The sequence below is a fragment of the Phoxinus phoxinus genome (genome assembly GCF_949152265.1).
Source record: "Phoxinus phoxinus genome assembly, chromosome: 9".
Classification (NCBI taxonomy): domain Eukaryota; kingdom Metazoa; phylum Chordata; class Actinopteri; order Cypriniformes; family Leuciscidae; genus Phoxinus; species Phoxinus phoxinus.
Genome location: NC_136884.1, coordinates 34,536,237 through 34,654,245, shown reverse-complemented (window position 1 = coordinate 34,654,245; position 118,009 = coordinate 34,536,237). Strand labels below are relative to the sequence as shown.

The 118,009-nt window shown below is 39.0% G+C and overlaps 6 protein-coding genes and 4 long non-coding RNA genes across 10 annotated transcripts in view; 7 read left to right on the top strand and 3 right to left on the bottom strand.

Annotated features, from left to right (window-relative positions):
* Positions 1-31,354: 31,354 nt before the first annotated feature.
* Positions 31,355-82,825, top strand: LOC307004386 (uncharacterized protein). Its single transcript, XM_079623533.1, has 5 exons — positions 31,355-31,748; positions 32,663-32,796; positions 32,900-33,065; positions 33,193-33,486; positions 82,104-82,825. The coding sequence occupies exons 2-4, from the start codon at positions 32,673-32,675 to the stop codon at positions 33,305-33,307; spliced, it is 405 nt and encodes a 134-aa protein (XP_079479659.1). The 5' UTR covers positions 31,355-31,748; positions 32,663-32,672; the 3' UTR covers positions 33,308-33,486; positions 82,104-82,825.
* On the top strand, positions 38,340-54,823 carry LOC307004490. Its single transcript, XR_013799057.1, has 4 exons — positions 38,340-38,386; positions 51,399-51,558; positions 53,430-53,570; positions 54,684-54,823. It is a non-coding gene; the product is annotated as an uncharacterized lncRNA (long non-coding RNA).
* LOC307003629 (uncharacterized protein) lies at positions 39,383-44,788 on the top strand. Its single transcript, XM_079622318.1, has 2 exons — positions 39,383-39,398; positions 42,431-44,788. The coding sequence occupies exon 2, from the start codon at positions 42,561-42,563 to the stop codon at positions 44,562-44,564; it is 2,004 nt and encodes a 667-aa protein (XP_079478444.1). The 5' UTR covers positions 39,383-39,398; positions 42,431-42,560; the 3' UTR covers positions 44,565-44,788.
* Positions 44,805-49,812, top strand: LOC307003630 (uncharacterized protein; the record flags this gene model as incomplete). The annotated part of the gene is made up of 9 exons (XM_079622319.1): positions 44,805-44,832; positions 44,960-45,074; positions 45,218-45,351; positions 45,448-45,552; positions 45,684-45,815; positions 45,928-46,014; positions 46,481-46,704; positions 47,017-47,176; positions 49,646-49,812. The coding sequence occupies exons 2-9, from the start codon at positions 45,046-45,048 to the stop codon at positions 49,810-49,812; spliced, it is 1,038 nt and encodes a 345-aa protein (XP_079478445.1). The 5' UTR covers positions 44,805-44,832; positions 44,960-45,045.
* Positions 60,662-65,111, bottom strand: LOC307003911. Its single transcript, XR_013798876.1, has 3 exons — positions 64,514-65,111; positions 61,172-61,266; positions 60,662-60,831 (listed from the first exon to the last, which is right to left on the bottom strand). It is a non-coding gene; the product is annotated as an uncharacterized lncRNA (long non-coding RNA).
* LOC307003910 lies at positions 65,218-66,667 on the bottom strand. Its single transcript, XR_013798875.1, has 4 exons — positions 66,442-66,667; positions 65,973-66,090; positions 65,710-65,792; positions 65,218-65,465 (listed from the first exon to the last, which is right to left on the bottom strand). It is a non-coding gene; the product is annotated as an uncharacterized lncRNA (long non-coding RNA).
* On the top strand, positions 67,951-76,585 carry LOC307004546 (uncharacterized protein). The gene is made up of 14 exons (XM_079623864.1): positions 67,951-68,048; positions 68,234-68,305; positions 68,458-68,492; positions 72,537-72,744; positions 72,863-72,977; positions 73,221-73,324; positions 73,406-73,459; positions 73,710-73,763; positions 73,860-74,477; positions 74,728-74,778; positions 74,875-74,919; positions 75,069-75,271; positions 75,973-76,132; positions 76,330-76,585. Exons 4-14 carry the CDS (start codon positions 72,543-72,545, stop codon positions 76,455-76,457), a joined length of 1,734 nt encoding a protein of 577 aa, XP_079479990.1. The 5' UTR covers positions 67,951-68,048; positions 68,234-68,305; positions 68,458-68,492; positions 72,537-72,542; the 3' UTR covers positions 76,458-76,585.
* Positions 76,766-78,144, top strand: LOC307004348. The gene is made up of 3 exons (XR_013799010.1): positions 76,766-76,983; positions 77,193-77,349; positions 77,457-78,144. It is a non-coding gene; the product is annotated as an uncharacterized lncRNA (long non-coding RNA).
* A 7,145-nt stretch (positions 82,826-89,970) lies between the features above and the next one.
* Positions 89,971-94,521, bottom strand: LOC307004545 (G2/M phase-specific E3 ubiquitin-protein ligase; the record flags this gene model as incomplete). Its single annotated transcript, XM_079623863.1, has 7 exons — positions 89,971-90,293; positions 90,394-90,566; positions 91,775-91,953; positions 93,334-93,641; positions 93,727-93,901; positions 94,051-94,264; positions 94,399-94,521. The coding sequence occupies 7 exons, from the start codon at positions 94,519-94,521 to the stop codon at positions 90,209-90,211; spliced, it is 1,257 nt and encodes a 418-aa protein (XP_079479989.1). The 3' UTR covers positions 89,971-90,208.
* Positions 94,522-117,131: 22,610 nt separating this feature from the next.
* LOC307004875 (piggyBac transposable element-derived protein 4-like) overlaps positions 117,132-118,009 on the top strand; it is a 145,283-nt gene continuing 144,405 nt past the window's right edge. The window contains exon 1 of the mRNA XM_079624437.1: positions 117,132-118,009. This exon is cut by the window's right edge and continues 626 nt beyond it. The gene's annotated coding sequence lies outside the window, so the exon portion shown is untranslated.

Genomic DNA, 118,009 nt, shown 5'->3' with positions numbered 1-118,009 from the left:
TATGACAACTCGAGGTATCGCACACCGCACGAGAAGTGTTGCGCCGCGTCTATGACAACTCGAGGTATCGCACACCGCACGAGAAGTGCCGCGCCGCGTCTATGACAACTCGAGGTATCACACACCGCACGAGAAGCGCCGCATCTATGACAACTCGAGGAATCGCACACCGCACGAGAAGCGCCGCGTCTATGACAACTCGAGGAATCGCACACCGCACGAGAAGTGCCGCGTCTATGACAACTCGAGGTATCGCACACCGCACGAGAAGTGCCGCGCCACGTCTATGACAACTCGAGGTATCGCACACCGCACGAGAAGAGCCGCATCTATGACAACTCGAGGTATCGCACACCGCACGAGAAGCGCCGCGTCTATGACAACTCGAGGTATCGCACACCGCACGAGAAGCGCCGCATCTATGACAACTCGAGGTATCGCACACCGCACGAGAAGCGCCGCGTCTATGACAACTCGAGGTATCGCACACCGCACGAGAAGAGCCGCGTCTATGACAACTCGAGGTATCGCACACCGCACGAGAAGCGCCGCATCTATGACAACTCGAGGTATCGCACACCGCACGAGAAGCGCCGCGTCTATGACAACTCGAGGTATCGCACACCGCACGAGAAGCGCCGCATCTATGACAACTCGAGGTATCGCACACCGCACGAGAAGCGCCGCATCTATGACAACTCGAGGTATCGCACACCGCACGAGAAGCGCCGCAACTATGACAACTCGAGGTATCGCACACCGCACGAGAAGTGCCGCGCCGCGTCTATGACAACTCGAGGTATCGCACACCGCACGAGAAGCGCCGCGTCTATGACAACTCGAGGTATCGCACACTGCACGAGAAGCGCCGCATCTATGACAACTCGAGGTATCGCACACCGCACGAGAAGCGCCGCAACTATGACAACTCGAGGTATCGCACACCGCACGAGAAGTGCCGCGCCGCGTCTATGACAACTCGAGGTATCGCACACCGCACGAGAAGCGCCGCATCTATGACAACTCGAGGTATCGCACACCGCACGAGAAGCGCCGCATCTATGACAACTCGAGGTATCGCACACCGCACGAGAAGCGCCGCAACTATGACAACTCGAGGTATCGCACACCGCACGAGAAGTGCCGCGCCGCGTCTATGACAACTCGAGGTATCGCACACCGCACGAGAAGCGCCGCATCTATGACAACTCGAGGTATCACACACCGCACGAGAAGTGTTGCGCCGCATCTATGACAACTCGAGGTATCGCACACCGCACGAGAAGCGCCGCATCTATGACAACTCGAGGTATCGCACACCGCACGAGAAGCGCCGCAACTATGACAACTCGAGGTATCGCACACCGCACGAGAAGCGCCGCATCTATGACAACTCGAGGTATCGCACACCGCACGAGAAGCGCCGCAACTATGACAACTCGAGGTATCGCACACCGCACGAGAAGCGCCGCATCTATGACAACTCGAGGTATCGCACACCGCACGAGAAGCGCCGCAACTATGACAACTCGAGGTATCGCACACCGCACGAGAAGTGCCGCGCCGCGTCTATGACAACTCGAGGTATCGCACACCGCACGAGAAGCGCCGCGTCTATGACAACTCGAGGTATCGCACACCGCACGAGAAGCGCCGCATCTATGACAACTCGAGGTATCGCACACCGCACGAGAAGTGCCGCGCCGCGTCTATGACAACTCGAGGTATCGCACACCGCACGAGAAGCGCCGCGTCTATGACAACTCGAGGTATCGCACACCGCACGAGAAGCGCCGCATCTATGACAACTCGAGGTATCGCACACCGCACGAGAAGCGCCGCAACTATGACAACTCGAGGTATCGCACACCGCACGAGAAGTGCCGCGCCGCGTCTATGACAACTCGAGGTATCGCACACCGCACGAGAAGCGCCGCATCTATGACAACTCGAGGTATCACACACCGCACGAGAAGCGCCGCGTCTATGACAACTCGAGGTATCGCACACCGCACGAGAAGCGCCGCATCTATGACAACTCGAGGTATCGCACACCGCACGAGAAGCACCGCATCTATGACAACTCGAGGTATCGCACACCGCACGAGAAGCGCCGCATCTATGACAACTCGAGGTATCGCACACCGGACGCGCACTTTGTCAGTTTATGGCCAGCAATATTGTTATGTTTAAGGACATTATGGAATTAAGATCATGTCTATGGTATGATTGTGTACAATTAAATACAATCGTTGCTTAGTCTGCACTGCAGTCTGAATTCACTTTACCTCAGAGCGTCCGTTAACTGAATTGAGAATATCATCTGAAAATTCGATAGCATCAGCAATTTTCATTCAACCAGCTGATTTCTGTAAATGAATGTAAAACTAAATCTATATTGCAGCACAGGGTGAAGTCTCAACACTAAATGAATGGCCTGTCTCATATAGATGTCTGTCTCCAATACAAGCCGGTGCAGTTCGGCTATTTGGGAAAATAAAAGCCCGGGCTATTATTTGAAGTTTTACGGTATACAATTTATTTAATAAAAATTGTATATACCCAGCCAACATGTCCATGTGGGCTTTTGATGGGCTGTAACTTGGGCCCTGCATGGGCCACCCAAACGGGGCCCAGATAAATTTGTCCATCGGCTCCACATGTGTGTTAGCACATATGGGTTAATGGTGGGTACAAAGTGGTATCCAAATTGGGCCCATGTAGGAGTTCATTTTATGGGCTCACTTGGGTCCCAAATTATATAATATTAATGGGCCCAAAGTGGGTCACATACATCACCCTTATGGGTGATCTCACTGGACCCCCGATGACCCCTTATATGGGTTGTGGGACCACAGTGGGCCCCATTTATTAAGTAAACCTGATTCCCAGTGGTATTGTGCTATTCTACAAAATTAACTTTCAAATCACTCCAACTCTGTTACTGTTTTGTAAACCAGTACCTGCCCAAACCAAGAATGCATCAAATCAACAGATTTTGTGTTGCTTTAATATTTTAATGTCTAAGAAATTACTAAATTTTTGAATTGCGAAAAAAATTACTTCAATTCAGAATGTCTAAATCAAGATTTAGTTTATTGAAGTTAAAGGTGCCCTAGAATGTGTTGAAATAATATTTTAATTTTGTCTCTGATATCTACATAGAGGGTATGTGGCTTATTTAAAGGTTCTCTAAGCGATCCTGGGTGACGTCACTTCTTGTTGACGTTCGAACTATTGTCAAACAAAACGGAGGCTAGCTAGAACCTCCCTCCTCCTCATCCGCGCACTAACAACCCAAACCCCACCCCCAAATCCTTCTTGTCGGTTATTGGCTGGAACACTGTTTGTTATGTTTCGTGGTGCGGGTTAGCCCAGTTTGTTTTTGCTGCTGTTTGTGGAGCCTGGGGTGTCTACAGAGACCACGTTTTTTTAGAGTGTGTTCAGGAGACAGACAGCTAGCGGATAGTGAGGAGATATTTGCTGTATGTGACAAGAAAATGTTTGGCCTAAACAATGCGTGACATCGCTTAGAGCACCTTTAAGAGCATTTAAAATGTCCAGATATGGTTTTACAGGTCCATTTTCAACCCTAGAAATTGGCCCTAGAATGAAATGGTCTGGTTTTACCTTATTTGGAAGGGTCATGAATAGTAATGAGGAGTTCTGCTCTGATTGGCTGTTTCACTCCGGGCTTATTACAGTAGCTCAGAATGACGGCAAACAGGTCCCTGATGTCCAGCGTGACAATGGAGAGATTAGCCGTTCAACCGTACATGTTTGAGTTTCAGATGAAGATGCCGATTTTGTGGAACAACCAGTTGTTTTAAGATTGGAAATGGACGCTTCTGAGTGGTAAGTTTATTTTTTATTTTCAGTAAGAACTTACCTGTCACGTCAATTAACGTTAACTAGCATATATCATTAACTTTACACGTTAACTCATAACGTAAGCAGTCACAATTTTATTTTTAGCATGGTAAAAACATGTAAATTATTATAATGTCACCGTATAATTTTACAATAATAGGTTTTTCACGTTGAATCAAGAACAAAAAACAGCGGACTATGTGGACTAAGAAATGTATTCAACCTATGTGAGTGCTTTCTTTTGCAGGTCACAAGCAGAATGAGACAAGTGCCTAATACAATATCATGCATGACAGACCATCCTGGCCTTGAACCTGTGTGCCTCAATATTCTTTGCAAAATGCAATGAATGTATATAGAGCTGACCATGGGCGTGTTCGAGTCAGAGGGATGAAAAGGTAAGGCCAGTTTCACTCACTTGTTACATCTCGGGTTTATTATAACGTGCAAACAGCAGCATGTAGAACAGGTCAACAACAGAACCTGGATTCACATCAAATGATCATGCACCTGCAGCATTTCTGACAGTGACAACAGAGAAAAACAGAATGAAATAATATATAAAAACCTAAAATAGGCCTACACTAAATATATATTTTTTAACTTAAATAATTAACAAATTAAGATGACAAGAAGAAAACACTGAATCAGTTTGAAGCTTTAAAAAAAAAAAAAAAATCCCCATCAGACTACGTTTTTTCATCAAATAAAAATAGCAGGCCTACCTCAATCCACAGCTTGTCTAGTTTTTTTTTTTTTTTTTTAAGTCACATGTCTACATGATGTGGGGTTAGTCTGGGTCTCCGATGGCACAGATGTCCCGGGAATACAGAGATAGCGTATCGCTAGAGTGGCCAACTTCGGAAAGCGCCTTTCATTTGCGTGTGGATGTTTGCTTCGCAAGTGATATTGCATTGTACTTGCACTACTGCTTTATTTTAATACCGCGTAGCATTTTTTGCAGGTAACTTCGTCGCCCTTTCTGTAGAAATGGTCCCACACAGTAGGCTACTTCTTTTCGCTTGCTTCATTTTGCTTGCTCAGCGAAATATGTCTTTAGGCGCGTGCAGTTGCGTGTGTCGATGCACCCCGTGAGTTAACAAATATAGGCTATATACTATTTTTTTAACCATGCAGCAAAACAAACAACAACAACAACAAAAAACTAAAAATATATGTATATTTTTTTCTTTTAAACCGTTTAACTGATAGTATTAATCGGTCAAAATGTTTACTTTCGGTTAATGGTAAAACGGTCAATATGAGCATCCCTTTACATCCATATTACATCATGAGTTTAATGCATTGCACAGCCATACCGTATAATGTATGTTATAAAAGAAGAAACATGCAAAAATGACAGATACTTATTGATGTGACACTTTTATTGTGTCTCAGCAGCATACATACATGACCCATAATGACCTGTGAACAAAATACATACTAAAACACACAATGTTTTTCTCTCTTCGCAGGCAGTGTAGACTTTAAAATAAAACCTCAAATAAAAGTTCTCAGTCCTGTGCCTGTACAGACTCCTCAGCTTCAAATCTAAAGAATAAAGAAAGAAAAGACAAATACTTTTAAAATCCTAGCAGAACTGCAGAAAACTCACATGAACATTCATTAAAGAAATGCATGAGTATAATCTAAATGATAATCATGCTTCACGCTCATACCCCCCAAAATAATCTGAGCAAATACAATAGTAATTCTAGATTTTGGTGCTTGAACCCCTAATAAGAATATCTGAATATAATAAAGACCCTTAGGGGCTTGACCACTAAAATTAATAACAATAAGAACACTAACAAAATTAATAGGTTCCTATGCACCTTCGATGATTGGCCCTTAACAAATACAATAAGGGTCTTCCTTTGCAGTTTGACCCCTAAAAATCACAGTGCTGTTGAACGTTTGATTCTGATTGGTTAACTTAACAGATGTTAAAATGACTACTAATTGGATAAAAATAAATAATTTAGCTTTCCCTTTATTTAAATTATGTAACTTACACCTCTGACTGTGCTGCTCTCCACACAAGGTTTCGCTAGGCTCTCAAGGCACGGTTGCCATCTCTATCCCTAGCATTTGTGAACCATTTACCGAGGGCTGTCTCAACCTCTTTCTTACTAACAGTTCCCAAGAAAGTGTTCTGTTTCAGGCTACCTGTGAGCCAAAATAATGAATTAATGTGCATTCAAACATCAAACAGAAAAACTAAACGAAACCACACTATTTGTTTGAGCTGTGCAGATCGTTTAGCGCAGCGCAAGCTTAGAACATGTTTACACGCGGGCCGATCTCGATCACGCTACACTGTTATTACCGCTACACTGTACACCGCGCTGGGAGATCCAGTGAGAAAGAAAAAAAAAAGATGCATCGAGAATCGTTTGATCATCGCAGTCCTCTGAATCGAATCGAATCGTGAGGTGCCTAGAGATTCCCACTGTAACAGTGGTGGTGGCTGCCCTTAACTTAATTATTTATTTTACGAAAACTTCGGCCGCCAGACAGTTTTCCAAAACTGACAAAAATCAAACAACCCAGGATAGCAAAGAAAACCACCAATTTAAGGACCCTTAATCCACAAATAAATAAGCTTTCTTACAACACCTAAACACACAAGATTCATGTAGTCTAAAACAAAGCTTGTAACCAGACCAACACCTAAACAAACTCCCGTGTGGTGATCTTCATCAATCATTTCTTCAAACTCAGAGTCACTTCTAAGCTCTGCAGTGCTGTCTGGATATGTCATTGTACCTTTCATATACACACCTGTCTGTTTACAATGTTCACAGGCGTTGTACCCCGAGTGACCTTTAGCACACTTGAGGAAAGCCCTTGCCGGTGCATCACAGATAAAAGCCTCAGGCGGTGCAATTTTGTAATGTTTGCTATTAAAATGTAATCCTTCTTGAATGACAACTTTCAAATAATCAACAAATTCCTTTAGATAATCATGCACTGAAGACGGTTTGAATTTTGAATTTTTAAAAATCACAGCTTCATCTGAATGTTATGAAACTTGGTGACTTTTATGGCATTAGGTATGTGAATACAAAAAATAATTGAGGTCATGATCCGAGCATGTTAAGTGGTCGTGAAAAAAATAGTCACACTTGTGGTCTTCGGTCAAAAATGACCGACCCATAGGAAATGAATGGGAAATTTACAAAAATAGAAAAATTCTCTGCATTTTTGTGTGTACAATCTACAAATCGGACACAATCCTAAAAAAAAGTACACCGCAGGAAAGGGGGGAAACTCTACAACATCAAGAGTGCAAAACAGACACACCCACCCACCCACACATACATACAAACACACTTTTATACACATACACACACCAATAAATTCAGATTACAAAAAATATGTTTTGAATTTTTAAAAATCACAGCTTCATCGGAATGTTACGAAACTTGGTGACTTTTATGGCATTATGTATGTGAACACACAAACAAATTGAGGTCATGATCCGAGCATGCTAAGTGGTCATAAAAAAAATAGTCACACTTGTGGTCTTTGGTCAAAAATGACCCCCATAGGAAATGAATGGGAAATTGACAAAAACACAAAAATTCACCCAAAATTTTTTTTTTTAAGTACACAGCATTAAAGGGGTGACACTCTAAAACATCTAGAGAAAAATAAAATAAAAATAATTTTTCATAATTTTTTTTATTTTTTATATATATATTAAAAATATATATATATATATATATTTATATTAAACATCATTATATCACTAAGCCATGATGACATATTAGGTGGATTGTGTGATTTCCACTCTAGGATAATTTTTCTAGGCTTTCTAACACAATGTTTAGGTTTGACTAATCATAATGCAAAAACTAACACTTTGAATCACTATTTCAAAAAAAAAAAAATATATAAAACTTGATAAGAAATAGTTTTTGAGATTGTTTAAATATATATTCAAATCCACAAAAAAAAAAAAAAAGTAAATGTGTCCATTAAACAGCTGGGGAAGTCACATGCCTCTCTATAGAGTGCTGTTTATGCCATCTAGTGGTTACAACATGGTTATACGCTTTCTCTCCATACTCTCACCAGATGGCGCTAATCTGCTTCAACCATTTTTTTTGAAGGCCTAGACTCTATATTAAACTAAAATACTGCATTAAAAAAAAAAAAAAAAAAAAAAAAAAAAAAAAATTTAAAAATTGTATTATTTTCAATGGCAAAAATAGACCATAAATATTGCATAAATATTAATAAATTCAATCAAATTCTCTCAAAATACAAAATTAAAAAGAAAAAATATTATAGAACAAAAATAAATTGCATTGGTTTTACTGGGATGGAGGAAATTGAATTTTTAGGTGTCCGGTCACTTCTGACCGGGAAGGCCCAGGAGGTGACTCCGAAACGAAGACCGTCAGAGGGTTAAAAATACACTAGAACTTTCAAGTTCCTTAACCTGACCAAGAGAGGGCCACAGATTCACTGCAGAACTTCTAAACAGGGGCAACCCATCTATATTTACATGAAGTGTAAGGGAATCAATCAGTTAATTTAAGTCACTTGTAGAATTCAACTCTGCCATTAATGCATTTGCAATTCCAAAATGGTAGTAGCATCCACCTGCAATGTATTTTACTTGGCATTTATGATCTGTGGAAAGCAAAGTCCTTGGATCCATTGGAATGGGTTAGGGTTAAAATTATTGTTTGGCTGCATTTACACTGCAGGTCTTAATGCCCAATTCCGATTTGCTGACTATATCCAATTTTTTTGACGACCCGCTTACATCATCTTTTAAAAGTGACCCGTATCCGATATTTGCATTTACACTATACACTGCCGAAACAACCCAATGTAGACGTTCTGACCCGGAAAATTAAGTAAAACAGCGTGATATGTCAAGTAATAAAAATAACATTGTGATTCATTTCGGGTGGGTCGCGGGTGGTTATAATAAATCGTTATTAACGAAAATATTAACTACATTCTCTAAAATATGAGCATGTTTCATTCCAGTTTAAGTTTCAAGGGAGTAAAGCCTGTTAATGCCATTAAGAAAATGAAATTCTGTCAAATAAATTTAGTTTTAAAGAAATGTTAATTTAAAAGCAGTGATCATTCATCAGTATATTATACCAGAGATGCGCGCATCAACCGTCGGCGAGTCCGCCGCTGAAGGTGATAATCAATTTATCCTCACGCGTTACAACACATAAGAATAGTAGTAATTTGACCAACGGGTGCGGATACTTAAATCAGAGAAAATTATTGGTGCGGGTGCCGGCTGAGTGGGGCTGGATGATCTTTTTTTGGCTGCGGATTCGGGTGACGTTCATCCGTACATCTCTAATTATCCAGTGTTTTACTTTCCGCACTATTTTCAAAGGTCAGCAAAACATTGGTCTCGTAAGGCGGAGAAAAACTCCACTGTGTTGAGCCTTCATCCTACATCGCACCGTTGAAAAGTTATGTGATCACAGTTGGTGTCCACCTGAGTTAACGTACGACTCGCATTTACTGGGGAATATCCGATTTGTCTGCTAACATGGCAGACACAAATGCACGTATCCGATTCATATCGGATTTATTTCCACATATGAGTGAGGCCTGAAACCGATCTGAGAGTATCGGAATCCATGTGCTTTTATCCTGCTTACACGTTCGCCGGTCATATCCGATCTGAGCCACATGAGAGGAAAAAATCGGAATTGGGTCACTAGAACCATGCAGTGTAGATGGGGCCATAGTCATCGCTGTCATTATTCAGAGATGGGCATGGGTACTCAAAACGATCCGCGTTGTGAACTTGCTAACTTGTGAGGACAGGAGAGAAGTGATCCAAGAGGAAGGCATGATGAACAAATACACAGTATGTGTGCTGGTAGCAATCCTGTTAATTTAAACACTGATTGGCTGTTTAGTCAATTCCAGAAATGTTGTCAACACTGAGCTGGCAAAAGAAGAGTTTGTGGGCCTGACGCTATTAATCACTAGCCTGGGTTTCCCCATACTGCCTTTGCGCAGCGCGATTTTATTTACGCTGAAAGGCAGTCTGGATACCATGGACAAGATTTTCGCCTCATCTAGGGAACCAATCACAAAACGGGGAGGGAGCAGCAAGACGATGACGACATCTATGCGACACAACTAAGCAGTTTGTTTATATCCATATATACCTTCGACCCTCATGTTTATCTTGCACAAACGGCAATAGTCGCTGAACGTCATTGTTTACACAAAAATATCTTACCCATCGTCTTCTTCCTTGTCTAATTTCTGTCGCTCTACATACGTCGTCTGGAATAATGGAAACGATTGGCTATGAGCTACGTACAGGCGCATTTGATAGACATTCTTAGCACCCAACAAACGGCGCCGGGCATTCGTAAACCACGCCTCAAATACGAGAAAATGCACATGTGGTTCCCAGACCCAAGTCTCAATGAGAATTGGGTCTGGTGTTAGCCAGGCTAATTAATCACCAGGATGTTCAATGACAAAACCTCAGCCTTTGGGAGCTGATGTTAATAAATATGAAAAAAGAATCTGTGAGATGTCTACTTTTGTATGTGTCCACTTACAATCAAAACAAAAACATATAGAGATGCAAATCGCCCATGCGTCGCACGAACGCGCCCATTACCTCAACAACAAAGCGCCGCCAAACTTCATCAGTCATTTGCAGTCGTCGAGTTTGGAAGACACGCTGTGAAATTATTGGATTTACATCTGAAGAAGAAGAAGAACGCGATTTGAAGACAAGAAAGATTTTAAGGTAAGAAATAATTCTGAATTATATTAGTTAGTATTGTTGCATAAACTTCACATTGCAGTCGAACTGTTGCTCGATGCTTCAGTGAATATTCTCAGTCGCGCTGTGTGTTTGAAATAGAGGATGGATACCCGACCCGAGCCCACATCAGAGCGGCATTGAACATTTTACATTTAAAACAGCTTATTATGTAGGTAGCCAATGTGCCTGATGCTTTCACTTGATGCAAACGTTCGTTTTTGTGATTAAAATACATGTAAAATATTACCATAACATCTGTCTTCCTGTGTGCGGAAATGTGTTTATGTAGCCGTGACAATGAGACACGTGCATGCGCGCCTGTGTTAAGAGCCTTGTTGCTCTGTGCGCGCTGATGCGCTCATACGTTGAAATTTCCGAATGCTTTCCACACAAACAAACGTACATGTGTAATTAGTATGAGAAAAAATATATTTATGCCTATCGGACGCGGGCCGGGCTTGGACAGAAAAATTTGTCCCGATCCGCAAAACGCAACAAACATAGGCTTCATGTTTTTACTCAAATCTCATTTCATAACGTCATATCGATGTAACGTCATATCGATGTAAACATTTGAAGTATGTTGGTCATGTTTCATGACCTCATTTCAGTGACTTTTTTTTGTGTAATTTTCACAAACCACGCATAAATGTTATTATCTCAAAACTACAAACTTTTACATACATGCTGCTAACATATTATTGTAGCAGAATTTGTGCTGAATGCAGTGGAATAAGACTTTAGCCATGAAAATGTCACTAGTAACAGAAATAAGCACCAATGTTAGAGCATGTCAGAACACCTCCAGGACCCAAAAAACACCTCAGACCCCAGAGGGTTAAGCATGTAATCCTTGCTGGTCTGTGGTTTGGAACCCACGAGCCATCTATGCAAGTCTACCTTAAACCAATAACAGAACAAGCAAAGTCGCTCAGTTCTAAAGGTTTGTTGTGGAGAAAAAACTGTGTTCAAGTGAAAAGCAAAGTTCTTGGCATCTGCTGCTGTGTAGACTCCAAAGCAAGACCTACAATGCAGAACACTACTCAGTTCAATGGTTATTATGGGTGTGGCTTCTGTCTTCATCCTGGTGTTTTAATCGAAAGACAGGTCAAGTACACGGTGGTAGCCTCAGGACATGATAGAGATTCAAAGTCTATGTTAAAAGATATGGAAGTAGCCTTTGTTGAAGGTAGGCCTGTCAGAGGTGTTAAAGGTCCTTCACAACTTATGAACATGCCATACTTTGACATTGTATGGGGCTTCGTACCTGATTATATGCATGCTGTCCTTCTTGGTGTAACCAGACAGACCACAGAGCTTTTGCTTTACAAAAGGTAAATGACATGAATTACATTGGTAGACCAGACACTTTACAGGTAATAGAAAATCGCATCAAAACCATCAAGCCTCCACATGTCATTACCCGCTTGCCTAGGCCAGAACCGAGGAGTTCAGATACTGGAAGGCATCAGAATGGAGAGCTTGGTTGCTTTTTTATTGTTTACCGTGTCTTAAGGGCGTGCTTGATTCTCGGTATGTGAAGCATCTCAGTCTGCTGGTCTCAGCTGTCTTTTTACTTTTACAGGAGTTCATCACCTATGAAGAAGTCAACAAAGCAGACATCATGCTGCTTGAATTTGTTGATAAATTTCAGTTATTTTATGGAGAGACAGCCATGACTTTCAATGTTCATCTCCTCACTCACCTTGCTAAGTCAGTGAAACTGTGGGGTCCACTTTGGGCACACTCTGCTTTTGTGTTTGAAAGCTCAAACGGCAGCCTGTTGAAGTCGGTCCATGGAACCAGAAGTGTTGCGATTCAGATCGTTAACAAGTTTCTGTTGCATAAAGCCATGGCATGTTTCGCAACAAAACATTCAATCAGTGATCGTGTTTTAAACTTCTGCGAGTATCCAAGAGTGCAGAAATGTCTGAGGTGGCAGGAAACCACAGTCTTAGATAGTGGCACAACTAAACAACTCATAGGCGAGGAGATAAATGCCTTCATCTCAGCAGAGAGACACGTGCCAGAAACTGTACTGATCCACAATAGAATGGTACATAAAGGTCTGCTTTACACCAGCAGGGGCTATAGCCGTGCTAAGAGAAGAAGGGAGTGTTACATTAGATTGACAAATGGATGTCAGGGCGAAATACAGAGCATAATATCATTTTCAGTGGAAGATGTAACAGAGATTGCTCTGTTTTTCAAGAGATTTGATTCACAGCCCCACTTTTCACGTACTCAAACCTCTGGTTTTGTGCCACATATTAAACTCATTACAGACAGTCAGTCCCCTCTCCATTTGGTTTCAGTAAGCAGCATCGAACATAAATGTTTCAATATAGCATCTTCAGACAAGATCTTTATTTGTAACTTTCCAAACTCAATTGAGCGAGATTAAAACTGTAGAAAGTGTGGGGCAGTGAGGGGAGAACAACTGACAGTTAGACAGAAACACAGCAGCACTACACCAAAACATCTGCACTGTGGCACACCTACTTTACATTCCTCCTCTTCCTCATCGACACCCCCTCACCCAAACCTTCCACAACCATACACCCACTCGCCCATAAACCCATTCATGCCACCACACTTTCCTCACCCAACTCACACCCATACAGCCTCCATACCCCCCACACCCATACACACCCCTCCCATCAATTACCTCTCAACCCAACCCATTCTTTCCACACTGGTATACCCATCTGTACCACACACTAGAGGTCTTCTCGGGTCCTAAAAACTGTACCAGACCCGAATCACTACTTACCCGAACCCGACGTGCATAAATTATAATTTTTTTAAGAAAAACCCGACCCGAAACAGACCTGATAAAATTAGACCCGAGTCCGACCCGACCTGACGGCATTTCCTTTCGAACCCGACTGGACCCGAACGTAAACGGCATTTACATCCATGGGTGTCAGTTTGGTTTGAAATGTGCTGGGGACAGAGACGCATTCGGAAGAGCATTTTCTGAAGTGCATTTTCAGAAGTGCTGGGTACAATGACGCATTAATTTTTTTTCTCTTTCGCACAGGTCATGTTTTGATTAATGTAAGCTCTCCAAGCTACTATGCTCTCCACAGAACATAAAATATTTATTTTATTTTATTTTTGCATTTATAGAGAAAAAACTGCTCTGAAATCGGCAAAAGTCTGCTTTAAAACTTTCACAGAGACCTCAAACAGAAAGCACAAAGCCTTTCTTTAAAGTGAATTTCGTTTTGTATTAATTGTATCTTAATTTGAATCAATGTTTCATCAACCAATTGCCTGGATTTAATAAATACTAAAGCAGATAATAGAAATCACGACGACACGGGCGCCGGAGCTCGTCTCATAAATGAACCGAAACTCAGCATAGCCTACTTGCCTCACAGACCTGAGAAATACTATTATCTACAGAACGCTTGAAATCATACTTTTAAACAGAACAATTCAAAACGAAAGAAAACTAATCCGTATGAAATGTGCATTTCTCTCTGCACTGTTCACTACTGCGAAGATCGCGAGTCAGCTTCGTCAACTTCATCTTTGCAGCCAACACAGAAAACACTTCTTTATTAATAAACCGGTATTTCCTTCCGATTCGATTTTTTTTCGTTTAAAATTGGACATTTCGAGCTTTATATAGAAATATTCATCATGTCTGTGACTGTGAGGCTACCACGTGCTCCAGTTCACGCCACGGAGACCATGAAAGCGTGCCCTGTTTGTTTTATTTTATTTTACAAAAGCACAATTCGGGTCTTCTCGGGTCGATTTGGAAAAGGCATATTTATTTTAAAATTACCCGAGACCCGAAGCACTAATACCAAACCCGACCCGTGTCCGAGACACTCGTCTGAGTTTTGGACCCGAACCCGCTCGGATCTCGGGTCGGACCTCGGGTTTTCGGATCCAAGTGGACCCGTGAAGACCTCTACCCCACAATCTCTCCCTTCACCCACTAACAATGTTATGGGTGGGCGTAGGGGATGTGAGAGTAATATCTCAGATGTTAGTGAAAGCATAACCCTAACCCTAACCCACGCACACATGGGCAGTTTGCAAAATACTTCACTATCAACTGAGTTACTGAATAGAATTAAAACAAGCTTAAGAGCAACAGAGATATTAAACCGGCTTTATATGCATATATGCCATATTCACAGCTTGTGCTCCGTATTCCGTCTGCTCAGTCACCACTGAGAGAGTGCATTCCACCTTAGAGGAGCAGTACCTAATTCAACTTGTTTTACACCCTTCTCTGAATTCGTTATTGCCTCAGGATTTATCTACGGGATTTACAAAAATGGAGCGCAACTGGAAGAAAACAAAACTAGAGGTATTTCACATTTCATGGAAAGAGAGCTCGATTGCATACAGAGGCCTTAAAAGCTGCTAGATCTGCTTATTTTTCAACCCTATTAGAAGAAAATAAACAAAACCTAGGTATTTATTTGAAACAGTGGCTTAATTAACGAAAAATAAAGCTTCAAAAATAAAGACTGTATGAACTTCTTCACTTATAAGATAGATTGATGATATCAGGGAGAAAATTATAACTATGCAACCATCTACTACAGTATTGGATCAGGCAGTGCATTGTAATCTCCCTGCCAAAAAATTAGATTAATTCATTGCTACAGGAGAGGAAGAATTTTCTCAACTCGTTAAATCATCTTAATCCCTGCCCTTTACCTCTGTACAGATAAAACGTTGTCTGGATAATTCCAATTTGCGTGGCTACGCGACAAATTTCCGTATTATACATTTTTAAGGCCAGACAAGTAGTTTGTTAAGGGTTGATTTGTCAAGAAGGACTACATATATGTAACCCGTCACGGAAAGTAAGGACACAAGTCGGCAGCACAACTTTTGAGCAAAATGAGAAAGAAGCGTTTTTTTCAAAACTGGTGATTTTCGCTTTTTTGCAGAATCTGTTAGTTGAGATCACGAAGAAGCCTCTCCATGTTTTAGATATCAATATTGGTATATTTAAAATCGTACATTTTTAGGTTGAAATCGGCTTGTTTTGTGAGATTCTAGCTCGCAGTAGGGGCGTGTCATTGTCTGTGTGTATTTCCATACTGGATAAGCCGGCTTTTGTTTCTTTTGTTATTGCCCCCGCCCTCCAAGGGAACAGCGTGGTAGGACTGGGCGATATAATATCGATATAAAAAATATATTGATATATTTTTTAAATGGGATATGGAATTAGACCATATCGCATCGATATAGTTCAAAGTTGCGCTGTGATCCTTGCTGCAAGCAGTCTGAGTGCTTTTGTAGCAGTCTGCGTCTCAACAGCCCAGTGTACAACGCGACAAATACTCACATTAAATGTTTACGCAGAGGAACAGGACACTGCAGTTCTCAAAAGTTCATTATTTGCATGTGCTTTAAAGTCTTGCCGGTTAAACATGTAATTCGCTGCTGAAGCGCTGTTCTAATGCGCTTTTCTGCGCGCAAACAGCCGACGCGCGCATGCACTAAAAGCCTGTCTAACAGCGCCTGTATACTGGACTAAGTTATCTTTCGAGTCTTTTTGAGCTAATACTGTCAAATACACTCAAGGTTTACATAAAGAAAGTTGGTTATGTCTAAATTGAGATAAATCTGCGTGTCATATTATGCGTACATATTAGACGCGTTGCTTTCAGGTCTTAAAGAGACAGTAGCCCTAATAGTAAACATGCAGCCGCTTGTCCTTAAAGGGATTGTTCACCCAAAAATAAACATTTTGTCATTATTTACTCACTCTAATTCACTCTAATGTTGTTCCAAACCTGTATTTATTTATTTATTTCTTGTGCTGAACACAAAAGAAGATATTTGGAAGAATGTGGGTAACCAGACAGTTGCTGGTCCCCATTGACTTCCATAGGAAATAAATATAGAAGTCACTGGGGAACATCAACTGTTTGGTTACCCACATTCTTCCAAATAACTTCAACAGAAGAAAGAAACATATTCAGGTTTAAAACAACTTGAGAGAGTAAATGATGACAATTAACTAAACATTTGGGGAGAACTATCCATTTAATGTTAATAAAACAACATGTGCTTTACAGCTTTACAGGGGGTATGGCTTATCTAAATTATTTATCTAGATGATTCTAAATGAAGCATTTGTCAGCAGCCATATCACCCTGTAGCCCAAGACTGGTTTCCCACTGAAGCTAAGCGGGGCTGAGCCTGGTTAGTACTTGGATGGGAGACCTCCTGAGAAAAACCAGGTGTTAGTGTGGCCAGCAGGGGGTGCTCACCCTGTGGTCTGTGTGGGTCCTAACGCCCCAGTGTAGTGACGGGGACACTACACTGACAAAGAGTACCGTCCTTCGGATGAGACGTTAAACCGAGGTCCTGACTCTCTGTGGTCATTAAAAATCGAAAGAGTAGGGGGTGTAACCCCGGCATCCTGGCCAAATTTGCCCAGTGGCCTCTGTCCATCATGGCCTCCTAATCATCCTCCTATATATACTAATTGGCTTCATCACTGTCTCCTCTCCACCAGTAAGCTGGTGTGTGGTGGGCGTTCTGGCGCAATATGGCTGCCGTCGCATCATCCAGGTGGAGCTGCACATTGGTGGTGGTTGAGGAGATTCCCCCCTTCTATGTAAAGCGCTTTGAGTGTCCAGAAAAGCGCTATATAAATGTAATGAATTATTATTATTATTAAATGAGATGTAAATGAGCCCTATTGTCACTCCCAGCAGCAGAGAGAGGTGAGAACTGCTCAATCTTTAGAGGCAGATTTCTCCACTTTGAATTTTTTTGAGTGCCTACCTTCAAATGGCCACAACTTCTCCAAATATTATCAGATTACCATGTGTTACACATCGTTGGAAAGCTTGGAGACTACACTTTCAGACTCTGTGAATAACTCAAAATGCTCCAGAACCGACTTGTGTCCCTACTTTCCGTGACCGGTCACATATATTCAAACGCGCATACCTATGTGTAGCGGATTTCACCTACCTGTCCAAAGAAACAACGGCGCGTCCTCAGGTGCTGCGGTTATCACTCCGCCCAAGCAGCAGTGCTTCGCCTTCAGAGAATATAGTTCCCAGTATTTATACGGTTAAAATATGTCTGTGTCTCATGTGACTTTGTTTTTTGTACACTCTGTGACTATACAAATCACAACATGTAAATAGGAAAATGTTTGCGTTATTTTGTCACTTATTTGGATTAGTATGCTAGCTGCAACCATTTACATCCAGTCTTTGTGCTAAGCTAGGCTAGCGGTGGGTGCGTCAAACAGACTTATAGCACGCACGGAGATGAAAAAGGTATGTATGGACTTATCTAACTCTGGGGGATAAGGTGAATAGGCTAAAGTCCCAAAAAGTCAGAGTGTTCCTTTAAAGACAGGACAGGAATTATTCAACACTCTCAGTTCTGTGGTCTCTGTCTCGCTCAAATCCAAAGCTGTTCTCAACAACATTTACTAATACAATTTTTTTTTACAATGTCTCTTTTCGTTCATTTCCTTTCGCAACATACATCACAAATTACATACAACACATCTTAGACACACATTCAATTAGATAAATAGATATAATAAATGTAATAATAAATGCATGTAATAAAATGCAATGTATATATTATTTTATACCTTGAAAATACATAAAAGTCTGTTTCAATCTAACATCACAATGACAAGATCGTATAGTGGTAATATTTTTGTTGCAATATAACATACCTGCAGTTTATTAAAGACAGGACAGGAATTAATCAACACTCTCAGTTCTGTGGTCTCTGTGAGGAGTGTGAAAAGATAGAAAAGTGAACCCCTGTCCCCATTAACACTGTAACTGCATCTGCTATCAACTATTTCAAGTACACACATGACTACAAATACACAATTACACAAAAATAACGATATTTAAACACACTAAGTGACTCAATTCAGCATTAAAACATGTCATCCACAAAATATTGACTTAATCTATTATATTTAAACACTTTACTTCAGAGCTCATTTACAACATACCTGTCTCGCTCAAATCCAAAGCTGTTCTAAGCTTTGAGCGAGACGCGATTGGACAACTCAGCAAGGGAAAATGATGTCACTCAATACATAAAACTCAATACAGTATTTTAAAACAAAAACGAACATTTTTACCATATCCTATATAAGATATGAACTGCAACATGTGCACAGAAACATAAAAATAAAATAGAAATAGATTAAATTTATTTCTGGGAGAGGGGACAAAGTTTGCTGGAATGATCACAAAACTCAAAACACTACATATGGACACATGATGTGCATGTGTGCGCTGTCTGCGTTTTTGCGGGTTTGCGTTTTTGAGGTTTGCTCAGAGATAATGGATAATCGTTTGGACCTTCAAACCTATTTCAAGGAATGCGTTCTCGAGACATCAGGCACTGTTTTGTGTGAATGAGCAGGCCGGAGCACGTTAAGGGTTTTTCTGTCAGAACGGTGTCATGTTAGCGGCCCCTAAGTTGGGCTGTGTCGGTTTGGTAAAACCTCCTTACACCCAGTACAATAGTTGCCATTTTTGCCTCTGGTGTTATGTAATGGCAAGTCACACCAAAATATCTGTCCATATTAATGGAGGACCACATGTCAGCCGTAAGGCTAACAAATTCGGCCTTTTGTAGGTCCTCCATTGTCTTCTCCTTGGCTTTGACGTACCTTTCGCTAACCATTGCTTTAACCCTCTGGGGACCAAAAACGCGCCGGCGCGTTTTGCTCGTGTTTTTTTTTAGCAATGCAAAATGAACTCAAAATGCTCTGTTAATTTTGATCTTTCATTTTCGTGTTATACATCAATCAATCCTGTTCAGTTTCTTTTTTTTTTCCTGTATACTCAAAAGAAAAATAAAGTGTTTTGCTTTTTGCCAAATAAAGAAAAATGAACATGATGCGAGTTCTGCACTCTCTCTGTCAATGAACTCCAATTTGAAACGCGTTCGAAAATGATCTGTAACTCCACAAAAATTCAGTCAAACATACCCACGGGCATAAAGCTTGAGATCGCATCTTTCAAATGAAGTAATTAATATAAAAAACAAATACTCTCAGCTTCTGTAATCTGTATGAAAAGAGAGCGATTCCAGTCGAGCTCATTACAAACTCATTGACTTTAATTCTTTCACGCCTACTGACGGAGCTCGCTATTCACAAGATAATGTGTTAAGCCATCTATGCAAAACAGGTAAACGCCCCCAAGCAAATGCTTTAAGTTTCATCATTCAGTCACCTGCGCGTTGGGAAGGTGGCACGATACAATAATATTCTTCAACTTTTTTAAAAGGAATTGAGCTTCATCACTACCTATGCCTGCAACTCGGAGTGCACTTAGCAACACATTCAGAAATCAGAAAGAGTAAGCACATTTACCCACTATTATTACAGATATTTTCACAAATTAATATGGAAAACATGTCGATTTTACTGGTTATCTAAGGCCAAATTAAAAGCTGGAATTTATATTTTTCCCGCAGTGCTGAATGAGAAGAGCCATTAATATTATTAATAAACTATTGTTTTCTAAGTCGGCTAAAAACATCTCCATCTCCGCTGTTAAGCAGATGCACTTTTAGAGAGAAATGCTCCTTTCATACGCATTACATAATCAGAATGTATTAGCTTTCGATTCAAATTTGTTCGTTTTAAACTGGACATTTCAAGCTTTAGCTACATAGGCTATATTTTGTTTCAGTTCTCGCGCTCCAGTTCACGGAGATCATGATAGCGCGCCTGATTGTTTTATTTTATTTTACAAAAGCACAACGCTTTCTTGTTATTGTGAGTTTACACAAATAAAAGTAGTTGTGAATAATGTATTATTATTTTCTGTATGACCAGAAATGATAAGAGTAGTGTAGCGAACCGCTAGTCAAAAGGAACAAATATTTAATTAATAATGGAATATTGGCGTACGGACGCGCATGCAATGATTGAGTGGCTGATCGAACTGGAACCTGGATGCCGCGGGTGAACACCAATGCGAAAAGAGAAAACTTGAGAAACTGCAGAATTCTCAAGTTTTACCCTGTTAGTGTTAATCCCTTCTGTGACAAGTTTCCGACGTATTGATCATCGAAAGGTTAACGGAGAATTAAGTCTTCCCTGCGCTCTCAACTTTCTGACTCTTAAATAGCTACTTTTCCCTCTTCTTGCAAAACCTCAAACTCTTCATCAGGAACGATTATTATCCCCTCTATCTGCTACTAAAATATTATTTGATTTAATTTTGTTTTTATTATAATTTTACTTATATTTTGAACTGTTTGGGGATTATTTTTGTTGTAGTTTTCTTTGTTCTAATTTTGAACTATCTCAGTCTGTGCGCAACCGCACTGGTATTCCAGTTGTAACAAACTGATTTATTTATTTGATTTCTGAGAGCTTGCTGCTGGACACTGATTGATTTAGATATTTTTTTGTTGTTGGGAAAAATCATATAAATGGACTTAATGAAACCGCAACTCTAGTTATGTTTTTCTGTAATCGGAGAATAATTTTTTTTTGTCAGTTTATTTAAACTGTCTGGCGCCCAAAGTGAACATTAAAAAAAAAGTTGAGTAACTCACCGTTACAGTAGGCTATTTTAAGTTGTTTCCACTGTTGATAGGAAAATGCAAGGGTTCGCGTCCGCGGCTCCGTGCCATGCAGTGCGCGCTCCACAGTCCACACAAACCCTTGGATATGCGTCAAAATCTTGTGTTTATTTGTGATAATCTTAGCCCTGTATTATTATTGTCTAACCCGTATTATGAATGACATTTGACAAATTGCTTTATTCCTTTTTTGGATAAAAGCGTCTCTAAATATGTAGCCTAATAAATGTTTTAATAATGATGATAATTATTATTATTATTTGCGTACACGGATCCCAAACACACCGCGTCTTCTAAGTCAGGTGACTAAATGCGCAAAAACTGTTTCCATTGCAGTTTTGCGAAATATTCCTTTTTGCACAGTTGGTCGCAAGATCTGTGTGCTTTGTGAAAGGACAGCTTGGTAAAAGGCAGGACACACCTTGGAAATGCCAGGCATGTAATGTTCACTTGTGTCTTCAGTTGAACATTTAGTTCCTCCACATAGAGGAATTACAATAAAACAGATTGAAAAACAAAACCTTTGAATCTCTTTGTTTAGGCTGATGGGCCTTTAGCCATTGGGGGAGTGTCTGTCACACTCCGGGTCTGAATCTCATTAATATTGATGGGCCATTACCACTCCTGCATAAACCTCTTCTGACAAAAAAATGGTCTTACAAAGTTTAAATCAATGTATTGTTTTATGTGAACGATTAGCCAGGATTTTTTTCACATCATTTTGAAGCCAGAACTCGAAGCGACAACATCCATTAGTTAAAATGGAGCATTAGTTATTTAGTATGCGTTTTGTGGTCTATTTCAGCAACTTTAATGTTTATTCGTGGTTATTGAAAAAAATAAAAATGATTCTCTTAAAAATACAAACATGTACATACATGTTGCTCACATATTATGGTAGCCCTGTTTGTGATGTATAGAGTGAATTTACACCTTTGCTATTAACATGTTTATAAATAACTGAAAAAAGCACAAATGTCAGGGCATTTCAAAACATCCCAAGGACCCCAAAAACACCTTGGTCCCCAGAGGGTTAAAGCATTAACATTCACAAACCACTGTTAATTTAACATAAAAGCAAGCAGGCTGCGTGCATGGTTTGTCATGACTGAATGCGTGCAAAGTGCGCTCCCTTAATAATCAGTTCATCGCGATCTCATACATCTGTTATTATCAATGAAGCTGACTGCATAATGAATCTTTCATAATTCATAATTCAGCACCGAACAAAAAGTCAGAGGATTCTGTCTTAAATGCTTCTGATTGGCCATTGTGTTCAAGAAATCAACACAAATGTCTGTGATTGGCTACATCGCTCAACACTGCAAACATGTTACAAATAGAAACTCTGGCCTGTAAATCATTTCTATTTTGTTTTAGTTCTTCTTGTTGCTTTTCTGCAACAGATGAATAAAATGTATTAGTTTTTATATATTTTATTCATAGATATTTCTATTTAATCGTTTTATTCTCCCGCAGCCCGCACACACAGCGTGAGTGCATTACCGCCCGCGCTCGCACTCGGCCATCAAATCAAGTCCCGCGCCGCACGTCTCTAGATCACGGGCCCGGCGGGAAATATCGGGCTCGGGCAGAGAGAATCTAAGCTCTAAACAGGACAAGAAAATTTTAAAATGGGTGAAATGTTAGATTTACATTTGGCAGAGAATGTTAGTGGGGAGGAAGTGTAACGGAGGCCGGCTAGTAGCCGCTGTGCGAGTAAATCAGTTTCCTCTGACCCACAAACCTTACTTTTCTCTCTCTCTCTCTCCCTCTCTTTTTTTTTTAAAAGTTGTGCCTTTCAGATGACAGAGATTACTCTGTTGAAATAAAAAAAAGGTCATCTAATTTTCTGGTTTACTAAGGCCCTTAGCACTATTGTTCTCATAGCTGTTTTCACATGCATTGATTCTTCATTGCAACACGAAGGTAATAACTTCAGTGGGGCCTTTATTATGCTTTAGTGTTTCCTTAACACTGAACAAGGCCATGTTTCTTAAAGCTTCTATAATCTATCGGCATTCTCACATGTCAATGACCTCCAGCTCCATCATATCTACAGTATGTTCCCATGGCTCTAACTCCTAACCTATGAACATGTTATAGGACCATTTTTAATTATGTGCCATATGAATCTGGGAAACAGAGGAACATAGGAATGACTCTGATAGTCATATCACTAATAAATCTATTGTAAAAAAAAGCATTCTTACTGTGGAAGTCAAAATCTGCCACCCTTCACCGAATATTTTTTTTCACTTCTTCGTCGCACAAACAGGATAGGTGCCACCTCAAAAGAGCAGCCAGAAAAATTGAGCGTAGCTGGAAGAAAGCAAAAAGTTTTTTGAATTTCGAGAAAAGAGCATGATTGCGTACAGAAAGGCCTGATAAACTGCTAGATCTTCTTATTTTTGTCTCTCTTAGAAGAAAACAAACACAACCCTAGGTATTTATTTGATACAGTGGCTATATTAACAAGAAATAAAGTAATTACTGCTATGCTGTTTGGAAACTTCAGAAGTTGAAGCTTTATAAAATTCTTTACTTGCAAGATTGATACTAATAGAGAGAAAATTATAACCATACAACCATCTACTACAGTATCACATCAGGCAGAGCATTGTAGTCTCCCTGAGGAAAAATTTCATTCATTCATTGCTTTAGGAGAGGACGAATTGTCTAAACCCGTTAAATCATCAAAATCAACAACATGTATGGTATGTTAGACCCTATACCCACTAAGCTACTGAAAAAGATGCTTCCAGAGGTCATAGATCCTCTTCTTAACCCTCTGGGGTCGGCAATCACGCCGGCGTGATTTGCGCGATTTTTTTTACATAGCAGCTAAATAAACTTAAAATACTCCGTCATATATGGTCATACAGACTTAATAAATATGAAAAAAGAATCTGTGAGATGTCTACTTTTGTATGTGTCCACTTACAATCAAAACAAAACGTTGTGCTTTTGTAAAATAAAGAAATTAACCCTCTGGGGTCTGAGGTGTTTTCTGGGTCCTGGAGGTGTTCTGACATGCGTTGACATTTGTGCTTATTTCTGTTACTTGTGATATTTTCATGGCTAAAGTCTTATTACACTGCATTCAGCACAAACTCTGCTACAATAATATGTCAGCAGCATGTATGTAAAAGTTTGTAGTTTTGAGATATCATTTATGCGTGGTTTGTGAAAATGACAAAAAAAAGTCACTGAAATAAGGTTATGAAACCCAAACTTATTATTTCTACACAAGACTTTTGAAAATTGTATCACGTAGCCTAGAATATTTGCTCCAAAACTATGTGACAATCACCTTGACTACTCATTCAGATCAGACAATATATTGATTTAAAATTTGTAAGACATGTCTTGTGTAAGAAAGCTTTATGCGAGTAGGCATTAACCACCCATGAATATTGAGTGTGTCACACCTGAGAGAGACAAAGACCCTCCCATAATGGCCCTATTAGGAGCTCTCAGGGCCTATGAGGAACTGTGAACAAAGAATGAGGAGATTTAAAAAAGAATGGCTTTTTGATTGTTTGGATTTATTTACAACACAACAATCCAAAGATACACAACAAATGGCAAAAAAGCACATTATTTAACACACTGAACTAAAGACAGAGACTTAACCAGTCACACACATTTGTGCCATTCCTGAAACATACTACATACCTGTCATTTCCCAGGTGTTTGATTTTTCACTTTACCTCCTCATGCTCATGTTGAAGTCAGCAGGACTATACCTAAAATAAAAATAAAAAAAACCTGTGAACATGCTGATATCAAGAGAAACTAGGGCTGCACGATTTTGGGAATACATTTTAGATTTGTTCTGGTTAAAATTGCTTTTTAAAATTTATAAAATACACACACACACACACACACACATATATATATATAAAATGAACACCAGGTTTGTTGTGCCTTGTAGGCATACATGCAGGGCTGCATAAAATAATAACAATAGTAGGCTATAGCAGGCATCGTTAAAAAGGAAAACTTCAGTAACACTACACTAGAGAAAAATATATTTATTATCATATGTTAAGTTACTTCAAATGTTTACATCGATATGACGTGTTTCGTTGTCACGGCTACATAAACAAATTTCCGCACACAGGAAGACAGATGTTATGGTAATATTTTACATGTATTTTAATCACAAAAACGAACGTTTGCATCAAGTGAAAGCATCAGGCACATTGGCTACCTACCTACATAATAAGCAGTTTTAAATGTAAAATGTTCAATGCGGCTCTGATGTGGGCTCGGGTGGGGTATCCATAATTTCAAACACACAGCACGACTGAGAACATTCACTGAAGCATCGAGGAACAGTTCGACTGCAATGTGAAGTGTATGCAACAATACTAACTATTATAATTCAGAATTATTTCTTACCTTCAAATCTTTCTTGTCTTCAAACCGCATTCTTCTTCTGATGTAACCCCAAACTCGACGAACAGCAGAGGACTGATGAAGTTTGGCGGCGCTTTGTTGTTGAGGTAATGGGCGTTCGCGTGCACGCGTGGACAATTTGCATCTCTATATGGAAAGCCAAATGGTTCATAATTCGCGTGCTTTGGACCGCCCTATTAATATTAAAACGGCGTCTTCATAACGCCGCCAGACGTTAAATAAGCGGCGTCAGGCGATAAGTTAGCGCCACACGTTAAAATAACGCCACTCGCCAATAGGTGTTAAATTGATGCCACACGCCACTCAAAATGCAGATTTATGAACTCATCTACATGGCTCCTCCTACACTGGGTTTGAGGACTCTACGGCAAGTCGGAGAGGACAATTCTGTTTGAAAAAAGAGCGTGAAAATGGCAAGCAGAGGATTTGTTTTGCGGTGTAAATACACTGTAAATGACTGCACTCTACTTTTACTCTCTGATAATCCAGGGCCTGATGTCTTTCAGTCATCATTAAATAGGTAAAGATTTCTGTTAATGTAGTATCCTGAGATCTATGTTATAGTTAACGGCAGTTCCTCTCCGCACCACAAGAGGTGCAGTTGACCTTCAGGTTCATGTGGGGTTCTGGTGAAGAGTAAGACGTGAAGTGTTTATGTGAAGTGATGCAGTCACATGGAAGCTCTGTAAGCTTGACAGTCAATAAAGTGCTAATACTGTTACAGTGAGTGATTCCGTTCTTATATCACTGAAGATACCACATATTGGCGACGAGGATATTGGAAGGATGAAATAAGAGTGCAGTGAGCTGACAGTGGGGGAGCGAGAGGCTAACATTGGACCGGAGGATTCATGGAGGCAAAAGCAAAGATGACTACGATGATAGGCACACTGTCTGCTTTTGACGTGAAGGAGCAGACATGGGAAGAGTATTGTGAGATACTAGAACAGTTTTTTGAAGCTAACGGGATTGATAACGGAGATAAGCAGAGAGCTATCCTCATCAGCGCGGTGGGACCAGCCACATACAAGCTCATAAGGAACCTGGTGAGTCCAGATAAGCCCAGCTCGAAAACTTACGGTCAGTTGAAAACCTTAATGAAAGAGCACTTCAACCCCAAACCGAGTGAAATAGTCCAGAGATATAAATTTGACTCACGCTCCCGCCAGCCCACGGAGTCCGTCAGTGTATACGTAGCTGAATTGAGACGATTAGCACATGATTGTAACTATGGTGCCACACTGGAACAGATGTTGAGAGACCGACTAGTATGCGGTATTAATGATGACAGGATTCAAAGACGCTTGCTATCCGAAACAGACTTGACGTTTGAGAGAGCGTTCAAAATTGCAGTAGCTGCGGAAGCTGCTAGTAAAAATGTTCAAGACCTCCATACAGCACCGTTAGCATGCAACAGCGTGAGGACAGAGGGTGCACTAAAAAAGGAGGGTGATTGGAAAAAAAGAGAGAACGAATGCTACCGATGTCATGGGAAGACACACAACGCGGCCGTGTGTAAATTTAAGGAGGCAAAGTGTCACTGTTGTGGGAAAGTAGGGCACATAGCCCAGGCTTGCCGTAATAGAAATAAAGAAAGTGCCAGCCACAATGAGAAGAAAGCATCCAGAGCAGAGAAAACATACCGAGCAGAGCGGCGTCCACGGCCACATCGATCATATAATGTAGAGTGTGAAAAGCAGGATGGTGATAGATCGGAAGAGGAAGCGTTCACATTAAACTGCATGGAAACGGAGACATCAATTCAGAGAATAAAACCGTTTGAAGTGACGATGGAAGTGAATAAGAAGACAGTACATTTTGAAATTGATACAGGATGTAGTGTAAGCATAATGAATGAGCTGAAGTTCAATGAGATGTGGAACGAAGAGCAACGCCCGCAAATAAGACAAACTAAACTTGTACTTAAGTCATATACAGGGGAGAAAATCAAAGTAGTGGGGGTAGCTGAAGTGGAAGTCAACTATGAGCGGAAAATAAAGACATTGCCCCTAGTGGTGGTTAAAGGTACAGGACCTAGCTTGTTAGGAAGAGGATGGCTAGAGGCTCTAACGCTGAAGTGGGAAGAAATCAAAAATGTGAGAACAGAGGGACCGAGTCTACCGGAAGTACTCATGAGAAATGAGGATGTTTTCAAGCAGGAGTTAGGGATGTTGAAAGGCATGAAAGCAACCATTCGAGTGTCCGCTGAAGCACATCCTAAATTCTATCGTCCCCGCTCCGTTCCGTATGCCATGAGGGCAAAAGTAGAAGAGGAGATAGATCGACTGCTGAAGGAGGACATTATAGCTCCCGTGAAATACGCCGAATGGGCCGCGCCCATAGTTCCTGTCTTAAAGCCAAACGGGTCGGTCAGAATATGCGGAGATTACAAACTGACAGTTAACAGTGTCTCCTCACTAGAGCATCTGTTCAATACTCTGTCAGGAGGGAAACAGTTCTCCAAGCTCGATTTAAGCCACGCATATCAACAGATTGTAATGGATGATGCCTCAAAGAAGTACCTCACAATAAACACACACCGAGGCCTGTTCACCTACAATAGGCTACCTTTCGGAGTTTCTTCAGCTCCCGCCATCTTCCAGCGAACGTTGGAAAATCTGTTACAAGGCCTTCCAAGAGTAGCTGTGTACTTAGACGACATTATTCTGACGGGGAGAGACGAAGCTGAACACCTGAGTACGCTGGATGAGGTACTTAGTCGATTGAAAGACGCTGGCCTGCGACTTCACAGAAGCAAATGTGCGTTCCAGCAAAATGAGGTAGAATACCTAGGGCATGTAGTGAATGCTGAAGGCTTACATCCAGTGCAGAGCAAGGTGAGGGCCATAGAGGAAGCTCCATCGCCAACCACAGTGACTGAGCTAAAGGCCTATTTAGGTCTCTTGAATTACTACAACAAGTTTCTCCCTCGTCTAGCTACACGCTTAGCCCCGTTACACAAGCTGCTGAGGAAAGATGTTTCGTGGGCCTGGAACAACGAGCAGGAAGAAGCTTTTCAGAACTCAAAACAGTTGCTGAAGTCAACTAAAGTCCTGGGTCACTACTCAGCGGACAAAGATTTAGTGCTCGCCTGTGACGCCTCTCCATACGGGCTAGGCGCCGTACTGTCACATGTCATGGAAGACGGTAGTGAAAAACCTTTAGGCTTCATGTCACGCACGCTAACACCAGCAGAGACGCGCTACTCACAGCTCGATAAGGAGGGGTTAGCTATCATTTTCGGGATCAAGAGGTTTCACAAATACATCTACGGTCGAACATTCACAATCAGCACTGACCACAAACCACTGATATCACTCTTTCACGAGAAAAAGCCAGTGCCTCAGATGGGGTCGCCAAGAGTGCAGAGGTGGGCAACCCTCCTCAGAGCTTATGAGTACAAAATCATATACAAACCTGGGCAGGAACATGCAAATGCAGACGCACTGAGCAGGTTACCATTGCCACAAACAGGGGAAGAGGACGAGACGGACCAGGTCCTCATGTTGGAGGTCATGGAGGACCCACCAATTACGACAAAACAGGTTAGACAGTGGACATCTAAGGATGAGAAACTCTCCCAAGTGCTCGGCTGGTGTCTGAAAGGATGGCCAAGGGAGGTGGATACACTGTACAAACCCTACAGTCAAAGAAAACTGGAGCTGAGTGTGAAAGATGGGTGTGTGCTCTGGGGGGCGAGAGTGGTCGTTCCACAGAGGGGTAGGAAAGCCATATTAAAACAGTTACACCACACACACCCAGGAATATGTAGAATGAAGGGCTTAGCACGTTCATATGTTTGGTGGCCAGGGATGGACTCTGAAATTGAAAAGGAAGTGCAGTCCTGCCAGACATGTCAGGAAAACAGAAATCCTCCAGCAGGAGCACCGTTACATCCATGGGAGTGGCCGGAGACACCCTGGAGCAGACTGCATGTGGATTACGCCGGCCCTTTTCTAGGGAAAATGTTCCTTGTCATTGTAGATGCACACTCCAAATGGATTGACGTGTACCCAGCAAGTACAGAAACAAGTCAAGTTACCATTGAAAAGCTCAGACAGTGCTTTAGCATACATGGCCTGCCCCAGACTGTAGTATCCGATAATGGAACTTGCTTCACAAGCCAAGAGTTTCAAGCATTTCTAAAACAGAACGGCATACAGCACATAACATCCGCACCATTCCACCCGGCGTCGAACGGTCTAGCTGAAAGAGCTGTACAGTCGTTCAAACAAGGAATAAAGAAAATAAAGGGAGACACTCTGGAAACAAGAGTCGCTAGATTTTTGTTTAATTACAGAATCACACCGCAAACCACGACTGGAGTGTCACCAGCTGAAATGCTTATGTCCAGGAGGTTGCGCTCAACACTGGATCTTCTGCTGCCGGATGTGAAGTCAAAGATACGTAAGAAACAACTCAAGCAGAAGGAACAACATGACACACACAGTAAGTGGAGAAGTTTTTCTCCTGGGGATGATGTGTACACCCGAAACTACAGTCATGGACCCCGTTGGATACCAGCGGTCATTGAAGAAAACACGGGACCTGTATCTTATACAGTACAGACAGGAGATGGACGAGTCATGAGGCGTCATGTCGATCAACTGAGAAAACGGCATACAATAGTGAGCGGTGAAATGCCAATGCCCGAGAGGACGGAGGAGCCTACCAGTCTTCAGGTCTCAGATACAGTATTGGAGGCCCTGCCTGCAGACACTGCCGTCTCCACTTCGCTCAGTGAGAGAATGACTGTTTCTGAGACAGCCCAAGCACTTCCCTCAGTTGTTGAACAGACAAAAGCAGGAGTAGATCCACTTCCGGGGCTGCGCCGTTCTGAGCGCACAAGACAGACTCCTGCTTATCTGAAAGACTTTGTGAAATAGTAGTGAGATCCCTCAAGTCAGAGCAAGAATGCGCTCTGGGACTCACTGGAAGGATGGCAGTCTACCCACCTTCCTAGTTAGTTTTTTTTCTCTCTCCTTCTTTAACTCTGTTCATGGAGTTGGTTACTGTTGTAAAGAAAAAAAATTAAAGGGTATGTTTTTCTCTTAAGGGGGGAGGGATGTAGTATCCTGAGATCTATGTTATAGTTAACGGCAGTTCCTCTCCGCACCACAAGAGGTGCAGTTGACCTTCAGGTTCATGTGGGGTTCTGGTGAAGAGTAAGACATGTTTATGTGAAGTGATGCAGTCACATGGAAGCTCTGTAAGCTTGACAGTCAATAAAGTGCTAATACTGTTACAGTGAGTGATTCCGTTCTTATATCACTGAAGATACCACAGTTAAAAAAAATGTAATTAGATGTAAGCATTAACATATTAGCATGTTACTGGACAGTTAACTCGGCGGGGGGAAAAGACCGCAATGTAGGCCCAATAAACAACATTGTTTGACATTCCTTTTCAGTTGTATTTTCAGTGTTTCAACAAAATGTATTTAGAATCAACAACGCATTGTGACTTTGATCTAACTAAAAACGTTTTTGTGTTAATTTCAGTGTTAATTACAACAGCAGTGATGTATAGTTTCAACATCATTGTGTAGTCTAACGTTGATTCAACAATATTACCATTGATTATTTTTGTTAATTTCAATATTCATTTAGCATCGGTGATGTAGAATAAATCAGCAGTAATTGTTCCAGTAATACTAACACTTTCGCATCTATTAAAAACAAAACAAAAAAAACACTGCGTTAGATTGAACTGTGGGATTGTCATAGCACTGTTGTCCTACTGTTAGTTTAATTGCTTATATTGTTCTCATTTGTAAGTCGCTTTGGATAAAAGCGTCTGCTAAATGAGTAAATGTAAATGTAAAAGGGTATGCCGTGTTTTGAAATTTAACATCGCTAACTTTCAGCACATCAGAAGCTCTTTATCGTTGGAAGCAGCAAAATCGTATTTCCTGGCAATGATTATATCACATATGTTGTACTGTATGTCATCATCACAAAATTATTAATGATGCTGCCCCACCCCCTTTAAAAACATATAGCCTACAGCTACGCTCTGAACTAACAAACAGAGCTTTGAGGTCCGTATCCAGGGGTGATTGCAATGTTCCCAAAAGAAAGTATGCCCTCTCTCAATCAGCCTTTTCCTAAGCCATCAAATGATGGGCTTCCATCTAAAGAACAATGCAGATTTTTACAGCTTCTCACGGGCAGTCAAAGACTGACTTTTAGACCACCAGTCTTGCTCACACTAAAAGTACCAGACGGATATCTGGCCATCGGATGAGACCCTCATGGGTACCATTTGATGGCTTTTACACTATTTTGTGTTTTGTGTGTAATAAGGAAACTGTTTTTTATATTGTATTAACTGTCTTTGTTATATAATTTTTATATGTTAATTGCCTTTGTTATGTAATTTTAACTTTGTTAAAATAATAACTTTGTTTAATTGTGTAGGACTACAGATGGAAATTAGCATAGTGCTAAAACTGGTGCAGCCATCTTTTTAATGTAACTGCACATTGTCCTGATATAAATAAACTAAACTAAATTAACTGAGGGGGAAAGAGTGATAAAGCAACATCACTTTTGTTAACCGTGTGCTCTCAATGTGCATTATGTTTTTGTTTTTATTATTGATTGATATTTATGTATGAAATGGCACGTGATGAATAATGAGGGTGTGTACATTTGTGATTGATTGTTTAATTAATAAAATCACCTTGAGTGAGCACAGCTGTAGCTGTGTGTGTGTTGCAAGTCAGATACGTTGTTGCGTTTACTCTGTGAACAACTTTGTATCGTTAATTCAATGCAATAAGTGTTGGTGCATCAACACTGACTCAACAATGTTTCAATGGTTACATGCTATCTGGGAAATTAGGCTATACTTTCTTCTTAATTTCTTTAAAATGTAGTTTATAATATTACAAAAGCTTTCTATTTCAGATAAATGCTATTATTTTGAACTATGGTTTGTGTGTAATGTGATTTTTATTTATTTAATAATAATTATTATTTTACTTTTCAGACTTCAAACCATGCTGAGGAGCCTGGAATGGGCAAAGGGGAGGCTTATAAATGCTCAGGCAGCAGATGAGATAATCCATGAAGTATCAGGTTTTATTCAGGAGATTCAAACTTCTGAACCGAGAACGCAGGAAGGTAAATGCCATCAAATTGCCAGCAAATTGTTTGAGCCTACTGAACTTATTATAGTCAACCTTTTAAGTGTTGATATAAGCAGTATATTATAATTTTTCTACAGAAAGTACTGGATATCGACCTCCACTGAATAGTAATGGATCCAGGGGTGCACCGTCTTATGCTATTACTCAGGATCAACTGTCATTTCTGTTGTCGTGTGGCTTCACTGTAACACAGATTGCAGATATTCTACACACCTCTGTGTCCACAGTTAAACGACGTTTAAGGTAAATTGTATTATATAATAAAATCATCTCATTTGATCATAATAGATGGAGAAAAATGCTGAGTGCATCTTTTGATTTATTTTAGAACTCCTACTAAATGTTAAAATACTTGGATATATCTTTTCAGGTGCTTCAATCTGTTGCAGTCTGCTTCATACACGGACATATCTGATGTAGACTTGGACGAAAAGATCAGGGACCTAGTGGCTGGAAATGACCAACTTGGACCAGAGGCAGTTTGAGCACAACTGAGGGCAGAGGGAATTCTGGTTCAGAGATGCAGAGTGAGGAGCAGTATGCATCGTGTGAACCCAAGGGCTGCAGCTCTCAGAGCAATGTCTCAGCGACTACGTAGAAGGTCCTACCGTGTTGCAGGACCTAATTCTTTATGGCATCTGGATGGAAACCACAAACTAATAAGGTAGTTTTTAAAATATATATATATATATATATATATATATATATATATATATATATATATATATATATATATATATATGTATATATTTCATTATGACTAAACCACTCTATTCTTTTTTCTTTTTAGATAATTTTTTTAAAATAAATTTTAAAAGTTTAAACTTGAGAATTGAGCAAATCAATAATGTAAATGTATGATTGCTATAACAGGTTGTTTAGATTTCCTTAAATACCCATCCCAGATAGCAGACGGATGTGGGCCACTTCAGGCAATGATGCGGCACTGCAGGCATTCTTATGGCCCGGACCAAATGTATCTGAGCCTAAAGTGGCCCACATGTAAAATGGCAAATATGGCCCAAATATTTAAAATCACATGTGGGCCTTTTTAGGCAAAGATGCGGCACTCGTGGCAATGTGTAATCTGAATGTGAGCCTAAAGTGGCCCATATGATAGATAAGGATTATGGCCCAAATATCACAAACCAAATGTGGGCCACCTATGGCAAAAACGTGGCACAATCAACAATGACTACTCTGGATGTAAACCAAATATGGCCCACATATAATGCAGCAAATGTGGCCCAGTTATCTTAAAACATATCTGGGCCAGTTTTGGCAAAGATGTGGCACAGTGGCACTGGCTCATCTGAATATGAGCCAAAAGTGGCCCACATATAATGCTGCAAATGTGGCCCAGTTATCTTAAAACATATCTGGGCCAGTTTTGGCAAAGATATGGCACAGTGGCACTGGCTCATCTGGATGTGAGCCAAAAGTGGCCCATATATAATGCTGCAAATGTGGCTCAGTTATCTTAAAACATATCTGGGCCAGTTTTGGCAAAGATGTAGCACAGTGGCACTGGCTCATCTGAATATGAGCCAAAAGTGGCCCACATATAATGCTGCAAATGTGGCCCAGTTATCTTAAAACATATCTGGGCCAGTTTTGGCAAAGATAAGGCACAGTGGCACTGGCTCATCTGGATGTGAGCCAAAAGTGGCCCATATATAATGCTGCAAATGTGGCTCAGTTATCTTAAAACATATCTGGGCCAGTTTTGGCAAAGATATGGCACAGTGAGCACTGGCTCATCTGTATGTGAGCCAAAAGTGGCCCACATATAATGCTGCAAATGTGGACCAGTTATCTTAAAACATATCTGGGCCAGTTTTGGCAAAGATATGGCACAGTGGCACTGGCTCATCTGTATGTGAGCCAAAAGTGGCCCACATATAATGCAGCAAATGTGGACCAGTTATCTAAAAACATATCTGGGCCAGTTTTGACAAAGATGTGGCACAGTGGCACTGGCTCATCTGTATGTGAGCCAAAAGTGGCCCACATATAATGCAGCAAATGTGGGCCAGTTATCTTAAAACATATCTGGGCCAGTTTTGGCAAAGATATGGCACAGTGGCACTGGCTCACCTGGATGTGAACCAAAAGTGGCCCACATATAATGCTGCAAATGTGGGCCAGTTATCTTATAACATATCTGGGCCAGTTTTGGCAAAGATATGGCACAGTGGCACTGGCTCACCTGGATGTGAACCAAAAGTGGCCCACATATAATGCAGCAAATGTGGCCCAGTTATCTTAAAACATATCTGGGCCAGTTTTGGCAAAGATGTTGCACAGTGAGCACTGGCTCATCTGGATGTGAGCCAAAAGTGGCCCACATATAATGCTGCAAATATGGGCCAGTTATCTTAAAACATATCTGGGTCAGTTTGGGCAAAGATGTGGCAGAGTGAGCACTGGCTCATCTGGATGTGAGCCAAAAGTGGCCCACATATAATGCTGCAAATGTGGGCCAGTTATCTTAAAACATATCTGGGCCAGTTTTGGCAAAGATGTGGCAGAGTGAGCACTGGCTCATCTGGATGTGAGCCAAAAGTGGCCCACATATAATGCTGCAAATGTGGGCCAGTTATCTTAAAACATATCTGGGCCAGTTTTGGCAAAGATATGGCACAGTGAGCACTGGCTCATCTGGATGTGAGCCAAAAGTGGCCCACATATAATGCTGCAAATATGGGCCAGTTATCTTAAAACATATCTGGGCCAGTTTTGGCAAAGATATGGCACAGTGAGCACTGGCTCATCTGGATGTGAGCCAAAAGTGGCCCACATATAATGCAGCAAATGTGGACCAGTTATCTTAAAACATATCTGGGCCAGTTTGGGCAAAGATATGGCACAGTGAGCACTGGCTCATCTGGATATGAGCCAAAAGTGGCCCACATATAATGCTGCAAATGTGGGCCAGTTATCTTAAAACATATCTGGGCCAGTTTTGGCAAAGATGTGGCAGAGTGAGCACTGGCTCATCTGGATGTGAGCCAAAAGTGGCCCACATATAATGCTGCAAATTTGGGCCAGTTATCTTAAAACATATCTGGGCCAGTTTTGGCAAAGATATGGCACAGTGAGCACTGGCTCATCTGGATGTGAGCCAAAAGTGGCCCACATATAATGCAGCAAATGTGGGCCAGTTATCTTAAAACATATCTGGGCCAGTTTTGGCAAAGATATGGCACAGTGAGCACTGGCTCATCTGGATGTGAGCCAAAAGTGGCCCACATATAATGCTGCAAATGTGGCCCAGTTATCTTAAAACATATCTGGGCCAGTTTTGGCAAAGATGTGGCAGAGTGAGCACTGGCTCATCTGGATGTGAGCCAAAAGTGTCCCACATATAATGCAGCAAATGTGGGCCAGTTATCTTAAAACATATCTGGGCCAGTTTTGGCAAAGATATGGCACAGTGAGCACTGGCTCATCTGGATGTGAGCCAAAAGTGGCCCACATATAATGCTGCAAATGTGGGCCAGTTATCTTAAAACATATCTGGGCCAGTTTTGGCAAAGATGTGGCAGAGTGAGCACTGGCTCATCTGGATGTGAGCCAAAAGTGGCCCACATATAATGCTGCAAATGTGGGCCAGTTATCTTAAAACATATCTGGGCCAGTTTTGGCAAAGATATGGCACAGTGAGCACTGGCTCATCTGGATGTGAGCCAAAAGTGGCCCACATATAATGCTGCAAATGTGGGCCAGTTATCTTAAAACATATCTGGGCCAGTTTTGGCAAAGATATGGCACAGTGAGCACTGGCTCATCTGGATGGGAACCAAAAGTGGCCCACATATAATGCTGCAAATATGGGCCAGTTATCTTAAAACACATCTTGGCCAGTTTGGGCAAAGATATGGCACAGTGAGCACTGGCTCATCTGGATGTGAACCAAAAGTGGCCCACATATAATGCTGCAAATGTGGGCCAGTTATCTTAAAACATATCTGGGCCAGTTTGGGCAAAGATATGGCACAGTGAGCACTGGCTCATCTGGATGGGAACCAAAAGTGGTAAGTCCATTCATGGCTTGGATGCAACACTTCTGACAATGGCTAATTTAGCTTAAAAAGGAAAGAGTTTGAAACTGTAATGGCCTGAATATTTTTGAAACAACATTTAACAATAATTTTGGTATGGATGCAGCAGACACTTAGGCTGGATGTACATGTACTTACATCTATGACATATATGCTATTGCTGACATATGTTTTGTAGGTAGAGTGTCTAGAAAAATTTAAGTGTCTAGGTTCAAACTTATGAAGAGTTTTTATGGTTTTGGGATGTGCAAGAAGATACTTTAGTTGCTGTTTGTGCAAAGCTTGGGGCACAATGATTTTACCAAGTACATCCTGTATCAAAATATTTTTTTCATCTTGGAACAACATTCTGTCCATAAAAATAGTCCTAACCCTAAAAATAGTCCTAACCCTAACCCTACCCCTAAACCTACAATCAGAGGGAAATGATAATAACACTGATCTAGAAGCATGGTTGTAAGCCTAAACTTGACATAACTGCAAACTTCAAATCTAATTGGTCGAGTTGAATCCTGTTCCAGGATCAACAAAGATGTTGAGCCAGGAACATGTTGTAGCCTACTCGGTGAAACCTTGCTTATCTCTAACTTCATCTAACTTCTAGAGCAGACCCAGACAAACGTCCAATGGGGCCTCAGGCTCAAGATGACTTAAAATGATGACAAAACTAAAACCATCAAAAATCAAGATATTTCTTATTATTTGGCTATTTTTATAACAAATGTACGGGATTTGTTGTGGAGAATATAAGGGGACATTGAAGTCAAAAAGGTTGCGATTCACTGTACCTGCGTGTCAAGTGACCCAACAAAGGGTAATATTTTTAACCCCCTTAAAATATTTTTATATTTTAAATTTAAAAAAGATTTAAATATTTTAAATATAAAAAAATATTTGAATATTTGAAATAATAATAATAATAATATTTTAAATATAAAAAATATTTAAACATGTTAAATATTTTTTATATTTTTAATATTTTAAAATGTAATAAAACATTTTATTTTTATATTTTAATATTAAAAAAAAATAATATTTTAAATAAATAAACCTTTAATTGTTTTTACATTTCTGGCTAAATATAATTGACATTTATGCAACTGTCATATTTAGGCTATAAATAATCTTTCTTAAAAAAAAAATATAATACTACTTGACACTATAATTGATATAAGCGTAAATGAACGACAATTCAGCAGAAGCAGCTATGATAAAATATTATTATTATAACTTTTTCAACCATGACAATTCTTGACAAAATTTTCCCACTTTTTTGCTTCGGCTTACTACTTACTACTACTAGATCTCTATTTTGTTTAAATAAAATATTTACTGCATTTGTAGTTGTCTGTGAAAAAAAAAAAAAAAAAATCTAACTGACGATTTTCCCGTTGACGGCCCTTTAAATTTAAACGTAGCCGGAAAGCGCGAAAAAGGCGCTCAAAACTAAAACGTCAGAAGATTGTCAGTTGGAGGGAGGACGGACTGCAAAAAGTCAAGGTAAGATCGATAAATGTTTCTTTTTGTTAGCGATTGCTTCGTTATATCCAGTTGGAGTCCGCATGTTGTGTGATGTTGATGGAATAATTTATATTCGAAGTTACATTATTTTGGCAGTTCAACTCTAAGCTAACGTTAGATCTATTATGGTTGTTACTTGAATGCGAAATGAACAAGTAAGGAATAATTGCGTCGTGGCCGTTACACCTCGGGTCCCAGATAGCAATTACATTTGGCCCGGATCCGTTTTAAGCCCCTTGCCTCCGTTTCTAGCTTAGAGACGTTTTCTGATTGTGAACCAGATCCGTGCCAGATAGAGGTTTCAGCTTAAACATTCTAACTGCCACCAGTTCAGTATTTATATCATTTTACAGATCTGGCCCAGATCACTTTTCCCATAGGTAACCGAAAGACATTAGCTGTGTCTGACACTGATTTGGTCCAGATCTGCAATATGAATCTGAGCCGATACTGTTTTCACATAGGCTACACTGGTGTGGCCCGAATCTGTGATACATATCTGAGCCGACTGCATTTAAAGAAGGACTAAAATCTGCTCTGGCCCATATCTACAAAACGGTTTTGAGCCAACACTGTTTTGACAGAGACTACCTGATGTGGACCACATCCGAAATACTTTTCTCAAACTGTGTGAAGAACTCCGTGGAATAAACATTTTCAAAACAACATGGTCTGCATATTTTTTCTTTCTATCTAGAGCATGAGATAAATGCATTGTCATTAAGCTGAGCAATATCAGTGTTTAAAAACTATACAGCAACAGTTTGTTAACGCTAAGGTCCGTTACAGCACAGGTCCGTTTGAGCTACGTTTTAGGGCCGTTTTACGACAGCGCCAAGTGAACGTTGGGTCTCGCTTGACTGTCGTCTTGCAGATACGGTCCACATCCGTACTACGGACTTCAGCCAGAAGCGCCAAAAAAATATATAAAAAATATCATCAAACCAATTGCTGTCAACGCAGATTTATCTGACCAGCTAGGCAACCACACGTTAGTTTTTATGTGTTTATTCTATGTGTTTATTATGTACATCTATTTGTATGTGTATATTCTAATTTACTGTGTCTATTACTTAAACGTGCAAGTGAAATGCTGTTTGCTTTGTAGATAGCAGTTACAGGCTGTTATTGCGCACCGATCTGTGTTAAAGCCGCATCTGCTAGCGCAACTGCGCTATACAAATAGCCTATGAGTGTAGCACAGAATAGACCCAATTATAGGATAACCGAATCAACTTTTTTAAAATCATGGCATATATTTGCGCTAATGTGCTGAAGTTTAAAAAGCTTAGGATGTCCAGACGTCCCCGGTTTCAGGCTAATAAAAAAGGTCCCCCGGCCCGAACGTCCCCTAAATGGCCTGTGCGAACGTCCCGCATAGAGTCCGCTTGATGTCCCGCGGACATTCGCGAAGACATCCTCCGTACGTTCAAGAGGACGTTCACAGGACCACCAGCGGCCATTCGGGACAATAAGGGGACTTTCGCGTTTAGTCCCATGAATATTATTTTATTTTATTTTACTTCTGGCTAGAAAACAGACACGTTGTAAGGAACAAAGTATTTATTTGAACAATTGTAAAGGTGTTGTGCTCTTTCCGTGTGTCTCTCTCTGTGTGTGTGTGTGTGTGTGTGTGTGTGTGTCTTCAAACGCGCTGGCAGCTGTGTGTGTGTGTGTTCGGTCAGCTGTGTTTAGTCCGTTGGCAATTCTTCCCCCTGGCATCTACCTAAAACAACAAAATGAACACATTCAGTAGTGTTATTATTTTATATGTCTATATATCCATATGTGGAATATAACGTCTCATTTCAGCAACATTTAACGTTAGCTTCGTAGTGCTAGCATAACGGCTAGCAGTGGTACACGGCCGACAACTTCATCAAACGTTTTAAAAGGAACAATTTTCATAAAATGTAATGATGGATAGTGGTTACGATAACTAATGTACTAATCTAACAATTAAAAATACCTTTTAGACAGACGAAAGGGAAACACAAGGCCGCGTATGAGGAGGACAGTTAACTGTCACTCACAACGCAGCTGAGCGTTGCCATGGATACATGCTGCGTGCCATAATGAATGACGTCACTCGCTTAGGTGCATTTTGATCCTATGATTTGATCGTCACTTGCATGTGTAGTAGCTAGCTATTCTTCTTTTTTTCTTTTTTTTTAGATTCAAGTGCTATCAGTCTTAAGTGCAATAATTATAATAATAATTTTCCTAAAATAACTTATTTTTAATAAAACCAGCCCTTCGATCGCCTGACCAACAATTTGACATGCAGCCTAAATTAGGATAGCCTACTTTTATTTGTCTTACCTGTGTTATTTTCCTCTTTCTTTCCAGCAATGTGCTTTTACATTCTTCGCATTTTCCTTGGCTGCATTCATCATTTGAAGTCGATGCATTCTTTTAGAGCTCCTGAGATTCAACCTTATTTTCTTCATACATGTGGATTAGCCTACAAATTGTAGCCTATATAGTTGAATCAATTATCATGTTTTTGATGTTTAAATTATATTGGCTGAAAACAGACTCGTGATTTGATTACATCTTTAATTAGTGATAGAAGTATCATGACAGTTATTATCTTAACATTAAAATTAAAACACTAAAATGTTTAACATTAACAAAATTTTACAATGAATTCAAATAATAATTTTTACTATAATTTATTTGCAGTTACACTAAAACTATAACGTCAATCTGCAAAACAAAAACCATGGTTTTTAGATCAAATCTATTATCACAGTTAATTTAATGGATATTAAGGAATAAACAAATCCCCTTTTAAATCCAATATGGGTTTATATTTTAGTTTAATTATTCGTTTGTCGTTTAATTATTATTTAGTTTAATTATTCGAGTTGCCGGTCTAATGATAAAAATCAAAGGCATGGGTGACTGGATTTTCCAAGTGTTGTCATGGAAATGGCAGGTGAGGGACGAAATAGGGACGTACGCAAACTGGCCCGGACAAATGTCCTCAGAACGTCCATCAGCGAACGTTAAAGCGGACCAAATGCGGACCTAAGGGGACGTTCGAAAAGTCCGGGGGACATCACCTGTTAGCTGAAGCTGGGATGATACGTCAAACAGATTTCCCAGCAGGCCGTGCTCTTTTGTAAAAGTTGAGAATAAAACAAATAGTCCAGGCAAACTAACTCATTTTGGAGCCAAAAATAAAAGTAGGCTAATTGTAAAATAAATTTTTTCAGCATAGATAATTTCTAAGAAATCCAAGGAAATGTGTTAATTTATCATCATTCCGAAATGTGTGCCATTAAGGCCAGCAACAACACACGCCATATTTGCATATTACAAACAATTTTCAAAGTAATACAAAACAAATACTTTTCATGGGTACTTTCATTGTGTAAAGTTTAATTTTGATAGGAGTAAAGGAAAAAATAGCCCCATTGGGGTGTATTGTTGCCTGCCTTATTGGCACACATTTCGGATTGATGATAAATTAACATATTTCCTCAACTAGGATTTCTTAGGACTTTTAGTATGTTGTTCTGGGCCCCTCATAGAAATGATCTAAAAAAATATATTTGACAATTAGTCTGTCGTAAAATGCTACTTTGCCTGGACTAAAAATAAATTAAGTAATTATGATTTTTTTTTATTCATGGCCAAAGTATCATTACTGAAATCAAAAGTACATTCATTAAAGAAAAGGAAGAGAAAATATATAGACCATAACCACTATTCTTCTCATGTAGCCTACCCCAATTACAATTTCAACCTAACAATTATTAATAATTGTCAGCTTGTTAATTATTACCTATTCAAATAATAATTTGTTATTGGTATTTTACATAGATGGATGGATGGATGGATGGATGGATGGATGGATGGATAAATAGATATAGACCAATAGAGGGATAGAGAAATAAATGTTATACTTGTTACCAAATCTTTATTTTTAATAAACCAGACAACTTTTCCAGTCACATAATAAATAAAATTAAGTAAGACAACAACTTACAACATACTTTCCATTTCTTTTTCCAGATGCTGAAAACATGATGCAAACTGTTGAGACGAAGGTATAATACTCAGATTTTCATTTCATTCCAAACTCCATACTTTTTTTATTATTATTATCCAATTTACAGTTGAGATAGTTACCTAAATGTAAAAAATGAATAGACGCAAGACACCTGTTTCCAGTTCAGCATTGAGGAGAAGAGCCAGAGTGGACCTTAATAGAAGGTTAATTGATTTCGGCCAGGAAACACCTGCAGCCACACTTCCTCCCAGAGATATTGGGTCTCCAACAGATGATGTTGCAGAACCTGAAAATGAAATCATGGAAGAAAATCTTGGATTAGATCCAATGGCAGGTGTTGTGACTGACCCAGAGGATAGATCTTATTATCAAGATGATAGTGATGTAGAAGAAATATCTTACCAGAAAAAGGAACCAGAAAAACTCAGAAATCGCCTTTCCAACTGGGCATTAACATATGGTATTTCCCATATTGCACTTTCGGCTCTTTTGGCAATATTAACGGTCCACCACTGTGACTTGCCAAAAGATGCACGAACTCTCCTTAACACAAGAAGAGATTATTCTGTTAGGGAGCTCTGCGGTGGCCTATACCACTACATTGGCATTATTGAGGCGTTAAAACATACCCTTTCCCAGTGGAAAGACAAGCTTGTCGATGGATGTTGTTTACATCTTCAAATGTCAGTGGATGGCCTGCCACTTTTTAAAAGTTCAGGTCTTCAGTTGTGGCCCATTTTAGGTAGATTGGTTGGAGTACCCATGAAAGAACCTGTAGTCATCGGGATGTACTCAGGTATAAAGAAACCTGAGTCATCAAAAATATATCTCACAGATTTGGCAAATGAACTCTCACAATTACAGGAGGGGTTTACATTTGAGGGGAAAAGGCTCACTTTAAAAGTTCATTCGATGATCTGTGACACACCGGCAAAATCCTTTGTGAAAGTCACAAAGGCTTTTAACGGTTACTATGGCTGTGACAAGTGTATTCAGAGTGGGGTGTACCTCAACCACCGCATGACATATCCACTCATGAATAGCCAAACACGGTCTGATGAGGCATTTGCCAGGCAGGAGGATGAGGAACACCACCATGGTCCTCATGCCTTCACAAATGTACATTTTGGTTTGGTGTCCCAAGTCCCACTGGACTACATGCACCTGGTGTGCTTGGGGGTGGTAAGGCGCCTCATCTTTCTGTGGATGAAAGGTCCTCTGACTGTCCGTGTACCAGGGAGAGACGTGGACAGAATATCCAGAAATCTTCTAAGCTTAAGACCCCACATTCCTTCAGAATTTGCTAGAAGGCCAAGAGCACTGAACGAAGTGGATAGGTGGAAGGCGACGGAGTTCCGTCAGTTTCTCTTATACACAGGGCCGGTGGTGTTGCGTGAGGTGTTAAGACCTGATCTATATGCAAACTTCCTGCTGCTGTCGACAGCCATGGCAATGCTGGTCTCCCCTTTCTTTGCCAGAAAGTACTACGAATATGCCAACAGCCTCCTTCATGCTTTTGTGGAACATTTTGCCCGCCTGTATGGAAATGATCAGTTAGTGTACAATGTGCATGGGTTGACCCATCTTGCACAGGATGCAAAACATTTTGGGAATCTGGATGTTATATCATCCTTTCCATATGAAAATTATTTGCAAAAACTCAAGGGTTTTGTACGCAAACCCTCAAATCCCCTGGCCCAAATAATCAGACGCCTGTCCGAGGGATTAAATGGTGGTGTTACAAGTGACCAGCCCATCAAATTGTGCAAAGAACATGCCAGAGGCCCTATACCAGTACCAAACTTGATCTGTCACCAGTATGACGAACTGATATCAGAGAGGTTCACCATGACCACAACATGTAGAAACAACACATTTCTGATGGGCAAAAATGTGTGTCAAATATTTAATATAATTGACTGTCACGGTGATATCATAATTGCCTACAGACAGTACGGGATGGTTGAAACATTTTTTACCTATCCTTTTAATTCGGACATTTTAAACATTGTGATACCAGCTGACCTAGGCCATGAGATAAAATTCTCCAAACTGTCATCTTTCACACAAAAATGCATGGCTGTCCCTTTCAATGAGGCAATGGTGGTTATACCGTTGTTTCATATGAAGGACTAGACTTTATTTTTGAAAATCATAGTTCAGTTCAGTTATGTATTGTTTTAATCATCTTATTTTTTACACAATTATTTTTAAAATACATTTTGTGGAGTAATTTTCCTCGACGAGGACATTACAGAAGTTGTGCCGAGGTCATGGGTTAAAGGTGATGAATGTTTTTGGCCAACATTCATTTCCGAGGAAAAAACCCAAAAGGCCATAAAGAGGCATGAAATGCCAGGCCCTGGCTAGAAAATCTTCAAAATAAGAATACTCTTTGAAAAAGGTAAATAAACAAGCAAACAGGGTAATTCTATGTCTTTCCATGTTAGGACAACAGTTATGCCTTACTTCCTTTGTCCTTAATTATCTCCATATCTGTCTTTCTTTATTTTTTATTTTTTTCATAATAGTAGATGACTTCAGTAAGGCAAGGCAAAAGCTGAAGGACTACAACCGAAATGGAACGGCAGTCCTCCAGTCAGAGGATGAGGGCTCAATGGCAAAAAGGAGAAGAAAGGCGACACAGTATGTCCATTATAGATAATCGTTGTATTATTGCAAAAGCTATGGCTGGGGATGGGTTTAGGGTACAAAAAAAAGCCTTTGTTCACGCCTGCCCATTGAATGATGCTATTGCCTTGTCATTACAATTTGACCTCTGTCTTCAGTTACCCAGGATTTGAAAACGGCAGTACTGACTCTGAAACTGAGCAGACTCCAAAAAGAAGACCAGAGTCTCGACCTCGGCCTCAACCTCGCCCTATTAGCACTACCCTTCCTAGTCTCCCTCCAGCCCCCCTCTGTAAGTTTTGATTTGATTGCCAACTGCAACAATGTACAGTCCAGTGATTTGTACCACTGCAATATGTTGATTCCCCGTTATCCCTTTATCCAAAAGTGGACATCGCAGTGGACATGGGTCAGGAGTCTCTGGACAACACAGGACAGGAAACCTTTACAGACATAAGCTGGAATGTGAGGAGGGAGTCAGACCCCTTCAATGGTAGGAATCATGCTCTGTAGCAAAATTACAATACAAATGAAAGTACAAAGGTGATGGTCTGTCCTGTTCATTTATCTCCTTGTCTGACAATCTGCCTCTCTTGTTATCATTTTCCCTCAATGGTCATCTAGTATTCAATAGCTCAGTGCACCAGTCAACACCACCACCACCGCCTCAAAACTCAGTGCACCAGTCAACACCACCACCACCTCAACACTTGAGTCCAGTGTTTGACATTAATATGGGCTTCCCCTATTCACATGGTGACTTTTTCATACAAATTTACAAGTACATGTGTACAATAAATATCCTGTATATATACTTATTTTTGTCTTGTTTTCTGATTTTAACATTTACATACCTTTCCTCAATTAGCCAGCGGTGGTGGAGAGCCTGGAGGTCACCTCCTCTTCAAGCCAACCTTCAGAGTTGGCCATGAAACAGGGCCAATTCCTTGCACACGTAAGAAAAAAAGAGTGTTAACAATGTTACAACATATATATATTTATATATATATATACAGGCCAAAAGTTTGGACACATCTTCTCATTTAATGCGTTTTATTTATTTTCATGACTATTTACATTGTAGATTCTCACTGAAGGCATCAAAGCTATTAATGAACACATGTGGAATTATGTACACAAAATGTGTGAAATAACTGAAAACATGTCATATTCTAGTTTCTTCAAAGTAGCCAGTGAGAATCTACAATGTAAATAGTCATGAAAATAAAGGAAACGCATTGAATGAGCATTGAATGAGAAGGTGTGTCCACACTTTTGGCCTGTACTGTATATATATATACAGTATAGTGTGCAGCTGTGGGTTGATTTTATTGACCATCATTGTGTGTATTATTTCCTTAATGTTTAAATAACCTTTTCTCCAGATTAACACTTTTTTTTCAACTTTCACAATGTTTCAGCGGCTCAGCTACATGGCCTATTGCTTTTGGAAAACCTAAAGCAGCAGGTTGCCCAACTCGCCACCACCGTGAACCTGCTCATGGCCAAGGTCAATAACGGCCTCCAACCAGCAGCCTTTGAGTGGTCCGGGGAATTTCAATTCCCCCTGGAATCAGATGCAGAGCTGGACCGCTTTGAGGCCTGGCTGGCGGACCCTGCCAACGATAGGCAGAAACATGTCCTTGTAAGCATATTCCCCCAATATGTTCTCATTGTACTCAAGACACTTGTTTCATCTTACACTAAAACTAATTAATATAAAGTAATATTTATTGCTACAGTAGACTAAGCTCTTTATGACGATGTAACTGTAATCTAATTCATCTAAAGTAATATTTATTGCTAGACTAAGCTCTTTATGATGATGTAACTTGAATGTTATGGATAAAAGCATCATCCAATGTCTTAATTGTGAAAAAAAAAACTGTCAAAAAAGTGGCTTACCTGTTTAAAAACTTGTGCAACGGTGATCCAACCACTATCTTCATGCCCCTAGGTCAATACCCTGTCTGCTGTCGGGGGTGTGGATTTGAAGAGGGTGACATGGAACATTCTGTCATACCTGTTTTCCTGCCCCCTTTCCCGAACAATTAATTGGAAGGGTGTGAACAAGAAGAGGGCCTTCCACAGGATGGCATCACGGACCCTCCTCAGCCGTAAGTAGGCTATTGCTTCAAATGCCCTTAGTGAATTAGTATTTATTCACTCAAAAGTCTTACAGATTACTCCTGGAAAAGAGTTTCGCAGTCAAAACTGATTGTTATACTAATACGTATATAGTATATACAGTACAGGCCAAAAGTTTGGACACATCTTTTCATTCAATGCGTTTCTTTATTTTCGTGACTATTTACATTGTAGATTCTCACTGAAGGCATCAAAGCTATTAATGAACACATGTGGAATTATGTAGCCTACACAAAAAGTGTGAAATAAATGAAAACATGTCATATTCTAGTTTCTTCAAAGTAGCCAGTGAGAATCTACAATGTAGTCATGAAAATAAAGGAAACGCATTGATTTGTGTCTGAAAAAATAACGAGGCATTTTAATTGTTTATTAATAAACTATTGTTTTCTAAATCAGTGTCGGCTTAAAACACATCTCCGTTAAAGGACAAGTTCGGTATTTTACACTTAAAGCCCTATTTACAGATCATATCTGATGAAATAGAACGGTTAATTTCAAAATTTGGACACATGCTCCTGTCCCGAGAATTTTGGGTTTATTTCGCTTCCCCCCCACCCCCACACAATGGTTGTCTATGGCCACTGGAAGATTCCTTCCTAAAACACATTAAACTTTCGTTTACAAAGACGTGAAACTCACCGAGTGGTCAGGGATGTTCACTGATACGGGCCCAAAAAAAATCGCTGAAAAAGATGCTTTCCAACAGGTTTTATCGTAGTGTTTGTCCAACTCCATTGATTGTATTGAATGTGCTGTGTGAGGTACGATATTCCTCCGCCGCTTCTTCTTCTGCTTCTTCTGTGTATTAAATGAAATGCCAGCGGTTTGCTTGCAATTGGCAAAGGTGCATTATCGCCACCAACTGGTGTCTATTATTCAAGCTCTCAACGGAAGAATCTGGGTGTGACGCGTTTGGCAAAATAGGTCCACAAACGCTAAATAAAACTTAAATTCTCGGGACAGGAGCATGTGTCCAAATTTTAATCTTAACCGTTCTATTTCATCAGATACGATCTGTAAACAGGGCTTTAAGTGTAAAATACCGAACTTGTCCTTTAAGCGGATGCGCCTTTAGAGAGAAATGCACCTTTCATACGGATTACTTAATCAGAACAAAATGTATTAGCTTTCGATTCGAATTTGTTCGTTTTAAAGTGGACATTTCAAGCTTTAGCCTACATAGGCTATATTTTGTTTCAGTTCTCGCGCTCCAGTTCACGGACATCATGAAAGCGCGCCTGATTGTTTTATTTTATTTTATTTTACAAAAGCACAACGTTTTCTTGTTATTGTGAGTTTTCACAAATAAAAGTAGTTATGAATAATGTATTATTATTTTCTGTATGACCAGAAATTATAGAGTAGGCCTATTTGAAGTTGTTTCACTGTTGATAGGAAAATGCAAGTGTTCGCGCCCGCGGCTCCGTGCCTCCGTGCCATGCGGTGCGCACTCCACACTCCACTCCACAAACCCTTGGATATGCGTCAAAATCTTGTGTTTATTTGTGATCATCTTAGCCCTGTATTACTATTGTCTAACCCGTAGCCTATTATGAATGACAATTGCTTTGTTCCTTTTTTGGATAAAAGCGTCTTCCAAATATGTAGCGCAATAGTTTAACCCGACTAGTAACATCCCTGGGATACGTTTGGGGGAGAGGTGGGTGGACACGCGGCATGAGAACCGTGGGGACTCAACCCACAGCCGCTCCGTTGCCCTGCTGAAAATGTGAAGTAGAAACGCTTAATAATGTTAGATAACGTCCAAAATCATTTGAATTCGGGTTAGATTTTTTTTTACTGTTTTCAATTATGAGGAGCAATATGAGAGAGACATTTGGTAATTATTGTTTAGGTACATTAAACCACGCGCATGTCATATTGTCAACATGGTAGGCTACATGAAGCAGAATAGTGGGTCATATGTCTAATGCTTTTTGAAAACTTAAGGTTTTCTTCTTCATAAAACGAGTCGGACATCATCACATTTTTGCATACATTTTTACTTATTTACATTAGAAAGCTACAGGACAACGTCTTTCAAAACATGACCTGCGCGAAAGAGAGAGAGAAAAAGAATGCGTCACTGTACCCAGCACATCTCAAACCAAACTGACGCCCATGCAATAATGCCTTCTGTTTATTCTTCTTATTATTATTATGCCTAATTGGGGCTACGTCTTAACCTCAATGGTTAGATATAGTTAATTTGTCTTATTCAGTTGTAGCCTACATGACCAGTTTTTATTAAGCTATTATTTTATTACAGCTCCATCAACTAATGCACAAACCGTTATAGAAGCAGGCCGAATAAGAAGGATGGGCCTATCTTCATTTTGAGCAAATGCAATATACGTCTGCCTGTTTTGTCGTCATGTAGGCCAAGCACTGATCCAAATTTCTCATTCAACCTAATCCGTAATGCTGTTTTCCAGGTGCAGTGCGCAAATGCGCACTGACAACAACTGCAACAGAAGCAGAAATATGGAGGCATGCCATAAGGTGGTTTGCCCTTTCGGCGGATAGGAGAGGAGGGCGCCAGGAGAGACTGGCGCGTCAGCAGCTGGAGCAGCAACAGCACCCACCTCGTGATTTTGTTTAAGTGCATGTTTTGTTTTGTTTTGTTTTTTACGTTGTGTTAATAGCCTGTGCTTTTTTTATCCATTAATTCTGTGTTTGTTGTTGACTTTGTTCATGACTTTGTTGTTCAATTAAATCTATGAATTCATGGTCATCAATTCTGTGTTTGTTAACTCTGTTCACGTTGTTTTAGTATGCGTTTTAATCATTAAAACGATTTATTTCAGTTATAGCCTATAGGCCTACGCATTGCTCCAACTGAAATAGCCTTTATCAAGTCAAGTCAAGCTTTTTATTTATAGACAAGGCCTTGTAGTGAAAATGTTTTTCTGGACAAAATGTAGGCCTATGCCTAGGTAGCAGGTTACTATGATACCCTAACTGACAAAAATGCCGAAAATAAGGCAAAAGGACAATCCAGTGGTGATTTAAGCGGAATCGTAACACATCCGGCACTGTTCCGGTAGGCGGAATCGTTTCACGCACCCGATACGCATCTGTAACGGGATGATCAGGCGGTGCTGGATCGGCGCTGGCACATATCCGCAACAACCTCTAAAAACAGACCAGAAACGGCTTCGGCCCGATGTGCGTTTGGACTCAGGAACGAGTCCGTGAGGCGGATGCGGGCCAGACCCGGCTCTATCGTTTTGCGGTTGCGGCCCTGTTCCGTTACAGCGTCCAGTGGCTATCTGGGGTGTGCATTATTTTTTAGAATAATTCAACGGCCTGGAGTCAATTATTCCGCTTATACTACAGTTACCCCACCTAGAAATATTGTTCAGATGATGTATTTCAAGACGTTTGTAAAGTTTTTGTCATTAAAACGCTCTTGTATGTAGGACTAATTCCTTGCGCATCTAAACCCATGCTCGTTGCTAATTCCAGAACGTAATTTTAGAGTTAGTAACGGAGGTTTAAGTCAGTGATAGCAGACTAATGCTGGACACACACTTAACGACTGACACATTCTCTGACTGTGAATGCAGCAGATTTTAAATACCGCTGTGAACACAGACTGAACGCGCTGAACACGCGTGCATGATTAATCATAAGTATCAAATTACATTCACGCCATACAGTAAGTGTGTCCCCGGCGGCTTTATGCAGTTATTAATGCAGTTATGAGAGAGAGAGAGAAATGTGCGTCAATATTATTATTTATTAATTAATTTAATTCGTTTTAATTAATTCGTTCATTCTTTTTTTCTATTAGTGACAGATGGCCTAATAAATGAAACACCAAGCCCTTTTAACAAGTATAGGCCTATCAATAATAATTTATTTGTTAGGCTATATTATCTGCAATATTTACGAAAACTCGTGCAGCAGGACTATCAATTTATTTAAATATTCAGTTTAATTTTCTATTGATTATATATATATATATATATATATGACTGTTCTTCATTTATTTAAATTAAATTTAAAGTTTTTCTTGTTATGAATTGTATCCTATTTTCCGTTATTACAGTTAACTACGCGAAGTGATAGTGATTGTGCAGCCCTATATAATGTATTTTTAATTTTTTTCTGAATTGGGTAACTGTGAGTAGCCTAGTGTTAATATAAAACATGTATCCATGGCTTTTAAATGATCTTTTTTAGATTACTGCATTGAGCTTCATTGGAGGAGTTGACATTAAGGATAGCGTTTGGCGGGTTATGGGGCACTGTATTACCAACTCCCTTGGCAAACAACTCAACTGGCGTGGCATCAATGGCAAAACAGCTTTCCACAGACTCCAGCTGAAAGATGTAATTACTGGTAAGTGTTACATTTCACTATCTTCAGTCTAATAAGTCCATTCTCTACTTCTTGCATGCTTGATGCATATTAATGCTCAGATTACGAAATTATTAAAAAAGGTTGATTAAAAAAAAGTGAACAGTAAAGCACTTGTACTGCTCTGCCCTGGCAAGGGTATGACAGCCAGCAGTTTATCACTAAAAGCTTAATTGTGGAAACAATCCCAAACATTGCTGTCCATCCCCACACATACTGTATGGAACTCTCATACAATGAGAAACTGATGCAACAGGCAATGGATATATCCATATTACCTGTTGCATCCCTTATGAAAAAGTATAGTTTAAATAAATATATACTTTAAGTTTATTTTATGAAGTATTCTCAAGTAATGTTCAAGTACAGTTGTGGTCCGACTTAACGGCACCCCTGGTAAATATGATCAAAAATAGCTGTAAAAATAAATCTGGATTGTTTATCTTTTTGATCTTTTATTTTTTTTAAATCTCAAAAATCTAACCTTTTATTGAAGTAAAATAATTGAAAGTGGGGGGTAAATCACATTATGACATAAATGCTTTTCTCCAAAACACGCTGGCCATAATGATCTTTTGCAAAGATAACAGCTCTGAGTTTTCTTCTATAATGTCTGATGATTTTGGAGAACAACTAAAAAGAGATCAGAGACCATTCCTCCTTACAGAATCTCTCCAGATCCTTCAGATTCACAAGTTCATGCTGATGCTGCTTCTCTTCAGTTCACCCCACTCATTTTCTATAGGGTTCAGTTTAGGGGACTGGGACGGTCATGGCAGAAGCTTAATTTTGTGCTCAGTGACCCATTTTTATGTTGATTTTGATGTTTGTTTTGGATCGTTGTGTTGGAAGATCCAACCACGACCCATTATAAGATTTATACTTGGGTATAAGTTTATTTCACGTTACGCCCAAACCACATGAATAATGAAGCTACTTCCGACCAACCCATTTTAGGTTTGCGTCGGACGCAAGAGTCGTTTATCCCGCCGGTATAATAGCGTCAGCGGCCGGGATCCGCCCACAAAGTTACTTGCGTTTCGCGTTTGATACTTGCGTTTCAGATATGCTGGAGTTTGTTTTTGGAGGAGCGAGGATGATATTTCTTGAAGCTCTCCCAAAACAACATGTTTTTTGATGTAGGGGTTGTTTGATATATTTGTTTAGGTTTTCTGACCCCCAAGACTCAAGTAATCTCTGCAATTCTCCATCTGTGATCCTTGAAGACTCTTTGGTCACTCAAACTCTCCTCCTCACCGTACATTAAGGCAATATAGACACACGTCTCTTCCTGGCAGATTCGTAACATCTTTAGTTGATTAACTTCTTAATTATTGTCCTGATGGTCAAAATGGGGATTATCAATTCTTTAGCTACTTTCTTAGAGTCACTTTCTATTTTGTGAAGCTCAACAATCTTTTGATGCACATCAGAACTATATTCTTTGGTTTGACTCATTGTGATGAATGATTAAGGGAATTTGGCCTCTGTGTTTCCTCCTATTTAAACTCCTGTGAAACAAGAAGTCATAACTGGACAATTTTATGTTCACCATGGTGTGCTAAAAAAGGTATAATGGAAATATACTTCTGAGATATTTTACTCGTTAAAAAAAATCTAGGGGTACCAATAATTTCATAATCCATTTTCTGACGCAGTCCGATTTTCGTAGCAGGCGTCAAACTTGTTCCTTTTGGGCATCTGGAAGCAAAGAGTGTCCTTGGCCATGGCCAAAATGTTCTTTACATTGGCGCTGACAAACTATGCACTTGGCTTGTGGGCCCTAATTGGGTCCCAAGATTTTAAAGGTTGTGTAATCCATCCTTGCATTTACAAATGTTATCTTTTTTTAGGAACTGTCAGAAACAACAGACTGACAGCTGCGGCCACTGATCAAGAGATAGAATCATGTATTAAAAAATGGCTTCATCTTGCAAGTGACCGAGACGGAGGGAGAAGAGAAAGAGAGAAACGAAGGAGGGTCCAAGACACCTGTAAGTCAGTTACATTGTGTTTTTGCTATATGTGTATAATACCATGGTCTGTCTGAATACTTGATTTTGATTGGCTGCAAGGTGTGCATTAAAACATTTGTAACACTTTACAAGTTAACATTAGTTAACTACTTTAGTTAACATGAGGCCAGAACCATTCTTCTACAGCATTTATTAATCTTAGTTAATGTTAATTGTGATGCTTACTAATGCATTATTAAAATCAAAAGCTGTATTTGTTAACATTAGTTGATGCACTGTAAACTAACATGAACAAACAATGATTGATTAACATTAAGAAAGCTTAATAAATAATGTAGTTCATGTTAGTTAATACTAGTTAATACATTAACTAATGTTAACAAATAAGACTAGTGTTACCAAACCGTTTAATGCACTGGTAGTTCCAGTCCATTTATTCACCATTCAGTATTAAAGGTAGGGTAGGTCAGAATTGTCTAAAAAAAACTTTTATTCAAATTTGTTTAAACTGTCTTTATATACCAATACATAATTAAAATGCAAGTACTCTGAAATAGAGAGTATAAAAAACTGAGTGACTCTAGTGTATTTAATCTTCAATAAACACAGCTCAGTAATTCCATTCACTCCCACCTAAAAACGGGTGCGTGACTGCGCTCACATGGGCAGAGCCAATAATAGCGGCGGTAGTCATGGCGACGGAGAGTGACAGTCGCGCAAGCCAATCACTTGTTTTGTCCCGAATGGAATTAATGAGCAGTGTTTTTTGAAGATTAAATACACTAGTCACTAAATTTTTATACTCTCTTTTTCAAAGTACTTACATTTTAATTATGTATTGGTATATAAAGACAGTTTAAGCCAATTTGAAAAAAAGTTCTTTAGACAATTCTTACCTACACAACCTTTAATGTGCTGCTTTCATTAAAGCACATAGAGAGCTGTTTTTAAAGTTTTTAAAACTTGCAGCTTCACTATTAATAAAAAGTAAAAACAAATTGTTTTTTAATTTTATTTAATTTGGCTTCTAAATAGTTGTACGTGTGTGTTTGTTTTGTATTTCAACACTATTGTATAATCAGCGTTCTGTTACTGAGTCAACAGTTTTTATCATTTGTGTATCCAATTAAGGCTTGCAAGATTGCCATGACAAAAATGGGCCCAGTCAAGGAGATAAAATTCTATAATTTTGGATGAATCCATTTGCCAAGATTTTGTAGTGTGTTCACTTCTGCGTTGTCTGTTTGTTTTTTTAGATGACCAAAGCTACTGGAAACATGTTTTATTTTTATTTAGTTTCTACAATGCTTTCTATGCACATATTTTTTTTAATTTTTTTTTTATTATTATTATTTTTTTAGATTGCTTTCCAGTTTTGAAAATGTAAACTTGCAGTGGGTTGTTCTTTGGCAATATTAATAAATGGTGCAAATGTTTTCAGAAATGTGTTTGGATTGTAACTTACCTTAACATAAAGAGGGGCCATATCTCTTTACTGTACTGTATGTTTGATATTGTTGATGCAGAGTTCACTTAGTGCGCGCGCACACACAAACACACACAGTTATGGTTTATTTAGTTAATTCTTGGCTAACATGTGACTGAACAAATGTCCTGCTTGTGGACCAGATCTGGCAAACAGGAGTGCATTGCAAAAGTGCCACCATTCCATGCTGCTTTGGCCCACGTGAGGAATGTTGGGAAAGACCAGGGTTTGTGTAAAAATCAACTGTTGCCAGGTGTGGTTTATTTGGTTTGTTGTTGGTTACATGTGGCATTGCTAAGGCTTTCTTAAGGCCAAAATGTGGAAAACAGGAGCGGGTCGCACAATTGCCAACATTCCATGTGGTATGTGGGCCAGAGTAAGGTATCAGATCTGGGCCAGAATTAAAATTAACTATGTCACACATTTGTTTTGTTTAAGGCTGACATGCGGCATTGCTATGGCTTATCTGTGGCCCATATCTGGAAAACAGGAGCGGGCCGTCCAAGTGCCATCATTCTCATCTGGCCCACATACCGCGTGGAATAATGGCACTTGGGCGGTCTGCTCCTGTTTGCCAGATTTGGGCCACAATTAAGCCATAGCAATGCCGCATGTCAGCCGTAAACAAAACAAATGAAGCAGAACTGGGCCACATCTGGCCCAGACACCAAAATTGCTGTGGCCCAGTTCCGGCCCACACTTGACACTTTCATCTGGCCCACATACCGCGTGGAATGATGGCACTTGGGCGGTCCACTCCTGTTTGCCAGATTTGGGCCACAATTAAGCCATAGCAATGCCGCATGTCAGCCGTAAACAAAACAAATGAAGCAGAACTGGGCCACATCTGGCCCAGACACCAATATTGCTGTGGCCCAGTTCCGGCCCACACTTGACACTTCACGGGGTATTTGGGCCAGATGGAAGTGTCAAGTGTGGGCCAGATCTGGGCCACAGCAATTTTGGTGTCTGGGCCAGATGTGGCCCAGTTCTGCTTCATTTGTTTTGTTTACGGCTGACATGCGGCATTGCTATGGCTTAATTGTGGCCCAAATCTGGCAAACAGGAGCGGACCGCCCAAGTGCCGTCATTCCACGCGGTATGTGGGCCAGATGAAAGTGTCAAGTGTGGGCCGGAACTGGGCCACAGCAATTTTGCTATCTGGGATTAACCCCCTGAGGTCGGCAAACGCGCGGGCGCGTTTTGCTCGTTTTTTTTTACATAGCAGCAAAATAGACCTAAAATACTCCGTCGGTTTTGGTCATACAGACTTACGAAATATGAAAAAATAAGCTGTTAAATGTCTACTTTTTTATGTGTCCACTTACATTCGAAATAAAACATTGTGCTTTTGTAAAATAAAGAAAGTAAACAGGGAGTGCTTTATGCCTCTCCGTCTCCGTGAACTTTTTTTCTGAAGCACGTCTCTAAATTTATACAAATCTCAGCGAATACTATTCACTCAGACATGAGCTATATGTAAGGAATAATTGACGACAGGCCGTTGAATTATTATAAAAATAATGCACACCCGAGGTGGTAATGCGGTCACGACGCGAAGCGGAGTGGCCGTTACACCTCGGGTGTGCATTATTTTTATAATAATTCAACGGCCTGGAGTCAATTATTCCGCTTATACTACAGTTACCACACCTCGAAATATTGTTCAGATGATGTATTTCAAGACGTTTGTAAAGTTTTTGTCATTAAAACGCTCTTGTATGTAGGACTAATTCCTTGCGCATCTAAACCCATGCTCCGTTGCTAATTCCAAAACGTCATTTTAGAGTTAGTAACGGAGGTTTGAGCCGCTGATAGCAGAGTAATGCTGGACACACTTAACGACTAGAAACATTCTCTGACTGTGAATGCAGCAGAACCTCAGCAGTTCACACCGCTGTGAACACAGACTGAACGCGCTGAAAACGCGTGCATGATCAGTCATAACATAAGTATCAAATTACATTCATAACCGGCCTTAGAGAGAAGCATGTGCGTCAATATTATTATTTATTTATTAATTCAATTCGTTTTAATTAATTCGTTCATTCTTTTTTTCTATTAGTGACAGTAGACTAGACTAATAAATGAAACACAAAGCCCTTTTAACAAGTATAGGCCTATCAATTTTATTTATTTGTTATATTATCTTCAATAATTACGAAAACCCGTGCAACAGGACTATCAATTTATTTAAATATTCAGTTTAATTTTCTATTGATTATGAATAGGACTGTTTACTTTATTTATTAAAATTAAACTGCATGTTTTCATTGATTGTGAAGTTAGACATTGAAAATGGCAGATCAAGCGCATGGGGCTGCGGTGTCTCTTGTTATGAATTGTATCGTATTGTCCGTTATTACAGTTGACTACGCGAAGTGATATGGAACTGTAATGAGGTCAAGACCTGCCGGAACTACTTTAGCCGTGCGGTTCCCTGAAAATAATTGCACACCTCAGAACGTTCGTCAACCAATCAGATTCAAGCATTCAACGGCCCTGTAGTATAAATCTCTATAATCATTTAAGTGTGTAGTTTTAAATTATCTAATTCAAAACTAAAACAAATATTCTCTGTTTATGTAATCTATATAAAAAGAGCGAGAGATCAGTCGTGCTCATTATCGTTCTGGCACCTCATTATCTGCTAATGTGACACCCCAGATAGCAGACCGATGTCGATTCAACGTTGATTTTTAGTTGTAAAGGTTAGTATCAGTCGTCGATCAAATTTCAACGTTAAATCAACGTTCACTATTTGGTCGGTATATCAGAACGTTATTACGTCGAAAATAAAACATCGATTCAACGTTGAAATGCGGTTAACTCGTCAACATATAGCTTACTGCGCCGACGCATTTGGTCGAAATCATAACGTCTAATATATTTTTGAAACTTGGTATCAGAGATCAACTGAATAAAGCATGCGATCATGTTTTGAAAGGATGACTAAGTGTGTTAGTCTATACCAGTGTGATCATTTTGGTTTTTGTAAAAGATTTGAAAATGTAGGCTATACCAAAACGAATAAAACATTTTTTTTTTTAACTGTAATTATGTAAATACCACTGCTCTCGCTGATATTCGTGTTTGTGTGAGTGAGTTGTGCTCACATACAATATGCTGGCAATAAGGATGATATCCAGGATCTTTTAAAGTCAATTAGTCAGTAATATGTGCACTTTACTGGCGAAAATGCAAAAAGGGTATAGCCTACAACAAAGTGTGAATCGAGGCGTTGGGCAAGCAAATGCGGAGTGGAGCGCGCTTACTTGACATGTAGGCAAGTGGCATGTTGTTATAGTGTTATTATTTTAAATGTAATAATGATTGTAATTAAGGGTTATTTCATATTTTCATGAATTAGGCGTAGCCTACATCTCAGACATCTTGGCTTTTATTAAACCTATAGGTGAACTTTGTAAATCATTAAATTTTGCATTAGGCCTACATTTTTTATTTTGAAATGAGCATATATATGATGCTATTAAGTTAATTTTGAGTTTCCAGGATTTTTCTAGGATATAGCCTTAGAAAAGAAAAATGTTAAATTTGCAGTTTCTCCCTCAGCATATGCTATCTATTAAACCCCATTATAGCAGTATAAGCTTTCCTTTTTTTTTTTTTTTTTTGACACTTGCATATTCCATATCAACAGTGGAAATTATTTTATCAGGGGAAACTTTAACTCTAGTTGAGTTAACATAATTAATGAAATAATACAATTAAAGATTAAATTAAGATGTTAATTCTATATACCATTGCTTTTTCCACCACACAAAAGGACTGTTTTTAAGGTGGCAATCCATTAGACCCTTCCGGAAACCAGAAACACAGAAAACCCACAGAGACCCCCAAATGTTTTTGTTTTTTTTACTTCATCTCAGTAATTCATCATATGAAATCAATGTGATCTATTGTCAAGGTTTAAGTCTGCAGAATGATCGCAACAGGAAAACAATTTTCTGTTATGAAATGTATTTATTTTATGTCTCTGTGTGTGCATAATAGCCTATTATAACTTTAAATTCTGCGATTTCTGAGATTAATGTGCAGAAATTTGTACAAATAGAGAGTAGGATGTAGGCCTACTATACTGTTGTAGCCATTAAAAAAAGCGCGTTTCATATTTGTTAAAATATTATAATGTGATTTTTTTTCCATTTATGTTGATTTATGAAAAGAGAACAGCACGAGTAAGATAGGATGCGCAATATGAGACATGGAGCGGGTCAGACATGATTTTGACCGTTGAAGTTGTTATAGAAAGCCTTTCTTTAAAGTGAATTTCGTTTTGTATAAATTGTATCTTAATTTTAATCAATTTTTCATCAACCAATTGCCTGTATTTAATGAATAGGCCGACGAAACAAATATAACGGAGGCGCCCGCGCGCTCACTTGCGCACGTGAACTAGAGCACATCCTAACTTAACGAAACTCAGTGTATGCCTCACACAGATATGACAAATACATCAAATACACAAAGCTTGAAATGACTTTAAACGAAATAATTCAAAACGAAAAAAGAAAAAGGCTACTCTCTGATTATGTAATCCATTATTAGACTTATTTATGTGCATTTCTCTCTATAAGCACGTTCACACGGAGATGGCGATCGTCAACTTCATCTTTGCAGCCGAGTTGACACTTTTAGAGAAAACACTTGTTTATTAATAAAAATCAATACACGCGTCACCGGATTTACAGATGCACGCACACATATTATTTCGAAATAACGAGATAGTGTGTTGAAATAACATTATTATTAATAATAGCCTAGATCTTTGTTAAAATAATTCAACAAATGAACGTGAACTTAGTTAATAAAAAAAAATTAAAAAAGAACTATGAACATGAACGAGTTCATTATCATCTGTGTGAACTGAACTTTGAGCTAGTTCTTTTTAAGTATGAACTGGCACAACACTGTGTGAAAGCGAACCGTACCAAGCAAAAAAACTAAAAAGATTATTTGGTCCAAAGCAAGTGAACTATCGGACTTTCCTGGTGTGAATACACCCTTAATAATTGTAAAATGAGTGGAATTGGTTGCAAGATTGTAGTACCACACATGGTGTCTGAAAAGCAATCTCTTTTAAAGGTCTCTCAAAAGCAAACCAAAAACTGCATATGGTATAAGATCCCAGCTGGCATTTTAACGTCGAGTCACTGTTGAATCAACGTCAGGTGCCAGTGTTGGATAACCATTGAATTTTGTTTAGATTTTGCAAATCTAATCAACGTTGAAATAGCAACGTTATTCCAACGCCACGTTTCTCAACATAGGTGAATTAACCAACATTGAATCAATATGGATTTGTTTAGATTTTGCAAAATCCAATCATTTCAACGTCACTATAAAGTCCTGCTTTTCAACAGTTTATTTTTTGTTTTCACTAAAGTATTGATGTGTTCAACAGTAACACCAAACACCTTGAAATGGATACATAAACACTAAGTTTGCAGACACACAGTCAGCTAGGAAAGAAGCCAATTGGTCAAAGCAAGACCAGGAAAGAAGATTAATAAAGACATTTCAAGAAACAGTCTTTATTACATGGCTGCAAGTGTGCCAACATTTCACAGAACAATTTTACAAGTGTCGAACTTTAACCTTTAGAAAAACGGCCCAACCATTGGGCAACATTGAACACGGCTGGTTAAATCTTCCCTTCTAGTTACTTCTTTCTGCCACCGCCACCCATCCTCTATGGTGCATATTTCAAGTATTTGGCCATGTATTTGTTTCCTTTTGTTGTAGTTGTATCAAATGAGCTCAAGACAGAGTCTGATGAAGGGGGAAAAAAACAGATCAGTATTAAATCACCTCTTAAATTAAAATATTTTTCAAATATCAACTTTTGTGCCAATGTTTCAAGTATATAAATTAGTATTTAATCAACAAGGTTATTGATATTCATGTGCATGGGCGAGCAACAAAAGGCAGTTGGTAGTAACCAGTGTTGCCAGTAGAGAAGTCAGTCTAGAGCCATGAATGGAGTATTATATAATATTAGAGCATTCTCTGTAGAGAACTAAAATTATTTTTCTTATGAATTATTATTCTGCTCACTATATTCAATTATTTAAAACATTGTTACAAAACTACTATGTTAAAGCAAACTCACCACAGATTATCTTGTAGAGACATGTCTTCATTAAGGCAGCCATCCCACTCCTTCCTCTGAGGCTCATTATAGCCATCATTTTATTTGTCATAGTTCTGCCATGGTAAAACAGATTTATATTAGAATATTATATTGCAATCAAGTTCATTATGCAAGGGATAATGTATAGCGAGGCGGTTGTTAAAGCGAATAACAACCCCAACAGGCTGAATGGGACCCCGACGCAAAGCGTTATATTCTATATCCTATATTATAAGTAGAGGTCGACCGATTAATCGGCCGATTTTTTGCATTTTGAACATAATCGGCATTGGCCAATATCCACCTATATCAAGCCGATTATTAGGCAGGTGCACACGTGTACGACGCACACGGCACCTAGAGTCATTTTCCAGTAGAGTGAGCAGACCTTCAGCTTCCAGTGCCTAAGGAAAACGGTAAGGATTCCATTTGTATAACTCCTTTATATTTAATTAAAAACTTTTGATATGTTACTGCCAACTTAGAGAAAAAACATGAATAGGCGACATGACGTTCGGCTACTTTGGATATTGATAGCGTAGTTGAGGTTGCATTATCACAGCAGAAGGGTTGCTATCATGTCACAATAAGAAAGCAAGAATTTTGCAAATACAGACAGTAAATTTGAGACTTATTTTTTCTGTTTGTGTGTCTTATATTTGAGAGGGTTGTCACTCAATGCAGAGAAATAAGTAATAAAAAAGAGACCAACGCACTATAAGCTAGTTAAGGACTGGCTTTGCTTTGCTAGCGTCGTCGCGGCACTGGTGCCTTAACGACCGTTATCTACCGGACCGAATATCAACACGGATTTCTGTGCTTCATTTCGGTGCTACTGTTATGCATTTGTTTCTCTTGGATGCTCTGAAAACGGACGTTAGAACAGAAACACTGCTTCGCTGCATGTGACGCTAGTCAGCAGCTAACTTTAGCATACCGTTAGCTGGATTAAACACGGTTAAAATGCTGGCCAAACAGTGTAATGTTGTGTGACTGTATTTCACTGTAGGCTAGGGGTGGAGCGGTACATGTATACTGTACTGAACCGAAAACAGTACGGGCGTCACGGTTCGGTGTATACATTAACATGGAACTAATCTATAGACCTGCCTTAGAGAGAGAGAGAGAGAGAGAGAGAGAGAGAGAGAGAGAGAGAGAGAGAGAGAGAGAGAGAGAGAGGAAGGGTAAACACATTGTGTAACAAACTAAGAGTGTCAGTTTATGAATTGATGAGAGTCGCAGAGTGTTTACTTATTTGTGTGTGTGTGAGGCGCGGACGCGATCGAACAGTGGAAACATGTACAATTTACTAGTATGTTATTGCTACTACTATATTATTAAATCATTCAATTTTGACCATATGGCCTAAAGTTTTTTTTTCCCCCTTTTTTGCGATAATTAGGTTATGTCCATTTAGCTTTGTCCATCCAACAAAACAAACAAACCATAAATACATGATTCAGGACCGTTTTTGGGAAGAGGATAGAAATGTTTTTAGTCTTGTATTACTTACATGCACTGAATTATTAGCTGAATTATGAAACTATTTTTTTCATTGAAAAGTTTATTTGACAGCTTATTTTCTTCTTACCTGTTTCGTTTATTTAATATATTTGTTATACATTGTATAATGTAAAAACATTGTATAAATATTTTTAATTTAAGTGTACAAGTTCAGATTGGTGTGTTCAATAAATGTTTTTGTTGATACATTTTGTGTATCTTAGTAATTATTTGTGTACTTCAATTATATCTTTCAAATAGAGGTTAAAAGCAAGCACATATTGGCCAAAATAAATCAGCAGCATTTATCGGCCATCGGCCGACCCGGATAAAAACAAAATCGGCATCGGCCTGAAAAAATTCATATCGGTCGACCTCTAATTATAAGCGTTATATTCGCTATAACAACCGCCTCGCTATACATTATCCCGCTTATTATATGGCTGCCTACCAAATAAATCAATCATTTGACAAATGATTGATTTAAAAAAGGAGTTTATTGATTTAAAAACGATTGTATTATTGCAGGCACATGATGAGGACGAGGAGTTTGTAGTGGTCACCAAGGTGAACAAGCCAATTGTCATAATGAAACTTTTCCAGCACTTTACAAGATTATTTATTTAACCCTTTTGTTGTCTTCGTTTTATTATAGCACTGCAACTAGCATAACACACACCTCAGAAGTGTATGAACCCGTAAAAGGCACTTCCTGCTGTAAAGACATTACCCGGATCAGGGCTTGACATTAACTTTGAGGCAATTTTATGTTTCACTTGTCCATGTACAAAAGTCACTTGTCCGGGTAAAGAAAAAAAGCTTGCATTGCTAATGAGATTGGCTAACTCAAATTCGGTAGGGTATCCTCAGTATTTTGCAAGCTAGACCTCCAGCAATTTTGAAAGAGCAGACATTGCATTTAACAACATTCACCGATTGTCCTCAGTGCTGATTCTGACGTTAAGCTTAGGTTTAGGGAGAAATGACAGCGCTCTGTGAAGGGAAAGATGATGCGCTTGACGAACGCGGCTAGTTTTTAATAGTTGAATATTCGACTGATTGTGGGGGAAAATTTTTTCGTTTCAAATCTGTAAAATTAAATCTGTAAAATAGACGTAATGAGTGGCACATAAGTAACATGGCATTTTATTTTGTTTGAAATTTAACTTGTCCAGTGGGATACCTAATTTTCTCTTCTACTTGTCCTACAAAAAAAATCCACTCGTCCCGGACAAGCGGACAAGCCTTAATGTCGAGCCCTGCGGATGAAAACATACTGTGCACTTGTAACTGGTGTGAATTATTCTTTGATTTGTTTGTTTTTTACATTGTATTATTTTCTTTAATTTACTGTTTATACTAAGTGTACACGAGAGAGGGAGAAGCTGATGCCCTGTTGATCCACTGATGATCTCTATTTGTTCACAGATTAAAAGAAAAACCATTGGATCTCATTGTTGAGCGGTCGTGTGGTCTTTGTGTTAGAGAGTCCAATCCAGACATGCTACACACGCTCTATAGCATGTGCTCTATAGCATGTGCTCTATAGCACAGCTATATATAGGCGCCTATAAAACGTGCACACCTCTTCGTCTAGTCTGTCTCTGTTGTTGTCTCTGATCAAAATGTGAAATGCCCCATGAAGCTGTACTTATTAGATCAGTTTGAGTGTTTGTCTTGTACCCAATCAGGGAGAGGCATAAGAATATCTCTACAAATCTTTAGCATTGAAATAGCCCCATGTACATTACAGTTGTGAAACCATGTGTCACTAGCCTGATACTCTGACCCCAATACTACCTGAGGGTTAAAACTTACCAGTTCTGCTCCCTCATTCTTGTCCTCCAGGCGATTCACTAAAACTTCGAGCTCTTCTTCAGTGTCTGCCGGCTTCACTTCATAACTTATTCCAGCAGATGAGGTGGCAACATGAATTGTATCCTTGATTTCGACAAGAAGCTGAAGAACTCACTTCTGGAATTCTAGGCAAAAAAGAAGCAGAATACAAGAATACAACCCTGTGACTTACATAATGTCCTTCAATACACATTTTCAAAAGTCCTGTCTCCACACCGAAGTAGAGGAATTAGAATAGATCCCTGACTTCTATTTGAGGTGGAGTTCCTAACAGGGTTCTGGCATCTTTTGGCAGCCGGTGGCCATGTTCCACATCAACCTGTATTTAAATTTTACAAAAATGTAAATGATTTTAGTTAAGGGTAACAGTTACTTTCAAATTCAAATAGATGGTTGGGTTAGGTCTGGGGACAACTCACAGTTGAAGGAGACTCAATAAAACGTGATTTTAGTCGGATCTGATTGTCTGTCTTTAATTTGGCAGTGTTACTGTTATATCTGTATGAATTACTACTGTGCTGTAAATCAAAGATTTGATCATGGATTATGTGGGAAGCCTTGGTAGGCCATCTCAGACCGTGTCGATTATATAAAAAAAATGGTGAGATCTTGCCAGATCCCTACACTATACATGCCTACAGGGGCGGTTTCTTCATTAGGGCGGTTGGGCGACGGATTAGACAGACCAAAAGTTGGAAATGTAGATGTGAAGACATAAGTATTAGCCTAGGTGGATACTGTACTGCACATGATGCCCCCAAAGAAGTCACACATCTGGAATTTGGACTTCTTCAGTTTCTCTTTCAGCTGACGGTTTCCTCTTGTACAGCCTCCCGCTCTCTTTTCAGTGAGGAGTAGTTCTCACTCAGCCCTCTATATTTTCTTTCGAGTACACTCTCAGGGGAAAGCTCATCTAAGAAAGAAAGAAAGAAAGAAAGAAAGAAAGAAGGAAAGAAAGAAAGAAAGAAAGAAAGAAAGAAAGAAAGAAGGAAAGAAAGAAAGAAAGAAAGAAAGAAAGAAAGAAAGAAAGAGAAAGAGAGAGAGAGAGAGAGAGAGAGAGAGACGCACACACACTTTACTAAGGAAAGGTAAACACATTGTGTAACAAACTAAGAGTGTCAGTTTATGAATTAATCAAAATTAGAAGTTTGGCATACTTGTAGCTGATTCCAGATCAGGCATGACAATAGATCTCTCATCAGGAGCCCTTGATTCCTCCCGTCTTCTCTGTCGTTAATACCTACGACAAACAGAAGGCATATCAACATAAAAATATCAGCATCTAATACAATCTAGGCTGTTTTCGAGAGAAAACAAGATATACAGACAGGACACAGAAACTGGCAGAAAAAACACTGTCAAAAAAATAAGGTCAAAATATTTATGTTAAAAAAAAACATTAAAAAAAAAACATACAGACCTCGACACCTTTCCAGTAAAGTCTCTGGTGATGCTGATATGAGGGAAAATAGAGGTGTGCACAAGTGTGCTGGATGTCCCTGCATGTTTCTGTTGTACTGAAGGGTTCATTCTAAAACCTGTAGAAATTTCCCGCACATATTGTTAATGTATAAATAAATAAAAAATATCCTTAAAAAAGAAAACCTGCAGGATTCCTGTAGGTTATTTTTCTAAGGAAAATAGTTTAATTCACACCTAATTAACATATATGGATGCACCTTGCACTTCTCTTACATGTTTGATTTACTTTCAATTCTTAAGATAGATTTCAACACTGCATTTGCAAAATTATAAAGCTCCTTTAACAATCATTTAACAAAACAAATGTGCGTTAGTCAGCTCTGGGGAAAACCCTCACAATCCCACAAATTATCATACTATGATAAAACCATACATTTCCACATATTATTCCATATCATACTACTTACCTCTCTCAACCATTTGTACATCAAAGCCGAATGCTGCCACCATGAATGCTGCCACCATAAAGGCTGCCACGCGTTGAATAAACTCGCGTCTGTGGACTAGCTGGTTCTTCGCTTGCATGGATGCTTAATGGTAACTCGCATATATCGCCACCTATGGGTTGTTGTATATGTATTATGTTTCCCATCCCTTCCAGGTACCCAACACTGACTGCACAACCGATTCATTTTAATTGTTAATTATTTTGTAAATCTAGCCAATTTAGTTAACATATTTATATTCTAAAGTTTATAACTTATATTTAGTAAATTATGGTGGTAAATCCCAAGGTAACGCAAGGTATCATTAAATGTAAATTTTTTAAATGTAGGCTATACATTTAAAAAATAAAATAAAATAATATACATTTGTGCGCGTGCCAAGCCCGCGGAACCTGCCAGTATATAAGCAGGGGTTGTGACCACCACGCGCAGAACCTGGTCTGGACATCTGGACATCCATATTCTACCAGCATTTCTGAGGTAAAGTACTTTTTACTTAACCGATTTAGGTACATTACTTTTAAAACATACGAACCCCCTACAAAGGTAAATGACACTTAAAACTTTGAAGAAAGTAAATAATAAAATCTAATTATAGCATAGGCTATAGGCCCCGGGTAGATAAATAAGATAAATAACTGCCACTTTCACCTAATGAACATTTTTAATTGTCTCAAAATTGATTAACTGTGTTTTCCAGTAAATGTACCACTACTTTTCACATAAACAATGGTTTTCGGTGTTTTTCCCCACCGTCCACTTAGTCCCTATAATTAAATACCGTTAAATGCCGTTACGTCTGTGTGACGTCATTTGGGATAGAGAAAATCCGCTCATATTGAATTGAAATGCACTTTTTCGTTTCATCAGTCATCTGTGAAGTTATCGTTACTTTAAAATGAATAAATTATACAATTATTAATAATACTTTGTTTGGATTTTCATACTTTGTATGGAAAGCGCATTGTGGCTTGGCTGCGAGCGCGTGAGCGCACAGTGGTGTACGCCCAGCGCTCAAGCGCTCGCAGCCAAGCCTGTGAGAGCGAGAGACGTGCATGGATCACTTACGCCCCTCTGGCTCCATGCCCTCGAAATATTGTTTTATAATTAACAATAATAATTATTATATTTTATTAATAATAAATAATATATATTGCCAGGGGGTCTGCAGATGGAAATTAGCCTAATGGCTATAATCTAACATATTTACATTTGTGAAAATGTTCATTAATATGTATTGTCCCTTTTTGTTTTTCAAATAAAAAAATAAAAAATATATAAATAAAGAATTTTTATTTCAATCACTATTGTTAACAGTGTTAATAATATTTATTATTCTCTTCTCTTTTTTTCAGTATTGCCGTCTGATTATTGTAAGTGATAAATCTAGCAGTCATCCTGATTAGTCAAACATCATTGCCGAAATTGAATGGATTTTAATTCACTACCTCATTATCTCATATTCAGACATGTTTCTACTTTCTCTCCCCTTTCCTTGTGTGTCAACAGCAGCTATCTACACCCCAAAGGCTCTTTTAAGAGCCCTACAAAGAGCGACTTTGTATTTTGTAAGTATTTTTTGAATGCCTACCAGATACAATCTATTATCATTTCTAATTAAAAATGTTCACAATGATCATTAATGAATAAACAACCCATGTCAATTCATACAGTTGAATGCTGTATGCAGTGCCTGACTACTAATGTGTTTTTGTTTTTGTTTTTTTTCTCCACTTTGTTTATGTTTCATCAGCAGCACCCCAACTCTCAACGACTGTCAACCCAACGACTCTTTTGCCACTAAGCATCTTTGGCTTTTTTTCTTGTGAGTATTTTTTTTTGACTGAGTGTCAGACACTTTCTTAGTATTTGTATTAAGATCATCAAACAGATACATCATGCAGCAATAATAATTTGTCTTAAGGATTTAAATAACTTGTTTTTTTTAATTATATTATTATATTTTTCTTTTTACAGACCGCTTCTTGTTTTGGGCTCATATTGGCGAAAGAGTAAGTATTATACAATTTTATATACATATTCATTTTTTTTTTTCATTCAATCAATATTTAGGTTTAAAGTCATTTAACAATAAATCATATTGATGGTCATTTTATCTTATTTACTGATTTTTACACTTCAAATATTTGCAATAGGCTTGCCACGATATAATACCGGTTATGAGGAACAAAATCGACAGAGATGGGAGCAAGTAATGCATGTTAAAGTCAAAACAAAAGTCCTTACTATCAAGTCGCAAGTCCTAGTGCACAAAAAAGGCAGTCCCTGCTAAGGGTCAAGTCAGAGTACCCAGTTTGCAGGCACTTCCGAGCTTGTGTTTATTTATATTATTTAATGTGCTTATTTTGCTTGCGCTTTTGCAAATAAAAGGTTTGTTGTATTCTTCATACATACTAAATAAGTATCTTTATACAAATACAATAATGTATATTGTGGGAAATACACTTGTCCCTTCATTTTATGTCTAAACGTCTGGAAACTTGACCAATGTCTTCAATATTGGGATATAACAAAGTTAAATTTAATTATAATCGTCACACAACTTTATCCGTAAACTTGTTTTATTAAACTGTATTGTCAGCACCCTACATTAAAAATTAATTCAGGCTTCTGTTTGTCATTAAAAATAATGGAGACCGATAAAAAAAATTTTTTTATAAGTGATTTCGTATACTTTTGCTCCATCTAATGGACAAATGAGTACTATGGACTTCATCTCTTTAGAACGGCTAAAAGTTTGTAATTATAATTATTATAAATGAATAAAACCAAGCAAGTTTCTTAGAATGTACTTGTTCTCCAGTTGTAAAAAGTTGAGATTAATAAAATATATTAAATATAAAAAATGTTTATAAAAGATGATTGACAGCTTGTTTAACCTAATCTTTTGGATATATATCAGGTACAGTGCATGTTTTTTCTCTAAAAAAGACAAACAAAGGAAAAAGGTTTGACATTGTACTAAAAATTATTTTTATCTTTCTCTTATTTTTGTTTTTCAGGAGCAGATAAACAAATAATTATAAACAACAATTCACACTTTACAACATAAATATAATACTAACAATAACACACATACCACAATGTCTTATTGGACTAAAAGGAGAAAGACTTTGGCTACTGTACAAGAGATAGAAAGAGAGATTTTAGATGAATACAAAACACAAACTGAAAACACTGAGGAATCTGTTCATGGTCACAAATGTCAAGACTCTGAAAGTAGAGATCGCACATCTTCTTGTACTATAGTTTCCTCTCCTTTGTCCCCACATGAGAACTCATGTGATCTGGAAAAAAACACAGAGGCTGATTTCTTCTGTGATTCTGACAATCTCTCTGATCCTGGTAGTATCCAATCAAATGAATCTGATAGCAGTAGCAACAATTCACTTAATCAGTTGCAAAGTAAACTGCAAACATGGGCAGCATCTTTTTTCATCCCTCTAGTAGCTCTAACAGCACTATTGGCAATCCTAAGATCAGAATTTCCTGGTTTGCCCAAGGATGCAAGGACTCTTCTTGGTACACAGACAAAGGTACCAGTAGTAAAGATTTGCAATGGTGAATATTACCATTTTGGACTGGTAAATGGCTTGCAAAACATATTAGGTAGGATCTCCAATATTTCTGAAAATTTAAAAACTCTTGCTTTGCAGTTTAATATTGATGGCATTCCCCTGTTTAAAAGCTCCAGAACACAATTTTGGCCAATTCTTGCAACAGTTGACTGTGATCAAACACGATCTCCATTTGTAATTGGTTTGTTCTGTGGCAATAGTAAACCGAGCTCACTCTGGGAGTATTTGAAAGATTTTATTGCAGAATTAAAAGTGGTTTTGCAAGAAGGTATTGTAAAGAATGGTACTCATTTTAAAGTTGTTGTCTCCTCCTTTATTTGCGACGCCCCTGCACGAGCTTTCATCAAAAATGTCAAGTCTCACAATGGCTATTTTGGTTGTGACAAATGTTCCCAGACTGGAGTATGGTCTAATAAAATGACATATCCTGAAACGGATGCTCCACTGCGTACTGACATGGATTATGAAATGATGACAAATGAAGAACACCATTTGAAAAATAGTTTAAGCCCTTTACACGAACTAGTAAAAATGGTAACCCAATTCCCATTAGACTACATGCACACATGCTGTCTTGGAGTGATGAGGAGATTAATTCAAATGTGGATGAAAGGGAAAAAGCTTAGAACAAGGTTGTCATCACAGCGTATAGCAGAGATTTCTGACAGACTTGTTGCTCTCCGTTCTTTTATGCCTCAAGAGTTTGCCAGGAAACCTCGTTCTTTGACAGATGTGGATAGATGGAAGGCCACAGAGTTCCGCCAGTTCATGATATACACTGGTCCCGTTGTTTTAAAAGGATGTGTTGAATCCGCAATTTATGACAACTTTCTTCTCTTTTCTGTTGGCATGTTTCTGCTGCTTAGTCCCGGCCTCTCTGATTCAATGATTGAATTTGCTAAAAAGGCTCTGTTGTCATTTGTAACACATTACATCAGATTGTATGGCACAGACGAAGTAGTTTTCAATGTCCACCAGGTTATCCATCTTGCAGACGAGTATAAAGCATTCGGCCCTCTTGATAATATAGCGGCATTTCCATATGAGAATTACCTGGGTGAATTGAAACGTTTGATTAGAAAACCAGATTGTCCTTTACAGCAGGTTGTCAAAAGACTTTCAGAAATGCTTCCAAAAGAATCTCATCAATCTAATAGAGATCTACATCTGTCATCAAGTTCAAAAGAGCTAAAAAAGGTGCATTTCTCAGATTGTGTTTTGTCACCCAAACAAGGAGACAATTGTATCAAAATCGACACAGACATAGCCATAGTTAAGGACATAATCAAACAGAATGAAAGCGTTCATATAGTGTGTCAGAGGTTCCAAAAAACAGAATCATTTTACACTTATCCATGCGACTCCTCTGCACTTGGATGTTATAGAGTCTCTGTCTTGCAAGAAAAGACTGAAATAGTACCTTTGTCCAGTGTAAAACACAAGTACGTACTTCTTCCTGAAAATGAGAATAGGTTTTTTGCAATACCCCTTCTCCATTGCAGATAGTGTTTGTTCAGCAGACTGAGCACAGATAGTGTCGGGCTTTTGGAAATTATTTTAAATTTAAATAAACATAAAATATTGAAAAAGTGGAAATAAATTGTTCAAAATATATAGGACCATATCCTATAGGGTTTGTTAACCTGAAAATGAAAATTCTATCATCATTTACTCACTCTCATGTTGCTCCAAACCCATACGACTTTTGTTCACTAATATAACACATATTAATATATTTTTTTAATGAAATCTGAGAGATTTGGGTAACTCCACTCACAGTCCAGATAACCAAATCTTTCTAGATCCAAAAATGTCATAACATAGATTACACCTCTCAATTCAATGTGTGTTTGTAAAAGTAACTTCAAACACAGAACAATCCTCATTGGTGGGTTACGCACAAATACAAGCACTTGCGTGTATGCAATGCACTGTACATGTGTTTTAATCAATGTCTATTATGGCTAAATTAAATCTGTCCATCATATATAGTAATTGTGTATTTTCAGAAGACTTAAAACTTAAAATTAATTCATTAATTAATTTGATTCATATTGATTCGTTTTTAATATTACGATGACATTTTTGGATCTAGAAAGTTTTGGTTATCTGTACTGTCATTGGAGTGACCAAAATCTCTCAGATTTCATTAAAAAATATCTAAATATGTGTTTCTAAGATGAAAGTGAGTAAATTATGACAGAATTTTCATTTTCGGGTAAACTAACCCTTTGAAAGTTTTTTGAAGTGACATTGTGAATACTTAATTTACTACACCCACTCTTTCTGTTATTTTCACTGCATACAAATAAATACATTGCATTACATACAAATTAATTAATTCATGCCTGACTCTTACTTCACTGTGATTGGTATGGGTAAGGGAGCTGAACACGCAGCAACCCAGAACTAATCACAGCTGGGGTCAACATTTCTCAAATTTCTCATCTTTCCCAGACAATAATGGATAAAGTGAACCAGTGTTATGCAGTGATAGAATTTCCTGACAAAAGCACAGATGTTGTCCCAGACAATTGGCTATTTGAACAAAAGTGCTACTGGCCAAAATACAATCAAGCAAAATTAAAGGTGGCAGTAAAGAGAAAAGAGCCTGTAAAAGATGGATGGAAACTATTTGAGCCTGTTCGATTGCTCAAAAAGTGTGGTAAGAATGTTTTTCTTTTTTTATAGTATTTATTTATATTATTTTTATTACCTCAATGCACTGATAACTATACATGCTTTACTCAATCTTATATATTATTTATATATATATATATTAGAAACACTAGAAAAAGCACAGAAGATGCTTAAAAAGTATGTGGACTGTGATATCCATACGTCGGAAATAACTTCTGACGAAGAGAGCCATAATGAAAGACTAAAAAGGAAGAAAAGGTAATTTAAGGTTTAATGATAATAAATATCAAATATTTGTATAGGTGTTGTCGGTAACGCTTTAGATTACAGCCCGGAAAGTACTGCGTAATTACGACAAATTTATAGCGTAATTTATAGGTCCACTATAATTACGAAAGTTACACTGTAAAATCGCTTTAATTACGCAGTACTTTCCGGGCTGTAACCTAAAGCGTTACAGTGTTGTCTTATTGAGAAGTAATTTAATGTTTCACTTTACAGGCCTAATCCACGCTTCCTAAACTTCATAGAGAATGATTCTGACCAGGATGATAATGCACCAAAAAAATCACGGCTCGCAGCTGCCCCCTTAATTGATATACCAGGTATTATGGAAGTCTAATTAAACTGTTTTTGAAGTTAAGTTATGTTTTGCTGTTAATTTAACTTGATCATAATTATTTCAGAAAGTCACATGAACTTTGAGACCAGTCCAGTTGTCTCAAGCCTCAATTCACTTGGTATGTGTTTCAATGTTATTCTTTAAAAAAATATTTTGCCTCTTTTACTGTACATTGTATCACAGCTGTTATAATTGCACTTCCAGATCCACAAATCCTGTATCCTTTTAGAAATTTCTAGATCGGTTGTGGGCCCTGTGTCTCACCTGGTTGCCCGTTGACAGCAATATTACTCTGAAACATTGCTGAAAAGTTACTCATTGCCCTGTGTATCATAACATTTAGTGTCTTTTGCTCATATTTATTTCAGAAAGACACATGAACCCCATCTCTAGTCCGACTACATCAGACATCACTTCAGCTGGTATATATTTCTGAAATGTAGTCTATAAACATAGGTTGTCTTGTCAGTTTAACGCATGCATTTTATGTCTATAAATAAACTGCACATTTTTCTCAGAAAATCCACACAGAGTACACTACGGCGGACACCAGGGATCACACCAAAACGCAAACAACGAAGCACACCTGGACACACACTACGGCGGACGCCAGGGATCACACCAAAACACAAACAACGGAGGACACCTGGACACACACTACGGCGGACACCAGGGATCATCATCACACCAAAACACAAACAACGGAGGACACCTGGACACATACTACGGCGGACACCAGGGATCATCATCACACCAAAACACAAACAACGGAGGACACCTGGACACATACTACGGCGGACACCAGGGATCATCATCACACCAAAACACAAACAACGGAGGACACCTGGACACACACTACGGCGGACACCAGGGATCATCATCACACCAAAACACAAACAACGGAGGACACCTGGACACATACTACGGCGGACACCAGGGATCATCATCACACCAAAACACAAACAACGGAGGACACCTGGACACACACTACGGCGGACACCAGGGATCACACCAAAACACAAACAACGGAGGACACCTGGACACACACTATGGCACACACCAAGACGCAAACCACGGAGCACACCAGGGATCACACTACAGAGCACACCGGGGCACACTGACTGAACTGGTCAATGGTAATGATCAAAGCTATTTTTTCTATTTTGAAACCAGTTATTTGAAACTTTATATTTGACCATGAAGTTTCCTAAGGGGAAAAACATCTAGACTGTACCTTTATGTTGATTTTATGTCCTTTCTTAATTTTGGAAGACATTATTCTTTTAGGTGGGACTTACAGGCTAAAAGTACTTATTCATTATAATGTTGACATCCATCCTAACTTTTCCTGCTGGTATTTACTGTTAATGTCACTTTTTTTTAAAGAGAGATACATAAACCACAACTCCAGTCCGACTGTCTCAGACATCTTTTCAGGTGATTCTTCAAACTGCTAACCTCTTTAAGACTAATTGTTTTACTACAGGTGAGTTTTAAGTGTATGAAAAAAAACTGTTGTGTTGTTTTCTTCAGAAAATCCAAATAGAGCACAACAAACACAGAATGAACATACCAACGGTAATAAATCAAAAACAAAAATTCCATTCCAATTTAAACAGTAGGCCTAAACCTGTTCTGCTGATGGTGGTTATTAATGAACTAGTAGAGTTTCTCTCTCTTAATACAAATAAAGTATTAATATATGTATTTACTTACTTTATTTGTAGAGTTGTCTCCTTTCAAGAGGAATGTGTTAAAAGTTCTCCTGAAAATTAAGGCAGAGCTGAAAGAGCAGAGGGCAATGATCCAAAAATTACAGGGAGTCCCTCTTCCTCAACCAGAAATAGGATGCAGCTTGGGTTTACCTTTACAGTCTCTTGAAGATTTTGATGCTTTGGAGAGGTTGGAAGAGACAGAAAAAAACAGATTGGTATATCTTGTAATGCAATTACACTTAACAGGCTGTTTGGGAAAATATGGAATTTGATTTAATGTCCAGGTCTTTAAAAAAGAAAACAAAGATTATTGAAAAATATTTGTTTCCAGACGATTGCCCTATTTAGTTTTCATAAAAACAGAAACCATTAGAGATGACTGTACTATGTACCAAACATAATGCTGAAAATAATGCTGTAGAAACATTTAAACTGATATGGTTACTGTAGACTTTGTCAGTTTGAACGAGTCATTCTCTGTTGATCTCTCACTTATAGAACTTCACTGGATGTTTTAATTTGTTGGCACCAATCTGAGTAAATTGTAAAGACACTTGTCTATAAAAATCCCAGGAAATCCCCAGAAACATAAATACTCAAACCAGCATTTGACACCGGAAGCAATCATTTATGTTTGCAACCACACACACACATACACACACACACACACACACACACACACACACACACACACACACACACACACACACACACACACACACACACACGAGTCCAGTCTGTGGATGGAAATACTTTGATGAGAGATTCACAGAGAATGGTAAAAAAATGTCCATGTAACATGTATCTCTCAGATAAAGTCTATTTAAGATTATAGGTTAATAGAATTTTGTTTTTGTTTTTTGTGTGTGCATTTAGTTGGGAATTAATGTGAACACTGATCTCTTTTTTTTATTAGATTTACCAGCTGTCACTTCTGGGTGGTCATAAACTGGAAGACACAGTAAGGAAAATGTTGAGCCACATTTTGACAAACAAACTGGCTTCATCCTTTAACTGGGCAGGACGTGGACAAAAGATGAGCTTCGAGACCTCAAATCTCTCGAAGATAATGTTCCGTAAGTAATAGACTAACTAATACTAAAAGAGCTTTTCACACTATCTTTGTTTAACAGTTTTGCCAAATCATTTAGGAAAGTCCCCTGCAGTCAATAATTTTATCTCTTAAAACTCATCTTTGATCACCAAAAAGAAAAGGCAAAAGTCAAAGCCCTACTCTGCATGCAAGTTAAAAAAAAATTCCATAATGTTTCAGGTGCATTGAGAAGTACAGCACAAGGTAAAGAGGCATCCAAGGCAGACTTTTCTGAGGCAGTCAAAAAATGGTTGCGTTACGCTCCAGACAGAGATGGTGGCAGTGGCAGACGATCATCTGTTATTTAATTGTTCATTTTTTTGTCAATCTAAATTAATTACAGTTATTATTATATAGTATGTAGTATTGTTATAGTTTAGATAATTTATGTATCTAATATCTGTAATAACTAATCTGATGTTTCTCAATTGTTACAATACTGATAAATTGTGCATACTTTGAGTTGGTAAATTAATTATAAGTAAATACATATGTTTATTGAAATTATATTAAAAATATTATATGTAATAACACTCTTGGCTTTTTACTGAAATATTTAAGGTTTTAAAAAAAACTGAATTTAACCCAGGCTGTTTCAGTGAGAAAAGGTCTAAAGGGTAAATAATCAACTAAATGAGGTAGGCTACAAATATAATGTTGCATTGCTTGTAGTTATAATAATTGTTTGAACTATTATGCTAACAGGATATTGTGGTCAACAATATATTATTTTATTATTCATTTTATTTATCTAGGTCTATTTTGAGGTATTTGCCAGCAATGAGACTAACACCATACAGCCACTATTCGTTCCACTTAAAGGTATTTATGCAGGTATGTATCTATACTTATTTACTTATTAATGCTGAATTTTACAGAAATCTCATTTTAACCCACTACCTATTATACATGCATTGCAGCAAATATAAATAACGACAAAAACAATAGCTAGCTAACTGTTACTTTGTGAAAAAAAAACTTTTCAACCGTTTTTAACTGACCGTTTTTTCTTTGTGAGGAAAAACTGTCTTTGTACTTTGCAGGATTTATAGGTTGATTAGATCTCGAAAGATCATCACTCACTTGAACAGTGGATTTGGATTTCAGCCGTGCAGGTTGGAGGAATAGACGAGATGGTGGAAAGACAACTGAAGGAGCGTAGAAAGCGCATCATAGGAAGCATAGGAAATCGAACTTGAGGTAGGCTATTCAAAACAAAATACACGCTGATTGGTCGTTCTTAAATGAGCGCGGGCTGAATGAATGAACCAATGACACTTATATCTATTTTTTTTTTTTTTCTCCAGCTGAATGTGATCTCCACATCAAGACATCAGATGCTGACCTGTAACTACAGATGTAGCCTAACTGTACACCACACCAATCTCTCTGCTTTTGCAGATGGCTGATTACTATCATGTTAAGGTATTATAATAGCAAAACTGAGCACCTGTTTTTTTATGGAATTGTAAACTTTTTTCTCTTTTTGTCTTCCACAACACAAGTTACACCTTTTTGGACAAATGTAGCATATATAGATTGCTTGGAATACAAACAAAGAATAAAGAATAGAGAACTAAGGCTTTTCTGTCAGTCCAAATCCAATTTTTTTTTTTGCATGTCCGATTGAAATGCGAAAAGGTTTAGCAAGTGTGAACTGCAAAACAATTATTAATGTTTAAATCACATTAAATACGATTTTTACAAATCCGTTTGTGGTTTAATCCTACTCGAATCGCATTTCTCAAAATCTTCTGAGCCTGACTGATCTGGCATGCAAGGTTACGGAAATCCCAAAAATGCACAAAGGATTAGTTCACTTTAAAAAAAAACTTTTGCTGATAATGTACTCACCCCGATGTCATCCAAGATGTCCATGTCTTTCTTTCTTCAGTCGAAAATAAATTAAGTTTTTTGATGAAAACATTTCTCCATATAATGGACGTCACTGGGGTCCAAACGGTTCAAGGTCCAAATGACAGTGTCAGTGCCGCTTCAACGGGCTTTAAACGACACCAGACGATGAATTATCTAGCAAAACTGTGAGCTCATTTAAAAAATAAATAAAAAAGTTTAAGTTTTAAGCACAAATGCTCGCCTTGCTCTGTTCGGTGATGCGTGTTCGTGACGTCACGTAATACGCAATTACGTTGAAAAGGTCAATTACGTTTTAAAAGTTTTTTTTAAAAGTGAAGTCATTAACGCTACGTGCTACTTAAAGTCGCTGTCCATTTTGCGAAGTGCTGAAATATAATCGTATCCATGAACGTGAACGGTTAACCTAATAATCGTCATCAGATGTGGATTAGCAATCAAGACAAGTGTATATAAAGCACTACATGGTCAGGTATCTCTTGCAAAAGAGGTTTTAAATCTCAATGAGATTATCTGGTTAAATAAAGGTAAAAAACCCCAAAAAAAACATGATTTATGATTACTCCAGAGCACTCGTAGATCTATGCTGATTTACGATGATTTTGCGAAACAGACCCTAATATTAAAGGTTTAGTACACTTTCAAATCCAAAATTCCTGACCATTTACTCACCCCCATGTCATCCAAGATATCCGTGTCTTTCTTTCAAGGTTTTTGAGGAAACATTCCAGGATTTCTCACCATATAATGGACTTAAGGCTAACAACCATTCAAATGTTCAAAGAACGTTCAAATGTCAGTCTCAATGCAGCTTAAAAAGTCTCTACATCCCAGTCGAGAACGATCGGTCATTTTCTAAAAAAATATATATATTATAAATATTTTTTTAGAAGACCATGCATGGTGATAAGTAGCCTAGTTGTACATAGAAATGCAGATTTGTAAACTCTGGCAAATGTTATACCACTGGACCATTGAAGTACGCCACACACGTACAATAGTTGGATCTAAGTATTTATTCACGTGAAATTTCTCGGCACTAACAACACATATTAGATCATTAAACGACAAATTAAACCCAATGCAGGCTACTATATTTAAATCGATTGCTGGACACCGTAATGTTATTTAACACATATAGGCCTATCTACAAATTCCACTGTCAACGGTTTTGCTATAATAATACTTCATGTAATTAATACTGTATGTAATTATATCAAAGGGAGATAGACAACTGAATATTAAGGGATGCAAACTATTAACATTTAAGTGAAATTTTCTTTGAGTTAAGTTTATTTGTCATATAACGTATATTGTTGAATTGCATTTGGTTGAGGCTGCCTGAAGAATGTGGAATGTCCGTGTATTTTGAGTGTAAATGTTTTTTTTTCTATTACTCTTATAGGGTTTGTATACAGAAGATTAAAAAAAATGTATTTTGTAAATGTATCTTTTGTATAAATAATAAAGGAATGTTAACAGAATGTGATGTGTGTTTAATAAATTATTACCTATAGGCCTACAGACTAATTTATTAAATAAGTGATAGATTTTTTTTTTAACAAGTAGAAAATGTGTTAATTGTAGCTATAGCTATAACGTAATTTACACTATTGAAATCAACATTCTTTTAACGTTAGGTAAGCAAACCAACTAGATCGATTTTATGTTGATTCTATAACGTCATTTCAACAACTTGAAAACAACATCGTTTCAACGTTAGAAAAGCAAACCAATTGCGTTGATTTTCCGTTAGTTTTGAATGGCATGTTTGACGTTGATTCAACGTTAATTCGATGAGCAAAGTGATGCCGGATCAACGTCGGAGATCAACGTTGTTTCGATGTCACGAGAAACGTCGTTTCCATGTTGATTCGATGTCAGTTTGCTATCTGGGACGCCCATCGACAGCGCGCGCGCTATTCAAACGCAGATTATCTGAAGCAACACATGCAAACCAGTCAACGCCCACAACAGCTGGACAACACACTCGCTGTGAGGAATAATAATATCGTGATAATTCTGGAAATTTTACCTCAAACGTGCTGGAGTAGCCTAACAACGGATCCAGCTGCAGATCATCAGTAAGTGCTTTGTTCTAATCGCGATATGAAATGGTGTCTGTAAACCGCAAAAGACTGTTTAAATTTGAATCGCGTTTCTGTGTTTGAATTAATGAACGGCACATGCTGTTGTAACTCCAGCTCGCGCGTTTCTGTGTTTGAATGAATGAACGGCACATGTGCATGTTGTTGTTTACTAGCCTACAGCTCGCGCGTTTCTGTGTTTGAATGAATGAACGGCACATGATGTTGTTTACTCCAGTTCACGCGTTTCTGTGTTTGAATGAATGAACGGCACATGCTGTTGTTTACTCCAGTTCGCGCGTTTCTGTGTTTGAATGAATGAACAGCACATGTGCATGTTGTTGTTTACTAGCCTACAGCTCGCGCGTTTCTGTGTTTGAATGAATGAACGGCACATTATGTTGTTTACTCCAGTTCGCGCGTTTCTGTGTTTGAATGAATGAACGGCACATGCTGTTGTTTACTCCAGTTCGCGCGTTTCTGTGTTTGAATGAATGAACGGCACATGTGCATGTTGTTGTTTACTAGCCTACAGCTCGCGCGTTTCTGTGTTTGAATGAATGAACGGCACATGTGCATGTTGTTGTTTAGCTACTAGCCTACAGCTCGCGCGTCTGTGTGTGTGAATGAAACTATCTATATTGCCTACTGAGATGAGTAAAAATCGACTGAATACGTTGAAATAAAATGTCTTTGTATAAGCAACATTTTAAACTGCAAATTAACATTTATGCCCTAATATAGGCTATATTATAAAAGACGATGTTACAGACGAAATATGAAAGACATTTCGTTTTGGATAGATTATAAAGTTTTTACTGCCACATCAAAACCTAATTTCCAAGGTGCAAACAAAATCTTAAAAGGTCAATATAAGCCTTCTCTTTAAATTATTTTTGTGTTTTATTAGTGACAAATTTGGGGAGAGGATAGCCTACATAATCCAAAACTTTCTGAAAATACGAATAAGAATTAACTGCACAATTACTAGAAATGTTTACCTTGGATATTATACAATTTGCAAGCATAGGCCTACACAGTTTGTGGAAAAATACACTTTTTTTTCAAGATGTTTCCAACTCTGAACCAATTCTGTAGTAATATATATATATATATATATATATATTACTACAGAATTGGTTATGATAGCCTATGGTAGGCTATATATATATAAATGTGTGTGTGTGTATGTATGTATGTATATATATATATATATGTGTGTGTGTGTGTATGTATGTATGTATGTATGTATATATATATATATATATATATATATATATATATATGTGTGTGTGTGTGTGTGTGTGTATGTATGTATGTATATATGTGTGTGTGTTGTCTTTGCATTCTGTGTGGTTCAGTGACACATAAGGCTCATTAGTATGCAGCATTAGCAGGTCTTCTTTGTCTCCAGGTGTGAATGAGGACATTATTCATGACCTTGTTGGATCATTCACGCCCCCCTGCATATTGCCTTTCCAAACAAAAAGTGTCTTTCAAAATTTAAATCAATCTATTGTTTAATGTGAACGATTAGCCCGGATGATTTTCAGATCATTTTGAAGTAAATACTCTAGCCGACAAGATCCATTAGTCAAAAGTATTGTGGAAATATGTGAAGTTGGTTGTTTGTGGTCTTATATCAGAACATTTAAGTTTGAGTTTTTTGAATAACCACGCATAAATAATATTCTCTCAAAAATGCAAACATGTACATACATGTTGCTCACATATTATGATAGTCATGTTCGTGCTAAATAGAGTGTAATTACACCTTTGCCATTAATATGTTTATAAGCAACTGAAAAAAATACAAATATCAGGTCATGTCAAAACATCTCAAGGACCCCAAAAACACCTTAGACTCCAGAGGGTTAATGGATGTAAAACAATGCTGATGTAGCACATTAAAAGCACATCCTGGTAGTATATTTTGTTGTTGTTTACAGCAGTTGTTATGTTCAACTAAGTATATGTATTTGTGTTGATTAGATGGAGGATAGTAATTCATGGTGCCATTGATGGCTATAGTCGTCATCATCACCTTTCTCTGTGCTGCCAACAACAATCGTAGCAGCACTGTCATGGATTGTTTCTTGGATGCCATTTCCAAATATGGAGTCCCTTCCAGAGTAAGGACTGACCATGGTGGAGAGAACAACGCTGTGTGCCTCTTCATGAACTTGTTCAGAGGCACTGACCAAGGTAGTGCTCTTAGAGGAAGGAGTACACACAATCAAAGGATTGAAAGACTTTGGGTCGATCTGTGGCGTGGGGTGTCAAATGTCTACTATGACCTTTTCAATTTTCTTGAGAGTGAGGGGATTGTGGATGTAGATAATGAAATGCACATGTGGGCTCTGCATCTTGTCTACATCCCAAGAATTAATAACGACTTGACCAATTTCTCACGCCAGTGGAACAATCATGGTTTGCGAACCGAGAGGCACCAGTCGCCCCTGCAAATTTTTGTCCGGGGTTGCCTGGCACAACAGAGGCAGCCGAGTACTGCAGTGCGGGAGATATTTGCTGCAAGACCCTCCGGCTCCAGTGGAGGAGAGAGTAATCCAGCTGAACAAGTTGGTGGTGAGGGTCGCTCTGTTTCTGATGTACCTCATGTGCTTTGGCCTGAACGGGTTACTTTACCTCCAAACCAGTTCACTGTGACTGATGCTGAGATGCAACAACTCACTGAACAAATTGATCCACTTGGAGGCCCCTGGGAAAATCTTGGAGTAAATGTCCTTAAAGATGTTCTTTCTTTTGTGGAAAACCTAAGACCTTAAATGACTAGTTCAAAGGAATAGTTCACTTCAAATAAAAAATTCTGTAATTTTCTGTCAGTATGAATTTATTTATTTATAGTTTATGCCAGTACTAAACAATTCTGGTCCGGGTCCAGCTGCAACTTTTATCAAAAGTGTGTTTACATTGGGATACATTTATTCACTAGAATTTTTCATATACAAATATGCTTTTTTTTTGTCTTGTCATATCCCTGGGCTTTTCTCAGTACAATAACATGTATAATATTTCACAACATAAATCACATCGGTAGTGACATCAATAAATGGTTACTGTCATTTTGATGAATTTAATTTTGTGTAATCTGAATCTCATATGTAGATATCACAAGGCAGATCTCAGCAATACCAACAAAAAATAAAAATGTCCATAATATAACACTAAAACAAGCATATTTAAAACAATGTTTTCATTACTCTAAAAGTGGGGGATTGAAAATGCCACTTTTCATACTTTGCCAATCCATCAGAACTATGAACTGTTCAGGGAGTCTCAAAGCAGATCAGAACTGAAGAAAAGGACAAAACTTAGCAATACCAACAAACATAAACAAAACAGTAAAAATGTATATTAAATGCATAGTAACGTGTCCATAATATAACATTTAAACATAAACATATTTAAAACTACATCACTCCAAAAGTGGGGGATTGCAAAATGCCACTTTCCATTCTTTCCCTGAACAGTTCATAGCTCTGATGGATTGGCAGTCTCATGACAATGCAGCAGGTATTTGCTTCGGGGAAAATCCTGATGGCCTCATTCTCTTGAGGGTGTAGGAACTCTAATTTTGGTTCCACTGGGAACCCTTGATTTGATTTGATTTATTCAACAATAATCATAAACTTATACAATCATGCCAGAGGCAGTTCATATACATTTGAGTACAATTTGTTGAGGATAAAATACACAAAAAAGCCTCAGGCTTATTTCCATTGTGGTCCTCTACATGCATAAAATGAAACGAACAGTTCAGTGGGAATAAAATCAAAACAAGCAACTCACACCTTACAAATTCTTATGGGATCCTAATTGGAAAGCCATTTTTTAACTTCTCTTCTAAAGGGCCATGCCTCTTGTAATTGTTTTAAATGATCTGGCAATTCATTCCAAGCAACTGCACTTGAGTACAAAAACGAATTCTTCCCAACTACACTTTTAAACCGGTACAAATATATATTATTTATCCTTGCCCTTGTAGAAATACAATGAACATCTCTCACAAAAACATAGTAGTCATACAAGTATTTAGGGACAGTTCTCTGAATAATTTTGTACACCATCATAATTTTAATAAACATTACTCTTTTATCCACTTTTAAAATACCCAATTCCCTGAAATGGTTATTATTAAGTTGCATACGAGGATGCAACCCCAGAACGATTCTGCACAACCTGTTCTGAGCCGTCTGTAATTTATTTTTAACATGTTTTTTAGAGCCACTATACCAAAAAGTTACTGCATAGTCGAAATGAGGTTGCACTAATGCACCAGCTAACATTGTCATTGTTTGTTTATCTAAATAAGCAGCCTGTCTTGCTAAAAATTCGATTCGATTATTTATTTTCGATAAAGCTACAGCTGCCATGCTATCTCCAGTCATTTTGTTATCAAGAATACATCCTAAAAATGTCACTTCTTGTTTAAAAGTAAAATACTCATCTCCCACCCTTATTTCTGAATTGGGACATTTCTTCAATTTAGCAGCAGAACCGAATAAAATAACCTCGGTTTTCCCTAAGTGCAAAAATAGCTTATTTTGAAAACACCACTTAGACACTTCTACAATTTCTCTTCTTAACTTGTTTTCTATTGTTTCTTTATTTTCATCAGTAACTATTATTATGGCATCATCCGCATATAATGATAAGTGGCTAGAACAGGCCATCTTTAAGTCATTTATATAAATTAAAAAAAGTAAGGGCCCTAATACACTACCTTGTGGTACTCCACAAGAGATCGGCAAAGAGTCTGAGCACACTCCATTTATATCGACCAATTGACACCTATTCGTAAGATAGGATTTGATCCACTTACATGAATAAGAGTCAAAACCCATAGCATTTAATTTTAGCAACAGAATACTATGGTCAACTGTGTCGAAAGCTTTTCGTAAATCGAGCAGTACCATCCCACTTAATTTACCTTTGTCTATTCCTTTCTTTATATAATCCGTCAAATATAGAATAGTTGTCTCTGTGGAATGCATCCTTCTAAAACCAGACTGAAATTCATATAAAATATTAAAATTGGAAATATATTCTTCAATTTGGTCAAATAATATTTTTTCAAATACTTTAGATAACGAAGACAGGATTGACACAGGCCTATAATTATTACACTCTAGCCTACTCCCTTTTTTAAAAAGAGGAAATATTTTAGCTTGTTTAAATTCAGCCGGTACCTTATTCTGGCAGATAGAGAGATTTAAAATGTGAGTAACCATGGGAGTTATAAAATTAGCAGCGTCTTTAATAAACTTAGCCGGAATATTATCCAACCCTGTGGCTTTATTGCACTTCAATTCACTTAGTTTCTTATAAACTGTCGTCTCTTTTACTTTATTAAATGAAAAACCTCCTAAGGCAACACCACAATTATCATAATATTCTTTAACCAAATTATCATCATATAAATCTGATTGTGCTGGAAGCTCTTTTCCTAAATTTTCTCCCACCGTCGTAAAAAACTCATTTAAACAATTAGCTACCTTTTTCTGATCTGTCATCAATTGTCCATTAATTTTGAGACTGATTTTTGAATCTTTATTTTTAACCTTTTGCCGATAGCCTAAACCACTCAAGATTCGCCATAGTTTTTTAGAGTCTTGTTTAGCTTCACTGATTTCATTCGTCAAAAACATTTTTTTGGCCTCTTTAATCTTGCATCTTATCTCATTTCTTTTACGTTTAAATTTGTTATAATTATCATTATTTCCAACTTTTTGAATAATTTTAAGCTATTATTGCGTTCCTTGATATCTTTTAAAATACTATCTGTCATCCAGGGTTCTGTTCTTTGTTTAATTCTTATTTCTTTGCAAGGTGCAACTTTATTCAGAACTTGCCCAAATCTCTTTTTAAACCTGTCCCAAACTATATCCACATCATCAAACTGCATCACTTCTTTCCAATTAGCCTTGCTAAGTTCTTCAACTAAAATTTGTGGACTGTATCTTTTAAGCGATCTAATTTTTAAAGTATTATGATGACTTATAGCCTCTCTCTTTAATTTCCTAAATACATATACCATATTATGATCACTTATACCAAGCTCCAAAACACCACTTTTATATATCCTAGAAATGTCTGAAACCAATATAACATCAATAATTGTACTGCTTTTCGAAGTAATTCTGGTTGGGTCACTGATAATTTGTTTCAATGCATATGATTTACAAAATGAACTGAACTGCTTAAACACTGATGAATCTTTCTTCAACATATCTGTATTTAAATCGCCCAAAATAAGCAATTCTTGACCTAAAACATAATTAGACATATTTAAAACCTCATCCAGACTCTCATAAAAATCACTTTGATCCGGAGGACGATAACAAACACCAACCAAAATCGGTTTACTCTTTGGCAACACAACTTCAAGCCAAATCGCCTCCACTGTAGGGTTTATAAAATCTCTTCTCTCATTACACACCAAATCTGACCTAATATATGCACACACACCACCTCCTTTCCGATTTCGATCTCTTCTGAACAAACAATAATTGTCAATTTGAATCTCTGCATCCAATATTGAATCATCAAGCCATGTTTCGCTGCAACTGAACAACGCCACTTTAGACTCTTGACATAAATAACGTAGTTCACTTATCTTTGGAAGAAGACTTCTAACGTTGAGGTGAGCCATATGCAAACCTTTCATTGATCTAAAAGTTCTATAATCTCTTATCATGGACGTCGTCGCATCCTTGAGTAGCGTTTCTTCCTCATCCTTCACAGTAGATTTAGTCAATTGGCTCCTCTGATTCGTTCCTTCTTTCTCCGTGATCGAAAAAATCTCAGACACACCATAGTCCGTTTGATACACATCTCGTGTTTCTTGACAAGGATGCAAATCACTCCACTGATCCGCCATCAGGTTCCATGCAGACACAACTTCCGAACGCCGACATTGCTCCATAGCCGTGTTCCGACGATTCTCCGCGACAAACATCGCATTAACTCCTTCACCGCCTTCACATGACCCCGGCCCTGGACATTGATGTATGTCTCCCGATACCAGCAAACTAGGGCTGTAACGATACACCAAACCCACGATTCGATTCGTATCACGATTTTTGACCCACGATACGATACAAACCTCGATATGGGGGGGGGGGTATGAAAAGCCTGTATAAACTGAACACCAAAAAACAATATTAACTATGCAAATTATTAACAATATACACCTAAGTAAAATTTATTATATAGCCAAAGCTATAACACTTCTGTTTTCTTTGTAATAAAATACTGTTGAAAAACAAAAAGTAAAAAAAGTAAAGTCCATAGTGGAGATGATTCGAGTTGAAAATTCTTCTTCAATCAATCTTACATTTACAAAGAAAATTAAATGTTAACTGTTTTTTCACACTGAGGTAACTGAGCTTACTGTCTGTGCTGTAAACCACAAATCAAGTAAGTATACATTAAAAAAATAAACAACTTCTTTCTCTTAAAGGGATACTCCACCGTCTTTTCATATTAAACTATGTTATTCCCTTAACTAAGACGAGTTGATACATACCTCTCTCGTCTCAGTGCGTGCACTCAATCGCTGTGGCGCGCGGCGAAACTTTGTTCATTCAATATGGGCCAAGCAGAGAAAGCTACCAAACACCTCCACGTTTTCCCTATTTAAATACAGTTACTCGCGTAGTGTAACTCGACCTAGGACGGTGACACAAAACAAAACGTTGCGCTTTTCTAAGCGTGTAAAATGGATAACTATATTGTATGGCGGAATACCATAGCAAGTGCTTATGAGCACTTCGACTTGGCGGAGTAATATCTTCACTAGAGGGAGCGGGGGCCGGTGAGAGGATTTTTCACGAGTGAAGATATTACTCCGCCAAGTCGAAGTGCTCATAAGCACTTGCTATGGTATTCCGCCATACAATATAGTTATCCATTTTACACGCTTAGAAAAGCGCAACGTTTTGTTTGAAACACTTACGGCAAATTGTGTGGGTCTTGTCAACTACACGATTACCATCTTTGTTCTCCACTGGGTAGCCGAAATGTTGCCATACTGCTGACTTAAAAGTATTAGGAAGGTCCGCGATCTCTGGATTGTTTGCCATGATGTTTCCTCACATTCTTCAACTAGCTCGCGTGACACGTCACATGATTGGAAAGCTTAAGGTAGCACACGTAATTGGAGGACGCTTTTTATAATGTCTACGAATTTTATAATGTTAACTTCAAATAATAGGCTACTAATAATACTAATAGTAATTTAAAGATGTGGTAGCATTGGATCTGGACAGGAAGGATAACTCTGGAACAGCTGGAAGGGGTGTGTCGCGATTCTGCCTTCTCACATCGCGATACAGGTTCGTGGACCTGCGTATCGCGATTTCGATTTAATATCGCATATCGTTACAGCCTTACAGCAAACACATTAAAATGATTAACAAATCACTCAAGTGTCTTTTATAGCCACGTCTATGGCTGCGTCTTGATTTTTTAGAACATGTGGTCCAAGGGCGATAGATCAGTGTGTAGATAACGTTCTTTCCAAAACCAAGATGTTTAAATCCTGAGGTAGGTTGTTGAATTTCATTGTTTAAAGTAAAAAAGCGATTTTCAACTTCATTAAAATGCCATAAAAACTTATAAAATAGTGTGAAGATGCATAGTGTGATAAGTACTCCACACCTGCCTGACGCCATCTTGGTTATAACCTTGGAATAGCAGTGGACCCTGACACAAATCCAAGAATCTTCTCCAAGGTGAGTGGGTATGCAGTTCCCTCTAGTAAAAATGAACAGAAAAAAGTCAATGAAAATTTTGCAGATATAGAACACACACAAGGTTAAGTTTTATAGATATATAATGATGATAACATTGGGTAAAATACAAAATTTTAATAATATTGTTTTGTTATGAGTAAGAAAATTTAATTTAAGCATTACGTTTAAAGTTATAGAATATAAACATGCTTTTCATTTAGTCAGCATTTCAGAATCCTAATGTGTTTCTATTTAGGTCATGTTCACTTTAAGATCGCATGGTTCCAAATGTCCTATTACGCGACCTGTAGTTGGGAAGTAAACACTCGCGCACTTCATGCGCATTTTCAGCGGTTTGTTCAAGGCTGTCAGATCCATTTCATTTCATCTTATCTGTCGTCTCCTTGTCTGGCCTAGCATCGTAGGTATGTATATCTTTATTTTGTGAGATTATCTGGAGGTATTCTTCATTATTTTTGACAGCAATGTTAAGTTTGTAAAGTATATTCTGGGGATGGTCTAATGTACTTCAGCTAGGCGTATGCTAGCTCACGTGTATCGTTGACTAGAATGTTGTTCTCCTGTATTTCTTTTCTTATATTAGGATTAAAATTAGTAAAAACGAAATGCAACTGTAAATAGTCCAAATTAGCCTTTATTCGTGTGGAATTTAGGTTGAATAAGTTGACGTGATGCCTACGTGTTGCTAATTTGTCTTTTCAAAATGGAGAGCAACGCAAGAGTCGTGAATGTAGCATTGTAAATACCAGTTCACAAGTGGAAAATATCATCTTTTCCATAACACGTGAAGGTACCATTAATCTTAAGAGTCTTGGTGTGGGGAAAAAGTTTAGCTGGCCGTCAGGATATTAAGTGAACATATCGAGGACGGCATAAATATGTTAGGGAAAAATATGTGAGCAGTAAATATGTTAGGGAAGTACAGATTACGATAGATAGAACCGATTTAGACAGAACAGATTATGATAGACAGGTAGATGATAGATAAGAAAGACAGATAGACAACAGAGAGGTGACATAAGAAGTAAATATATGACAGATAAGATAGATGACATATATATAGATGAGATATATAGATATATATAGATGAGATATATAGATATAGATGAGAATAATATATATTAGATGATAGATAGTTAGATTGATACACAGACAGATAGATCCAATATAACTACAGTATGATGTCATACCTTCCACTTCTATGAGCCAGTCCCTCCAAAAACAGATTGTTCTACTCTCCACTATTCTCCTGTTGCTGCCAACTGGAGAAAGCTCTTCTTTAAACAAAGCAGATAAGTCTCTGGCCAAAAGTGGCTTCTCCTAATTCATAAATAGTTCTTTAACGAGCTCAGGGTGCTTTTGCATCAAAGGCAAAAGCCCGAGACACTTCAGGCCCTCTTTAAATCTAGAAAAAAAAGAAAAAAAAAATGCACACAATATGATCCATTGTAAAACTAATATTGTTCATTTGTCAGGTGAAAATATTGGTAAATTTGTATACTCACTGATCCAAGGAATCCCTCAGCCTATTATCCAGGAAGAACTTTGTGGCCGATTCCACCAAGTCGTCTCTCTCCTCTAAGGTTTGGATGTGCCTTAGAGACCCCAGCATCGCCAATTGGTCAGAAGCCTCCATTATAGCACATTGGGCATCATCCACATTCTGTGCTGACTTGATCTAAATTGAGAAGGAATTTGCGCACACAGCATTTTTTAAGGGAATAGTTCACCCAAAAAAATGGAAATTATCCCACAATTTATATTAAATAGTATGTTTATAACCAATAACTTTAAAGGGGTCATGACATGGGTATTTTTATTTTATTATTATGTTCCCTTAGGTGCAAATATAGTATTACTATAGTTTTTTTTACAAAAAACTTTTAAAATGTAGTGATTTATGACCTTTTCCCACCCTGTTTCTCATCCTCTGATTCAAACAGTCTGTTTTGGGGGTGTTTCCCCTTTAAGCGTTCAGTGTTAACGCCCACTGTTATGATTGGCTAACGTCAGTGCCTATGCATCAATTATTAACGCCCCCAGCCAGAACCTGTGCGGATTCAGCGTATTTAAAAAGTAGTTTAAAGTTTTAAACACATTACTTACAGTTTGCGTCGTCGTTGTTGAGCCCAGAATAGTCGGCAAGGACTTATCTTTGAGCAACAGTTTTCTGGCAAAGCCAGCATCATTTTGGGATTTGTTCTCAAAACAGAACAAACGCTTAAACTAACACTGCCGTGACTGAGACGTCCGCAAAAAATAAAGTGCATCCATTTTCCCCTGACGACTGGATCTTTCGCAGCGTATTCAAAGATGTTGTTTGTCCACAGCCAGGAACAGCACATCTGCGTGGCATCGTAATTTCCCTGTACACAGACCCACTCGCTGTCCGTCGACTGAACACTTGTGAGGCGCGCAGCGCGCGGGCGCGACAACGATACGAAATGAGCGTAGTGGTCTTGCGCTTAAAGCATAGTTGTCTTGTGCCTGGAGGCGGTCTATATGGCGGTCACTTCTTACCATGGATCCAGAACGAGCTGTATTTAGAGCTTGATTAAATAAATGATTCGTTTATAATGGGGAGGAAGTCTTAAGCTATGAAACTTGCAGGATGTTTTAATGGTACAAAGACCTCTTATATACCAAAAGATCAAGGCAAATTTGGTTTCTCATGTCATGACCCCTTTAAAATACAGTACCCAATTCACTATCATTACAAATCTTGGAAGAGCCAAGGTAGTCATGTACACCTAGGATGGCTTAGGGGTGAGTTAATCATGGGTGAACTATCCCTTTAAAGTTAAGGTTAGCCTAATTACCAGTACTAACAACACAAATTAAAGTTAAAACTAGCCTAAATTAAAATGTTTCGTGTATATTTTATACCTTGATCATCTTTTCTCTGAAGTCATAGTCTACAATCTGTTGAAGGTCTGGTACTGGGGGCTGAAGGTTGCACACCTGACAGAACAGTCTTTGTGAAAAAAAATGTGGCTCCACACCACCATGTACCAGGCACACAGCTATCATCTGCCCAACTAGTTTGTACATTCCATTGTACAATGCTGTAAAACAAATGGCAAAAGCATTATTATGCCTATAAACAGTGCTTAAAAAGTGTGTGCTGCTAATGGGATGTAAACTGGTGTTGACTCACATGGGCACTAGGTGTTAACTTAAAGATTTTTTGTTTACAGACCTAATGACGTTCATGTGCAAAATTACAGGAAAATTATCAATGAGATAAAAAAAATCCACAATGTTTAAGGCGAGACACGGCAGGCAAAAACATCGTTTTTTTTTCACTGGTCAATTTTGAGATTTTGGGCTATTTGTCTTCAATAACATGTTTTCTTTCAGACTTGTGCTGAAAAAAAGTCCAAAATACACATTTAGGTCTTTATTTTACTACACTTTGTCTATTTGCGTCAGTAGATTTCTCTGAAATTCAACAAAAGTTGCTGTTCTAAATCAACGCGCTGCTCCGCGATCTCTGTGTTCTTCCTTTAATCACGCACATGTCTGGAAAGCTCTCTCTCTTCTGTACAATGCTGTCGGATCCAAATATGGTCATTTCCTTTTAATCAGTAACCAATCGTGAAAGTAAAATGGGCATTTAACCCTAAAAGCGAAATCTCATTGGCTGATGTCAATTTCTGACAACCTGATTGGTTCAGAAGCATCACGTGACGCGCTCTGACACTCAGATGTGTGTTTTTGACTGTTTTTCTGCTCAGTTAAAGGCCATAAATGCTGTGTTTATAAGTTTTGATGTGATTTAGGTCGTTTGTATTGTTGTTGCTAATGATTTGATAAGATATTGTGTCAGTAAATAGTTGTTTCCACTAAAAAAGTATGATTTTTTACATTACAAATCTTTAAATGCCTTTTTCTCAAAATGACTTTTCTCTCATACTCCAAGTCCGAAATCTCCTCTTCAGTAGCACCTATACACACCAAACTTTCCAGTCTTGTACCTAGTTATATTATGAAGACAATTACAGAGGGATTTGTAAATATATTATTCCTAGCCTGATTTATATAACATTTTATTCCAAAAAACATGGCGAAAATAAATTTTTTAAGGCTATTGACAGTATATTCTGTTTTACAGGATAACAAAAGTAGATATCCATAAATCCCTCTGTAATTTTTTCCCCATCTAATATGTGAACACAATGAAAAAAGAATTTTGAACCTGGCTTTATCCAATTATGATATTTCGTTTTTTTAAATATAGACAAATTAGCGCATATTTAATTAGATAATGCCTAATTTGCATATTTAAACAATAAATTACAGAAAACTTGTAATACATTTTTTTCTCATCTTAATGTAGGTAATCAACTGGGAAAGTTTCATGGTGATATCTGCTAGTTACAAATATTTCCCTATTCACCTGTAGTGTCTCGCCTTAATGTAAAACAGAAAATAAACACCTTTACCTTTGGAATTGCAGGCAAGAGTTTTATTCCAGTCATCTCCATCAAATACTTCACATGAGTGAATTTCCCTCATCAACAAAGTTAAAAATTCTCGAGAAGGACCACCCTCGTCAGCCGCCCCCTCGCCAATTCCATCAGCATCTCTAAACACGTCCAATTTTGCCTCAGGGTTAAATCGTTGACGTCGAAAAGCTCTAATACCACTTTCTAGGATGTTGCATCTTGTGGTATTGATTTGGTTAGAAGCAGGTGCAAATGTAAAATCCACTTTGCTTAGCATTGTAGTTAATAACGCTTTGAGGTCAACACTGAAAACAAGAAATAAAACAAAATGTTACTTCATCTTTTGTTGTAACTATAAATACATTTAACAACAATATCCAAATCACTTACTCATCCTCATCTTCGTCCGAGATATATATATCTGCAACTGGATCGAGTGAAGAGGAGGTTACTGGTGCTGCTGGAGAGGAGAACACTGGTGCTGCTGCTGCTGGAGAGGAGAACACTGGTGCTGCTGGAGAGGAGAACACTGGTGCTGCTGCTGCTGGAGAGGAGAACACTGGTGCTGCTGGAGAGGAGAACACTGGTGCTGCTGGAGAGGAGAACACTGGTGCTGCTGCTGCTGGAGAGGAGAACACTGGTGCTGCTGGAGAGGAGAACACTGGTGCTGCTGCTGCTGGAGAGGAGAACACTGGTGCTGCTGGAGAGGAGAACACTGGTGCTGCTGCTGCTGGAGAGGAGAACACTGGTGCTGCTGCTGCTGGAGAGGAGAACACTGGTGCTGGTGCTGCTGCTGCTGGAGAGGAGGCCACCACTGGTGCTGCTGGAGAGGAGGCCACCACTGGTGCTGCTGGAGAGGAGAACACTGGTGCTGCTGGAGAGGAGGCCACCACTGGTGCTGCTGGAGAGGAGGCCACCACTGGTGCTGCTGGAGAGGAGAACACTGGTGCTGCTGGAGAGGAGAACACTGGTGCTGCTGGAGAGGAGAACACTGGTGCTGCTGGAGAGGAGAACACTGGTGCTGCTGGAGAGGAGAACACTGGTGCTGCTGGAGAGGAGAACACTGGTGCTGCTGCTGCTGGAGAGGAGAACACTGGTGCTGCTGGAGAGGAGAACACTGGTGCTGCCAGTGTTCCACTGGTGCAGAAGTACTCTGTGAAATTGAACAAATGTTACTGCTTTCATTTAAAGGGATCGGTGACTTTAAAATGAAATTTCTGTCATCATTTACTCATCCTCAAGTTGTTTCAAACCTGTATGAATTTCTTTCCTCACCAAACAGTTAACTGGAGCTATTGACTTCCATAGTATTTTTTTTCCTACTATGGAAGTCAATAGCTCCAGTTAACTGTTTGGTTACTGACATTCTTCAAAATATCTTCCTTTGTGTTCAGCAGAAGAAAGAAACTCATACAGGTTTGAAACAACTTGTGTGGTGAGTAAATGATGACAGAATTTTAATTTTGAAGTCAACTATCCCTTTTAATTAACTAGGCTATAATTTATACATAAGACACAATTTGAATTTCTGGCACTTTGAATATTATTGTTGTTGTTATGTTAGATTACCTTTTCCTGTATATATAGTGCTGATCTTCCAAGTTGCCCACTTGCACTTATTGCTGCTGGAGTTTTTGACTCCAGACTCAAACAAGAAACCTGCCTTTGAGCATCAACCCTGCACAACTCAAACTCCCTTCCTTGAAGCTGTGGGAATGCACTTCGAAGAGTTTCTGCAAACTGACTCTCACTTTGCTCTCTCTGCACTACAAGCCTCTGACTGGCAATGGCATCTATTGGGCAACATTGCGCAATACCATCAATTTAATATAACCAAACTCTGCTTATGTTGTTTATGGAATTGTCATGTTGATTGTAAACAGTACATTAGCAGATAACTTACCTCTCATTGATGTTAAACGTTCAACTCCTGTCCTGAGAAGCGTAACTCTAAATGTGCATGTCAAATTTCTCCTGCGTGTCCTCCTGGGACGAGCAGGACCGTGCACCGAGTGTTCGTTGCGAAACATCTCAAACCTTTCAGAGAACATTAAAATTATATACCAGTACTCCCGGACAAAAGATCTATTAACCTGTTAATTATATGAATAATTTTGAACATGCAATACAGACACATTTTTAACTGCTGTAACATAAAAAATATCTTAAAATTAAATAAAACCCCTTCTCGTAAAGTAGAAAAGTTTTTTTTTTTTTCAATGAATGATATATGCTTTAACTTACGTATGTCATTCTTTATTCTTTCAAGCAAACATATTTATTTGTATAAATTAAATATAACTAATCCTTATTACAGCTATTAAAGAGCAGTGAATTATTTTATCTTTTTATTTTTGTTGTTTGATTATTATTAAGTGAACAGACCAAGTACATCTGGCTGCAGCCTGCAGATCGGGGTGGGGCTGCACCTGGGGCAACGCATCTCATTGGTTAGTGGCAAAGTGATGACGTCGATCGAGGCGGGGTCACACCCGCTACTCATTGGTTAGTGGCACAGTGATGTCGATACGACGGTGAACAGGAAATGTGGTTGAAAACAATGCGGTCTTTATAACGCATATCAAATTTGAAATAATACTTAAATAAAATGATAACTCTAAAGTAATAATGAAAGCACCAAAAAGGAGTAGAGTGCATATCGTCTCGGTTACGGATGTAACCCTCGTTCCCTGAGTAGGGAACGGAGACGTTACGTCGAATGACGACGAATGGGGTTCGCTTAGAAGCCTATCCTCTTCGAATATTAATAAAACGAGCCAATGGCAAGCAAATGCCATGGGTCTGCTGAATTTGCATAGCGTAACTCCGCCCCACAGTGTGGGTATATAAGGAAGTGAGCCGGCAACATGCAGATATGTTTCTTCGCTGAAGGAGCCAAGCTGAACTCAGGCTGTTCCAGCGGTACAGCGGAAGTGGCAGGAAGACGTAACGTCTCCGTTCCCTACTCAGGGAACGAGGGTTACATCCGTAACCGAGACGTTCCCTTTCGTTGTCACTTCGAGTTACGTCGAATGACGACGAATGGGGTTCCCAGTCCAATCACGCCACCTCGGCTGTCTTCCAGTGCCCTGCGTAAGTCTGAGCTCCCTGTCGTGAGACTAGCACGGACGAAGGACTCCTACTTAACACAGGAATACCAAGGTACACTGGGAAGCATATCACAGTGGAAATATGCAATCAGTGCCCGCCCGAAGGGGGGGGACTTAAGAAAACACATATGACCCGGAGGGGGGAGCATACGGAGAACACTGGGGTGTCCAGCCCGTAGGGTGGAGTATTTCAACCCCAGGGGTGGCAGACTGGCTTGCCAAGGGAAAGACACATGCTCGAAGGAGGCTTACAGTGGAAATACACACGTGGGGGTCGCCCAGCGGGGGAACCATGCACATGGTGGCACCTAGCCAACGCGAAAGCTCCCGGAGGCATAACTCTGGCGTTGACGTCAACAGCGCTGGAGGAACTCAGGGCTTATCAGGCTCACCTGAGGAGAATATCGCACGTATCCAGTCCGTGGAGTGGAATGGCGAGCAAGCGAAGACACCTGAGCGGGTCCTAGCACCGGCTGGTTGAAGCGAGTACTCGGGAGGACACTGGCTCCACTCGGAGATTGTAGAATCTGGCGAATGTGTTGGGTGTCGCCCAGCCTGCAGCTCTGCAGATGTCTGTTAGCGAGGCGCCATGCGCTAGAGCCCAAGAGGAGGCCACACTCCGGGTGGAGTGGGCCGTCACACCAAGGGGGCACGGTCGACCTTGCTGTTGGTAAGCCAAAGCAATGGCGTCCACTATCCAGTGAGACAACCTTTGCTTGGAGAGAGCCCTTCCCTTCAGCTTCCCACCATAACAGACAAAGAGCTGGTCTGAGGTCCTGAAACATTGCGTTCTGTCTACGTAAGCACGGAGGGCGCGTACTGGACAGAGCAATGCCAAGGCTGGGTCTGCCTCCTCCAGGGGCAGCGCTTGCAGGTTCACCACCTGGTCCCGGAAGGGAGTGGTGGGAACCTTGGGCACATATCCAGGCCGGGGTCTCAGGATCACGTGAGAAAAGGCCGGCCCGAATTCCAGGCACGCTTCGTCTACAGAAAATGCGTGCAGGTCCCCTACCCTCTTGATGGAGGCCAGAGCAACCAGGAGCGCTGTCTTAATTGACAGGAACTTAAGCTCCACTGATTGCAGAGGCTCAAAGGGAGCACTCTGCAGGGCAGTTAGTACCACTGAGAGGTCCCAAGAGGGAACGAGAGGAGGGCGAGGAGGCTGTAGTCTCCTCGCTCCTCTCAGGAACCTGATGACCAGGTCATGCTTTCCCACGGACTTACCATCAACTGCGTCGTGATGTGCGGCGATAGCGGCAACATATACTTTCAGGGTGGAGGGAGACAGCCTTCGCTCCAACCCATCCTGCAGGAAGGAAAGCACGACACTGATCGGGCATGATCTGGGGTCTTCTGAGTGAGAAGAGCACCAAGAGACGAAGAGGTTCCACTTCAACGCGTAGGCATGTCTAGTGGACGACGCTCTAGCGGAAGTGATGGTAGCCACCACCGCTGGTGGTAGGGTACTCAAACCTGCCTCGTCCCGTCCAGGAGCCACACGTGGAGGTTCCAGAGATCGGGACGAGGGTGCCAAAGGGTGCCCCGTCCCTGAGAAAGGAGGTCCTTCCTCAGAGGAATTGGCCAGGGAGGTGCTGTCGCGAGGAGTACAAGTTCGGAGAACCAGGTTCGGGTGGGCCAGTGCGGCGCAACCAATATGACCTGCTCCTCGTCCTCCCTGATCTTGCACAGGGTCTGTGCAAGAAGGCTCACTGGGGGAAACGCATACTTGCGGAGGCCCCGGGGCCAGCTGTGCGCCAGAGCGTCCGTGCCGAGCGTGCCCTCGGTCAGGGAGTAAAACTGGGCGCAGTGGGACGAGTCGTGGGAGGCAAACAGGTCTACCTGTGCGTCCCCGAACTGATCCCAAATCAGCTGGACCGCCTGGGGATGGAGTCTCCATTCTCCAGGAAGAGGCTGAAGCCGTGAGAGCTCGTCGGCTGCACAGTTCACGTCTCCCGGAATATAAATGGCTCGAAGCGACCTCAGATGCTTCTGACTCCATAAGAGGAGGTGGCGGGCGAGTTGCGACATACGGCGGGAGCGTAGACCACCTTGTCGGTTGATGTACGCTACTGTCGCGGTATTGTCTGATCGGACTAGTACGTGCTGGTTCTTGAGCAGCGCCCGGAAGCGGTGCAGAGCGAGACGTACTGCCAGCAACTCGAGGCAATTGACATGCCATAGGCGGTGGGGTCCTGTCCAGGAGCCCGCGGCAGCATGTCCATTGCACATGGCACCCCAGCCCGTGGAGGAGGCATCCGTTGACACAACAACATGCCTGGAAACTCGTTCTAAGGGCACTCCGGCCCGTAGAAAGCTGAGGTTCGTCCACGGGGAGAAGGTCTGACGGCAGGTCGGAGTAACTGGTACTCGGAGCTTGCCTTGGTGCCATGCCCACCTCGGGACTCGATCGTGAAGCCAGTGCTGAAGCGGTCTCATATGAAGCAATCCGAGCGGCGTTACCGCGGCTGCAGATGCCATATGCCCCAGGAGCCTCTGAAAAAGTTTCAGTGGAACCGCACTCTTGCTCTGGATTTGTCTCAGGCAAGTCAGCAGTGACTGCGCGCGCTCGCTCGTAAGCTGCGCGCACATGGCGACCGAGTCGATTTCCATACCGAGAAAAGAGATCCTCTGCACGGGGCAAAGTTTGCTCTTCTCCCAGTTGACCCGAAGGCCCAGACGGGCTAGGTGCCGGAGCACTAGGTCCCTGTGTTCGCAAACCTGGTCCCGAGAGTGAGCTAGGATTAGCCAGTCGTCGAGATAATTCAGGATGCGAACCCCGTGTTGCCGAACCGACGGCTGGGTGGAGGCAGCAGCGGGCCGTCGGGGCAGAATATGACGGATAGCCTCAGTCTGCTTCTGGGCGGTTGAAAACTGTTGGGCAAAATCTTCAACCGCTCCGCCGAAGAGGCCAGCCTGGGATATGGGGGCGTCAAGCAGACGAGTCCGCTCAGCGTCCCTCATATCGGCCAGGTTGAGCCAGAGGTGTCTCTCCTGGACCACACTAGTGGACATCACCTGGCCCAGGGAGCGTGCGGTCACTTTCGTCGCCCGGAGAGCGAGGTCAGTGGCGGCACGCAGCTCATTGAAGAGCCCTGGGTCAGTCCTCCCCTCGTGCATGTCCCTGAGCATCTGGGCCTGGTAGACCTGCAGAGTGGCCATGGCATGCAAAGAGGCGGCTGCCTGCCCCGCAGCTCTATAGGTCTTCGCCACCAGGGTCGACGAAAACCTACAGGCCTTGGAGGGGTGCTTAGGATCACCACGGGAAGAAGCACTCTGTGGACACAGTTGCATCGCAACAGAGCGTTCAACCATAGGTACCCCAGTGTACCCGTAAACAGCCGCCTGATCGAGAGGAGGAAAGGCGGAGGAGGTCGCCGAGCGATTACGGGAAGACAAGGGTGTCTTCCAGGACCTCGAGACCTCCTCATGCACATCCGGGAAGAAAGGCATTGGGGTTGGACGCCGACGTGAATCGGCGGCCGCCCCCAAAAACCAATCGTCCAGACGCGAGCGCTCGGGGCAGGGTGGCGGATTGCACTCTAACCCGATGCTCGCGGCTGCCCGGGAAAGCATGGCCGTCAGCTCGGGATCAGGATCGGGCAATGCTGACGCGCCCGGAGGCGGCAGCACAGCCGACCCCTCATCTCCCGAGGACTCCTGCCCACCTTGTGATGCTGTGATCGACATAGCATCGTCATTAGGAGCGCCAGACGGCGCACTCGGTCCGCCGCCGACCGTTGGCCGGGACTGATCGAGCGCATCATCTGGTCGGCTCGCGGGTTGCGGCACTTGAGAGGGGGATGTGGCCCGAGGACGAATCGTCGGTTGTTGTTGCCACACCGTCACCCTCAGGTCACCCTGGCCACCAGCCGAAGTACCAGCTCTATTTGCACTAGAGCTGGTAGATCGGGGTGTGGATGAGGGGACTCTCACTCTTTCGAGATCACTGAGTCTCGACCGTAGTGTCGCGATGGTCATGTTTCCGCAATGAAAACATGAGTCATCCACAAGCGCTGCTTTGGCGTGCTCTAAGCCCAAACACGCAAAACAGCGATTGTGCCCATCTAAATCAGACAGCCAGTGACCACAACCAGAAGGGCACGGGCGATGCATCTTTAAAAAGACGTGCCACGCGCTTTGCTCTTTTAGAGAGAAGGAAGATCCCCGCAGATGCTGAAGCGACCAGGGAGAGAACACACACACACTGGCAGATCACTGCTCAGATCGCAGGGAATGTGCACTCGCTGGAACTCGCTGTCACACCAACACCTGGAGGGAAGCTCGTCTCGAAGAGGAATAAAGAGATGATACTCAGGATGGCTTGTGGAGTGAAGGATTAACTTGGCTCCGAAAGCGAAAACATATCTGCATGTTGCCGGCTCACTTCCTTATATACCCACACTGTGGGGCGGAGTTACGCTATGCAAATTCAGCAGACCCATGGCATTTGCTTGCCATTGGCTCGTTTTATTAATATTCGAAGAGGATAGGCTTCTAAGCGAACCCCATTCGTCGTCATTCGACGTAACTCGAAGTGACAACGAAAGGGAACCATAGTTTTAACTATGCCTGATCTAAGGTAAACTTATGAGGAATTACAGAGTATATATTGTGTAATATCTGTGTAGTATTTTACGTTTTTCACTTTCTGTTGCACTTTAGCTAAATTACTGTAAGCATTTATGGCATCTTTTATATGTCTTATTTTAATCATTCCTCTGAACTATTTCTTGTTTATTTTTGTGCATTATATAGGCTATTTATATTATAAAACATTTATGCCAATAAAGTAGTTTGAAGTTAAACCGACTACTACAGTAGCCTACATTGTCAATCTCTGTATCCCATAGTATGCATGCCAACTCCAAAAAGCAAACTCATACCAGTGATAACTTTTATTTCAAAACAAAAATAATTGTGTAAAAGATATATGCACACATACAGATAATCACGTACAGTACATCAACCATACACACACACGTATGAAGAATGAGGTTGCGACTGCTGGACAGAGGAGGTGTTGGTGGAGTTGGCTGGCAATGTGCTTCAGCAAATTTCCCCTATTTATCACAGTAGGAAAAAAAAAATACTATGGATGCTTAACTGTTTGGTTAGTGACATTCTTTAAAATATCTTCCTTTGTGTTCAGCAGAAGAAAGAAAGTCATACAGGTTTGAAACAACTTGAGGGTAAGCAAATGATGACAGAATTTTCATTTTCTTAAAGTGAAACTTTAAGACTAATTTTGAAGTGAACTATCCATTTAAATACTGCTCACACGTCCCCTTTACTTAACACACAGTTGTATGCATTTTTGCAGGGAGGAATGGCAAAGAGCCTTTGAGTTATAAAGTAAACAACAACAAAAAATAGGTGAGAGAGATTAGAGTAATAGTTAGATAATAATTAACACAGCAAAACAAAAATTATATAAATTAAAATAGCAAAAGTGTTACACAGGGAATATAAATGGGGATGACAATGCCAAGGATCTGCAAAGAGAAGGAAGTATAGAGCATCATAATTAACATAAAAAGTTTTATTTTTTTATTACTCTAGTGGAGGGGTGTCCAAACTCAATCCTGGAGGGCCACTGTCCTGCAGTTTATATCCCTCTTGACTCCACACTCCTGCCTGGAAGTTTCTAGTATGTCTGTGACCTTGATTGACTGGTTCAAGTGTGTTTAACTGGGGTTGGAGCTGAACTCTACAGGACAGTGGCCCTCCAGCAGCAGGATTGGACAGTGCATACTGTATAGCAGCAGAAGTATAAGTAACATTATGCAATATATAAAACAAGCCCTACTTTCAATGAGTTTTGCTGAATTTGTATTATTGAATGTAGTTTCATGTTCAATGAAATACATGTATAATAACAATAATATAAAAATAGTTAACATTTAATCAATTTATTCATAGAAAAAATAAATTATCCTACAACATAACTTTGTATATTGTAACTATTAACTATTAAATCTTTAATTTGTTCTCCTGGTTCAGTTTTGCCACAGTATTTATTTTTAAGGGCCATGTTTTAACACTATATCTATATGTAAAGTCACACGATCTTATTTGTATACCACTTCATTTTAACATCACACTAAACGCCACTTCAGAATTAGAACAAAAAACTAGATTATGGAATTAAAGCCAACCATTAATATTTTATAATCCAACAGGTTTTTTATTTGCCTTTTTGTTTGGTCATTCTTTATATTTTTATTGTCTTAAGATGTTCCATATTTTAATAATTTTATATTGTATTTTTAATATTGTATTTGGTCATTTGTATGTTTTGAACTTTTTGTAAGTTCATGTTCTTTTTCTAAATAAAACCTTTATATTTAATTTGTTTGTATTGTCATTTTAGAGAACCTGTTATATTTGAGTTAAAAGAAACCTTTAGACATCATTTTGTTGTCTATTACATGTAGGCTATACGTTCAATGGCTGTCTAACTGATGACTAGTCTATTCTTGGGCTATGGTTAGACGTCTATTAGATTTTCACTGACAGCCCAAATTTAGCCTTGTTTTAGCCTAGACGTCTGGGCTGTGTTTTGACGGCTACTAGACGTCTTTTAGACGCAAAATTGCTTGCTAGGTATGTTCATGACATAACCGACTGTGTTTACGTGAATACTATCCGAAAGATATTCCATATCTCTATATGTTTTGCGCGTGTGGGTGTGGTCACATTAAAACTAATGAGGAAGGATTAGAGAACCTGGATATCTTGTTGGTTTTATACAAATTACTTAAACAGAGAATATTTGTTTTCGTTTTGAATCAGATCATTTAAAACTACACACTTAAATGATTATAAATATATAGAGCTCATAAATGTGTGACAAGTATTCGCTGAGTTTTGTTTATGTTTAGGGACGTGCTCAAGAAAAAAAAAGTTCACGAGACGGAGAGGCAGAAAGCACATCCTGTTTAATTTCTTTATTTTACAAAAGCACAACGTTTTGTTTTGATTGTTAGTGGACACATACAAAAGTAGACATCTCACAGATTCTTTTTTCATATTTATTAAGTCTGTATGACCATATATGACAGAGTATTTTAACCTGTTAGCCTTCACCAGAGCGAGGACGCTCTGAAACGTTTTTTTTTAAAAATAGTTCAAAGTTACTATCAGATTTAATGTTATTACCTTGACAAACTATACATCATTAAAAATATATAAGTCTCACGTTTCAGTATTTGACCACTATTGTATTCTGAGAAACTTATAGTGACAGTTATGTCTTAATTTGTGTCAGGATTTATGTAATGAAAAAATGAGTCGATACCTTTAATGTGAATTATGAGCATCAGCGCGTCCATTCATAAAAAAACTCCGGTGGTGTTGTCATGAGAACGCGTGACAAAACAACGTTCCTCAGGGCTTTTGGCTCAAAAATGTGCAGATTTGGAGAAATATTGATATATTCTCATAGGTTTACATCAGATTTCTATAGACAGGAATAATATTTATTGAATTTATATCAAAATGCGTCCATGTAATCATATGCGCGCTGGATACTCTGATGTACTGTGTTTTCAAACCATACAGAAGACTGAGGGCGCCAGAGATACACAGAATAATCCATATACGGATGCACTGCACATGAAGAAGAGCCCTACCATGTGACCTTCCAGGACGTCACTTACATAAACACAGCTAGCTTTCAGAGATCGTTGTAACATGCAGATAAAGATGTTTTGAAGACAATAAACATGATTGCAATGATATTTGATTTACCTGTGTTCTTCGAGCCATGTCAGGTATTTTTATAATAATAGATTATATGTATAATGTAATGCTAATCTATATAGACTTTACAATAGTGCAGAATAACATAAACTCATTTATTTTCTGTCTGATTTTCTTTTCTGAAGCCAAATAAGCTCATAGAAGATTATTTAAAACACTCGACTTGCGTTTTAAAGTAAGTTTGGAGCACAAACACGGTTTTAATCTCATAAATTGTCGTGTATTGATGGTGTGCTAAGCTAACATGCTAGCTAGCTCTCTAGTTGCACCTGCCATCTAGCTGTTATTTTTTATGATTTTTTTTCTAAATCGGAATGCTTACTGAAATATTTATTTATTTAAGAAAGGCATTTGATACAGTTATAAATGTGAAAGGTGAGAACTATGAAAGAAATTAGGGGGTGAAACGGCGTGAATGGCCAAATCGTTAGCCATTATAATGGAGACAAGGGAAAATAATATTTATGGCCATAAGCCGGCTGGAGAGGTGTGAATGAGTGCAGGAGAGACTGACACTGAATGGGGCTCGTTTGCACCACAAAAAAATAGAGACAATAGACTGAATAGATGCTAATAGATGACAATAAACACAAGTTTGCATTTTAGAGTCAATTCAAAATAAAGTCATTTGAGATGATCTTGAAAAACATTTAACAAAATGCAGAGTTTTAGACTTATCACCTTCAAATTTTAAATATAACATGGTCAGACATGTGGCTTTAGCTGGAGTGCATTTCTAGAGTGCTGACGGGCCAACTTCAATTTAATTTTCATGAAGATGTTTCATAAAAATAAATTTCTAATAACTTACACAACTTTGAAGCTATTCATAATTTTTTTTTCATTATGACAATAATTCATTCTACATTTCCAATAAAGTGCCAGGTGTCAGCTTTCAAATGAGATCATGCTTGTGCTTTTAGGACAAAGGGTCAATTAACTGAATCTGTTTTAGGTTCAGAATGCAATTTCTGGGGATTTTTCAAAAATGGCGCTGAAGGCTAACAGGTTAAGTTTATTTAGCTGCTATGTAAAAAAAATCGTGCAAATCACGCCGGCGTGATTGCCGACCCCAGAGGGTTAAACAGGGTGTGCTTTCTGCCTCTCCGTCTTGTGAACTTTTTTTTCTTGAGCACGTCTCTAAACATAAACAAAACTCAGCGAATACTTGTCACACATTTGTGAGCTCTATATATTTATAATAATTTAAGTGTGTAGTTTTAAATGATCTGATTCAAAACGAAAACAAATATTCTCTGTTTAAGTAATTTGTATAAAACCAACAAGATATCCAAGTTCTCTAACCTTTGCTCATTAGTTTTAATGTGACCACACCCACACGCGCAAAACATATAGAGATGCAAATCGTCCATGCGTTGAGCGAACGTGCCCATTATCTCAACAACAAAGCGCCGCCAAACTTTATCAGTCCTCTGCTGTTCGTCGAGTTTGGAAGACACGCTGTGAGATTACTGGATTTACATCAGAAGAAGAAGAAGAACGCGATTTGAAGACAAGAAAGATTTTAAGGTAAGAAATAATTCTGACTTATATTAGTTAGTATTGTTGCATACACTTCACATTGCAGTCGAACTGTTGCTCGATGCTTCAGTGAATGTTCTCAGTCGCATTGTGTTTGAAATAGAGGATGGATATACCCGACCCGAGCCCACATCAGAGCGACATTGAACATTTTACATTTAAAACAGCTTATTATATAGATAGCCAATGTGCCTGATGCTTTCACTTGATGCAAATGTTCGTTTTTGTGATTAAAATACATGTAAAATATTAGGCTACCATAACATCTGTCTTCCTGTGTGCGGAAATTTGTTTATGTAGCCGTGACAACGACGTGGATGTGCGCCTGTGTTGAGAGCCTTGTTGCTCTGCGCGCTGATGCACTCATCTGTAGACATTCCGAATGCTTTCCACACAAACAAACGTACATGTGTAATTAGTATGAGAAAAACATATATTTATGCCTGTCGGACGCGGGCCGGGCTCGGACAGAAAAATTTGTCCCGATCCGCAAAACGCACCAAACATAGGCTTCATGTTTTTACTCCAATCTCATTTCATAACGTCATATCGATGTAAACATTTGAAGTAACATGATAATAAAATATATTTTTCTCTAGTGTAGTGTTACTAAAGTCTTCCTTTTTAACGATGCCTGCTATAGCCTACTATTGTTATTATTTTATGCAGCCCTGCACGTATGCCTACAAGGCACAAGGCATTATATATATATATATATGTGTGTGTGTGTGTGTGTGTGTGTGTGTGTGTGTGTGTGTATTTTATACATTTTAAAAAGCAATTTTAACCAGAACAAATCTAAAATGTATTCCCAAAATCGTGCAGCCCTAGTTTCTCTTGATATCAGCATGTTCACAGCTTTTTTTTCTTTTTTTTAGGTATAGTCCTGCTGACTTCAACATGAGCAAAAATCAAACACCTTGGAAATGACAGGTATGCACTATGTTTCAGGAATGGCACAAAGATGTGTGACTGGTTAAGTTTCTGTCTTTAGTTCAGTGTGTTAAATAATGTGTTTTTTTGCCATTTGTTGTGTATCTTTGGAGTATTGTGTTGTAAATAAATCCAAACAATCAAAAAGCCATTCTTTTTAAAATCTCCTCATTCTTTGTTCAAAGTTCCTCATAGGCCCTGCGAGCTCCTAATAGGGCCATTATGGGAGGCTCTTTGTCTTTCTCAGGTGTGAAACACTCAATATTCATGGTGGTTAACGCCTACTCGCATAAAGCTTTCTTACACAAGACATGTCTTACAAATTTTAAATCAATATATTGTCTTATCTGAATGAGTAGTCAAGGTGATTTTCACATAGTTTTGGAGCAAATATTCTAGGCTACGTGATACAATTTTCAAAAGTCTTGTAAAGAAATAATCAGTTTGGGTTTCATGACCTCATTTCAGTTACTTTTTTTGTCATATTCACAAACCACGAATAAATGTTATTATCTCAAAACTACAAACTTTTACATACATGCTGCTGACATATTATTGTAGCAGTATTCTGAAGTTTCTTAAGTGCTGGTTAAATAGTAATCACTGTGGGGCATCGATGAGAATGCACAAAGTTCCTTTTAATGGCTTTTATTTGATGGCTCAACATGTTCAAGTTGTGTGTGGTTACTATAAAAGAATAACAACATTGCCATCAGTTACAAGTATGACAAACATCAAACATTAACACAATGATGCATATAACAAGCAGGTTTCACCAGATTTAAAAGAGTTAAACAACAGATCTAAATCCTCAAGTGCCCAATTGCAAGCAATATACAATATCAACATTCAAATACATACAACAACATTATCATCCATGTATAAAGATAAAAAGGTACCCACCAAACAATCTATACACATCATCATCATCATCATACAATCAACAATATATATATAATACAAAACTATCAACTTACATTTGATGCACGCACACAATCCACATATCAAAAACCCCAGTCAAGGCCATCACTGTCCATAGGCCTCAAACACCATTCAATGGCTTCCACCATGTCCATGTGCTCAAAGAGGAAGTAGGGTGACAGATATTTGAAGGAACTTTCAGTATCGCGCTCTACTGGCTCATTTCCTTCAGAACAAGCAGAGTTTGTGCTGAATGCAGTGTAATAAGATTTTAGCCATGAAAATGTCACAAGTATCACTGCAAAAAATACTTAATTAATTAGTATTTTTGTTTTGTTTCCAGTCCAAATATCGAAAAATTCTTAAACCAAGAAGCGTTTACTAGAGAAGTAAAATGACATAAGAAATTCTATTTTGTTTTAAGATAAAAAGAAAGTAATTTAAGTAATTTTTGCTTAAAACGAGCAAAATTATCTGGCAATGGGGTAAGAAAAAAATTCTTGGTTTCCATTTAAATTAAGATTTTTTTTCTTGTTTTCCATTCAAATTCAGATTTTTTTTGCTTACCCCATTGGCAGATAATTTTGCTCGTTTTAAGCAAAAATTACTTAAATTACTTTCTTTTTATCTTAAAACAAAATAGAATTTCTTATGTCATTTTACTCATCTAGTAAATGCTTCTTGATTTAATAATTTTTTAGATATTTGGACTAGAAACAAAACAAAAATACTAAGTAAGAAAAGCATTTTTTGAATAGAAATAAGCACAAATGTCAGAGCATGTCAGAACACCTCCAGGACCCAGAAAACACCTCAGACCCCAGAGGGTTAATATCACCAATTCATCTTTGTCATTAGGATACAAAAACTTAAGCTGGCTATTAATAAACCTCTTATTAAAAAAAAATGCAACTTGATCCTACAGAATTAGTCAATTATAGGCCGATAATTAGTCAAGAAAAGGCTGCATCATCTTCTGTTTAATGGCGGATTATATCTTTACGATATATATACCGCCATCTACTGGACTATTACACAGGAGTGTAAAATTACTCCAGACTCAGTTCACTGCTTCCGCAGGTCCCCCAAGGTCTGGAATCGGTCCTTCTCCACAATCTTCCTCAGGGTCCGGTCACCTCTTCTCGTTGTGCAGCGTTTTTTGACACAATTTTTCCTTCCCACAGACTTCCCACTGAGGTCCCTTGATACAGCACTCTGGGAACAGCCTATTCGTTCAGAAATTTCTTTCTGTCTTACCCTCTTGTTTGAGGGTGTCAATGATGGCCTTCTGGACAGCAGTCAGGTCAGCAGTCTTACCCATGATTGCGGTTTTGAGTAGTGAAACAGGCTGGGAGTTTTTAAAAGCCTCAGGCATCTTTTGCATGTGTTTAGAGTTAATTAGTTGATTCAGATGATTAGGTTAATAGCTCTTTTAGAGAACCTTTTCATGATATGCTAATTTTTTGAGATAGGAATTTTGGGTTTTCATGAGCTGTATGCCAAAATCATCAGTATTAAAACAATAAAAGACCTGAAATATTTCAGTTGGTGTGCAATGAATCTAAAATATATGAAAGTTTAATTTTTATCATTACATTATGGAAAATAATGAACTTTATCACAATATGCTAATTTTTTGAGAAGGACCTGTACATCCCTTCCTCCACTCAACAGTCTCTCTCACTATACACAAAAAATCTTTTCAACAGCCTCCTAAGACTGAAACTTAATTAATCATAGTCTAGAACCCTTAATAGATCACAAATGTTAATATACAAATGTTTAACTCAAATTAGACCAGTTACAACAATCTAAAATACATTATGCTATGAGCATTTCTAAGGGTATCTTTAATTTGAGTACTTGTATAAATTCTCAATTCACCTAACCTTTGTTGTCCAGACTCTACAAAACTGTCTTAATCTTTAGTCACCACCATGTCTAATGATCTTCAGGAGTTAAAACCATCTTATAGGCATATTAGTTCAAAATCAACACTTCTATATTTGTCCTTGCCCATAAGCCAACCAACATAATGTTCCTGATATAAATTAATAAGGTTTGTTACTGTCTCCCCAACAAATAATGACAATCACCTCATGGTCTCAGCTGGCTCTTGAAAGCACATTTACCATTAGCTCTAAAATAAAATCTATAATTTCCATCAGGGTGATGTCCCCTGGCATAGTTGCAGACTTGTCACAATTGAAAAAAAGCCATACAGTTAATGTGTTTTTTTTTCTGGTGAGTGATATAGAGGAACTCACATTTTCTGAGTCAGACCGCCGTAACTCCTCACAGCGCATCTCACCTCTCAATGCTCTGCTGACCCCAGTGGCCTCCAGTAATCAGCGCTCAAATCTCATACCTTTCTCACATAACACCTCCATCCGGAGATGCCGAGTGTTTGTGACCCCCTGCGTTGGGCTGTCCCCTGACCAGGAAAATCATCCTGTCATTGAGTAGCCACTCGTACACACTGGTAACCGCTCTTTCCCATCACACAATCAGTTTTCTTCCACAGAACTCAGCTGTTTTCTGGAGCTTAGGAAAGGCACGTTCAAGAGTCACCTCCATCTGGACTGCCTAATAGTGTTAAGGGAGACAGGTTCATAACAACAGTATTTAATCACAAATCTGTTAGACCTGTCTGAATCAACAAAATCTCAGTGAACTTTATTCACATCCGTCTATTCAGTGTACATCTATAGCCATGGTCATTGGTCCTGTGTCATGGTGAAGGCTAAGATCAGACAAAGACGTTACTGGTCCTAAAATAACAAGTAAAAAAAAAAAAAGTAACTTCTGTCATTTAAGGTCTACATTATTATTTTAAAGACTTCTTTAAAGTCATTTAGTTTTACAATCTTAAATATTTAAGTACAAATTGCCCTCTGAATGGCAATGATTTCCTTTAACATGATTTCGTGTGTCTATAATTTTCAACTGAAACACTGTGCTTTACCATAAATAGCTTATTATCATGACAGGCTAAGATAACAGCTTTCTGACATTGAATGAGAGAGAGACTCTGAGGCCTTCAGGACTGGTACACTGTTTCTCATACTAAACATTCTCAACTTTATCTACTTTATCTTTTAACTCTAGCCTAGCTTAAGGCATCTTTGCCAGAAATTACATACGTTTTCAATATTAAAATAATTTTATAGTTGTCTTTTGCCCATACATCAGGGAATTTGAGTCTGTCACACTGGCAGTTTTAGCCAAGTCCCAAGCTTATCTTTTGAAACCAAAACATCAGCTTCTAGTTCCTTCATGGTCAACACTACCAAGCCTATTTTTTAAAGCAGATCCCTTTCTATGCATTTTTGCATTTAGCAACTGTTAACCCTTAAAGCTACTGCTTCTGCTTATTTGATCTTAAATACAAATAGTTATTCTAGTTCTCAATAACGTTTCATTAAAAAAACATCTACATTTTAGTTGTCAGGTTCTCAATTACCATAATTACCATATTTTCCCTTCTAGGGGTTTACCAATCTGCAATTAGGATCTTCCAAAACCTTTTTTTAAGCGTTTCATTAAAAGACAATCATCTTTTTAGTTACCAGTATTTTACAAATATTTTTCTTATCTGTAATTTTATATTTACTGGTACTTTAGTTCTTTTCCTTTTTAAAAGGATTTCCTTACGACATCTTTCAACTTTCTTTTCTCTTTCAATCTTCTTACGACTTCCATCTATCAACTTTCTTTTCTCTTCTCACTTACTTGCACTTTTCACTTTCCTTAGCACTGCATTCACATTCTTAGTTCTTTCTCAGACGAAAACTTTAATATCGTCATTCAAATACTGTTCTACTTTCAAACCCACATTAATACACGTCACTTTCACATTACTACTTTCTTTTACACCTTTCTGGGTGGGCATTTACAGTTACTGCTAAATGACCCAGCTGACCACAAAAAAAAAAAAACACTCTCTGTCCCCTTGCCTATAGTTCGATCACCGTGAGCTTTCTAACAGCTCCAGCTTACTGCACACCCTTGAAGCAGTGTGTCCCAACCAGGAATGCAAACAAAGCTGATAAGCAGTTCTCTGTATTCTTTTACAGTCTACCAGTGGCGGATTCAATCACAATAGCCAAATCATTTTCAATATTATTATTGGCAGAACATTCATTTTCATAAGCTGCACGGAAATGCATACATTGTTTCTAAGTTGTTTTCACAAGGCTTCTGTTTAACTTTAACACTTGTCCAGAGAAAATTATCCCCGACCCATAATTTCCTTTATAAAACAGACAATGTCTTTTTCCTTCAATGACTTAATATCAACAAATGATCCGTCATTGTACATTATTGATTTCCAAAATCTGTCTTTACATCTCTCTAATTCGGTATTATCATCAACAACACTGATTACCATAGCAAGTACACATTTAACATCCGGAAGCCGGGCTGAATAAGCACGCGCTGTTGCTGTACTCCCAGCATAGCTGGGTCCAAAAGACAATGGTTGTCAAACCAAAAATAAACATAATTTCAATCATTATTTTACCACTAAAATATAGAATTCTTCCCCATTTTGCTTAATGAAACATTCATTATCTTTATATCATGTTGATCCCTTTCAACTTACTTTGACTTTAACTTGGCGATCATAAATAGTTCCATACATTTTATCAGAAATGTTATTTTCATAACATACATTTTTAGTTGTTTTCTTCTCAAAATGGTTAGTCTGCAGATTCAACAAGTATTATCATTACTGTCTCTGTCCCACTTATCTCTACTGTTTTTACAGAAACCAAAAATATCATATTACTCATATCTCAATACTTCACAAATACAGCCTTATTGCTGCTTGCTACTTCAACTCTTGTTACAAAAAAAATCTTCTGACATCTAATGTCTTGAAAAATAAAAACCCTTTTATCAGTTATATTCAATCTTACTATATGGAAATACATTCTACATCGACTCCATTCTCTTTTATCTGCTTCAAGCCAACAACTCATCGTCTTTTCACATTTTTACACACGTTGACCGCAGACACAACAACTTTTGTTTCTCACTGCTCTGTTCAACTGATTCCCGCACCATCTTTAATCTTGTGGTGCTCAATATCATACATTTCTGCCCTTAATTTTTATCTCATTTGACAAAACACCGGTGTACCAAAATTTCGCAAGCTTGCTTTTGAGACATCCCCATACTGGCTGTTTTCTGTTCTCTGTGGATTTCTCTTCAATGCACGTTTTCCTGATCTGTTAGGCGTCCCACACAAACCCGATTTTTCTTTTAACCCAAATCGGTCGGGTTGCACTTAGTGCCCTCCTAATTATGGTTCACCAAAAAATCTGTTATGATTGTTTTGGTTTCCCCTAATTAGCCTCAGCACCCAAAAATAACTTGCTCCGTGGTGGAACAATTAATTTTCAGGTTACCTATCTGTTTGAAATTTCTTGATCTGTCACAGTTCTCAATTAATCCCAGATTATTTATCTGCTTTAAATTTATTGATCTGTCACAGACCTCAATTAATCTCAGATTATATTCCCTCGTATCTGTTTGAAATTTCTTGATCTATATATAGATCTCAATTAATCTCAGATTACGTACCATAGAAACAGCCCTCAGCCAATATGGTTAAATTTCACTCTTCCCCCAATTAAACCGAATCTAAATTACCCTTACCAGAGACGTTGTTTCATGCCACTTGCGGGTTTTTTAGATCCCAGTAGTCGATTCTCCCGGCCCTGATATCGGTCAGCCTCTCTCTCTCAAGTTTACGAGGTAGAGCTGGACCTTACTCAGTCCAGGTGGCCAAACACCGTCCGATCTCAGGTCCAGGAGGCACGTCCAAGAAATCCCACTTCTGACACCATATTGTTGTGGCAAAAATTCAATAAACAAACATCACTGCGTAAGAGATACTCAGAGTCAAATTATAAAAAGAGAAGTATTTATTCTTGCAAGAATAGGAGCAGTCTAATACACAGTTGTTACCCTGTGTAGAAGAGTGACACACCCTCGGACAGACTCAACTAGCTTTTATCTCAGTTTCAAGGCCTTCTTCCCCCCAGAGCCTTCCTCCCAGTAGTTTTCCATCCAGTAGTTTTCCATAGATAAGGAAGCCAGAACACTAGTTTAGATTCGTCACTAGTTGGCCCACTAAGCCCCCCCCTGCACCAAAAGGCCTTCTGACATCTAGGTCAGAGGTCCTTGTTCGTCTGTTCTCTGGAGTGTCTCCCCCTTCTGCCTCCCCAGGTACATAAACAGAATCTTCTCTCACTACAAGTGAGAGACACACATGTGACATTCTTTGAATCATCTATATTTTACTAAAGATCAATGAATATCATAAAATTGCCACCACACATTGAAATTCGGTACATCAGCCAGGACAATATTTACAAGACGCTGAAAAGTTGCTGGAGCGTTTCTGAGTCCGAAGGCCATCGCTGTGTACTGAAGGAAACTATCTGGGGTGACAAATGCTGAAATTTCTGATGCTTGTGGAGTGAGTGGTACCTGCCAGTACCCTTTAAGCATATCCAATATTATCGATACAGTCCTCCATTCGCGGTAAAGGATAACTGTCTGGCACTGTTACGGCGTTCACCTTACGGAAATCGTTGCAGAATCTAAACGTGCCATCAGGTTTAGGAACGAGAAGACGTGGAGAACTCCAGGGACTAAAACTAGGTCTGGCCAAATCATTCTCCAGCAAATAACTCACTTCCTGACGCATAATAGATTTCTTAACTGCATTTACGCGATAAGCATGTTGCTTAATAGGACGAGCACCATTTACAACAATATCATGCTGCAAGACATTAGTTTGTTTAGGAACATCACTAAACAGACAGTTAAAATCAGATATTACTTTAACAATGTCAGTTTCCTGGTCCATAGTTAAATGATTCAGATAAGAGTGAAGATCGTTTAATATCTCTGAGTTGGCTAACCTTGCGCACTGCTGAGGAGCATTGCGAAGCACGACACCATCCTCGTCAGCCCCTGAAACACCAGAAGATGGTATCAGCTCTACGGCTATTGCTACAGAAGAGACAGCGGGCCCTGCAGTCTTCTCTGAAACTTTTACCTCAGGCATCTCCCTGGCATGGTAAGCTTTTGACATGTTTATGTGGCAAACACAGGTTTGACATTTTCGATCAGATGTGTAAAGCATATAATCAGTTTCACTCATTTTCTGTTTCACCACATAAGGACCAAAGAAACGGGCCGACAAAGATGATCCAGGAACGGGTAAAAGCACCAGCAACTCATCCCCAGCTGCTTTCTGATGGAACTTGCACTTCATGCCTTTCTGAGCATTTGCAAGAGATTCTTTAGCTAGTGACCAAGCAGTATGTAAACGATCTCGAAATGTACTTACATTATCTTGTACGTTAGCTCTCTGACTCGAATCAGGGTTTAAGATGTATTCTTTAAGAACTTTTAAAGGTCCTCTTACCTGATGTCCAAATACGAGTTCAGCTGGGCTAAAACCAAGAGATTTTCGAACAGTCTCTCTTACTGCGAATAAAACCAAGGGAACTCCCTCATCCCAGTCTCTAGCAGTGTCCAGACAATATTTTCTGAGCATTGACTTAAGTGTCTGGTGAAAGCGTTCAAGTGCGCCCTGGCTTTGTGGATGGTACGCACTTGAGACTCGGTGAGAAATTGCAAAAGACTTGAGCACTTGTTTAAAAAGCCTTGATAAAAAATTTGTGCCCTGATCACTTTGTATTCTTTTATTTGAGCTCTCACCATTGGGGTATATAAACTTGTTCATGCCTCCTGGAGTGCATCATGGTCGAAAGCCCGCCCCTTTGCGTCGTTGCTACGGACTACGGAGGTACGTCTTGCTTTTAGCATTGCAGTATAGCTGTTTGAGCCTAGTGTTATCCGGTGACATTTGGTGATTTTTATTTGTTTAGTGTGACATTGAGTTACTGACCATCCGAGTGTGTGTGAGGTGCTGCTTACTCCCAGGTAAGTTTAATTCTGTGATTTGGGGCATTGTAGGAAGTTTGGTTTAACTTAAGTTATAGCCATTTGTTTCAGTACGGTGTGCCTCCAGGGCTTCCATTGATGTGGCATCGCAGCTTAACGTAGCCCTGGTCGGAACACCAACTGTTGCTGTCAACAAGGCTATTAAATGAGTTTTTTGCATGTGCCGTCAAATTATTACTTCATTGTATCATCGGGTATGTAAACCGTTAGATAATTCATTGCATTTTCGGGTAGGTAACTTCTGGACAACCACGTTAAATTGAGGTCATAAATTTTTTTTTGTTGTTTTTAAGGTCCTTTTCTTGGACGTTAAGGCGGGCTGAGTGAGAGCAGTCGCTACAAAACAGCCTTCTCCCCATCCTTTGCTCTTTAAGCAACGCTGCTGCTTTTGGCGTTCAGTTTCGTCCATGTTAATGCCTACGTGGGCTTGAATGTTGCTTTTCGCTGTTATTATTTATTTATTTTAGTTTTTGTAGACTTGTTCTGGAGTTATTATTTTATTCTGTCTGTCTGAAACGATCTCCAGGCGTTTTGCAGTAAGTTTGGTGTGAGTTTCTACATTTGTGACAGTGTTTTTTTTTTGTGTGTGGATTTTCTTTCTTTAACTGGTGTTCTTCGGACCAAATGGTCCCGAAGCGTTTAAATATATATTTTTTTTAAATCATAGCTTCATCGGAATGGTCCGAAATTTGGTGACTTTGTTGGTACTTGGTATATGAACACCCAAACAAATTGGCGACAGGATTTGATTAGTCTAAGTGGTTGTAAAAAAATCAACACTCAAGACCATAGGAAATGAATGGGAAATTGGCAAAAATGTGAAAATACAGAGTTTTTTTGTGCATACAGTCTACAAATCAGCCACGATCCAGAAAAAAAGCACACAACAGTGAAGGGGTGAATCTATAAAACATCAAGAGTGCAAAACAGACACATCCACACTTACACACACACTTTTATACACATACACACTAATAAATTCAGATTACATAAATCTATTTAGAATTTTTAAAGATCACAGCTTATTCGGAATGTTACAAAACTAGGTGACTTTTATGGTATTAGGTATGTGAACACACAAAAAATATTGAGGTCATGATCCAAGCATGCTAAGTGGTCATCACACTTCTGCTCTTTGGTCAAAAATGACCCCCCCATAGGAAATGAATGGGAAATTGTCAAAAATATGAAAACACAAGAGTTTTTTTGTGCATACAATCTACAAATCAGCCAGGATGCAGAAAAAAAAGGACTCAACAGTGAAGGGGTGAATCTCTAAAACATCAAGAGTGCAAAACAGACAGACACACACACACACACACAAATGAAAGCTAATTTTGGGAAATGTGTGAAATAAAAGCAATTATTCATCAATGTAAGACATAAAGTGCACATCAATGAAAGCATGAGACTCAGACTGTAAGCATCAAGGTTGTAAAATACACACACACAAACACACATAGGAAAAATGTGAAACTGTAACAGAGAAATGTGAAAATATGTGAAATAAAATCAATGAATCAAATAAAGGAGAGACACAGGAGTAATATCTAAGGATGAAATTATTCCCTAGTAACATCCAGGCCTATTGCAGTACCTGTTTATAAAAACAAGAAGCCAATGAAAGCATCTGTTGACACACACACACAGAGAGAGAGAGAGAGAGAGAGAGAGATTAGATCAAAGGATGGAATTCTTCCCCAGTAACCTCCAGGCCTATTGCAGCACATGTTTATGAAAACAAAAACTTGGGATATAAATATAGCCACTTTGAGCCCAGCCCACAGTTCACTCTCACACAATGGCTAAGAGATATAGTGCTGAGGAGACACTGGTTTACTTACTGCAAAGCAGTGATGATGAGGAAACAGATACAGTCTCTGAAGAGGAAGCTCTGACAGAGGCTGACCCAAATGATTCAGGAGGAGACATGGATGAGGAGACAGAGGAAGATTTAGAGGAGAGAGAAGGCCATGAAACTTTCCCATCAAAAAACAGGGAAATACTGTGGAGTTCCATTCCTCTTCCACAGACCACGGGCAGAGGAGGTCAGAAAAATTGCCCCAGGACCAACCAGGTATGCCACTGTAAGGGCTGAAGACATAAGGTCTACTTTTGAACTTTTTTTTCACAAGCTCTATGGAACAGCAGCTAATTGATATGACCAATTTAGAGGGGCAGCGTGTGTATGGTGAAGGGTGGGTAAATATTGAACCTACAGAAATCCAAGCATTTATTGGGCTGCTAATTTTGGCTGGGGTTTTGAAATCCCACAAAGAATCGTCTTCAAGTTTATGGGACAGTGAGATGGGAAGGGCAATCTTTCGTGTAACAATGCCACACAAAAAATTCACGCAGCTGACAAGAATTCTAAGATTTGATGACAAGAGGACAAGAGCTGCAAGGAGAGAACACGACAA

Coding starts and splice junctions, on each gene's coding strand:
- LOC307004386 (XM_079623533.1), top strand. CDS start 32,673: ATGCTGAGGAGCCTGGAATGGGCAAAGGGGAGGCTTATAAATGCTCAG. Junction 32,797..32,899: donor TGAACCGAGAACGCAGGAAG/GTAAATGCCATC, acceptor ATTTTTCTACAG/AAAGTACTGGATATCGACCT. Junction 33,066..33,192: donor ACAGTTAAACGACGTTTAAG/GTAAATTGTATT, acceptor ATATCTTTTCAG/GTGCTTCAATCTGTTGCAGT.
- LOC307004546 (XM_079623864.1), top strand. CDS start 72,543: ATGGATAAAGTGAACCAGTGTTATGCAGTGATAGAATTTCCTGACAAA. Junction 72,745..72,862: donor TCGATTGCTCAAAAAGTGTG/GTAAGAATGTTT, acceptor TATATATATTAG/AAACACTAGAAAAAGCACAG. Junction 73,764..73,859: donor ATCAGACATCACTTCAGCTG/GTATATATTTCT, acceptor CATTTTTCTCAG/AAAATCCACACAGAGTACAC.
- LOC307003629 (XM_079622318.1), top strand. CDS start 42,561: ATGAATAGACGCAAGACACCTGTTTCCAGTTCAGCATTGAGGAGAAGA.